Consider the following 143,965-nt stretch of genomic DNA (forward strand, 5'->3'; position numbering starts at 1 on the left):
ATGCATTTCAAAGCCAAATGTCATTGACTTCTGGTTTACCCTTTCATGAGTTTCTGTTTTTTTTTTTTTTTTCATTAAGGGTGGATTAAAACCAGAGATCACTTGACACTTACTACTAAAATACATACCTGACTCAGACACAGATTTCAGATTTGGTCCTGTATAAAAGGGACTGGGGGAATCACTTGATTTCTGGATGGAAATGTCAAAGAGAAAATAGAGGAATTCTGAGACAGTGATACATTTTATCTCAGGATGGGACTAGAGAATTTACATCTCCTTCAAATCCTTGACAGCCTTAGTTAGACTTGGGTTAAAAGGAAGGGGAAGGAGTGGAAATTACTGCTTAGTTCTTCCCCTGTTAATAGTCACGTACACTGAAGGCCTGAGCAAGAAGATGGGAATGCAAGTGAGATGAGTGAGCGACAGGGGGGAAGAGGAAAGGAAAGGGAACAACCAAGTCTCCCACCACTCTACCTCCAGCCTTGACCCCTGCCCTCTTCTGGGGACCCAAATCCCACTGCCCGCTGGCAGCTCCACTTGAGGGTCCTATGGCCACTCCAGTTTCAGCACCTCCAAAGCTGGACACAGCCTTGCCCACCCACCCCCCACCCCCCGCCTCTTTCTCCTTCTCATCTCATTGATGTTAATCACTGTCTATCAGCCACCCACATCAACATCAATGTCAGAGCAATATCTTTGACCCCCTTCTTTTTATCTGTAGCCACATCTACCATTCATCAGGTCCCATTAATTTTAATTTCAAAATATATTTTCCATCACAGTGCTCCTCTTTTGCTCTAAAATGGTTGCCTTGACTCTGGTTTGGCCATCACTACTGTCTTGTCCCTTAAGCCATGAACTTGATCTATTTACAGTGCAAATCTGACCGCACCACGACTCTGTTTAAAATGCTTCAGGATAAAGTCCTAACTGGGTCCCCACGAGTCTCAGGCTCTCTGTGATCTGGCCCCTGCTGCCTCTCCAATCACATCAGTGGAAAAACTATAGATAAAGTGTGTATCATAGTATCTGGTGCAGAGTAAGTGCTCAAAAACTGTTAGCAATAGTGATTACAATTAATTTTGCCTCTATTATTGCACTTAAAAAGTTGCATTAAAATTCTATGTTTACATATCTGTTTCCCCAGCTATATTGTAAGTCTTTGGGAGTAGGAGCTGTGTATTTCATCTCTTATACTCACAGCTGCTGTACAATATATGCCCACTGGGGATGCCTAGCTCATGTTTTTTGAACAGAACTAAAATAAAAATTTATGTCCCAATTTTCATCCTCTCTAGCACTTCTGTAGCCTCATGGTGTGTGCTCCCCCTTCCTTCTCTTGCTCTGAGAATGGAAAACTCTCTCCAGCCCAAGGGAACAATGACCTGGGTATGAGGTACATGGTGGGACCCTGGGTCTGGGAGCTCAGGGGATGTACGGGCAGGTGCTGGCTTTGGATTCTGTAGACAGAGGAAGAGAGACCTTGCCCTTGACTAACCGCCATAGCCTACTGGCAAGCAGAGCTAGCACCTATCTCTGAAACTCCTGGGTTTGGGTGAGTCTGCTGAGGTGCTGGAGCCTCAGGAGTTGTAAGTAGTGAGCGAGTGTCAAGTGCTAAGGAAGGAGGTAAAAGTAAGGAGAAGATGGTAAGGGATAAAAGCCAAAGAAGGAGGTGTCCCAAGGAGGAAGAGAAGTGACTCTGTTTACCTTAATTTTCTTTCTAAGTTGTGTATTGGACACTTAGCTGCAAACAGAAATGCGTAACACATTTAACGGAAGACTCCCAGCTTTTAAAGATCATGATAAACATCAGCTTCCAGGAATATTGCAAGAATAATAGCTTCAGAGAATGAAATAATTTAAATGATTTATGCCTTTGGCATTAAAGTGAAGAGGCTAATGAGACATATAAAGATCAGAACAGCCTAGATTTCATCAAGTCAGGACTTGTGTTGTCCTTTTTTTCCTGACACAAGGTTCTAGACATTCAGTCTATCCACTGGAAGCTCTTACTTATCTTAAATCTTACCTAAAAGAGTGAATGTTCCTCCAAAGCCTACGATTTCATAATGACTTTTGTTCTTATCACCTTCTCCATATTTCTTGGAGATGTCAATATTTACACCCATGTGCTTGCTGGTTTAGTGTGAAAGTATTGATTTATGGGGCAAAATCTCTGCGTGCATTCAAGGGTTGTGAAATATGCTGCAGAGGTTGCAAAAGAGGGTATCTCATCCTCGTGGACTCCAGGCATCATCCAGCTGACTTTATGAATTGGTTTATTTTATGGGGAGGGCCAATTTCTCAGGTATTATTATCTTTTGTTGGTTGATTGGTTGGTTTGCTGGTTTGGGGGAGGATGATCATATTTAATCCATCAGTATTTTTTTTCTCTACTTTGTTTTATTTTTATAATTTCGTTTTTTAAATTTTAATTAAAATTATGCATGCACGTAATTATCGCCCTCTCACATGTCTCACCATCACCCATCTCCAGGGACAACTTTAGCTTTAGCTAATTCGTTTATTTACTTCCAATACCTATAAGGAACATACTTATATTGCTATCCTTAAACAGTTTTAGGCACTGACTACCCCTTTCATGCACATGCATTTTCCTTTCCCACCATATCTCTTATGTGATTATATCGACATTTTGGTTAGGTCAGTATTTGCCGTTCACCTTATTGTGACCATGTGCATGGAACATGGCTGAGCCATATTCTATAATTTTACTGATTGCACATTTTGTTTCCTCTAGCATATTAACTCTTTTTTTTATTTGTTTAGCTGTATTTCAACTTCTCACTAATTCAAGGGCAAAGTCTCTCCTAGACAATTCTTATTTTAATACATCTGAACTGTTAAGGTATTTGAGCAATTTGATTTTGACCAATTTGATTTTCTTAAAATAATCACGCTCCGAGCTTCTGACCTGCTCCAGACTGAAGAGTTATGCCCTAAGCCACTGAAGCGCAGTCCTCTCCTGACGGCCTAGACCTTCCTGATGATGCCGTTTATCTTCTCCAGTTGGGTTCTTTCTCCTAGAACCTTTTTCTTCCTCCTCTTGGTTCTCTGCCTCGTTTTAGTGGAGCACGTGCTCCAGGAGTTACTTGAGAAAACAACAGAGGAAGTAAGTTTTTTGAGATCTTGAGCGTCTGAAAGTATATTTTTCTTCTCATCTACTAAATTGGGTGTTCGGTGGTATACAGAATTCTAGGTTTAAAATTAGTTTCCCTCCAAAATGAAAGGCCCCGACATTATATAGGCTGCAGTTCTCTGCATTCCTGAACTGAATGTCTGGTTTTCCTGTGTGTGTGTGGGGGGGGGGGGAGATGCTTTTCTGTCTAACTCTCTGGGGCTGAGCTTCTCAAATATTAATGTGCAAACACATCCCCTGGGGATCTTGTTAATATGCAGATTCAGATTTACTCACCTAGATGGGGGCCTGAGATTTGCATTTCAGGTGGTGGATCACCATCAGACCAGATGCTGCTGGTCTGAGGACCAACTGTGAGAAGCAAGGCTCTAGGGGATGTTTTTTCCTTCTTTTTATCCTGTCTACCACCTCCGTCGCTGGCAATGTGCAGTGCACACTGCTGGTGCCTTGCCCACCTGCTCACACCCAGCTCCGTCTACTTTGCTGCCCATGACTTCACCTGCGACCTTCAACAAATTGCCATTGGGTGCTAGAACCATCCCTCCAGTAGTTAGGGCTGGAAGTGCCTGGGTGCGTTACATCTTCCATGGTAGACCCAGTGCCAAAGGGAATATAGAAACCCAGCTCCTTTGTTCGGGGGTGATACAAACTCTGAAGTATACTACCCCCCGGGTTTCCCCATGCCATCAGACTGAGTCTGGGACTGCACTTGAAATTGTGCCTTGCTTGGCCTCTTCCCCTTCTCTTCTGCTTCCCCTAATCCCTTCCTGGTTTGCTCTGGGAACACTTTCTTCATAAGTCACTTCTCCATGAATCCTAAGTTCAAGGTCTACTTTTGAGGGAGCCCAGCCTAAAACAGATATCCTCCTCCAAAACGGTTCACAGAGTCTAACAGAATCTAAGAATAGAAGGATTGAAGCAGTAATTTCAAGGAAAAATCTGCCTGAAGACTTTGCATACTGCTGGTTCCCAGCACCTGGCAGAGTGCCGAACACATAGTAAGTTCTTAATCAGTTTTGGTTGAACGACCAGATGATTGAATCCAATGTCTTGATAGAGTTGATTGAAAACCTTACCTGATTTTCTGACCAGGTGGTTATGGCAGAACCTGAGCCCTCATCACATTTGAATACCCACCTAGCCAGGGCTGGCCATTCACCCCCTGCCGTCTGAATCACTCAAGCTCCCATTTGGGGATCCCCAGGCAGTGTAGTAGGTTCAGCAACAAAGGTCCCCAGGCCTGGTCCTTTCACCATAAGATCTGTGCTGAAAACACTGGTTGCTGGCTCCCCTTCCCCTTTGACCCACTTTCCTCTCCTACTCCAGGAAGACCTCCAGAGTGTCCAGTAATTGCCACATCAACCCTGAGCTGCTGATCCAGCACTCCTCCCTAACAATATCTCTTTCTAACCATGAGGAAACACAGGAAGATCAATCGTGCACACGTAAACGCCCATTTCCTGCCTATTTGTAATGGCAGCACATCACGAAGCTGCTGCATCCTGTGGCAACCCAGCAGGGCACGCATTCTTGCAACACTTTAGGAATGCAGGCCCAGCAGATGCGTTTGTGATACGAAGCTTTGTCATTCGAAAGGAAACAGATGAGGAGCATTTTGAAGAAAATGGTCATAAAGTTCTACATTTTATGGATTCCTTCCAAGTATTGCACGTACTAACGAGAAATGGAGCAGTAAGTGTGTTGTATCATGGCCCGTACGGAAACAATCGAAAAATAAAAGAATCATAGATGAAATTGACAGTAGAAATACACAAGTATCAAAAGTTAAAACAAGGTTTTGCTCAAGTAACAACTTCCATCCCTGAGGAGAGGTTTAGGGCCTCTGATACCAACTTTCAGAGGGTAAAGTCCATGACAAAAGATGTTTGCCTAAAATAATTTCCCAAAATCTGGGGTGGCAAATCAGTCTTTTATTTCACCTTTTGCATTGCTGTCTGCCTTCACACAGTTTTATGTTGTTTTGTAGTTTATTAGTCCATTCCTGCTTATGGCTTCATATTTTCATTACAGACTATGAAAACTTGTTAGTGTAGAAATGAAATGATTAAGCACTTCACATACAGGGAGAAAAACAATTTCCTGAGATAATTAACTAATAACATTGTCATCAGGTCTGGTTCTGGTCCCTCAGATATTAAAACCTTGAGTAATCTTGCCTGTCTAACAGAAGCCATTGTATTTCTGATTTTGGCTTTAACGGTGTCTGAAGGTGAGGCATGGCTGGTGAATATTCTACGTGTAGGAGAAAGTTGCTGGTTTTCCACCATGAATGGACTCATGGAATTTTTGGGGGACCTTGGTAATTTTGCCCATTTTTTTTCCCTTCTGAAGTGAACTTTTTCTTTCCTTTTCTGAATGTTTCTGCCTCTGGTCTGTCTCTGATACCTGTTCCCTGAAATTTCACAGAAATGAAGCCCACCTGAGTCTTACTGTTAATGCCAACAAAAACAATCAGCCCACAGCACTCCTTGTCCTGCCTGCCCAGCAGCCAGGAATAACTAGAAAACAATTCCCACCTTTATTTCCATCTTGCGGAGGGACGTTGAAGGCCTTCCAGTTGGTGAACACAGCACCAGCTTGTGAATCCCTTTGCAACTTTTTCCATTTTCTCAGCACAGGCCCTGCCCCCAGCATCTTTGTCCTATGCGTGACCCAACTTCTCCTGCCCGGAAGCTAATGCAAATGGCAGAGAGAATGAGGAAAGCAAGGGTGGGAGAGATTGTGAACATCCATTCGGAAATAATTTTAATTCAGTTTAAAATTCACATTTAATAATTTTAAAATGTCACATTACTGTCATAGAGCCCATCTGTGGCACAAGCAGCCATGCAAAACGTTCGCCTCTCCCTATTTCCTGATCTCCACCTCACCCTTGTATTCCCAACCTGTTTAAACATGTTTGTATCTTCCCGACTCCCAGTTTCTGGTTCCATATCTAAGTTTTAATTATTGCTTTGTGCCTCCTTTGTCTTTGACAACCATTAAAATTCCCATTCCTTTTCTGCTTACCAGTGATAGGATGACACCTCCTATTGGAAGTGCTCAGGAGTTAGAACGCATCCATCTGACATCGTATTCTGCTTAGTGGATTCTTTGAGACTTACATAAAGTAAGTTTCCCTCATGGACATCTGTGTGTGTCTGTGTGCAAGCACACGCTGTAATAACCAGGAATAAGCCATATGTTTGCATTTGTAGTTGTTTGCCAACTAACTACAGCAATCTAGAATTGAGGCATATGTGAGTTCTCCGAAAACCCTAGACGGTTTCAGAAATGCAGAAACAAAACAAGCAGCGATGTCATAGATAACCTCCCTGTAATTAGACAGATTAATCCAACCTTATATATAAATTATATAAATATACACTATAAATGACTTTTAATACATCTTCTTAACTATTCTGACTATTTTCGAGGTAATATTATCTCAAATCACTTTGTCACAGTTTGAAGAGCATTTATCTAAAGCCAGGTGTTGGTGCACATTGTGAAGTTAATTAATGCCCTCACTCTTTAATGTTATTACTGTGGTTGTGCATTTTGGATTCTGCTTCAAACAGTGCTTGAAAGAAGTTTGGGGCACGCACATGATTTTGTCTTTATTGAAAGATACCTGGAAGTGAAATTACTGAGGCAAAGGGTATGAAAGTCTAAAAATCTCTCCAGATGTTGTTAAATTTCCTTTCAGGAATACTGTATGAGAGTACTTGTTAAAGGCCACTATTGTGCATTGTCTTTAAAAAATTATTTAATAGATGAAATATGTGGTCTCATTTTTTTGCACTTCTGTTACAAGAAATGATATTTTCACGTTTATTAACCATTTGCTTGTCTATTGTGAATTAGTCATTTAACATTTTTTAAAATATTGATTTGCAGGCACTCTTTACAGGCAAAGGCCATTTACCTTTTGTCTATTGCTCTTTTATGGTAACTATTATTCTCTCAGGTTTTTATTTTCCTTCAATTTTGCTTTTAAAAATATACTGAAGTTTTCCCTTGTTTTTAGGTGGCTGACTATACTGATTTTCTTTCTTTAGAGAATCCATCCATAGCAGTTTCTCTCTCATTCAGATGTCAACTACATACTGACTAGAATTCTCTTTGATTCTTCTCATTAAGCTCTTTTGCTGACTGGAAACTTATGTTGGTGTTTGGACTGGTTTTGCATAATCCTTGTAGAATTGTGGTGAACAGGAGCAGCCTGGAAGGTGAAAGAGGAACCGGGAGGGTGTGTGCCATCACTGGAGGCCACTATGAATAGAAGGAGGGGAATGCCAGCTTCACCTGGAGCGTGGCCTTTCATTCTTGTTACCACAGGTAGAGGGGCACCTCAGGGTGAGAACACAGGTGATTAACCATGAGGAGACTCCAACCACATCTTATGAGATGATACTTAGTCTGGAGAAGAGAAGACTCAGAGATTCTCTCATGAAATATTTGGTAGATTGACACAGAGGAGCAGGTATAAACTGATGCATAGAATGAGAAAGAAAAGAAGTACAGGCAGGTTAACTTCAGCTAAAATGAAAAAGAACTTCCTAATTGAAAATGGGCTCCCTGGTCAAGCGATGAGTTCCCCTTTACTGGAGATACTTAAAAAGTGCTGCATTACTTGATCTGGCCTCATTCTTCACTTTTAAACCAATCGTCATGTACTGAACCCAATAAATGCCAGTCCTTAGAGGAAATAGACATACACACACACACACACACACACACACACACACACAGATATAGACTGAAGGAAACAAACCAAAGTGTTGAGTGGGTTGTCTAAGCATTGTGGGATTAGGCTAATTTTTATTTTTTTCATTATAAAGTTCAGAAGTTTCCAAATTTTCTGCAATGAGCATTGTGATGGCTGATTTCATGTGTCATCTTGGTTAGGCTATGGTGCCCAGTAGTTTAGTCAAACACTAGTCTCCACGTTGTTGTAAAGGCTTTCTGTATATATATGTGATTAACATCTATTCTCAGCTGACTTTAACTAAAGGAGATTACCCTCCAGAGTGTGGATAAATCTCATCCAATCAGCTGAAGGTCTTAAGGGAAAAGCAGAGGTTTCCCAGAAAAGAAGAAATTGTTCCTTAAGACCACAATATCAGCTCTTGTCTGAGTTTCCAGCCTGCTGGATTTCTAACTTGCTAACCCCTGCAATCTTATGAAGGACTTAAAATAACCCCCTTTATCTCTTTATGTATATATTTTTATGTATGTATTTTTAATAGGGTTCATCTGATATTGGACTAGATGAGGTCTAAAATCCTGCGGTCCCATGTGGCTGCAATCACTTTTCTCTGCTGATCCGAGCGTGCATCCTTATACACCTGTCTGACATTCTGATAGGATCACCCTGCCAGGTGCACACGTGAAGGCCATGCCTCTGTGAAGAGAAAGCAATCCCCAACGCAGGTGTCAGCCATTGGAAGGGAAAGACGTTCCTAGGGCAGGAAATAAAACTCAGCAGGTGGGTCATGGGTAGGCAGGGGAAGGAAATCTATTTCTCTCTGGGCCCAGAGTCAAAGAGGTTTGAATGCCTGAATTTGTACTTTGGGGAAGGAGGTATTAAGAGAAATCCCCTCCATGGAGGTGAGCCCAAGGACAGGCCTGGATGTGCCTTCCAGCCCCAGGGAGCAAGCCTGTTTTCTAAGGCATCATCTCGTTTCGCATCACTCTGTTTGACTTCATCACTTCTAGTGAAGTCTTATTAAACAATTTCAACATTGTCCTCACTGTGCCTCAAAGTCTGCAAAGGCAGATGAAGTGTGGCAAACAAGAATTACCTTCTATCACCAAAACTTGGAAAACCAAGTTTTATTTTTATTAAGGAGGAAAGATATTTCCCTATCTGATCCTCACAAAGAACTTAGTTTTCTCAGCTGGATTTTCCGGTTATATTCTCCTCATTTGAAGCCTTCAAATAGACTCCTTTGACATTTGTTATATTATTCCTAGTGTTAGAGTTAATGCGTTATTTTCTTTATCTCCCTCGTTGGATTGGAAACGATTTGGTAACAGGGACCATGACCTCCTCATCTTTAATTCCCTGCAGCCTCTCACAGTTCTCAACTGATGTCAATAAATCATGGTTCTCCACAGAGCAGAGTTGCTCAGCCTCTACACACTGACATTTGGGGCTGGATGATCCTTTGGTGTGGGGAGCTGTCCCCTGTCTTGTAGGATTATCAGCATCATTCCCAGCCTCCACCCACCAGATGCCAGAAGCAGCCCCTCCCCCCAAAGTCTTGGCAATCAAAATTGTCTCCAGCCTCTGCCAAATGTCCCCGAGAAAACAGAATCCCTCTAGGTTGAGAACCACTGATAAAAACTAGTGCAGCATTTTAAATGCTTACATAGAAAAGATGATTGATAAAAGTTGAATGAAAGGAATAATAAATAAAAGTCAACAAATTAATTGAATCTTGTAATTTTTAAATATTTATTTTCACCATTTTTTTAAAGTCTCAAAGTATGGAGTAAAGGAAACTAGTATTTATATTGTATACATACCAGGTGTCAGCACATAACTTACAGTGACTCCTTTAAAACCCCACAAAATGCAACAAACTAAGAATCAGGACTCGGAGAAGGTTCTGTTTCCCTAGACGCTCTCCACTGCAGGGGCAGTGTAGCAACAAAAGATTAGCGTAATGGTTAAGCCCAGGGGCTGTCTCCTAGTTAATGAGTTCCAAGACTGGTTTCAGCACTTACTAGCCGTGAGTGGTGGAACAAGTTACTTTAACTCTCCGAGCTTTAATTTCCTCATCCGTGAAAATGGGTATAAAAATAGCACTTCCTTCTTAGGGTTTTGTAAGGATTAAATGAAATAATGCATGCAAAGTGCTTATAGCATTGCCAAACCTTAGTAAGTACTCACTAAAAGTAAAAATATTAACTTACATAAAAAAGTAGCACAGCAATTCAAGCACATCAATTATAAGACATAAACAAATCTCAGAAGCATGAAAATGCACATTTAGCATTTCCCTGATGCCTGATGATATTGTGCATCTATTCTTGTTTTTGTCTAGTTTTGTATAGTTTCTTTTGTGAAGTGTTGGCTCAATAATTTGCTTAGTTTAAAAAATTGAGGGGTTTGTCTTTGGGTTCATTGTATATTTTGGAGACAATCCTTTATCTGATATACGTGCACAAATATTTTCTCCCAATCTGTGACTTCCTTTTTTGTTTTCTTAACAGCTTCTTTCAAAGAGTAGCAGTTTTCAATTTTGATAAAATCCAATGATCTTTTCTTCATTTTTCTTCAGTAGACTTGGTGTTCTGAGTAATCTACCCTAAGGTCACAAAACTTTTCTCCTATGTTTTATTCTAGAAGTTTCAGCTTTTACATTTATATCTATGGTCCGTTTCAAGCTAAGCAAGATGTGGTGTATCCATACGATGGAATATTACTCAGCAAAAAAAAGGAACAATTTACTGACACACACAAGAGCTTAGATGAATCTCAAAACCATCAGACTGAGTAAAAGAAGCCGGAAACAAGAGTAGATGCGGTGTGATTCCATTTGTTAGAAATTTCTGGAAAATATAAACTCAATCTACAGTGACAGAAAGTCAATTAGTTGGTTGGCTGAGGGATGAGGAAACTTTAGGGGATGATGGAAATGTTTGGTATCGTGATTGAATTTGGTGAGTATATAGCTGTCAAACTCATCAGATTGTTCATTTGGAATATGTACAGTTTATTATACACAACTTATACTTCAATAAAGTTGTAAAAGCGTACATTTGTGATCAAGGAGATATAAAACTTTTCACAAGCTAGTTGTTGCAGAATTGAGATCCTACACTCACCCCATTTCAGACCTGGCATCCGCCTCACTCTTTATGATCCATGAAGCACTCCATAAAGCTCCGTAACTTAGTGGTAGTTAACAGGGGCTCCTGGTCATTTACAAGTAAGTCCTGCCCTCTAGAGGTCAGGCTTGTTCCAGAAAAATAATTCAGGTATCTGGTAAATGCCCTAGCTCACCCTTACTCTGGAAAGTAACTGGGCAATATTTTGGAAGAAAACAGTTTTGTAGTTTGCTTTAATTTAAATAAAGAACTGCCTCTGGTTTAGTATGAGAGAGATACCCCCCAAACACACTGTTTTAGTTTGCTAAAGTTGCTGAAATGCAATATACCAGAAATGGTCTGGCTTTTGCAATTGGGATTTATTAACTCACAAGCTTACAGTTCTGAGGCCCTGAAAATGTCCAAATCAAGGCATCAGTGAGTGATGGTTTCTCCCTGCAGACCGGCTGCTGGGGATTCTCAGCTCCTCTGTCACATGGCCAGACATGTGACGACACCTACTGGTCTCTCCTTTCTCTCCCAGGTTTCATTGCTTCCAGCCTCTGACTTCAGTGGCTTCCTCTCCGTTTCTGTGGTTTCTCTCTGTTTTCTGTGTGTTCTTGCTCAGCTTCTCTGAGCGTCTCTGAATTTCATCTCTTGTAAAGGACTCCAATAAGAGGATTGAAACCACCTGAAACAATCTAATCAAATGGTCCCACCCACAATAAGTCTACACCACAGGAATGGATTAACTTTAAGAACATGATATTTTCTGGGGTACGTACAGCTTCAAACTATGACACACACCCAAAAGCATTCCCTTAGAGTGAAAATGGTGACAGTTAACATTTGTTGGGAGCGGGGCAGGAGAACCTGTTAGAGAAGTCTAAAGGGGAACTTAAATTAGGAACCTTTCATTCCATGCAGATTTGAAGCCAAAGCACTTAAGAAAAAACAGGCATACCTAGCTATATAGGTTATTTTCAGCCAGAAGTGAGCATTGGAAAACCTTAATAAGGAGTAATTATTTATTGAGTGTCTACTGTGTGCCTGGACTATACTAGGGACCTTATATACATCATCACATTAATCCTTGCAACCACCCTTTAAGTTCCCATTTTTGTGGGGGAGGAAACAGGGGTCCAGAGAGGCTATATAACATTGCCTCCAAATTCCCATTTGTAGTAGCATTTCTGTCTCCTACATGTCTGTGTAGAGCAGTGGTTCGCAACCAGGGGTGATTGTGCCCCAGGGGACATTAGCAATGTTTGGAGACATTTTTGATTGTCACAACTTGGAGGGGAGGTGAGTGGTGCTGTTCACATCTAGTGAGTGGAAGCCAGGGATAATGCCAGAATCTTTCAATGCGCAGCTCAGCTCCCCACAGCAAAGAATTATCCAGAATAAAATGTCAATAATGTCAAGTTTGAGAACACCTGATATAGAGCAGGCAACTCTTTATCAATAACTATTTGAAAACTACAGAAGCAACAAAGAAAATGCTAGGGGTCAGTAAGAAGTCATGAAATGTCACTTTTTAAGTAATCTTCAACCTGTTAAAACTGAAACATTTTGTGCATGTTGACGTTGGTGGGGACTAGGACTTTTCACTGTGGGAGAAGGGAGATACTAACAGGAAATAAGACAAGGCGAGGAAGGATCCTGCAGGGTAGAATTTGATTTGTAGAACTCAGGGTGAACTCCTGAATATATCATATAACATCATATCATAATCATAACATAAATTTTCTATTTCTTTGTCCACTGAAAGGGTTTAGAAATGAAGACACTCAGGAAACAAGGAGCATTTCTGGCACCCAAATCTTGTTTTCTAAAGACCATTCTCTACTAAAAGGAACTAGAGCTTCTCAAAGAACTGACCAGTTCCAGGAATGGGGAAGGGAAATTACAGGATGAGCCTGGTATTTCCTTTTGGGCCAGAGATAAGGAAGTGCTCAAAGCTTGATGGGATATGTCCAAAGGACACAGGTTCTGGCTTCAGGGACTCCCAGTGGCCAAATTTGGGGTGACTTGTGCACAATAAAGAAATAATCCATAGATGTAACACCTTGAGTCAATAAATAAGTAGGTACATATTAATGAAAGAGAAAAAAAAGCTATTATTTATACAAGAATACATAGAAAGAAGGATAGAATTTGAGAATATATTCACTGTCCCAAGGTTTCACCACAGAGGCTTCTTACAATAACAAAGGGGAAGGGTTCCTTTACAATGAGAAGATCTGGCAGTCACCTTCCGCCCTGAGTGGTCAAATCTAGCTTCGTCAAGAGGAAACAAATTGACATTACTTGCCCGCGTCATGATACCCTGAGAAAGACACATTGTGTGTAATGATCTGGCCAAAATGTTTCACCTGAATCTATGCACAAGGAAACAATGATATAAATCTAAGCTGTGGGGCCTTACACAAGACTCTTCAGTCCTGGACTCTGCAAAAAAGTCAAGGTCACAAAAACAAGACAAATATCAGGGACCGATCCAGACACACAACCAAATGCGTCAATGCAACATGAGCTGTTCATTGGATCCTAGATCACCCCTCTCCTAAATAACTATAAAAGACATTTTTAGTGAAATACGGACAATTTAAATACATACTATATATTATGACATACTGAATTAAGGCTGACTTTCTTGTGTGATAATGGCATTGTGGTATGAAGGAAAATGTTATTCTTTGGAGAGGCATATTAAAGTATTAAAGTATGGGAGAAAAAGTGTTACAGTGTCTTCAACTTACATTCAAATTATTCCAGAAACATAAAGGAGTGGGGGGGGGGGGGGCAAGGACAGACAAGTAGAGATAAAGCAATGTTTCAAAATGTTAACAATTGGCAAATCTAGCAGAAGAGGGTGCAGATGGTCACTGTACAATTCTTTCAACTTTTCTACAATTTTGAAACTTTTCAAAAAAAAATTGGGAATTGTTGCCCTAGTCAATGACAATTGAAAAAGAAATGGTCTCCCCTTTCATAACTAATAATGGTATTTTTTTTTCAGCTCCATATGCCTTTGAAGAACTCTAGCATATATAGAAATACATTTTTAAACATAGAGGATAGTGCCTTGTCCCCCTTTCTCCTGAAGAGGAATTATCTTGCTAAATTTTACAATATAAAATGAGATTTTCAAACTCCTGAACTTTAAGCAACTTTCAAACGCTCCATCCGAGATGCAGCCCACCCAGTCCACATTGTCTGGAAGTTCTTTGAGTGGTGATCTGTCTGCAGTGGCTTACCCAAAGGAGAGAGGAGAGAACAATCTCCAAGCAAGCCCCAGAAGAGGCCCAGGTACCTCCAAGGCAGTTGAGTCAGGATTTTGCTCCTGGAAAAGATAGATTTGACTCAAGGAACATCCAATTAAGTTGATCATAACTTGATCAATTATTTGCTATGGACAGCTCTTTCAGTCCTCAGCCGAAGCCATTTATAGTAATATCTGCCCTGCACAAGACAGAATTCTGATGTTCACCCAAATTTGGGGCACACTTTCCCCTTCATTTGTTTTCCTCCCAGAAGCCTTTCCTGAGACTCCATCCAAGAAGAGTCCCTGTTCAGTTTCCCTCATAACATGCTAAATTTTTCCTTCATATGTATAATTCCATCCAAATGTATAATTATATATACACTTCTGCACATGCTTTTTTAAATGATGAGATCAGATTGCTCCTGGGTGTATCCAAAGAAAAAGACACTGTGCTGGCACTGAGTGGATGCAGCATGGCTTAAAATGCCAAGGGGCTCTCTACCCCCAGAGGTGGAAGCCACATTTATGCATCTGTAGCCACCGAAAGGAGGTGAAACTGCTGGAATTCAGGGATCGGTTCCAAAAGATGAAGGATTAATAATGAATTTCCATATGATTTCATTCAATATTCAGAGTTGCAACTCCACTACCCTCAGCCCCCTCTAGGAAGTCACAACAACCTATATTTGTTCATTGTTCCTCATTTACGCTTTCCTAGAACCTCAAACTACAAATTAGATCAGGATGTTGGACAGCTAAAATTGAAAACGGGTAATCTTTTAAAGATCCTCAGAAAGCAAGGAAACATAAGTTAAGTGCATGAATAAAATTCTATCGACGTTAGGCTTTTTCTCCCAGAATATATATTTTCTAAATTTTGGTGTTTACCACCACATAAACAAGTAGCAAAGAGCTTGAGATAGTTAATTGTATTAAATTTCAGTGCTGTTTTCTCCTGGACATATGATATTATTTAGTACATATATATATGTAGTTTTATTTACATACATATGTGTATATGTAATGTATATAATCTATATGTATGCATGTATATCAAGTTCATCTGGATTGTATGATGGAAGAAATATAGCTGATGTACCATAAAAATTATCATAATGTTCATGTGATCTGCACCTGGACAAGTTATAGAACCACTAAGATAAATATGTAGCTATATATCTATCAGGAATTCTTAGCCTGGAATCCAGGGACAATTTAAAGAGGTCTGCAAAATCAAATTGTGTGACAAGCTTTCTGTGAACTAACTTTAACATATGCCATTTTTATGGGAGAAAAGTTCAGTAGCTATCATCAGATTATCAAAGGAGTCCATGCCTTTAAAAAAGCCCATTAATCTAAATGGCATTCCACTAATACAGAGCTACATATATTTATGCTAAGTGTGTGTTTGTCAGTTTAAACATTTTGCACCATAAACATGTGCTGTGCAGTATTTAATTCATTGAAATCCTTGGAGGAAAATGTATTCATGTCCGTTATAATTAAATCATTGTAAAGGATTAATATCCAGAATATATAAAGAAATCCTTTAACTTAACAAAAAGACACACAACCCAATTTAAAAATGGGCAAAAGACTTGAACAGACATCTCTCCAAAGAAGATATACAAATGGCCAGAAGCATGAAAAGATGCTCAGCATCATTAGCCATCAGGGAAATGCAAAACAAAACCACAATGAGATACCATTTCACACCCATTAGAATGGTTGCTGTTAAAAAACAGGAAATAATGAGTGTTGGAGAGGATGTGGTGAAATAGGGACACTCATTCATTGCTAGTGGAAATGTAAAATGGTGCAGCCGCTGTGGAAGACAGTTTGACAGTTCCTCAGAAAGCTAAGTATAGAACTACCATATGACCTGGCAATCCCACTACTGGGTAAGTACACAAAAGAATTAAAAGCAGGGGCTTGAACAGATATTTGCACACCAATTTCATAGCAGCATTATTCAGCATTGCTGAAAGAGCCCCTGCAACCAGGTCTCTGAGTTCCAGCTTTAATGACAGGAACACTGTGTGACTCTTTGTAAAAGCCCCCTGTAATTAATTTTCTTAGTTCCCAGCGGAGGTGATGACACTGTACTGCTCTCTCTAACCTTTTCCAACTGCACTGACCTTTCTGATAAAGGGAAGGCTGAACAGTAAACAGACTTCCAGGCCTTGATCAGACATTCCCTGACCAAATGTTTACTCCTACGCATCTTAGGTACATTTTAGCAAACCCAAATAGAAAACTAGATTGCACCCCCTAAGCTTTTTATTACACTCCCTAACTTTTCTCATTTCCCAAAGAATCCATAAATATCATCTCCCTGATTTTCCTTTGTTCCTCCCTCAATTATCTTTGATCCAAATAATGCATAGAAACCTGGTTCTTGCAGTCCTTTGGGGAGACAGGTCGTGGACCATGAGGTCCCTGTCTCCACCAGCTATTAAGTCACTTTCCTTTGTAAGCAAACTGGTGTGATGAGTCATTTGCACCATGCTGGACAAGGACTCAAAGACCCCTAGGATTTCTTTCATTGTCAAAAGATAGAAGCAACCCAAGTACCCATCAACCGGTAAATGGATAAATAAAATGTGGTATATACATATGATGGAATATTATTCAGCTGTTAAAAAGAATGATGTCATGATACAAGTGACAACATGGATGAACCTTGAAGACATCACGATGAGTGAAATAAGACAGACACCAAAGGACTTACTGATTTGACACAATTAGAATAAACAAACTCATAGAGTCAGAATCTGGAATATAGGTTACCAGGGGCGGGGTGGGGTTAGGGAATGGGAATTTAAGGCTTAAAATATACAGGGTTCCTGTTTGGAATGAAGGAAACATTTTGGTAATGGATGGTGGTGATACTAGCACACCATTATGAATGCAACTAGCAGCACTGAAATATATATTTGAATATGATTAAAAGTGGAAATGTTAGATTATATATTTGGTAATAGAACAAAAATCTTAAAAAATCCATGGAACTACACTACACAGTGAACCCTAAGTTAAATCATGGACTTTAATTAATAGTACAGTTGTAAAAATGTGCTATTATCAGTTGTAACAAACACTCCACATCAATGCAAGGTGATGGCAGTGGGGTGACAGGTGGGAGTCCTGTATTTTATGCATGATTATTCTATAAGCTCACAATTTCTCTAATAAAAAATGTAAAAAATAAATTAAATCATTGTGTCTTTTTAATACTCCTAAAAGAGAAAAAGTTTTGATATTTAGTCTGTGTTCATATTTCAGTCCACCATTCCATGGATGGGGGTTTTCTAAAGATCTGGTAACTTTGAAAAATCCTCAGGCTTGCTGAAGAGTCACCTCTGGGATGCATTTTTTTTTCACCCCTGCCTTTTTTTTTTTATTTTGAAATAAATCTGAACTTACAGGAACAGTTGCAAAAACAATACAAAACCCATACACAGAACTCCAGCATACCCCGACCCCTCTCCCCCAATACCCCAATCCACCAACTTTAACATCCTGTCACACCACCATTTCTTTGTTTCCCTCCCTCCCTATCATCCATCATCTATTGCTCTGTCTTCTGAACATAAGAGCAAGCTGCACACATCCTTGAACAAACAACATAATTCACAAATACAATTCCCATGAAAAAGAACATTCTTTTATGCAATCCCATTAAGTGCTGCTGAGAAGTTCAAGAAATTCAGCATTGATAGAAAGCTTATATTCTATATTCCCTTTTTTTTTTTCTTATGTCCCAACGGTGTCCCTTTGAGCCTCCTCTCCTCCATCCTTAGATCCCATCCAGGATCATCCTTGGCATTTAATTGTCATTATCTATTTAGACTGTCTTTTTCTCTCTCTTTTTTTTTTCAATTGTGGAAACATATATATAGCCTAAATCTTCCCATTCCAACCCCTTCCTAGCATTCCATTAGTGGAATCACATTTAGAATGTTGAAATGCTATCATCTTGCCACCATCCATTACTAGAAATTTCCCTTCACCCCAAACAGAAACCCTACACTCATTTCTTAACTCCCCATTGCCCCTTCCCCCACTTCTCATAACCCATACTCTATTTTTCATATGTATGGTCGTATTCTCTGATACTTTCTTTGTGTTTACTGTGGGGCTTAAATTTAACCTCTGAAATCTGTAACAATCTTGTTTTTCTTTGATACCAGCTTAACTGGTATCCAGAGTCTTTTTAATTTGGCCAACAGTTTCTTTTATTTCCATAAGATCTTCTATTTTTTTATTTACTCTTGCAATTTCTTCTTTATGCTCTTCTAGGGTCTTCTTTATGTCCTTTATATCCTGTGCCATGCTCTGGTTGTTTGTCTGTAGTTCTTTGATTAATTGCACCAAGTACTGTGTCTCTTCTGATCTTTTGATTTGGGTTTTTGGGTTTGGATTCTCCATATCTTCTGGTTTTATCATATGCTTTAAGATTTTCTGTTGTTTTTGGCCTCTTGGCATTTGCTTTACTTGATAGGGTTCTTTCAGGATATAAAGAATACCGATCTCTAGTTTGTCAGCTTGGTGGTATACACTTTAACTAACCAGCAGATGGTGTTCGCGAGTCACCTATTCCCCTCAAGTCAGTTCTCCCCAACTTTGTCTTTGTGGTGTGTGGGGATCTGATTCTTGTGGGGTTCAGTTAGTGCACTAAGTTTGGGTGTGTTGTTGGTGCTGTACGCCCTGAATGTGGGGAGTGTGTCTGGGTGGTTAGGGAGGCAGGGAAGCTTTAATAGTCAAACCTCCCATGTGTTCCTGGAGATTCAAGGCTTTTGCAAGAGTCTAAGCCTTCATTTCAGTCTTGCCACAGATTGTCTCTGCCGCTGACCCCCAAGTCCTTGGTATTGGCGTAGGGTCCCTGGGATTTCCGAGTGGGCCCCCCTTCTCAGCCGTGCTCTTCCAGGACCTCTGCTGAGGGAAGGTTGTGCCACGTCACAAGTGTGCGCCGGCCCTCCAGGGAAGCCCTGGGCCACCGGTCCATGCAGGGGTGTTCCCAGCCTGCTTTAAAGATGGTTGAATGGGGCATGTTAATTTCCCTCTTTTCACACAGCGACACCTTCCCAGCCCTGAGACAATTAGCTGTGGGTGCACTAAAGGCCACTGTCCATGGCCAATATTGTGACATGTGCGTGGTGCTGCGGGAATCACTCCCTGTCACACTGGGACTCTTGGCCCGGCTCTGGGCTATAGCTCCAGCCTGGGCAGGAGCGTCTCCAGCGCACTGGGGAGATGGCTGCAAGGGGCGTGGTTTCTTTCTCCTTTTGGCTCCCCTCTGCCCCCCTGGCCCTAGGTCAATCAGCAGTGGGCTATCCTCCATGCCAGACACCAAGACGTTGGCCCAGTCTGCTCTTGCTGTGCCTCACTGTGCAGTGCTCACCATCGTAACCACAGCCGCTCCTGGTTTTTTTTTTTGTTGTTGTTGTTGTTTTAAAAAAAGAACTAGTCCGTCTCCAAACACCGACCCATGGTTTCCCCACACTGCAGAGTGGCCGTAGGACTTTCAGCCTTGGGACTTTCAGCTGGCTTACTCACTCGTTTCAGAATGCAGACTCCCATTTTCACCAAATGCATGGTCCCTGTGGATTTAGCAGATCTTGTCTGGCTGGTGCATCGCTGGAACTGGTGTTCTGGGTCACTTTCTGGCCTCTATCTAGTATTTTTCACAGAGGCATTTTTTTTGCCCTGTCTCACCTAGCCACCATCTTAGGCTCTGACCTGGGATGCATTTTTGAAGTCCAAGACCTCTGACCCCTCATTCTTGCAGCCTAACACCTTAAAGAAAAACTTGCTGCACTTCTGTATCTTGCATTTTCTAGCTATGAAATAGAGAAAACTCATCCTTTTTTCCAAGAGAACTGCTGTATAAACAGAAGGAAAGCAACTTAACAGCATGGAGTTTTTTTGTTTTGGTTTTAAGGATGAAAATGAAAGTTTGTGCACCTTCTGGCTTAAATCAACTGGATTCCTTTTGATACCCTTTTAATTCAGGGTGGGGTGGGGAGTGGCCCCTGACAAGGCCCTGGACTCAGAAGCAGTTTTCTCTTATTCACACCCAGAGGTTACAACCAGAAATCGTTCGGATAAAAACCGTCTTCAATTTTTCCTAATCCAGCCATGCCCACTTTACACTATGGTATGATACATATTCAAAATGTATGATTAAAAACAGGCCTACAAAGATTAGGGCCTGAATAAATCACATATTGGAAAGTTCTTTGGAAAGAATGCCTCTCTCTCTCATTCTAATTCCTATGTTGTTCAAAAATAGCACATATGCAATAACTGAGATGATTTTTATACTGAAAAGAGCATGCATTGCCCAGCTGAAGTGGAAGTGGTTATCAGGACCAGAGGGAAAAAACTGGCTTACATTGGCCTTGGTGAACAAAGGCTTTGAGAAAAAAATAATTTTACTGCATTTTCCCCACTGCTTTCCTCTTGTTTATATACCAGAGTAGTTTCACCCCATTTCCTTAAACAGCTTTGGAATATATATGACAATAATAATAGATTATAATATATGTTATTATATTTTACATATATCCATATTATATAGCAATATACATGATAACAGTATACAATATAACAAGACCGAGTACATAGATTATTTACAGATTCTACCAGAGCCTGTTGCAAAAAGAGCTACACAAGAAATAAATTATAATTAAGGAATTATCTCTGGATCTTCTGTATGCTCAAGGAAATATCATTACAATTTCAAATATCTTTACTCAATTTAGTAACTAGTACTTTATCCAAATACATAGAGTCATAACGTAATGGAAATATTATAATTGAACTAAAGATCCCTGGTTAATTTGGAAATCAACCCCATCTGCCCTGGGCTTTATCTTAAAATGGTCAGAGAGATAGTGTAACATGCCATGTAGACACAAGGCTGCATTATACATTAGGACAAATGTGTAAATTCAAGGCATTTGCCTGATTTCACCCTTCTTATTTTATTTCATCAGTGTTTCTTTATAGATTAAAAGCCTTACTCAACTTCATAAATGCTAGTACCAGCTCCTGACCCAAGCAAATTATGACCCAGATAAACCTGTTAATTAAAACTGGAAGCAAATGTGTAGCATCCCTCTTGTTTTTGTTTTAATTATCGTTGTCATTACTGCTTACTCTTTCAGTTTTGTTGCCTATATTAAAATTGCTCATCAGTATGATGATAAGAGTACATGGCAAGTGTTGTTAAACTCCTGTCTAATAGACACAAGAGTAGAGGGATGGTTTCTTTTCTGGAAAATTCTATGTTTGATAGGGAAAATGTGAGAATACACAAGTTACGGGCCATATGGTTCTCAATCTAGAAACACATTCATTCCCAAAGAAAATACTTGCCTCCAAACAACTTACAAAAATATTTAAATTTTCTTTCTCAGATAATAGCTGGCTTTATAGTTTGAAACATATTATTTTCCATATAGAAATAAATGATTTTCTGCTCTGAAGTTTTCATTATTCCCACAACATTAATTGCAAGTGTGTGCTCCTGACCCTTGAGCCACTGGGTCTCCTGATCTAAGGTAGTGGGAGGTGAAGCTTGTTTTCAATGGTCCATTTAATGATTTATTCATTATGCTGGCAGATTTCTCCCCCTCATTCCTTCTTCTCAGTTTTCAAATGCCAAGATCAAGGAGATTAATTCATAAGATACCTCATTTCAAATTTTATCTTTTATCTGATGCCAAGGTTTTCTTAAAATAGAGGCGCGGTGACTCAGCACCTGTCTGCAAGGATGGGGTTGCTTCTTGGAGATCAGCCCGCGGGGAGCCTCTGCCTCCCCAGACTGAAGGCTGGGCTGGGCCAGGGAGCCTAGGCTTTCCTGTGCGATGCTGTCTTCTCGTCATCACACTGAAGGCTAAGAATCTCTGGGTGGCGCCATATTCCCTTTGGATGCTCACCAACCAGTGTTGGCTTATTGACTGATTTATAAGTGTCACTAATATTCTTTTAGATTCTGCATAGATCCAAGGGCACAGCTATACAAGGGAAACACTTCAAGATGTAAATGTTGATAAAGTGAAATGAAATATTTTTGTTAAATATGAAATAAGGACTTTCTCTGAACCAAAGGCATGGACTGAAAATATATTATTATTATTCAACTCCATTGTCACTTTGGCTTGTCTGTGTATATTCAACACACATTTCACTCTCTTAAAAATGTATCTTCTTTATTTAAAGTAAAAGCATTTTCTTTAATCCATGCTAGCTACCAGCAAAAAAAGCATATATCTTTAAAAAATATGATGAGTATAATTCTAAATGATATTTGGCTTTCCACATTCTCTTTATTGTTGTTTTTCTTTTTTTAATGGCTGATTTGGAGAGACATTTTTTTTTTTACATGGACTCTCTCTCTCTCCTTCCCACCCACCCCCCATGCTTGTTTTGTGGCTGAATATTTTTATTCAGCTTTATGTTGACTCCTTCTTGTTAGGTGGAATGCTATTTCAGTCTTTGTATGTTAAGAAATTTAGTTTATACATGCCTGGTGGTTAGTTTATATGACTCTTGGTGTATGCAATGCTCTCATCTATACCTGTTTTCAGGGGGGAAAAAGACACCTGCAATCTAATTTTGATTGCATTGTGTGTTTCCTTTTATATAAAGGATCCTATGCTGTTTGAAACAATATATATCAACCCAAGATCAACCTAATTATATACTCAACAATAATTTTATGATTAAAGTTAAGCTCTAACACATTACAGTGGAAGGAAAAATTTCTTAGTCCTACGTAATGTTTGGCATCACTTGGTGTCACTGTATAATATTTCAGTTTTAGGGGTAAGTCTATTCGGGAATCAGTGATATTCTGGTAGACTTAGAACAATTTCCTTTTTCCCAAGGGAGAAGGAAAAACAAATATGGTTGAGAGAATGAAAATAGGGGGATAGAAGATAGCGGAAGAATGGAATGAGCTGAAGAGGTTGGAAATGTGTGTGTCTGTGCGAGCTGAGGTAGTGCCTTGTTTGGAGTGAGAAGATAGAGGAATTTGAGGAACAAAATAATGAGTATAAAGCTGAAATTACAACCCACAGTGTCCAATCAACATAGAAATGCAAATCCAGGGAAAAAGTCAAAATGGTTTGAATTTGAGAAGGAAAAAAAAAAAACAAAAACTAATATACAGGGCACCTGATCAGGTAACTGTTGATACGAACTGTGATGGTTAGGTTCATGTGTCAACTTGGCCAGGCGATGGTACCCAGCTGTCTGGTCAAGCAAGCACTGGCCTAACTGTTGCTGCAAGGAGGATTGTGGCTGGTTAATAAACCGACAGGCTGGTTTATTAAATCATAAGTCAGTTGGCTGGTAGCTGTGACTGATGATGTCAATGAAAGGTGTATCTCCCACAATGAGAGAATGCAGTCAGCTGGAGTTAATCCAATCAGTTGAAGACTTTTAAGCGAGACAGATAGAGGGCCTTCACTTCTTCAGCTGACCAGCGAAGTGTTTCCTGAGGAGTTTGTCAAAGTTGCCAGTTCGTTTCCTGAGTTTGTCGAACATCTTCATTGGGGTTGCCAGTTTGCTGCCTGCCCTATGGAATTTGGACTCATGTATACCCACAGTTGCATGAGACACTTTTATAAATCTTATATTTGTAGATATCTCTCATTGATTCTGTTTCCCTAGAGAACCCTAACTAATATACAACTCAATGTAGAAATCAAGAAGAAAATCAATAGATTCATTTGGGGACAAAACAATGCATTTAGTGGATTGATTTATGAAATAAATACTGCAATTATTGAAATTTATCTGATTTTTTTATTAATAACATATATTTTTTTCATGAGTGAAACCAAAGCATCACATAAAAAGTCATGGCCCTTTAAGCTTCATGAGAACACTGAGATTCTACCTGCTGGAAGGAGCAAGGGCCAACATTCCATGACCATATAGAAATGGCCATTTCTTTCAGGAGAGCTAGCTGACATGCCCTCTAGAAACATATCCCAGGCAATGGAAAACCTTGATATAGGGTAATTTTTCCTCAAGTGTATCATTTTCAATACCATTCAGTTCTTGGGACACTTTATTCTTTTTTGCTTGTTTGCTTACAATAGAGAGAAATGGTTTACGTATTCAGCCTCTGTGTTCTATTTGAAGTAACCACTCAGAATTTTATTTTTGTGGGAAATAGTTCCCATAATCATATGAGTTCCATTTTCCCCAATAACATTTTTCTTTTTGCTTTTTCCTACAGAGCTAACCAGGTGCATGGATGCAAAATTAAAAAAAAAAGAAGTCCCCCAACATTAAATCAAGGACATTAAAAAAGTTGAAATTTTTCGACATATTGTATACCTTCCTCCTGCCCTCCACCATTTTTTTTAACTTCCTTGGGTTGATCAGCATTAATTGTCTTCTTATACCTCTTTGGCTGCTTCATTTAGAACTATACTTCATGTAGAACTGTACCTCATTTAGAACTATGGTGACTGAGATGTCAGCTTGGGCAGTGAAAGGTATTTACAACAAATTCTGGGAGTGTGTTATTATTAGGGTATATCAAGTCACTTGTCTAGCTTAGTGTATGAAAAGTTACTCAATGCTAAATACTGTAGGCAACCTGTAAGTGTTTAATAGTACAATATTGCCAGTATTTCCTACAAAGCTATACATTACAGAATTTTTTTTCATTTCTGTCAAAATATAATTTCCATATCCAACTAAAGCTATTAAAATCTAAATGATCAGGTAGTGGGATTGAGAAACAATCTCATTATACTGAGCAGGCATTTTTGGTATGATTTGTCAAACAAAAGTGATTAATCAATTAGGTCAGGGAAGTGGTTGATGTTAGCTTTATTGTAACAGGAAACTGAAAGTTGAATGGTACCAAAAAAAGTTTCGACATGAGCAAAGGGATTGAATTAACTGTGAGTTGGAGTATCTCCCTTGCTCACTTAAAGCTAGAGATACAATTCAAATTTTAAAACTCTAAGAAAAACACTCCAAACTGTTTCCCTGGATCATTCCCATCAGATAAAACTAGAAGTGCAGAGCAGAATGATTCCAAAATTATGCCAACAGGGTAAGTAAGTAACTGACATTAGAGAAGGAAGCCTACAGTCAGTGTGACACAGGAGTAAAATTCTTTCCAGAAAGAGGGCTGGAAAAGAAAGAGAACAAAGAGGATAATCAAAACAAAAAAAAAAAGAATGACCTGGAGAGAATTCTTGGTGTCTCTGTGGGTTTGCCAGTGGACACACCTTAGAATAATAATTTTAACTATAAAGTTAGAAACTTATCAAACGTTTTCTTTTCCATGAACATTGAATCTCACGGCCGCCCTGTGACAGAGGCAGGATTGGCATATCCATTTTGCAGAGGAGGAAACTGGAGGACTGAGGGATTAAAATGGTTTCCCCAAGGTTGTCAGCTACTAAGTAGGAAGAATCAGGATTTCAACTTAGATCTGCCAGTGCGATAACCCGTGCTTTCTCCATTCTGTTCTACTGTGATGCTGACCAGGATCAGCACTGGCTCAGTGGGATCCCCTGGAGAGACTAAGGATGGGTGCCTGGTAGGAGAAAGCAATGCTTGATGATGAGAAGGGACTACGAAGTGGAGAGGGGAACACAAAAGGGAAACACAGAACATGAAAGTTCATTTTACACTGAAGAATTGAAAACAGAACTCAAATACTTGTACACAAATGTTCATAGCAGCATCATTCACAATAGCCAAAAGGTAGAAATACCCAAGCAACAATCAACAGATGATTGGATAAACAAATTGTGGCATAAAGATACAATAGAATATTATTCAGCCATACAAAAGAATGAAGTTCTGAAACATGCCACAACATGGATGAAACTAGAGAACATTATGCTAAGTGAAATAAACCAGCCCCAAAAGGACAAATATTGTATAATTCCACTTAAATGCAATATCTAGAATTGGCAAACTCATAGAGACAGAAAAAATATTAGAGGTTACCAAGGACTAGTGGAGGGAAGAGAATAGGATGTTGTTTAATGGGTACAGGGTTTCTGTTGGAGGCGATGAAAAAGTTTAGATAATGGCTGATGGTGATGGTAATGCAACATTGTGAATGCAGTTAATGCCACTGAATTGTTCCCTTAAAACTGGTTAAAATGGCAAGTTTTATGTTATGTATGTATCCACAATAAAAAAATTTTAACTCATATTTTGCCTATTAAATGATTTCAAGTATAAAACTGCTTTGTAGACCTTAAAATGTTCTACAACTGTTATTTCTAAACTGTGCCTGGTTGTATGTGAGGGAATAGAGGGGGAAAATCCCTTCTTTTTCTTTCCATTTCATGTTCTACCATAGGGGCCTTGGCTTGAGTCTCAGGGTTGGATCAGGGTGAAGAGTTGGAGGCTTGTATCAAAACTTCCAGGCTTGAAAATCCAGTCTGTCACTTGCCCCTTGCATGCCCTTGGGTAAATGAACCTAAGTTTCAGTTTTGTCATCTTTACCATGGAGGTAGCAACAATTACTACCTCTCAGGGTTTGGGTAGGAATTAAATTGTCATCCAGGTGAGGTGCTTAGCATAGCATATAGCCAGTGAAGATTGGCTTCTCTTACCAGTATCATTAGTTCATGCACAGATAGATAAATAATTTCAGGAGTTATCTTGGTAACCTAATCACACGGAGTAGTATTATTCCTATGGAAATGGGCATTCTGCATTTTAACATCCTATAATGAGATTCTGAGTAACATTTGGACTGCCTAAGAAAACAGATAGTATTGATCTTAGTATTTAAATAAATTCAGCTAAAATTTTTTGACATGCTATAACTTGCTTAACCAATATAACCAAGGAGTGATGGGATAGAAATTTTTCATGGAACAGTTGAAAGAAAAAATATTGCTAGAAATCTTGGTTTATCCCTTTAATCTGTGTGAATTCTAGAAACTCCTAAAATCTAGCTATTGTGAAGAAGCGGGAAGTTATCTGAGCATTAATTCATTCCCTTCCTTAAGGGGTGGTGACTCTGCCATAGAAAAGAATCATCTCGGTTTCCTTGTGTCGGATAAGGAAGAGGAAAGGACGGTCTACCTGGAATAGGACAAGATGTTCTACTTTGCTTGTTTGGTTGTTATGCACTAACTCTGAGCCACCCTCAGTGACCTCCAGCACGGCCTTATGGATTATCTTGGAGACTACGAGGCCTCCTGCTGCGGATATGCCAGATAAGTCAGCCATGGAGTCGTCAAAGACATCAGTCATTCCCAAAGCCGCCAATATCAAAGTCAGATCCTCATGGGACCCTTCAAGCTGGAGCCGGGGCAGGCGCAGATCCACTGCAGTGTCTCTCATGTTGGCTGAGCTGACCCAGTGTTTTAGTTTCTCATAAGTGATTTCTTTGGTAACCTATGGGAAAGAAAGCAGAAAGCCAAATACAAACAAATTTTTTTTTTGGAAAATATAATATGCCAATGTGAAACATTATAAGGGCCAGAGGGGAGGCTGTGAATAGGGAAAGCTATCTCTCATTGTCAGTTTGGAAAGCAGAGTGTAAGCATGTGCCTGACACATCAGAGGAAGTGGGGAATGCAGCCGTGAGCAAGAAGTGCAGTCGGAAGCCTGTAGCCTCGGAATCTACAACACTTTGGCACACCACCTAAGACTCCCTTGGGAAAAACAGGCCACCATGGGAAATTTCTTTCTTCCTTTTCTTGATCTTTCTATAAATTGAACAACTTACATATTATAATTGTGCACCTTATATAGGTGCCTAACCTTTTCTATTGCTAATTAATAATTATTAATATTGTCTTTTAGAGACTTTTAACAAGCCAATCATCATTGTCATAACATCATCATCATCAACAACATCAATATTAATAATAAATAAAGACATCTCTGAAATCTGAGCTTCTCCCACCTGACAATGTACGTTACGATTCTAGTCTGAAGAATATAATTTTCTACTTCACCTCTAACCAACATTCTAATTATATATTCATAGAGATTGAAATTGTATTAAAGTAGCATTTCTAGATCATTAGAATCAAATAATCCTACATTTGAAAGAGACCTTAGAGGAGTCCCTCATACAGCATTTGTGACACCAAAAAGTATCTGCTTGAGAAGATTTTGTACCAGCAACCTCCTCTGTAAAACAGCCTGGCTCTGTGGTTGCACCACTAAGTTTGCAATAAAGGCCATTCCTATTTTGAGCAGAAATGTGCTTCCCTGTAATTCCCACCTATTTGTTTTAGTTCTCACTCTGGGAACAACTCAGAATTAGTCCATTCCTTCTTCAGAGGGCAACCGCATATTTTAATACGATGCCACACTCCCTAAGTCACTGCCCTTCTCTCCTTCCACTCCTGAAACGACGTCACTTCTGGTTTCTCCACATTCTGGTTGTCTTCACTGGGAGGAGGTTCAAGGTGACAGTGACTCATTTAGATTATGTTAGGGATGGACTCTATTGAGAAGTAGTCACTCTTGACAACAACCAGTGCAAGCCTAAGCCAAAAAAAAAAAAAACAAAAAATTAGCATGGAATTAGCATTTGCCGTATACCACTGAGCAAGGACCTTCAACATATAACCACTAAGTGGTAGATTGCCCTCATCCACAGTGAGGATCATTGTTAGGCATTCTAACTAGAGAAAACGAGGTGGCTGTAAGGACCCAGACCCCTCCACCTCTACTCCTCCCTCATGAGATTATATCACATTATAATTGCACTTCAGAATTTGCATACTTTTCAGAGATCTTAACAGAGTTTTATAATATTCCATCTTCACGACCCAAGTCGAGTAAAGTGCAGCCACAAGTGTTGAACGTGTAATCATGTAGGCCATGTTAGAAGGATGGCGTTTCATTGACCTTTCTTTCATAAGATCATAAAATTTAAGAACTAAAAATTACCCTAGAAATCATTTGTTTTAGCCCCTTCATTGTAGGGATAAAATAACTGAGGTCTGGTGAGGTTAAATGACTACACAGTCCCACAAAGAGTTTGTGGCAAACTAATGGTCAGATTCCAATTCTGCCACCTACTAATTTAGTGTGCTTCTACTGTTTAGCCAGGAGAAAGGAAGCCTAAATAATAATAATGATATCTAACATTAATAATTATTATTAGTAAAAATAACTTAAATCTCACTTTATCAGAGAGGTTTTCCTTGATTAACGTTGGTAAAATTCAGGCCCCCCAATCATATCACTTTCCATCCCATCTCCTTTTATTTTTCTTCACAGACTATTGAAATTGTATTGTTTCTACTTTGTTTATTTGCTTATTTATAAATGAACTTATTTATATGTAAGAGCTGTGATTTTAATTTTCAGCCACATGCCTTAAAGAATCTGAGCAAGCATTTTAATACTGGAGTGGCTAAAGAGACCTGAGAAACAGGTTTTAATGATGGCATGTACCTAATTTGCTATGAAATCTTGAGCAAATTGTATAATGGTTTGGTCTACAGGTTCCCTCCCCTGTCAAACGGGCTACCAGAGCCCATTTGCCTCACTGGATTAGTGAGGATTTTGGCCACCAAGGATGAAGAAAGGGTGAAGGGGAGGAGAAGACATCTTCAGCAGGAGACAAGCAGCGGGAGCAGAGCTGGACTCAGACAAGTCTGAAAGACACTGGAGTAAAAGGAGGAGAAATGGGGATCTAAGGAAACTTGCTGGGGATTTGTTAGATCCATACCAATGCCCAGAGTAAGAACACACAATGTGAAACAGGGGAGTCCATGGGACACAGAGGAAAGAGCCAGAAAAATCGCAAAGAGAACAGATTGAGCATCAAGTATACCTATTGGGTGTTGGTGGAAATAGAGTTAGTTGGTTGGCGGCAGATTCAAAAGAGGTATTAATACGTAATATGTAAAAAGTACATGTAAATCAACAACAACAACCAAACCCTGTGAGGACTGGAAGAGAAAAATGCATGGGACTGTGCTTTAAAAACTGAAAACTTTGACAATTACAAGCAATCTATCCTAGTGTTTGGGCATTGACATAACTTTGTCTTGGGGATTCTAGTTGATTTTTTAAATAAGCATACACTAGTTAAGCCGTAACATAAGTGGTTATTTTTTAAGTCCTCAGGCTTTAAACTTCTCAAGCACAGGGTTTTTCTCTCGAGGCTCTGGTTGCAAAGGTGCAGTGGTCTACCTGACCCAGGCCGGTGTCCTCACTGGGCAGGATGATGTTCATACTCAGATGACCGTCTGCGTCGGGCATCTCAAGGATCCGGACCCGGGGTTCCTCGAAGGAGCCCAGTTTAAAGTGACCCTGCAGCTGCATCATCTGCACAGATTTGCTCCGGGACTGCAAAAGTAAAAGAAGTGAGGTGACAAGGCCAACCCCTGTTTTATTTTTTCATTTAAGGCAAGAAAAATTTACATTGTCATCCATTCTCAAAGATTATCCACTTGGGTGACAAAAATTCATGAAACATCTGTGGCTGATCATTATTATGATGATTTAAAGGGAAGAAGAGACTAAACAAAGTAGCTTCTGAAGTACAAAGTGTTTAACTCTCCTGATACATCATTTTTATTCAGAGTACATTTTTGATGCCCAGAAGCACTTAACTCACTTTAAAGGGCTGAGAAATATGCACACCATAAGATCTTATCAAGATAACCATTTTTCAAGTTCAAATAGGTCCTTTCAGGAACATAATTTAGAAATCTCTCCAGCTCAAGTAAAATCTCAGTTTTTAATCTCAGCCTGGAACTGGTTCTGCAGCATGGAGCTGATTCTAATCATCTTTGGAGTTACAGGGCAGCCAAGGAAATTAAAAAATGCAAGCTAGGGCAAAGTGCAGTTCACACCCACATGCTGAAGCTAACAATTGAAGAAAATTTACTCATGACCATAACTATATTTTGTTGTCCTCTTTGAAATGCCAGGTAAGAGTTTACCATGTCTGTAACAGGCAGCTCCATTGTGAGCCAGACAGACCCAATTTTACTGAGAAATAAAGAGTCTATCTGATTAATTGTTTCCTCTAGCAAATCTGTCTGCTTTGGGATGTGCTTACCCCTTCAGGTATCTCTCCATGAATCCTACTAAAATATTCACCCTGTTTTCCATATACTGTGGTCCCCTGACTGGGCTTACCCCTGGGATGACATGGAGAGGCTATGTAAACATACAAATACTCAAGCCCTACTTGTGAACCAGAATCTCTAGGGAAGTGGCCCTGGAATCTGAATTTTTAAAAACACAGGTGTGAAAAATACATGATTTCATTATTTATTTTGTGACCTCAAAATCTGATGGCAATTTTCTTTGCAAGGATATCAGTAGATACTGAGCAGTGTATTTGGCTGGAAGATTATGTTTCTCCTTAAAGCCATTTACCATTTATTTTACGTGAAAAGTATTTATTCAGCAATATAAAAACTCTTTATTTTTATAATTGACCATAACAAATTTTAAATTTATCTATCATTTCAATCATTTCTTGATGGGCTAGAGTAAATACCTTCGATAGCAGAGGAACTTTACTATCATACCCAGAACCATACTTTTTTATTAAATAGCATGTCTTATTTTGGTTGCAGCCTTTTATTTAGGACACTTTGGGACACTAAGAAAAGAAGTTGGGAAGACTGAGGTTGTGGAAGGGCGGAAGGCCTCGAACCTTTTATTTTGACTTTGATTCTGGTTCACAAGTTTCGCCTTGTGTACTTGGTTGACTAGCCTTCTCCCCAGAATTGACATCCACCTGGGACCTCAGAATGTGACTTCATTTGGAAGGAGGGTCTTTGAGATGTGATTGGTTAAGATGTGGGCATACTGGGCTACAGTGGGTCCAGAATCCAATGACTGGTGTCCTCTTAAGAAGAGACAGGGAAGAGGCTGCCACGTGGAGATGGAGACGGGGATTGGAGGAGCGTGTCTACAAGCCAAGGAATGCCAGGAATTTCTGGCAGTTACCAGAAGCAGAGAGAGAGAGACATAGAGCAGGTTCTCCCTCAGAGCCTCCAGAAGGAACCAACTCCATCAATACCTCGATTTCAGACTTCTACCCTTCTGAACTGTGAAATAATATATTGCTGTAGTTTTAAGCCACCCATTTGTGGCAATTTGTTCTGGGACCCCTAGGAAACCAATACCTTTTGCTACTTAAGGAGATCACACACATTTTACAAATGGCCTGCCTGTTAGTCCCACCAGTGTCTATTTTGGTTATTCCCCATCATCTGACTTCATTTCCTGTTTGCAATAAGTAATAGCTTCATAATGATTTAAGCCTAGCCCAACCCTGAATCTACTTTAAACCCTTTCAAAGTCTGTATTTTGTAAAAATGTTTAATTAAAGACAATATGGCAAAAAGATAGCATTTCTGTTTTCACACATGGTGAAAATACTATGGAGAATTTAAAAGAAAGGCCCCACAACAAAACAAACGTCTTGTCAATCTAATTCTGCTCTTTGTTGAGTATGTAGCTAGGCAGGTCACTTGGAAATTAATTTGTCTACCTGGGGCCAGAAATAATTTAACATATTTTAAGGACATCAATTTTGAGGATTATCTTCAAGAGAAAAAGAAGTTAAGACATGAACCTACCTCATCCAACCGAAAAGTCATTGGTTTGGTTTGGTCTTTCTGAAATGCATGTTTCCAGATCCCTTTGAAGGAGACAGCATTGACCAGCACCAGCTGATCAGAAGATGCGAGACTGCTGGGTGATAAGAGGTCCTTGATTTCACCTTTGGGAAGGGAAACATAGAGAGAGCATATCTGAGAATCATGTGATCACCCATAGAATATGAACTATTTTCACTGGATTGGTTTTGTTTTACATCTACTTTTGAACTGGCATAATCCAAAAGTAGTAACTGACATTCAGTATCCTCAGATGAGCCAAAAAGACCTTCAAGCAAATATGTAAAGTATTTACAATTCTTTGATAGATGAAGAATGCAGGGTGCAGAAAAAAAACAAACTGGGTGCAGAGCATATCTGCCTACTTTATGGCAATGTATAAAATTGTTGATGAAATTTTCTTGTTTTATACCGTTAATAAATGTTATACTGTTAATATTCTTTGTTATTCTACTTTGGCAAAATTCTTGCACTAACAATAATTTGGATTCCAGATGGGGCAAAAAATCAAATGTAAAAGAAAGGACAATGGAGATCTTCTGAGAAAATCTAGTGTATTTTCTTACATGTACATTTTATATATGTGCTCTTAGCATGAGAAAGACCTTCTTCAACAATTCTGGACACCTACAAGCTATAGAAGCAGAGATGGTCACGTTTGACTATAAAATTTTAAAATGTATGTGACAAAAAGAACTTAAAATTAATAGAAAATAACATATTTATAAACATATTTGCAAGGCATAGGACAAAAGTCAATATAATATGCAATGAGTTCTGACAAATTTTTAAGGATGGGATTAAACACAATAGAAAAATGGAAAGAGGAAATGAACAGACAATGCACAGAAAAGCAAATTTGAAAGACTAATTATCATATGGAAATACACTCATATTCTCCAGTAGTCTGTGAAATGCGAATGAAAATAATAATGGGATATTACTTTACATTTTCAGAAGAGTGAAAAAGTTAAATATAAGGTAACGTTTTATAATCAGGATGCAAGACAAACCATAGTTTTTATATATACATTTCCACTGAAAAATTACTGAAGCCCTTTTCAAAATGAATACTACAATTGTTATTTAAATTATATAAATACGCTTTGACTAGCAATCTCACTCCTGAGAATCTAGCCAACAGATTACACCAATGCGAAAGGATTGTATATATATGAATGTCTATGAAAAAGATATATATATATAAAGTTAGTATATATAAGGAAGTTGATAAAAAAATCTATATATCTATAAAGTATGTTATTCCAGCATGGCTGATACTAATGAAAACATTTTAGTATAGCTCGATAAGTTATCATCTATCTACACCATAAATTTTATGCAGTTATTTAAAAAAAAATGAATTAGCTCTCAGCCAGTTGATATGGTGGGACTTTCCGTGAGTGAGAAAGTACGTGATTTCATCTGCATCAAACCCTTGAATCAGATGGCCTAGTATTAAAAGCATGAAATCTGGAGCTAATATTTATGCTCTACAATTGATGAGTGTGTGAACTTGATTGAGCTATTAAAACTTTCTAGGCTCAGTTGTTTCATCTGTAAAATGAGGATAATAAGTTATCATCTTTTTGGGTACATTAAATGAGATGATAGATGTAAAACACTTGGAATAGCATATGATGTCCGGTAAATGGCATATAAGTAATTGCTATTACTACTCTACAGATAGGGAAAGGAGTCTTAAAAGTTAAGTATCCTGTTGAAGTTAAGAAACTGGATTGATTTAAATAACTTGAATAAGGAACCCAGTTAGGAAGTGGTTTATAGTTACTAGCATATTAACCATTAATGTTCAACTTTCCTTTGACTCTTCTCTCGGTACCGCTCAGTGCTGAAAACAATGACTATTTGCATGGGTGGTTTTGCAGATTGCCACTCTCAGCTGAAAATGATTTTCTAGCAACACCAGGCAAAAGGGATAACAGAAAGTTGCAGAAGAAAGATTGTCTTTTCTTCATGCCTCCACACTTCTCAAGAGTAAACATAAATTTTCTCATGAATAAAATTAATGAGATGTTTTGAATTTTCTCTTTATGAATATGAAAAAGCCATTGGATCTCCACAAATGGTGCTGATACAACTGATTATCTATATGCCGGGGGAGAAAGAAACTCCAATCTCTCACACTCCACATGGAAGTTAATCCTAGACAGATAATAGATCTAAATGAAAAGCCGAAACATTGAATAGAAGAAAAAAAAGGAGAATATTTTTGTGACCTTGGGGTAAGCAAAATTTCTTAGAGACTATATAGAAATCATGAACATTAAAAAAAATGGATAAATTGGACTTCATTAAAATTAAAAACTGTTCATTAAAAATACCATCAAGAAAATAAATAAGCAAGACACAGACTGGGATAAAATATTTACAACATACGTAGCTGACAAAATATTTGTGTCCAGAATATGTAAAGAATTCCTGCAACTCCATAATACAAAGAAAAGAACCCAATTTAAAAATGGGCAAATGATTTGAACAGACACTTCACAAATAAAAATGTATGAATGACAATAAGATGCTCAATGTCATCAGTCATCAGGGAAATACAAATTAAAACCACAGGAGATACCACTGCACACTTACTAAAATGACTAAATGAAAAAGGTTTACAGCCTCTTTTATGGATTGGATCATGTCTGTCATCACGACATGTTCAAGTCCTAACCTCTGGATGTGAGCTCATTTTTAAGTAGGATCATCAAAGTTTCTATTATTTAAGGTAAGGCCAAGCAGAAGAAATTTGGAAACAGAGTGAAAAAAGCAGGGCACACAAAAAATGCATACTATCATATTCCATGTATTTGAAATTTTAAAACAGGCAAAATGAACCTATGATAATAGAAATCTGAGTTGTGGCTGCTTGGAGGTGGTTGATCAGGAGAGAGCATGGAGCTACTTTCTGGGGTGATGGAAATGTTCTGCATCATGAAATGGATTTGTCCAAACTGATCGGATTTACTGAAGAGCTGAGCACATCACTCAATCTAAATGATGCCTCAAAAAAAGAAGAGGAAGAAAGAGGAGGGGGAGGGGGTGGGGGAGGGGGAGGAGAAGCAGCCCTGGGTGTCTTCTTACCTTTTGTCTTGTTTTCAACCCATGAGTTAATCTGCATTCTGGCTTCTTCTATATTGTTTTTAAAGTCTATATTTTCCGATTTCAGTGCGTATAATTGCTCAATACAGTCTAAATATTTCTATAATGTCAGCAGAAGACAAAGAAGAGACATAAGTAAATTTTGAGTTGAATGCATTTAGACCATACATGTAAATGGAGGAAGACATCTATAAAACACCATTAATCAGGACTAAGCCCAATTAATAAAAATAAATATCTTTGTCATGTCTGAGGCAAACATTTAAGTAAAACAAACTAGAGGATGTCATTTCAATGACAAGGACACTTTTTTATTGCCAGCCTCAGATAGTGTACGTTACACCCATAACTGCATAATTAAAATAATCAGACTTAAGATAATTAGAATCCTCAGTCTGGAGTTTCAAGATATCAATTTCCCTTTTACTACTGATGTCAAAATCTTATCAGTGTTGTCACTGGTTTTAATCATAAAGTATGTAAAATACTTTGTGCTTGTTATGCTTCAACCAGGCCCTTCTGAATCATGATTGAATTTATTACAAAATAGCATCTGCAACTTAGAATCCTAAACTCTTTTGTATTTTTCTACACCCAATATACCCTATATTTTATATTCTATATATAACACATCTATATATATATATATTTAATATATCTTTTATATTTCTCTACAGTTTCGATAGCACACACAATGCTAAAATAGAATAAAGATAGAAAGGAAAGTCTTGTGCTTTACTTAGGGAAATACATTTTATTTCAACTCACCGGGAGAAAGACATGGGCTGCCTCTGCAAACATTCCACTTGCCATGTGGACTTGGCTGCCGCTAGACTTGCTGATTTCAGAGAGAACTGCTCGAATGTGTGAATGGACTCCTGTATCTTGTTCACACTAAGATGCAGTTAGAAAATACTTGAAAATAGGGGTTATGACACCTACTACCTATCAACACAAATCAACTGAAGTTAGACAACAGGTTCCTCAGTTTTCATTAAGACATGCTATTTCAGAAAAATAAAAAATAAAAAACCACTCATTCCACCATTTGTACATGCTGAAACACTTACCCTTCACCAAAATGGGTAGTCTGACAATCTGATCGCTGTTGGAGAATAGCCACGAGGGCAAGTTATCATGCACGGATTCACAGGTGTCAGGAGTAACTCAGCTCTAGTCAGAACTTGCCCTGTCTCCTTCAACAGCCATTGTGGGAACAACGGGCCCAGAGCACACAAGGCTGACATATTATTTTTAATACAGTTGGTATCAGGAAAAAAATACACTTGCTACATTTTGTCATAAATAAGAATTCTGGGTGATAAATTCTGGTCTTGGTAGTCCCATCAGAGGTAACAGTGGGTAAGGCCACATCTAGGAAGCTACGGACCGCCTGAGACAAGTGAAGGCAGACGTTACTTACTTTCCCTAAAAATTACCAACTCGGAAAAACACAACAATAAAACTTGTAAAGAGAATCCACCCTTATAGAGATACATTTTAAAAAAATAGTATATTTGTGAGTCTACGATGAACATTCCCATTTATTTTTTCTTCAATAAAAGACAAAGCACAGCTCATATCTTTGAACACTCCATATGCTCTAGGCACTGTTTGAAGTGCTGTGTGTGGTTCATCTCTCTGGAGAGCTTTGGGGGTTCCATGATAAGATCTCCTTGAGAATAACTTCTCTTCTGTACTTCTGCTCAAGGAAGGAAGACTACTTCCTAAAGACTAATTAATTATCTTTAGCTCAATGTTTTGACATTCATCATTTTGGCTCCCCTTGTTTCCAAATGTCAAAGCATGAATGCCTTTTAAGCAGGAGTGTGACTATGTATCTCTTTTATAGAGTCAAAGAAGCTCTGTAATAAATACTCCATTTTCTTTAACCTGTACCCCTTATGATGGACTGCCATAAGAGAAGGGAAAAAGGAAAGCAGGAGCTCTTTAGCTACCTTTGTGTTTGAAGAATCTGCAGTCCTTTTTAATGTGTTCAAGTGGAGAACCTACAATGAGAAACACAAAAGTATTTTCAAAGGGTATGCAAAGGCTACTCCAAAAGACCAGAAGGTGACATAGCAAACTGTTTACTTGCTATGAATGTTATGCTCTTTACATTTTTATGAACTTCTTATTATTCATCCCCCCTTTCTCTTACCTGTTTCTGAGTTTTGCTCCTCATTAAAAAAAAAAAAAAAAAAAAGATACTGTTATTTCAAAGAGGAAAGGTGAGTTTGAAGCACAAAATCTTTTCAGTGCTCCTGGGTAGGAATCTGAGAGTTAGGGTTATAGATGGGGTGTAGATATTAACTTACATATATGTAGATTTACCTTTCTCATCCTTGTGGTAGAATGTAAGCTGAACATTTTAAAATGTATTTTAAAATCAATTCATTTTGTCTTTTGTATTGTCATTTAATTTTGCTCATCTCTGCATTACCAGTTGTGAAACATAGCAGAAACCCCATAAATACTGTGGAATAAAGAATGAATGGGTATGTGGATAAATGAATGACTCTCCATAACATCTGCAGGCAGTTAGTATCATTGGTAACTCATTGAGCATACAAAGATAATTTTCTGAATTCATATAATGGATTGTTTTTTTTCAAATTACTTTCACAAATATCTGATTTACAGTATCCCTTAGAGATTCCAGTAGCTTCTATTATTTCTTCCAGGACACAATGCAACTTATTGACTTAGTTAAGATATAACCTTAATTTCCTGAGGCCCCCATCAGAGAACAGCTAAAATAAAACTCTTCTCAAATATTTAAAGGGTGAGTGGTTTTAACATATTATTTTATGGTCTCTGAGAGCAGAAATAGGATGAAGAGGCAGTGGATAGAGAACAGACATTATAATACTCTTAAAATACATACTGAAGAGGGTTTATTTATTTTTCTGTTGTTTTTAAGGTTTGGAAAATGACAAAGGAGCAACAGTGATGGACAGGTAGTCTTAAAGCTCCTGGCAAAGAAGAACTGTCTATAATTTAAAGCTATCTGAAAATTTGTTGCTAAGTTACCTCACATCAACTTCTGCCTTATTTAAGACTTTCAACAGACTGAACATCTGTATTATGGATGAGATTCAAGCACAGAGTGGAGAGCTGGAATTTCATGACTTTTTCCAGCTCTGAGATTGCCTCATAGTCTCTTATATGAGAGGACATACACTGCTCCATAATTCAAGGGCACTGAGTGAACAGTGCCCCACTGGCTTTGCTTCCCTCATCCTCCTCATCAAAAGAAAGCACATTATTGAAGAGCGTCATAGGAGAGCAGCATTAAGAGGCTGAAAAGATGAAGGACTTTCCTCCATTCTGTACTGGAAGCAGTAAGGAGAAAATCAGTTCTTTGGTTCTCTTCTAACTCACACTGCTTGGTTGTCAGAAAAGACCAAGAATTGCCACTCCTGGGTCTCTCTGCTCACTCTGCCCTCAGCACAGGGGCCATGCTGTCTACTGTTGTATTACCTGAAGCGTGAGCTCGTGAAGATGGAGCCACCAGCCAGCCCGCTCCTCTCACTTAGAAGGAAGAGAGAGGGAAGGGGCACTCTACATGTCCTCATTCCAGGATGACCTGTAAAGTTTCCCCCAGCTTCCTCATTCTCAACTATGTCTCCACCTCCACAAGCATGTATTTATTGAGCACTTTTTATGGGGAAGACACTAAGGACTTTATTTCCCCAATGCATGAGATTGAACACAAGAGCTTTTATGTTTAGTTTTTCTTGTGTTTAAAAATATTATAAAGTTATTTCATGAACTAGTTCAAATGTATGAAACTTGTACAAAGAGTTAATAATAGAGTGGTATAAGGGGGAAAATTACCTATTGCAAACTATGGACTACAGTTGGCAGTAATATCTTAATATTCTTTCATCAACAATAACAAATGTACCACACCAATACTAGGGGTCAATAATTGAGCGGGGGGAGGTTAAGGGGTATGAGGTTTTCTTCTTTTATGTTTATTTGTTACTTTTCTTTTTGGAGTAATGAAAATGATCTAAAATTGAGTGTGATAACGATTGCACAATTAGGCGATGACACTAAGACATTGATTGTATACCTTGGATGGATTATGTGGTATGTGAATATATCTCAATAAAATTTACAGTTTAACAATATATATTATTAAATTCGGAATTGGATTCCACATTTTCAAATTCATTTCCAATTTAAATCCTGAATCAAGAGAAACCTTATTCCACTAGTTAATCACCTCCCACCCCACTCCCACCACTACCAAAAATAAACTGAGAGACAATTTGGGCATGTTGAATTATCCCTACCCAGAAATAATTCTTCCACTCACCCAAAATTCTTGGCTAAGTTAAAGCAGTGATGATCCCCTTGGAAACATAATCACGCAGGTCAAAAACTCTTTCCTTAGATTATAAGCCCCTCGAGAGTAGAAGCCTTGTGAAATGTCCCTTATGTGATCTATATCATTCATTTATTCAATCCACTGCTATTTAGTCACCAGTCAACATAGTTTTTGAAAACCTCTAAGTGCTGGGTGCTGGAGGCACTGGGCTTTTACTATTCATGGCACACAATGTAGCACAATCCCGAACTCTAGACTTCATCCTCATTATCTGATCTGAGTTATCCATGTGTATCTTAAAGCACATTATGTTCACTTCACTGAGCAACGGATTGTGTTTCCAGAAAACAGAACACATAAGGAGTGAGTGTCATCCAGGAGGATGTTAGAAGGTCCTGAGCTGGGGAACCACTATGGGACTGCTCACCACTGCAAAAAGGTCCCGGGAAGCTAAGACTGAAGACAGGCAGGGTGTAGATGGGGGCTCCCAGTTTTGCTGTGGGCCAGGTAGGCCTCACGAATGTTTCTCCCTGCTCAGGCCTCTGCTGTGCCCCTTCTCCCCTGCCTCTCAAGGAGAGCAATGTGAACTCTTATCTTTTGCACCCTTTTTGAAAGAGGCAAATTCGTAAGTAACCTTAAGGAAAGGTGTGCATTCTCTCATGATTACAGAGTAGGTGTGTATAAAATCTCCATAACAAGATGGTGTTTGAAATTGTCAGTTGATTGTCTTCTAGACATGGCTGTAAGTGCACCTGTGACATACCTTCTCCATCTGAGATGCACTGTCACCTCTGGCTCCCAGGAACACCACAGCCAGGATGGACAGGAGACCCAAGGGAGAATAGAAGATATTCTCAGTCATGTGATCACAGCTCATTTCCTTAAAGATGTCAAAGCAAAACTGGGCATTTGCTGCACTGAGTGAGCCCATTTCTCTATCCAATGTCTGGAAAACAAAGGCAAACATCAACAACAAAAAAAACGTAAGTCAAAACATCACTAGCTAGCAGTTTATTTCAAACTAAGGCAAGGTTTACTCCTATTTTGTGAAACCTAAATGCTCAAGGAGGTGCTTTATTGAAAGAAAGAAAAAAGAGCACAAATTTTGGAATCAAATGCATTTCCAACTCTGCTACATTCTAATTTTATGATTCCTGGCCTCTGTTTCCTCTCCTGCAAAAGTGTTTAAACAAGAGCTTCCTGATAGGATTATTGTGAGGATTAAATTGAACAATGTTTGTATGTGCCCAGGACAATGTCTGCCTATAGTAGGCAAGTACAGCAGGGGTTATCATTATTATTATTTTTGGTGTTGTTAGTTAGGTTAATTCACTTGATTAAAGAAATGAAAAAAAGGACAAAGTATGTTTTGAATCCAATAGGCAAATGCACAAAACAGTCTGGCAAGAGAGGAAAGACACACCAGCAAAATCCACTCCTACAACTGGAAAAACATCTCAAAGTGCAACTTTCTTTACAGTGGGTTGGCAGTATCATCAGTGTCTATAATGGAGAGTATTGCTTATTATATATTTTTAAGAGGGTAAAAGAAATACAATGAAGCAAGCTAGAGTCCTACAAATTCTTATTACACTTTTTTCTTTGAAAATTTGCACTCAAATATTTACTGAGAAGCAGAATTCCCTGTTCTAGGGTTGCCATGAATTGTCTCCCTCAGGTGGCTGCTCACAAACACACAAGATTGTAGAAGAGTTGAGCTTCTTGAGGAGTGAGCCAAAGTCATGTAAGAAGGAAATTCCAGCACGAAAAGACCTTTCTGTTAGGCTTTTCGATTGGAAAGAGAAGAGACGAAAACGCCATCAAAAGGAGCTTTAATGTCCAGCCACGCGCAGGTGGGCTGAAGCCTGAGATGGCAACAGCCCCAAACTAGGGGAACAGTAGGGCTTATAAAGGATGCTTAGCAGGGAGCTCTTTGTCCAGGGGTGGAGAGGCTGGCAGGTCTAGGTTGGCAGTCTCTCAGTGCCTACTTTGGGAAGGGGGGTAGCTGGCAGGTTTCCATTGGCTGGTGTGAAAGCGGGAGCTTGGGGAGAGGGGACTGGGGAGTGGGAAAGCTTAAAATTTTAAATATTATCACAAGCTTGCAGAATTCCTGAGGGCAGGAGTGGTGGCTTATTGCAGATGTGCAGGGTTCCTAGGGCGGATGTGTGTGTGTGTGTGTGTGTGTGTGTGCGCGCGCGCGCTGGTTTGAATGTATTATGTCCCCAAAATATGCCATTATCTTTGATGGACTCTTGTGTGGGCAGATGCATTAGTGTTGATTAGATTGTAATTCTATGATTGAGTGCTTCCGCGGAGATGCGCCCCACCCAACTGTAGGTGATAACTCTGATTGGATAGTTTCCATGGATGTGTGGCCCCAGTCATTCAGCGTGGGCCTTGATTAGTTTACTAGAGCACAATATAAGCTCAGTCAGAAGGAGCAAGATTGCTACAGCCAAGAAGGACACTTTGAATTATGCACAGGAGCTGAGAGTGGAACTGCAGTTTACAGAGACATTTTGGAGATGGCCTTTGAAAGCAGACTTTTGCTCCTGAGAAGCTAAGATAGGACAAATGCCCCAAGAGCAACTGAGAGTGACATTTTGAAGAGGAGCTGCAGCCTAGAGAGGAACGTCATGGGAGAAAGCCATTTTGAAACCAGAACTCTGGAACAGACACCAGCCACGTGCCTTCCCAGCTAACAGAGGATTTCCGGACGCCATTGGCCATCCTCCAGTGAAGGTGCCCGATTGTTGATACATTCATTACCTTGGACACTTTATGGTGTTCAGACTGTAACTGTGTAACCAAATAAACCCCCTTTATAAAAGCCAAACCACTTCATGTATTTTGCTTAAGGGCAGCACTGGCAAACTGGAGCAGGGGAGTTTATTGCAAACTTGCAGATTTCCTAAGGGCAGGGGTGCGGTGAGGGCCCAGGGCCTAAACCTAACACTTCCTTCTTTCCTTCCTCCCTCCCTCCCTCCCTTCTTCCTATCATCTTCCTTTCTTCCTTCCCTCCCTCCCTCCCTTCTTTCCTTCCCTAAATCCTCCTTTGCGAAAAGCTCTGTGCTTAGATCTGGGGATAACTCAGAATCATCTGCATCTCTGCTTCTACCTGGTGCCTGGCATTGAATTCAGAGCCAGGTGAATGATGGAGGCCATGGTCTGTGGTGCCATGTTCTGCATCTCCTCTCCCTGTGGCTGGCTGCTTTGAAGAACCAGCCTCTTAGGATAGTGCTGGGCCTAGGAAGAAGCAAGACCCTAGGGTATAAACGTTGAGGAGATCCTCACTCGAGCGTGTTGACTGTGCATTTGAGCAACCCTGAGAGAGCACCTCCTTAAACATTGCACCCCAGAGCCCTGTTTGTCTCACCCTAGTCCTGGCCCTGCTTAGGAGACCAGGTCAGCATTTTGGGTACAGGAGCCTGCGAGTCTGTGTTTCTGGTGGTTGTGCTGCTATCTTATAGAGCACTACAGATACCTCCGGGCGCTTCCACTGAGATGTTAGAATTACTATGATTTCTCCCAGTGTCTGCTGTTTATGCGAATGGAGTACCTCAGAGGAACCCAGAAAAATCCAGTTTCCTAACTGGTTTGCCTTGAAGGCTCAAGTCAGCTTGTCCTGCCTCCAGGAGAAAAAAAAAAATGTACAGAACACCTGCTCTGAGGCAGGAGCTTCCTCACGCATTCCTCATTTACTTCCCATCACAGACCCAAGAGGTGGATATCGGTGGGAATGCTGTGCTGTGCCACTGGGATCCTCCTTCAGGATGAAGGCTCTCAGAGAGACTCACCGGCTCTTAGACCCTCACTGGGAATTGTACTGGCCAAGAACTGCTGTGCCAGGGGCAGCCACGCTCATAGCCAGTCAGGGTAGAAAATAAAGGCAGCTTTGCCTCAGGGGTGGATAATTCTGGAGGATTATTCCAGCTCCAGAGCACTTTGTCTCAGCGTGTGTGTCCCGGGGATCCAGCTCAGGCATCAACATCATCATCATCAGCTACAACATCATCATTATTTTATATAGAGAAACTAAAATTTGATAAATTAAGACGTGTTCTTGAGTTCTAGGGCCAGTCCACTTTTCTTCAAAATAGATGACTTGGAATACAGTGCCACTCATTCAGGAATACCCAGGTGAGTTTTCTGGGTATGGTTACATACATATATATTTTTTTCTCTAAGAAGATTCACATTTCCTTTTCCTCCTGATAGGACATTCCTTGTCTCTTTCTCTTATGGTGTTTACTTATAACACTTGAGATTTTAGAAGATCATCTTGTAAAATCCAATCTATTAGAGGTCATTGAAATACTAATCTATGATCAGGGATTTGGGGGATTTAGACAGTAAAGCTAGCTAACTCAGGTTGAGTTTAAATTCTTTCAACTTTCACAAAAACACATAAAACTCCATACTTCATAGAAATCTATGAAGTTGTAAAAATATCTATATGTCATTACTGAAAATGGCCAAAATAAATGGTGTGTGCATAGTCACCAGCCAGAGCAAGTGTGTGTGTGTGTGTGTGTGTGTGTGTGTGTGTGCTTTACTCTTTACTGGAGTTATTACAACTCAATGCATTGATTCTTTATCTAATGCTGATTGGAAAATCAGAAAATCTGTCATAATACTTTCTTCTGAAGGATTTAATCAACATCGTGCCTTGCCAACATCCGGAGGCCTGGCAGCAACGTTTCCCAGACTAGAGGTGTGGTTCCAATAAAGCAGCCTATGGAATTCCTCCACAGAGCATAGCAAGCTGAAATCCTGTGGCTGGCTGCCTGGCTGACTTGTCACAGGGATCAGAAGCTTTATTACCTGCTTTCCCCATCAACATGGAAATAAAAGCTGCTAAGACACCAGTGTGTCTCTGTTGCCTGGTTGTCATGTAACAACTAGGTGGGAATGGATTTGGGAGTCGGGGGAAGATGGAGTCAGAGGAGGTTCACATTCACAAGACAATGGAAACAGATGGAGGGCAAGGCCCTGTGTCTGAGAGTTTACGAGATGCTGACCAGTTGGTTTTCCCCTGCTTATTCAGGTCTTTGGGAAGCCCTGCCTCCTGGTAGCTCACATGGTCACCTAACAATTAAAAACCATTCTCTGGTTATACCAGAAAGTTCTCACCACACCCACACAACCCATGGAGGATGCTTGCGCTAATGAGGGCTCAGGTAGTTGAAATGGCCAGTCATGACTCTTTGTAACAGAGAGTTTTAAAATCAGACAAACCTGGGTTCTAAATTGAACTGTGTCCTTTAGTATTCGTTTGAGTAACTATTTTGAATTCTCTGAACCTATGTTTATAAAACAGGGATAACAGCGATACCTTACAAGGTTGTATGTTAAATTCGATAATTAATATAAATTAATATAATAGAAAAGTGATTCAACAAATGTTAGCTTCCACTGATCTTATAGGGAATATGGATATAACTCAAAGAGCAGTCACAGATTTGGGAAGGAAATTATCAGGTCCCAAAACTTACTATGCAAATGGGAAAACTGAGGTAAGACCCAGAGGGGTCATGTGACTTGCTAAAGTTCACATAGCTTGAAAACATCAAATTCAGAACAGAAACAATTTTTCTAATTCCTTACCCAGCACCTCTCTGTCTAATTTATCACAGTGAGACAAAACTTATTAAAAGAGGGTCTGAATTTTGGTACCATTTCCCATAGGCGTTTACAGATTACTCATTCAGCCTCAATTCCGTCTTCTTTCAAATCCCCACTTAAGCCAGAAGTAAAGATTGGTGACAGGAAGGGATCTCTGCAGTACTAGAAACATCAAAACCTCACTCAGTAAGTAAGAGTGACTGGAGCAAGGGCCACACAGCTTTCCTTCTACCACCCCCTCCTGCCCTTTCACACATGGCACCTCTTACCTCCCGTTTCCTTTGGTTCCAACTCAATACTTTTCCCTAGACTTTCTGAGACCGGTTGCAAAAGGTCGCTTCAAAGAAGATTGACATTCAGTGCTTGGATCTCTACTTTGTCATCAGGTTGCTCAAAGTGCTGCTTGGCGAGCCCAGAGCTGTGCCGGCAACGCATGGATGGACGGATGGACACCGCACTCCGTGCAGGGTGCTTGCTCCTCCCCTGCCTTCCCAGGACTTGGCAGCACAGCTCATTTTCTCCTTCCATTGTGAAGGGACAATGTATTTATACCAAAGGCCAGAGACTGTGCCAGCTGACGTGTGCACTGCAAGGCAGGCTGCTTCCCTGGCTCAGCACAGTGACCCAAGAGGTGTAGAAAACTTCAATTAAGCATTTAGAGCCATGAGTTTTATTTAATGACTGATGTCATTTTATGATTACAAAATTAAATTAAATGTAATGTGTACATATATATTACATACACCCTCTGGCTATGACAACAAATTATTGGTGCCTAAAAGCCAGAAAGGAGGGCCTTTGTCCTGAAAACTGGTAGCCGGCTTCTTTCCCTGACCTGGGGATGAGCCATCGTGGATGAAATGCTGTCCTCCTGGGCCTGGAGACACCTGGCCGGGAGGAACCCCTGCTGAGTCAGGGTTTCAGGCACATCTCCAAGAAAATGTAGGCAGCGTTCCACATGGAGCAAGCTACAGAGCCGGGGAGCCCCAAATCAGAGAGAGACTAATACAGCATCTAGCTGAAGGGATCTCAGAGACGATGTCTGCAGGGATTGTCAACCCCAACCAAGACATGCTTTTGATATAAGATGCAGAACATATGTTCCAAACAGAAACAAGAGTTTCATGCAAATCTTCTCACTACAAAAGAACAGTGCATTCCGATATTTCCTTTTCTATTCCATTCTGTTTCATTTTTTAAACATGGGTCACAATTCACTAACTTGACTTTTACAACCCTTGATGGGCCTGTCCTGCCTTTGGAAAACACTGATCTACCCCAAATGCCTCATTTTACAAAGGAGGAAACTGAGCACTAGGTAAGCCACTTGTCACAGTGCAGAGACTAGAAAGGATTACTCTGCTCAAATGATTTAGGACCGAGAGGTTTTCTCTGTGTCCCATTCACCCTTGGAGGAGTTTAGCTAGTTTTTTATATTCAACTTCCTAGTTGACTTAACTTCCTCATCTACGTTCCCTAAGAAGTTTTGGCTTTCATTTCACCCCTCCAGATTAAATTGTTATGACTTAAAAGTATTTTCTCTAAAAATAAAAACACATGGTTTTGCCTTTTTCATAAAGAACCCCACCCCCCCCCCACACACACAAATTATTAGCTAACCCTAATTGGGTACATTTAAAGTCAAATCCAGGCACTCATATTAGCTCCTTTTTCTCAAATTGTACATACATACACAGAGAGAGAGACACAGAAAACCTGTTTTTGAAAAAATAAATAATAAAAATAAAAAATAATAAAAAGCAGTGCCCAAATTACAAATATATTCAGAAGAAGAAGAGGTTAATTAATGTAATAAAAAGACTAAAGGCAGTAAAAGAGGGTTGGGGGCAGAATTAAGTTCCTTTGTATTTCTACAAAAATGAATCCCAATTTATGTAATATAAAAACTGCCACCAAATACGGCTACATCAGGAAATGGATTAAAGAGCCAACATGTATAGTGAATTTATAGTGATTACTATAAAATTATTGTGCACACATGAGTAGAAGCTTGGATTATGGGCTTCGCAAAACAAAATTGGCAAATGCCCGCCACATCAGACAATTGGGCAGTGTTCGGCTTTACCCTAAGGAGTGGGGAAAGGAAACAGCACACAAGGAAAAATGCCTGAGGTTCTGCTTGGTTCTCAAATTCTTAGAAGGGGAAGGAAGAAATTAAATAAGCTAAGTATGTATAATGTTACTAAGAGGCATCAGGATACACAGCTTATATTCTCAAGGAAATCTTGCCCATTTGGAGAACCAACTCAGCTCACAGAAACACTCCAAGAAGCAATGCCACCTTCTCACAGACCAGCACTAAAGATGGAGACATGTTTTCACTCACTGGATCGGTAAGGACCTGTACGGGAACGCCTGAGCAAGGGAGAGCTGGCAGTATGTGTCCTGCTCTAGAGAGAAATGAGCTTACCAGGATGTCTAAAGTTTGCTCTAGATTCTCAAAGAAACATTCCTTGAATCAGATTGTGTGCTCTTTAGAGAACTTCTGTTCTCCCATATAAAGTCCTGGGAAGTTTAGGATTCACAGAGGAAGAGGGAGAGGAGAGGAGTTTACAATAGCAAAAAGAATTCACAGGGACTTCACAGGGGCTTTGAGTTCTCTGTAGATGCTGTACCCCAACAGACCCCAGAAATGGACATTTTAAACAAAAAAAAACAGTTAATAATTCAGTAGATAGCTATCCACAGAACAAGTTGGCTATTTGCAAAGAGATGGCTGGGCATGTTCAATGTGGTCTTATTACCAATAAACACTGTACTAACAAAACAACCTGTGCCGGTTTTTCTTGCCTATGAAGTCTCTTGCGGTCAAGATGCTGATTAATAGGTAGGAGGGAGGGGGTATGTCCCTGCTGATTGTCCTGGACAGCCATGAAGATCCCTTAAAGGAGCCCTCGCCACACAGCCATGGCACACACCCAGTGTTCCACGGCTCTTGCACTTGGTTTTCTGTGTGCTGCATTGCATGGCTTCCATTCAGAATTTCTTATTTAGATATAGATAGAAGTTTTAAACATAGGGGATCTATGGATGGGATTCAGGAGCTATCTGAAGTTCTTAAGATTACATATATAAATTTGTGTATATAGGGTACTTTTTCAACACTTTTAAATCTGATTCTCAAAGGGAGATTTCACTTCCAAAATTAAGCTTGCAGCAGCCTTAGATGGATGCTTCCACACTTCAGCCCCTACATTCTCCTGGCACCCACCCTCTTCGCTCCGCTGTTCGTGTCACTGCCGTTTAAAGTTTGCTAAATTGAATCTTGGGAGTCCTCCTCTTGACCCCACATTCAGTCAATCTCAAAGGCCCGGCCAGTCAGTGCACCTCATAAAATCTCACTTCAGCCCCTCTGTGCATCCCCCAGGGCCTTCTCGGGGGGCCACCGCCCTGTTCTCCCTGTGCATAGTCTTGTAACGCTCTGGCCCACCCACCACACATCAGTGGACACAAGCCTCCAATCAAACCTGAGAAGGCAATATGCTCCTTAAAGCTGTTGGTGCCCCTGTGCTAATCTTAGACTGAAGGCAAACTTCTCGTCCTGGAGTACAGGGCCCCTGTGGCCTGCTCCCCCACCCCCAACCACTCACCCCTTCACTGCCCTCCCACCTTCTACCTCCTGTGGTTGCATGGTCAGCCTGTCTGAGGAGCTGCGTGGCTCTCCCCTCTGGGCCTCAGAGCACCTGTTGCCTCCACGGGAGCCCTCTGCCCCTCTCCTCCCAGGTCCCCCTACTCATTCCTCCAGGTCTAAGCTAAAACATCCCCTCCTCCAGGAAGTCTTCCTGACTCTCCAGGACTGGATTAGAAACCCCTGCTCTGTGCTCCAGAGCCCCTCTGTCCTCCTTCATAGCACATAACATGCTGCTATGACATGTGGAATTGGTGATATTTCTTGCCAGCATGAGAATTAAACTCTTAGCAGCAAGTGAATTTGGAAAGAAATTTCATATTTAAAAATGGATTGTTTAAAAGCTCTCCAGAAAGAATTTCTGTCCATTTTCTCTTCCCTTTCCATTCTGCTCCCTTTTTCTTCCTTCCAGTAGACCAATTATAGCACGGTCTATTATTTCATTTTATTTAAATTGCAAACCAGTAATAAAACTCAAATGATTCATAAAACATTAGTCACTTCAGTTTTTCTAAAGTGTTCTCACATGTCAAGTACAATGAGGTTCCTGTTTTGGTTCACTGATGCTTTAGGCCAGGAACAGGGAGGAGGAAGAAGGTGTAGCAAGGGAAGTCTGAGGACACGATGACGTTCTGTTAGCCAGCCTGTCACCTCTTCTTTAGGTAGGTCCCACGGCTTTCTCCTCCTGAAGGCACTACTGGCCTCTAAAGGGAGGCTTGTGAATGCTATTCTAGTTATGGATCTTCACAGATTCTAGGCTCTTCTGGGGGGACAGAAATGAAACATTAGAGTTGAGAGGTGCCGCTTGGCTAGAGACACACGCTGCGTCTCTATGTGAACAGGTAGAAGCCGTCGGTCAGTGAAGGGAGGTGGGCCATGCTGGGGAGAAATTATGAAGGGAGTCAAATGGAAGGGGAGTTTATACTTGGGAGAGTTTATTATTAGGAGAGTTTATACCATTATTGTTATTGTTATTCTTATTATTATTATATGAACTCTTGGGGAGTGCATTATTAGGAGAAAGAATATCTAGCAAATGAAATACCTCAATGTGTCAACGATCCCAACATAAGAACACCCAGTCATCTAATTATGGATCTGCCTGAATTTGTGGGATACGTGGTGTTCCTGGAAAGCCTGAGGTCATCAGAAACACTCGGGGTCAGCCTGGAGGCCCACCAAGGAAGGGGGAGCCCTGTGAGGTGTTGGGGTCTCTGAGTCATGGGCTCTCTGAGCACGGCCAAGGCACAGGGGAGATACAGGATGATGTCCAAGGCAGCACACAAGACCTTGGTCAGTCGCCTAACCTCTCTGAACCTTATTTTCCTCATGAAATGAGAATAACAATCACATTAACAAATAATTTCCACCTTACAGGGATGTGGAGAGAATTGGGATGAGGTCCGTAACAGCGTTTTGTAAATGAGAAAGTAGTGACAATGATGAAGGAGATGATGAAGACAATGGGGATAATGTCCCTCCTCTTCATCGAAAGATCAGTGTAAAAAGCCTCTTCCTGCTCTCGTAGAAATAGAAGATCCAACAGTGCTCTTTCCCTGACTATAGAGATCTTGCCTTAATTAGGCTTTTCCGGGTGAGTCACAGAACACAGATGTCCTCAAGGAGCCCACTGTTGCAGGTGAGAAAGAGCACGGGTAAGGGTCCCTGTTATTTGGCCTCATTTGCACTTGCTGTTTGACTTTGTTCCTTTCTTAGGACCTTATGGGAATTATTCCTTTAAAACAAGGAAGGGATGCCTCCGTATGCAAGACATCGCCCATAAAGAGTTTATAACTAGCAAGACACACACACACTCACATGCACACACACACGTGCCAAACACATAAACAAAACATAGCAAGAAATTTGAGCGCAGCTTTCTTAAAGGATGCAGAATGTGTTGTGCCATTCCAACCACATGGCAAGCTCCACAGAGAACATAAATGTCATCAGGTTCTTGAACAGCTGAGGGGGTGTCATCAAGCCAAGACAAAAGAGAGCAGGCCAGTCAGAGGGGACAGACCGAACAACATGGAAACAGTGGATTTGAGTTTCAAATAGCACTGGGTGCCTAGAGGTTAGAGTCCTTGGTGGGTGGTGGCAAAACAGACCAGAAGGGAGGTTGGAGTAAAGTTATGGAAGGCTGTGTACGCCCTGCTGGAGAATTTGGGCTCTCTCCTGAGGTGGTGAAAAAGGAGATTATGCAATCTGTGTTTTAGGAGGATAACTGATGTTCATAGAGCAAAACACAGGAGGGCATCTTCACGGCCTTGAGTTTAAAAGTGAGGGGGGAAAGAAGAGTCACAGGGGCAGGCAGACCAGATAGGAGACCCATCTAGAGAAGTAAGTGTTAGTGGGAAGGGAGAAAAGGGGAGATATCCACAAACACTTTAGTGGTAAGGCCAGTTAGCAGTTCCAATGTGAAAAAGTGGGAGGATACAAAGATAATCTTGAACTTTAGAACCTGAGATTTTAGACAATGTTAGGTCCTTAGCCAAAAGTGGATGGCCAAGAGAGTACAGCAGACTCAAGGAGGACAGTGATGTGTTTGATCTTAGACAGTTTCAGTTTTACTGTAAGGCATTTAGGTGGACTTATTCAGGAACCGATTGTGAATTCCGATGTGGTTAAACAATAGATGGGCATCGTAATTATTACTGAAGCTATGCAACTGGATTGGCTCATATAGAGAGAGGACTTTGAGTAAGAGAAGAGCTTTGGAGGGACCTATGATTAATAAGCAGATTGACGAAACGTGACCCTATGCACAAAACGAAATCCCTTCAAGACCAGTGGCTTGGCCTTATACAATAGTGGACCCTGGGGACTTACCGCCACCTTGAATCACACCCTTAGGTCTAAAGGCTTTATTCATTCTAGAGACATACTGAGTGCCTTTATAGGGAAGAGGTCGTTCTAGGGACTGTAGGAATACAGAAATGAATCAGACATCACTGCTGCCACAAGCAGCAAGAAGCCCGGTGGCAGGAAAGGAGTTGAACAGCTGTTACCTTGGCTACAACTGGGCCTCATGTTATTTGCCCATGTTCAACAGACAACGTCAATGCTGCCACAACTGCCACGGGTTCAGGTGATGCTTCAAGCTTGTGGAAGTCACACCAAAATAAGCCTGGATCGTGGCTAGATAAGTATAGTCCTTCTCTGCCTGCGTGGGAAGGGTGGGCTTATGGGCAGGACCAACCAACATTGTATTCAGCTGTCTTTTACTTTTTCTTCATAGATCTGGCTTTCGCTCTGTCTAATATTGATTTCAAACCTCAGTGGCTCTGAGTCCCACCACGGCTGCCCAGAGTGCTCAGTAGAGAATGATGCCCATGCTCCGACAGCAAGACCACCATCAGAATGTGCCCTCCGTATCCCACTCCCTGGGGGATAGATTATTTTGTAATGCCCATAGATGGGAACGAGGGTAACCAGAAGAGAAAAAAAAAATCAGTCCCTCCCAAACAACATAAGACCACAGACCAATTAAATAAGCTTCCTAGAAAGGTCCCTGAAAGACAGGATAGTTATTTCAGGCGTGGCATGTCATTGGTTTAATATTTTGGTCAGGGCTTTTCTACGTCTTTCAGATCATGTCACATTTATCCATTCATGCCATATTCGTGGATTCCACAATACTTGTTGAAAACTACGTGTCTGCCAGGTCAGTAGTAAGCACCCCAGGGCCTGCTTTGGGCTATTCCACCCATGGGGAAGGCTGATTTAGCTAGTTCATGTAACAGTCTTTTGTGATATAGATCAATATGCTGCCATTACTCATAAAATCCTAAACTCAATAAATAGATTCTCAATTTATTTTATAATCGTTATTGTAAAGTTACTCATGCTTATCAGAAATAGTCATACAGGCAAAGCTAAAAGTCTTTTCCCTTATGGATTCAAGTCCTAGTATTTAAAATTAGCTCTTCAGCCTACGTAAGTATCTTTAAAAGTAACTTTCAGATTTAATAAATCAGCATCATTGAAATAAATCAGACATATTTAAAATGCATTTTTTTCTTTTCATTGTTTCCTTGCATTGCCTAGAAAATAAAGAAAGGACTGGTAGTCTCACAATCAGTCAGAGGAGAGCAATCACACTGTAAAGGTGTGTTGTATTTCTTTATTCTGATAGAGAAAAATCTTATAAAGTATGCAGCATATGAAATAATATACTGTAAATGATAACTGCCAACAGTTAAAAGATATTTGATATTTGAAAAACCATATATGTAGTAAGTCTCTATCAAGGAAAGGACAAAAGATGGCAACTTGATATTATGGAAGAAATATTTGGTTGGTCCCCAATCTTGATCCCCTGTTTTTTTTTTTTTTTTTAGCATTTTATGTTATACACTGATTTCAAATTGGATGTGTTAAAGTCAAATCTAATGTTTTCATAGGTCACAGCAAAGAAAAGTTATCCTTCAGATTTATTTCCAGCAGAGTTGGGCTCACTTCCTGGATCATTTACAATGATCCTAGATTTTCTGTGATAAATGTAAAACTTCAAAAGGAGGTTCAAGGGCTGCTTCTACCTTGTCGTTTCCAGAGGAGCACTCTCCACAGTCCCCAGATGTTATGCACACACCTGTGTACGTGTGGCTATGGGGGAAACTGGTAGATGTGAGTGCAGGAAGATATACAATAAAGGTAAGAATGGGAGGGCATGTGCTGGGAGAAATGCTTAGTGCAGGTATCAGGACAATCAACCGAATGTCTGAGAAGGGTCAAGTCACCAATATCATCTGTTCACCAACGACAGGAGGAAATAAACTCAAAGGAAGCACCACGCATTTCCGGTCAAGCCCAAATCTATTCACTTGTGGTGGTTCTTTAATGTGGCAGGGACTATTGTAATAGGAACCGAATGGATTTTCAAGGGCAAGAGACTTTGCCACTAAACAAGATGATGTCACTCTTCCTGATGACGAATAGGAAAGGGCGATCAGCTCTAAACACCACTGACTCAGGCAGTTGCTTCTCTACAACGTTACTTCCCGTGGCAGCAGCGGCCTCAGTGCCCTCCTCTGTAACCTCAATGTATGACTTGTGCATCAGTTTCGACAAATATAGACGGCCTCCGGAAGCTATGCCAGAAAGATCTGCTCTGGATTCATCAAAGATATCTGTCAGACCCAGAGTTTCTAAATAGTGTTTGGTTTCATAATTTTTCTCTATCTTGAATCGAGGAAGAAACACCTCAACATACTTAGAGCTCATTTTTCTTGGATTGGTCCATTCCCTTAGTTTCTCAAAGGTCAGTTCGATTTCCACCTGTAGGAATAAAATTAAAAGGCAATTTAGAATCATATGATTAAGAAATAGATGAAACTATAGCTACAAAGATAAATGGTTTTCCATAATTTTCTCCCCAACCCCTCCGGGTATTTGTATTTAAGCAGGTGAATGGATCCTGAGGAAGTGTGGAAAGAGGACATGATAACTCAAATAGCTCAAATACTTTTTTAGCAAATAAAATGTTTAATTCAATCTGCTCTGGCAAGGTGTGGCTTACTTGCATTTCAGGTTGTTTTCTGTTCTCCAGCTACAAATGAAAACAGATATAGCCAAAGTGGAACAATGGACAGGTAAAGGATTAGGGAAACATTGTCAGAGAGAGGAGCTCAGCAGTCAGGTTAATCAGTGTTTTCTAACCATCTTCCCATCTTGAAAGACAAATAAAAGTTCAGCCCCAAGGGTTTGGGTGATCAGTATCTCCCAGCACAGTCATTTATTGGGAGGCTCAATAAATGATGTCTGTTAATCATTTTTGTTGGAAGTTCAGAGAAAGGAGATGAGATCTAGGCTTCTGGGAGTGCAGGTCACAGACTCAGACTTTCCCATGTTCAGGAGAAGAGGAAGGGCTGAAAGAAGTTTGAGATCTGAGATACAGAGATGACATCTGGCTTTCACAGCCACGCAGTCTGCCTTTGCACCGTGCTGGTGTGCTGCTCCTTCTATAGCAGGACAATCCCTACGTTCTGCTTTACATTAATTCTCGAAGGCCCAGGACTCCAAAAACTCTATCATGTTGAGCCTGCCTGAAGACGCTTAGACTATCAAAATGTCAATAATACACAAAAGACCGTTTCCACAGCCCAGTACCGAGAAGTCCTACACTCACTCCTTCTTTTGACCTCCATAGCAAGATTTTAAGAGCGTCCAAATTTTACAGACATTTAATTAAAATTATGCTAAACTGAGGTTAAGTCAGTCTCAACATCTAGAACAGCGTCTGTCACATAGTAGAGTAACTACTAGAGTAGAGTCAAATAAATGAATGAGTAAGTCTTTAATTTTCCAACATCCTGAAATCTTAAAGGTGAGGGATGAAAGCACAAATTATCAATATCCAAAAAGTCATCTTATTCCCCAATAGGGAAAGTAGCAATCGTAGTTCACCTGCAATGCACCTGTGTTGGGCAGCATAATGTACATGCCCAGGCCACCTTGGTATTTGAGTTCAAGAACCTGCATAGGTGGTTCCTCAATGACAGACAAGTTGAACTTCCTTTCCTGATGCATCATGCGGACTGCTTTCCCAGGACACTGGAAGTCAAGTCACAAAGAAATATTTATAATCCCATCTCATTTCAGTTAATGACAAGATATAATTAGAACAGTGTCTGACTTTCTTGCTTGCTTCTTTTTTTTTTGTTTTTCTTTTCAAAAAGCAGTTTTATTGAGTTGAATTCACATACCGTACAATCCATCCAAAGTGAACAATCAATGGCTTTTAATATAATCACAGAGTTGTGTGTTCTTCACCACCATCAATTTTAGAACATTTTTATTACTTCAAAAAGAAAAAGATCATCCCTCTCAGCAGTCACTACTCAGTCCCTCTATCCTTCCCCAGCCCTACGTAACCACTAATCTATTCTGTCTCTATAGATAAATTTATATTTATATTTTATATAAATGGAATCATACAATACATAGTACTTTGTATCTGGTTTCTTTCACTCTGCACAAAGCTTTTGTTTTGTTTAGTTTTTAAATTTTTTTAATTACAGAAGTTGTAAGGTTACAGAAAAGTCATGTAAAAAATACAGCATTCCCAAATACTGCCAATCGTTGACATTTTGCTTTAGGGTGGTACATTTGTTACAACTGATGAAAGAATATTAAAATAGTACTTAACTATAGTCCATAGTTTACATTAGGTGTATTTTTCCCATTTAATATCCTATTATATATACATCTTGTATTAGTGTTGTATGTTTTCTATAATTCATGAAAGAACATTTTTATATTTGTACTATTAACCCCAGTCCATCATCCACAACAGGGTTCACTGTGCCCTACAATCCCATCTTTTATCTTCTGACTTTCATTGTGGTAACATACATGACCCAAAACTTCCCCCTTCAACTCTACTCAAATACATAATTCAGTGCTGTTAATTGCACTCACAATAATGTGCAACCACCACCCCATCCTTTTGCAAACCTTTATAATCAACCTAAATGGAAATTCTGTACAAATGAAGCATCAGCTCCCCATTCTCTACCCCCAATCTATGCCCTGGAAACCTATATTCTAGATTCTAATGCTATATAAATTTGCTTATTATAATTAGTTCATATCAATGAAATCATACAATATTTGTCCCTTTGTGTCTGACTTATTCCCCTAAACATAATGTCCTCAAGGTTCATCCATGCTGTCACAGGCATCAGGACTTCATTCCTTTTTACAGCTGAATAATATTCCATCGTATGTATATACTATATTTTGTTTATCCATTCATCAGTTGATGGACACTTGGGTTGCTTCCATCTTTTGGAAATTGTGAATAAGGCCACTATGAACACTATGAACACTGGACTATTCTAGTCCCTGCTTTCAATTCTTCTGGGTATATACTTAGTAGTGGAATTGCTTAACTCTATTTTAGCTCCCTAAGGAGCCATCAAACTGTCTTCCACAGCAGCTGCACCATTTTACATTCCTGCCAACAATGAATGAGTGTTCCTATTTCTCCACATCCTCTCCAGCACTTGTAATTTTCTGGGCTTTTTTTTTAATAGTAGCCATTCTAGTGGCTATGAAATGACATCTCATTATGGTTTTGATTGTGCATTTCCCTAATAGCTAGTGACGTTGAGCTCCTTCTCATGTGTTTTTTAGCCATTCATATATCTGTTTTGGAGAAATGCCTATTCAAGTCTTTTGCCCATTTTTTAATTGCGGCGTTGTAGGATTTCTTCATACATATACTGGCTATTAAACCTGTAATGGATGTGTGGTTTCCAAATATTTTCTCCCAAGTGCCTGACTTTTTGTTCAGTAGGTACTGTAGGTTTCTCCTGACATGTTACCAATAATGGTTGCATTGGTGCACATTTTAGTGGTGAAAGCACAGACTCTAAACTTGACTGTGTGAGTTTAAAACTTTCTAGCTGTGTGACCCTGGGCAAGTTACTTCACCTCTCTGTGCCTCCATTTCCTCATCTATATAACAGATAAGCAATAGTTCCTATTGCATAAGATTTTGTGAGGATTTTGTGAGTCAATATATCCATCTCTTAGAACACTGACCTACACTTAGTGTTGTATAAGAAAATGTCTAAGTTATGAATAATTTTTAATAGCATTACAATTAAAAATGAAAACTATATGTTTTTTCTCTTATCAGAGACAAAATACAGAACACTATTCTCAAAATTACACAATTTAAAAATGAGGTCTTGTGACAACAATCCTGCATAATACTGGACAATATCCCCTAAATTAACTTGGGAGAAATATGGCATTACAAAACACAGGTTACAAAACAAGATTCAAATCTTGTGGACTTAAAAACACCATGAGGTTTAATAAACCATCCTTTCCCTAACAGATATTTTGTAAAGTTGTCCTTGACATAGTGTCTGGACATCAGAACATGAACAGAGCAATGAAGGAAAAATTGTCCCCTGCCTATCCAGACAGATAAGCCAAATTGCACCTGGTACCTAATGGGGCTCCAAATGTGATGGCCACAACATCTCATTTCCAATGGGCAGGGAAGGAATCACACAGCTGGAGAAAGACCAAATTTAGATTACTTAGGATAGGTAATTTTACCAATTTTTAATGTGAAGGAACCAAAACTGACATCACAATTATACTGTGTTATATTATATTACATATTATATTTATTATAAGCTATTTATTATAGCTATGTTATAAGGGGTGCATGGACTGGCAGGAAGAATATTTAAGTGTATGGTATATGTAGTTATCCTTTTTCAAATAAAACTTTTTTCGGAGCAAAAACTGCAGGAGACAGGCGTGTTTTGTCTTCATTGATGGAAATGAGTCAACAAATACCATCTACTGTAAAACACAATCTACTGAGGGGAGGAGTTGAAGGGAAGAGTGAAGAATAAAAACTTGCATCCCAACCCTGTCTTCATTACCAGCTCCAGTCACTAAAACCCTAGTACCACCTAATACTCTTCATATTGTAATTATACAGATAATATCTCCATTGGACAGAGTTGTGTTTTATTAGGAGTTATTATGTTTTATTACATTTTCATATACAATTTTCAAAACATTTCTGCATCCATCTCTTTGTTCTCATAGACACCTACATTATAAACTCACTTGTCAGGTTTCAGCTGAGGAGGGCTGATCTGCCCTCCATGCCAGCTGCCAGACACAAGCCCAGTGTAGACAAGCTTAATGTGTCTCCTCATCACAGGTCCACTCTGAGCTCAGTCTCTTGTTTTCCTGCCAAAGACTTTTCATATGTGAGGATGCAATCTGCTTGGGTAGACTTTTATTTCCCATCTCACTTGGTGATCTTTTAATTCTCTCAGTTTCCTGCACTCCAGTGTCTAAAACCTCTGATGTGGAAAAACGTTGAAAAAAAAGTTCAACGGAATTTTCCAATTAAAAAATAAAATAAAATTTTAAAGTTAAATCAGAATTTCTCTGCCTCAACATAGACACTGAGTGATTGAAAGGAATTGTAGAGTTCAATTAATTGGATCACTTTATTTTATATGTGAAAATGGGGAGGTCCATAATGGTTAATTGCCTTGAATAAGACAGTGCAGCTTCTACAAAGCAAGGCAAGGACCCGATGTCGAATTTCTGCCTTTGATGTTTCTATTTTGCTGAGACTATTATGTGCAAATTGGTCAATAACTAAGAATATGTTTTTGAAGTTTGGTAATAAGATGTTTTAGATCTAATGCAGAAGTAAAAGAAGAAACATAGATAAGCTCTCCTTGGAAATGCATAACTTTAATAACATAACTTTTTCCTTTATTAAAGGAAATAAATTTTTACTTTGACTCAGGAAAAATAATTGATGTTAAATGATCTAACTGTAGATGCCACAGTTAGAACCATGAAAAGTAAGAGGAAGGATTTCTGTCATATTTGCTTCTTTTAGCCTCTAAACTAGAGTATCTTAAAATAAATGCATACTTTAGTACTTCTCTCAATTTTGAATCTATTTTAAGAAATACCAATTTATGGGACTCCTCTGGTTGTGTTTCACAACTGGCATTAGAGGAAAATAGAAAGTTGATTTAAAAAGCAACTTCCCATAAAGTACTGGCAAAGCAGAAGAAGAAACGGATCAAGACATGGTGAACCCAGTGCTCATCTATATAACTCACTGCAAAGGGATACTATCAGAAACCAAACTTCCCTAATGAAAGAGGAGCTTTACATACCGTGGGAGATTTGAACCGGTGAGTTACAGTTTCACTCTTGGTAAACGCTGATTCCCATTTGCCTTTGAAGTGTATAGCATTCACCAGCACCATTACAGCTGTCGAGCTGATGCTGCCCTCAGGAATAACATTCTTGATTTTGCCTTTTGAAAAACAAATTGAGGAAAAATGCTAATTTTTAATGCAAATTTTTAAAAATGCTTTTAAAAAACCAACTGGATAGACATGAGGTCCAAAAACCCAACTGAATGGACCCAAACTGCCTTTACTGCCTTGACCAGGCACCTCTGGTTGCTGCAGCACTCAAATAGAATTTAGCTCCATTAAGTCGAAAACACATTCCCTCCTTCCTTCACCCACATAAATGAGGTTTGTACTAGATGCCATGCACTATTCTGGACACTTGAATTACAAGGATGAAAGATGCTGTCCCTGCCATCCTTGGACTCACGGCCTAGTGTAGAGGAGGCAAACAACCAGAAAGGCAGTGGTGTCACACTAGTACAGTAAAGGTGTGCTCAGCGTGCTTTGGGAGCACACATTAGCAACACCCAACTCTGTCTGGAGCCATCAGCCCTGAGCTGAGGGTTTGTTGGGGGAGGAAGGGCAGGGAGAACTTCCATAAATCAATGGCTGTTTATTCAAAAACATGGAAGCCTAGAAGAGCCTAGTACATTTGGGGAAACCCCAACTCTTTCCAGTTCAGTAGGGAGACAGTAAGGTTGGAAAGGCTGGGGCCAGAGCTGGGATGACGAAGATCCTTGATTGTCTGGTAAGAGCTTTGGATTATCCCCAAGGTAATGGAGAACAATTGTTCAGGAATCTTTGAAAGGGCTCTGGTACTGTATGGAGGAAGGGGGACAGGAAGATGTGTGTGGGTTTGTTGGGATATTGGCAGAGAAATACTAAAGCAATGGTTTGAAAATAACATTTTTTAGACAGTTAAATGTCATAACTTTAATAAGATTCAGTCCAAGAAGGAATAGTAAAAAATTAAAATCAACCCAATCCTAAAAAATTGAATTGATCATTAGAATAAAATACTCTGATATGGTCACTGAAAATAATGTCATATATACCACTCTTAGTCTTTGTTCACGAGTGTGAGATATTGAGATTGGGTAAATTATCAATAATTTATGAAATGGTCATACAAATATCTGTTTGTCTCACTAGGTTATTTCCCAATCAAATGAGGTAATATAAAAGCCACGATTTCTGAAAAGTATAAGCCATTAAAATTATTAAATTACTTAAAACCACATTGCAGACAAATACTAAAGTGATTTTAAATTAACAGCAATCATTACTTCAGATCAGGAGGGTCTGTTCTTTATATGTAGAAAAGACTCCCAGCTTTAAAGTTGACAGTTGACAGTTGTCAGTATTTACATATAACTGACAAGCCTTGTGGAAAAATAGGGCACTGCACTCACCATGTGTCTTGTGTTCAATCCATTTATTAATTTTATATCTGGTATCTTCTACATCATTTGTAAAGTCGACCCGTTCCACAAGGGCACCATATAATTTTTCAGCACACTCAAGGTAGTCCTATAAATAAGAATACACTTCTTATATTTACAAATCACCACCAACTCAGCATGTAAGAAGCATATCTTTGAACTTGTTTCATCACTTCCACTGTCACTGCCTTACTCAAGGACTCAATTCTGTCTCAAAGTTGAAGGTCCACCATTACTCTGTAAGGATAGGAAATATGGTTCAAACTATGGAAATGTGGCTGGAAGGGGAGCTGGGAAACTTGAAGTTGAAATTGCATAGCAAGCACAGTCAAAACTTAGATTTTATGTTTACCTGAAATGGGCTGGGGGAGGTTAGTACAGATCAGGGCTAATGACCACCCCCGTGACTCTGCCACTGCTTTCTCACCATACACACTGCAACAGCCTCCTAACTTGTGTCACCTCTTGCTGCTGAAAACCCATCAAGACCACTTATTGGCCCTAGGATAAAACCCAAAACCCTGAACCTGGCTTACACGACACTGCTGATCTGCTGATCTGCACCCTACTTACCTCATTTCTAGCTGTTTTCCCCTCACACTCTCATCTCCAGCCATATGCAACTCCTCACAATTCCTCAATGTATTACCCTCCCACCTGATGCCTTTTAATAGCATTTCTTCTACTTGATATGTTCCATACATCTCATGGTTACATCCTACACATTTTACCATTCCAAGTGTAGATGTCTTAATAGAAGACTTCCCAGTCCCTCCTAAGTCCCCTGAGAGCCTCTTCATTTTCATTGTCTTAACAACTGTTATCACTCTGCATGAGTATTCTGTAGTACTTAATATTCACTTCATACAACTCTTTTATCTCCTGGCTTTTGCAATGCCTTCCTCTCTAATTATCATCCCACCCCTCTGCTGTTGCTGTTTTTCTCAGTTACATTCACTGGCTGTTTATTCTCTGTTCACATCTATCACTTTCTTGGTCTCCATATCATTCTGCATTTGGACTCTGGAGGTTCTCACCCATAATTGGGACCTCAGCCATCATCTCCACTCTGATGACCCCCAGATCCACCTTGCTGACCTTGATTTCCATCCTAAGCCCCAGGCTTGGATTTCCACCTCTCTGCCCCTCATCTTCACTTGGATGTATAGCTGATGCCTCACATTGTTTTCATTGCTTTTTAATTTCCCAAGCAATGCATGAGTACATTCTTTTAAAAATTAGAAATTTACTTATAAAGCTAAACTCCTTCAGATCTCTATGCTGCACCCCCACACATACATACATATTCTAACAGATACCCACACACACACATACAAACCACCTTTATAACTTTGGTGTGTATACTTCTAGGCATTTATATGAGACACTCCAGTTTGTAGACATTAATTTTATTTCTCATTTTTTACTGTTACAAATAATGCTTCAACAAACATCTTTAAAGTTTCCATGATAGCATTTCTCCAGGTTAGTTTCTTAGAAGGTGAATTCTCCCCAGCCCCAAAGTCACAGGGACAACCTGTATCCTCCAATGGTGGTCTGTAAGAAGGTACATTTTTTCATACTTTCAGCAGTACTTGATATTAAGTTTTTTACTCTTGCCTGCCTACAGGGTGAAAACTGATGATTCATTATAATTTTAATTTGCATTTCCAGGTTTACGAGTGAGGTTGAGCATCCTTATCCTCATTCTTGACTATATTTTTTATAAGGGAACTTTGTCCATTTTCTCTTGGGTAGTTTGACCCTTTCTTAAAGACCCGTAACAATTTCTCATATAGTCTGTTTACAAATCCTTTGTCCCACAGATGTGTCAAATATTTTCTCCAAATCTGTGGAGACTTTTAAAATAATTGTTTAAATTTCAATATAGCATATATGGCAAAAGCAGATCCGTTTCTAACACCTTCACATCATTTGGCCTCCCGTCTTGTTCCAGCCACAAATGCAGTGACCAGTCCTGTGCAGGTTCTGACCTGACAGAGTCTTGCCTCAGGTCCTTTCTGCAACTGCTGCTGCCCATCCTGCCGTTATGCTGTTGATGGGGTAACGTGGGTGGGATCCTGTGGGATTCTGCTGAGCATGTATGAATGCACCATCACAGGAGTGACGGGGAGGGTGTGCAAAATATAAATGCTTCCCCTTTCTTTCCAAGAGGAAGGTCCTGAGACACATTTCATAAGATTTCTCAGAAAGTTCCATGAGTTTGAACAACAAATTGGCCGTAGCAAGAGGCCAGTGTCAACAACCTACCTATGAATTGACTCTTCTTTCCCATTCCACTCCTGTCCATTCCCTTGTTCCTGGGGGCATGCTCCCAGAAAGATTGCTCAATTATAAATATTTATTCCAGGCTTTACTATTAGGGACCCAGGCCAGGGTAATCAAAGTGGAGCTTTTCCCAGCATGAACATACCAGGGTATCTGCCACTGCTATCATGATACAGAACATGGCGGACGTTGTAGAAATCTCTCTATGCCCCCATCAGACCACCAGGCTTTACCACCCCCATCTCTGAGGTAACCATATCCTGACATCTAACACCATAAAGGAATTTTTTCTTCAAACATAATGTAAATAGAACCATATGCTTTTGTGTCTGGCTTCTTTCTCTTGTTTGTTTGCTTGGTTCATGTATGAACTTGGGGATAGCAGTAGTTCATTCATTTCAATGCTGTGCGAACATGCCATAATTTATTTATACATTTTACAGTGACTTGGTATTTTAATTGTTTACTGTTTTGCGTTATTACTAATAATGCTAATGTAAGCTTTTTTCATGTCCTTTGGTGCCCATTTATCTGCATTTCTGTTGAGTATATTCCTAGGAGTAGAGTTGCTGGTCATAGGGTAGTTTTATGTTCAATTCTAGTAAATCCTGGAGAACAGTATTTCCAAGTAGTTGTATCAATTTACACTTTCACCAGCAGGAGATGAAAGTTCCAGTTGCTCGATATATTCCAAAACTCGGTTTTATCTTCCTTTTTCAATTTAGCCTCTAGTGAGTATGAAATGGAATCACCTTGTGGTTTAAACTTGCATTTATCTAATCACTAATGAGGCTGAGGGTCTTTCCATACAGTTATTGGCCATTTAAATATGCTGTTTTATGAAGTTCAAGCCCGAGTTTTTGTTCTTTTTCTACTGGGCTGTTTGTCTTTTTCTTAGTGGTGTGTAGGAATCTTTTACTCTAACATTCCGTGTTTATATATATTGAAAATACATTCTCCCACTGAGGCTTGCTTTTTTACTTCCTCATAGTGTCCTTTAATAAAAAGAAATTCATAATTTTAATGATATCCATGCTATCAGTTTTGTTCTTTTTGATTAATGCTTTATGTGTCCTAAAACAAAGAGTAAGAAATCTTCGCCTATCCAAGGTCAAGGGAATAACAATCTATTTTATCTTCTAAAAACTTTATTTCACCATTCACATATACATTTTTGACCCATTGGGATTTTTGTGTGTGTGTGTGTGTGTAGTGTGAGATAGGTGCCAAAATATATTTTTCTACTTGGAGAGCCAATTGAACCAATGCCATTTATTAAAAACCTCATCTCTTCCTTACTGCTCTTCAGAGCCACCATAATAATAATCAAATGTCCCTATGTGTGGGTCTATTTCAGGACATTCTATTTGGTTCCATTGGTCTATTGGCTATACTTGCACAAACTCTACCAGGTCTTAATTATTGTAGTTTTTAAGTCTTGAGTCTCCATTTTTTTCCTTTTTCTTTAAGATTGTCTTGACTTCTCTTGATTCTTTGCATTCTCATATAAATTTTTAAATCAGCTTGTCAACTGTTTAACACTATAGATATATGTGGGGAGAACTGACATCATAATATTGAGTTCTATCCAAGAACATGGTGTATCCTTTGTTTATAAACCTTCTTTAATTTCTCTTAGCAATGTAAGATCATGAACATCTTTCATTAGATTTATCACTAGGTATTTGACGTTTCGGGATGCCACTGTTACTGGTATTATTTTCAATTTCATTTTTTAGTTATGGTTAATGAATAGAAATAAAATTTACTTTTATATGTTGGCTTTGCTAAATTCACTAACAAATCTTAACAATTTATTTATAAATTATTTTGTATTTTCTATACATACAATCATTATCCATGAGCAATAATAGTTTTTTTTCTTCCATCCCAATCCAAATAACTTTTACTTATTTTCTTCCAGACTTTGACCTCCAATTCAACGTTTACTAGAAGTGTTACAGAAAACATCTTTGTCTTTTTCCTTATATCAGGGAGAAAATATTTGATATTTTAACAAAAATGTTTTATATAGAAAATTCCCTTTCATTATAATTTGTAAGAGTTTTATTTTCTGCATTAATTGAGTTGATAGTGTTTCCTCTGCTTTAATCTCTCAAAGTAGTGAATTACATTTATTGATTTTTAAGTGTTAAGTCAATACTGAATTCCTGGAATAAATTCTATTCGGTCATGATATATTATCTGTCTTATATATCACTGTATTCAATTTGTTAACATTCTTTTAAATGCAATTTTATGAGATGTATTCACACACCATACAAACCATCTGAAGCATACAATCAATGGCTCACAGTATCAACTCAGGGTTGTGTGTGCATCCCCAAGATCAATTTTAGAACATTTTCATTACTCCAGAAAAGAAATAAAAATAAAAAAGAAACCTAAATCCTCCCGTACCCCTTATCCCTCCTCTCCATTATTGACCCATAGTATTTGTGTGGTACATTTGTTACCTTTGATGAAAGAATATTTAAATATTACTGTTAACTATAGTCCATAGTTCGCAATAGGTACATTTTCCCCATACACTCCTCTATTATTAACTCCTTGTAATAGTGTTTTACATTTGTTCTAGTTCATGAAAGAATTTTTTATATTTGTATAATCACAGTCATTATCCTCCACAAGAATCTGTTATACAGTCTTGTGTTTTAACCTCCAACTTTCCTTCTAGTGACATACATGACTCTAAATTTCCCCTTTCCAACACATTTACACACCATTCAGTACTGTTAATTATTCTCACAATAACATGCTATTCTCCTCTATCCATTTCCAAACATTTAAGTTCAACCTAATTAAACATTCTGCAGTATTAAGAAACCACTCCACATTCTTTAGCTTCATTCTATATCTTGGTAACCTATATTCTATATTTTATGGCTATGAGTTTACATATTATAATTAGTTCATATCAGTAAGATCATACAATATTTGTCCTTTTGTGTCTGGCTTATTTCACTTAACATGATGTCCTCAAGGTTCATCCACGTTGTCACATGCTTCAGGACTTCATTCCTTCTTACTGCTGAATATTCCACTGTATGTATATACCACATTCTGTTTTTCCATTCATCTATTGGTTGACACTTGGGTTGTTTCCATTTTTTGGCAATTGTGAATAATGTTGCTATGAACATTGGTGTGCAAATGTCTGATTGCATCCCTGCTTTCAGATCTTCTGGGTATATCCTGAGTAGCAGGATTGCTGGGTCGTAAGGCAACTCTGTATTTAACTTCCAGAGGGACTACCAAACTATCTTCAACAGCGGTGGTACCATTTAACATTCCTACCAGCAGTGAATAAGTGTTCCTATTTCACCATATCCTCTCCAACACTTGCAGTTTCCTGTTTGGTTAATAGTGGCCATCCTAATAGGTATGAGATATCTCATTGTAGCTTTGATTTGCATTTCCCTAATAGCTAGTGAAGATGAGCATCTTTTCATTTGCTTCTTGATGATCTGTATTTCCTCTTTCAAAAAATGTCTACTCATGTCTTTTGCCCATTTTTTAATTGGGTTGTTTGTCTTTTTACTGTTGGGTTGTAGGATCTCTATATAATCTGGATATCAAATATCATGTATATTATCAGATACATGGTTTCCAAATATTTTCTCCCATTGAGTTGGTTACTTGTCAATCCTTTGGACAAAGTCCTTTGAAGCACTGAAGTATTAAATTTTGAGTAGTTCCCATTTACCTATTTTTTCTTTCACTGCTTCTGCTTTGAGTGTAAAGTCTAAGAAACTACTGCCTATCTCTAGATCTTGAAGATGTTTCCCTGTATTTTCTTCTAGGAGTTTTATGGTACTGGTTCCTATATTTAGGTCTTTGATCCATTTTGAGCTAAGTTTTGTATAGGGAGTGAAACAGGGGTCCTCTTTCATTCTTTTGGTTATGGATATCCTGTTATCCCTACACCATTTATTGAAGAGACTATTCTGTCCCAGCTGAGTGGACTTGGGAGTGGACTAGTTAAAAATTAATTGACCATAGATTTGAGGGTCTGATTCTGAACTCCCAGTTCAATTCCACTGATCAATATGTCTATCTTTATGCCAGTACTGTGCTGTTTTAACCACTGGTGCTTTATAATATGCTTTAAAGTCAGGAAGCATGAAACCTCCCACTTTGTTCTTCTTTTTCAAGATGGTTTTGGCTATTCAAGGCCCCTTACCCTTCCAAATAAAATTGATAATTAGCTTTTCCATTTCTGCAAAGTAGACTGTTGAAATTATGATTGGTATTGCATTGTATTTGTAGATCAATTTGGGTGGAATTAACCTCGTAATGACATTTAGCCTTCCAATCCATGAAGACAGAATGTCTTTCTATTTATTTAGGTCTTTTTTGATTTCTTTTTGCAATGTTTTGTTGTTTTCTGTGTACAAGTCCTTTACATCCTTGGTTAAGTTTACTCCTAGATATTTGATTATTTGATTTGCTATTATAAATGGAATTTTTTCTTTATCTCCTCAGATAATCACTACTAGTGCACAGAAATACCATTGGTTTTTGCATATTGATCTTATATCCTGACGCTCTACTGAACTTATTTATTAGCTCAAGTAGCTTTGTTGTAATTTTCTTCAGATTTTCTAAATACGGGGTCATGTCATCTGCAAATAGTTACAGTTTTACTTCTTCCTTTCTAATTTGGATGCCTTTTATTTCTTTTTCTTGCCTAATTGCTCTAGCTAGAACTTCGAGCATAATGTTGAGCAGCAGTGGTGACAGTGGGCATCCTTGTCTCATTCCCAATCTTAGCGGGAAAGCTTTCAGTCTCTCACCATTCAGTATGATGTTTAGTGGAGGGTTTTTCATATATGCCCTTTATCATGTTGAGAAAGTTTCCTTCAGTTCCTATCTTTGAAATGTTTTTTATCATGAACAGATGCTGAATTTTGTCAAATATCTTTTCTGCATCTATCAAGATCATGTGGTTTTTCTCTTTTTATTTGTTAATGTGGTATATTACATTAATTGATTATTTTGTGTTGAACCACACTTGCATATATGGAATAAAACCTACTTGGTCGTGGTGTGTGATTCTTTTAATATGCTGTTAAATTTTGATTTGCAAGTATTTTGTGGAGGATTTTTGCATCTATATTCATTAGAATTTTCTTTTCTTGTGGTATCTTCATCCAGCTTTGATATTAGGGTGATGTTGGCTTCATAGAATGAGTTAGATAGTGTTTCCTCTTCCTCAATTTTTTGGAAGAGTTTGAGTAAGAATGGTATTAATTCTTCTTGGAATGCTTAGCAAAATTCACCTGTGAAACCCTCCAGTCCTCAGTTTTTCTTTCTTGATAGGTATTTTATGACTGATTCTCTCTTTATTTGTGATTGGTTTGTTGAGGTCTTCTACTTCTTCCTGAGTTCAATGTAGGTTGTTCATGTGTTTCTAGGAGATTGTCCATTTCATTTAACTTGTCTAGTTTGTTGGCATAGAGTTGTTCATAGTAACCTCTATGATTTTTTTTATTTCTTTGAGGTCTGTGGCAATGTTTCCCCTCTCATTTCTGATTTTATTTATTTGCAGCTTCTCTCTTTTTATCTTTGTCAGTCTAGCTAAGTGTTTGTCAATTTCATTGATCTTCTCAAAGGAACAACTTTTGGTTTTATTGATTCTCTCTATTGTTTTTTTTTATGTTCTCCATTTCATTAATTTCTGCTCTAATCTTTGTTATTTATTTCCTTCTGCTTGCTTTGGGGTTAGTTTGCTGTTCTTTCTCCAGTTTTTCCAGTTGTACAGTGTGTCAGTTTGAATGTATTTCGTCCCCCAAAACACCATTATCTTTGATGCAATCTTGTGTGGGCAGAGGTAATAGTGTTGATTAGATTGTAATTATTTGATTGAGTGTTTCCATGGAGATGCAACCCACCCAACTGTAGGTGATAACTCTGATTAGATAATTTCCATGGAAGTGTGGAAATTATCATTCAGCATGGGCCATTCAGCATAGGCCTTGATTAGTTTACTGGAGCACTATATAAGCTCAGACAGCAGGAGTGAGCTTGCTACAGCCAAGAGGGACAGTTTGAAGAATGAACAGGAGCTGAGAGAGGAGCTGCAGTTTACAGAGCAACATTTTGGAGATGGTCTTTGAAAACAGACTTTTGCTCCAGAGAAGCTAAGAGAAGACAACTGCCCAAAAGCAACTAAGAGTTTCATTTTTGAGGAGCTGCAGCCTAGAGAGGAACATCCTGGGAGAAAGCCATTTTGAAACCAGAACTCTGGAGCAGACGCTATTCACATGCCTTCCCAGCTAATAGAGGTTTCCTAGATGCCATTGGCCATCCTCCAGTGAAGGTACCCAATTGTTGATGCCCTATCTTAGACACTTTATGGCCTTAAGACCGTAACTTTGTGAACAAATAAACCCCCTTTATAAAAGCTGATTCATTTCTGTTGTTCTGCAAAAAGGCGGTATTAACAACCGGACCATACAGTTAGGTCATTTATTTTAGCTCTTTCTTCCTTTTTAATGTAGATGTTTAGGGCTATAAATTTCCCTCTCAGCACAGCCTTCGCTGCATCCAATAAGTTTTGATATGTTGTGTTCTTGTTTTCATTTGTTTCAAGATATACACCGATTTCTCTTGCAGTTTCTTCTTTGACCCACTAATTGTTTAAGAGCAAGTTGCTTAACCTCCATGTATTTGTGTATTTTCTGGTTCTCCATTTGTTATTGATTTGTAGCTTCATTCCATTATGATCAGAGAAAAAGTGCTTTGTGTAATTTCAGTCTTTTGAAATTTATTAAGACCTATTTTGTGCCCCAGCATATAGGGTCTATCTTGAAGAATGTTCCATGAACATTTGAGAAGAATGTACATCCTGCTGTTTTTCTGTGCAGTATTCTATATGTGTCTGTTAGGTGTAGTTCAGTTATCACATTATTAAGGTTCTCTGTTTCTTTACTGATCTTCTCTTTAGATGTTCTATCTATTGAAGAGAGTGGTATGTTGAAGCATCCCACTATTATGGTAGAGTGCTCTATTACTCCCTTCAGTTTTACCAGTGTTTGTCTCATGTACTTTTGGACACCTTGATTAGGTGCATAAATATTTATTATTGTTATTTCTTCTTGGTGAATTGCTCCTTTTATTAATATATAGTGACCTTCTTTATCTCTTTTAACATTTTTGCATTTAAAGTCTATTTTGTCTGACACTAGTATAGCTACCCAGCTTTTTTTTAATGAGACCCTTGTAAACAGCTTATAGATAGATCATATTTTTAGTCCATTCTGCCAATCTGTGTCTTTTGATTGGTGAGTTTAATCCATTAACATTCAAAGTTATTACTGTAAAGTAATAACTGTAAAGGCAATACTTACTTCAACCATCCTATCCTTTTGCTTTTATTTGTCTGATCTATTATTTTTCTCTCTTTTTATTCTTTTAGTTACCCTTATTAATATTCTTCAATTTTGTACCCTCCTCCAGGCCCCTCTCTCCTGTCTTTTCTTTTCAGCTGGCAGAACTCCCTTTAGTAGTTGTCATTGGGCCTGTCTCTTATTAACAAACTCTCTCAGCTTCTGTTTGTCTGTGATTATTTTAAACTCTCCTTCATTTTTGAAGGACAACTTTGCTGGATAGAGAATACTTGGCTGGCAATTTTTCTCTTTCAGTATCTTAAATATATTGTACCACTGCCTCCTTGCATCCATGATGTCTGAAGAGAAATCAGCCCTTAGTCTTATTTGGCTTCCCTTGTATGTGGTAAATCACTTTTCTCTTGCTGCTTTCAGAATTTCTCCTTCTCTTTGAAATTTGACAGTCTGATTAGTATGTGTCTTAGAGTGGGTATATTTGGATGTATTCTGTTCAAGTAAATTGGGCTTCTCGGATTTGCATATTTATGTCTTCTATAATGGTTGGGGAATTTTCAGCCATTATTTCTTTGAATATTCTTCCTGGCCCTTTTTTTCTTCTCTTCTCCTTCCGAGATGCCCATGATGTGTATGTTTGTGCACTTTGTGTTGTCCATCATTTCCCTGAGACCCTGCTCAAATTTTTCCTTTTTTTTCTCTATCTGTCCTCTTGTTTGTTCGAATTCATTTGGTTTGTCTTCTAGTTTGCTTATCTTCTATCTTTTCAAATCTGCTGATGTGTGTCTCAAATATATTTTTAATTTCACCTACGGTGTCTTTTATACCCATAATGTCTGTTATTTTTCCATGTATTTTTTCAAATTCTTCTTTATGCTCTTCTGTGTCTTCTTAGTATCCTTTATCTCTTTATACATTTTTTCCTTCATTTCTTTGATTAGATTCAGGAGGTTTGTTTGAACATCTTTGATTAGTTGCTACAGATTCTGTGTCTCCTTTGACTTTTTGATTTGTTCTTTTGACTGGACCATTTCTTCTTATATTTTAGTGTGCCTTGTGATTTTTGGCTGACATCTGATCATCTGATTATCTTGGTGGGTCTATTCTGAAGGTCAGTCTCTCTCTTGTCTAGGATTTAGTTGTCTCCTGGTTTGTATTAGGCATTGCGTTGACAGTTGGGTTGTCTGTATTTCTCAGCCAACACATGGCCGGGTACCCATGCATGGGGTGTAGACCTGACATGCCTGGGATAGGGTCTGGAGAGGCTCTGAAAAGGCCTGCTGTCTTCCCCTGCACTTTCCTGCCTGCCCAGCAGATGGCATTCTTCAAATACTTATTCATCCTCAGAAGATTTTTATTTCTTTGAGCTCTGCAGAGTCTGACTGGGCAGGGCTGAAACTGCAGGGTTCCTGTACTCTCACTTCATAAGCCAAAATCTGGCTCAGTGTGGGGCTGTGTCCCCTTCTGTATTTGGGGCAGAGGACTCCCACAACCACTCCAGTCTGCAGCCATTCTCCAGGCAAGGATCAGGCTGCCTGCTGCTGTTTCCCTCAAGGGTGGGGAATGGGCACCAGGGGTTACAATCTCTGTCAGTGTTTTCTCAGACTTCTCATCCCTCTCTGACATGGACCTTGAAATGTCCTCCCCTGTTCCCTGGGTCCCCAGACAGTTGATTTGGACAGTTTCTGCCTGGCTATTTGCTTCTTTATGGGGAAGATTCTTCAGTTCCCTCCCTAATCCTCTATTTGGAAGCTCATCCTTGCTGTCCTTTTGTATTCCACCCTCCCCAGTGGCTTGAGTGCTGCCCAGGTCCCTGTGTCTGGAAATAGTGGGGGCCCTGTCTCACTGCTTAGAGAGATTTTATAGTCTGTGCCCCTGGTGGGAGGTGGCAGGGATCCCAGCTGCTGCCTCTGGGCACTTCCCAAGCTGCATGGGACCGAGTTAGGGAGAGAGGAGAGGACTGGCAGGTCTGGGATGAAAGTTTCCTACCTGATATTTTTCTCTTTCTTCAATTCAGTATTTGTGGGATATATCTCCAGTCTTTACCTTCCTCCAGAGTTCTGAACAAGTGAGTTCCTTTTTTTTTTGCTGAATCACTGAGGAGAGTTTTCAGTAGCTACCTTATCTCACCATGTTGATTGCTAATATACTTTTAATTTTTTTCCAGCAAAGTTTATGAAAGAGCTCTGTAATTTACTTTCTTATTGTGCCTGATCAAATTTTGGTCTTGAAGTTATGCTGGTCTCATGAAATTAGTTGGGCAGTATTTGTGTAAGACTGGTGTTACTTTTCCCTTAAATATGAGGAACAATTCAATGATGAAGTGCTCTGGGCTTAGAGTTTTCTTTGTGGGCAGGTTTCTAATCATGAATCTGGTTTCTTTAATAGATATAAGAATATTCAGGTTGTCTATTTCTTCTCAGGTCAGTTTTGGTAAATTTTTTTCTTAGCAATGTGTCAATTCTATTTTTATTTCAAATTAATTGCCATAAATTGTTTACTATACTATCAATTAATTATCTGTCTAATACCTGTATAAACTGTAGTAAAATGTCCCCTATTTAATTCCTGATGTTAACAAGCCATGAGTGCATATTGATATAAACACACACGTAAACAAATGTTTGATGCAGAATGGGATATTTGCATAGTCTCTAAGCACTTACCCATAAAATTCTTAACAACAAAGGGGAAAAGAGAACTTTATAGCAGAGAATCCTGGCAGATATCACTTTCACTTTAACCAAATTGATCAAAGTTAACATTACCAGCAATGGGATAAATCAATCTTTCTAGGATGCAATGACAATTAAATTAACACATGATATTTTCTGTTAAAAGTGCATAACCTGAATCTAATCATGAAGAAACATTTTTTTAAAAATCCACGGTGAAGGATAGTCTAAAAAATAACTGGCTTGAAACTGGACATTGAAAATAATCATCAAAAGTGTTGAGATCATGAAAGTCATGGAAAGGCTACAGAATTGTTCTAAATCGAAGACTGAAGTGACATAATTAAATTCAATGCACAATTTTGAACCAAATCCTTTTGCTTTAAGGGACGATTATGGGGAAGCTGGTGAAACTCAAATGGAGTTTAAAGACTAACTGGTAGCAATATTGCTGTGTTAATTTCCTGATTTGCATGGATGTATTGTGGTTATGAAAGAGAATGCCATTTGTTTTGGTAGGAATTATGCATTAAAATATTCCAGGGTAATAAGGCATCTCAAATGGTTCAGGAAAAAAATCTTTTTACAATATTGGCAACTTTCTTATGAGTGTCAAATTATTTCAAAGTAATTTTTATTTTAAAATGAAGAAGGCCTACTCAATAGGTCTTCTTCACTGCTGGAATGTGAAAGGAAAAGGAAACGGAGAGTTTAAAAATGACTCAGATGTCTGGTGACCCATTCACTGAAAGAGAAGTAGGGGAAAGAGACAAGCAAGGGGCGGGAGAGATGGTGAATTGAGGGACCAGTGGATGCTTGTGAGGAATTGCAGTAGGCAGGTGCAGAGATGAATATGGCACTGAGGGCTGAGGAAGGACCCATCATGCAGCTGTGGAGAACTGCAGAGGTGTGGAGGACAACATCAAGGACTACAAACTATCAGAGTAGATAACCTCTCCCTGGGTGAGAAGGTAGAATGAAAATGGATGATGCCTGACAGCAGAACCCTAAAAAACACTAGAATTTTAAAGATGAGCTGAAGAATCAAGATGAACAAAGAAGACAGATGAAGCAGCCAGAGGAGAAGGTGGAAAAGCAAGAGAAATCAATGCCATATAAATCATGAGGTAGGAGAGTTTCGGGGAGTGCCAGTAGTGATGACTACTATAAAGAGGCAGATAAGAGAAAAGAAAAAGTGTTCATAGCTTGGGTGTCCATAAGAAGGCATTAGTCACCCTGGTTAGAGCAGTTTCAGGGAAGCATTTGAGGTAGAAAACAAATTGTAATGGGTTAAGGAGTGAAAGGGGGTGAAAAAATGGGCTCAGCATGTACATACCACTCTTTGAAGAGGCTTGACTGTCACAGCAAGAAATATGGAAATGAGAGAATCAAGGGGAAGGTTTTTAGAAACTTTAGGAAATGTGCATCTTGAGCAGTATTATATGCTGTGAGGAGGAAACCAGTAGAGGAGTTGAAGTCAAGGAGAAATAGTGACAAAACCAGATCATAGAGGAACTGGGAAGTGATAGGATTCAGAAAGGAACAGATGAATTCACCATCAGAAAAACTCTTTCCCTATGAAATGATGGAGGGAAAGAAAGGTATCAGGGCACATGTGAGTTGGGATGTTGAGGGGTTTCTTTCCCTGATGGCCACTATTTTCTGTCAAGTAGAAGACAAATTTTTTAATTGAAATTAATGAAGGGTGTAAGGGATTATTGGGGAATAGAGAGAAGTAGGAAAGCTTTCAATAACTGTTGTGGGGAATGGAAGAAAGACATTATCAGGGACACAAAAGATGACTGTCGGGCATCATAGAGCGTCCAACTGGGGTTGAAGACCGGGATTTTGTGGGGATAACTGCACACTTTTAGGTTTCTGCAAGTATCACTCAGTATCAAGAGCAGGGCAAAACTGTAAGACTGACCCAGATTAGGGGGTTTTCTGAGGAAAGAGGGTGCTATTAGTAAGAGAGGTTAAAAGTGGTTAAGGGTAGTTTGGTGTGGAAACAAAGCTAGAAGAGACCTAATAGGTTGAAAGAAAGGGGAGAGGTCAAGAGATTGAAAAACTCAATCCAGTTGAACAGGTCAAGTGGGAGTGAAAGACTAAAAGAATTAAAAGTATGGGATGTTGTGGTCACAAAGTGGAAAACTGGAGTGATAAACTTCAGAAGTGCAACAGTTCTGGGTAGTGATAATTCCAGGATGTTGCCTTGGGCATCAGTTACTAAAATGATGTGGAGAGAGGATCAGAAAACTGAAAGGAAGGAAATTGGAGGGTCACCCACAGGGACACTGAAGTTACCCAAAATGGTGGCAGAATTTGGGGGAGTATGGAATAACATTTACAGAGATTTGACCCAATTAGCGTGGATTGGGGAAGGAGGAAGAACAAGACTTCAGAGATGGTGGTTGGTCCTGAAGGACACCATGCATTTGAAAAGAGAATTTTTACATGGTCATAATCTGTTCTACTAGAGGTATCCATACTCAAATGTGAGTAAAATATAGCATTATAAAAGCAAATATAACACGCTTGGAGATTATCTAGCTTTGCACTGACCTGAATGTTTCAAAGTTGACAATTGTTAGACTTTTAATCAAAAGTACTTTTAGAATAAGTAGTACTACTTACATATGTTGGGAGGAAAAAAATGCCAGTGTCTATATTTTCTATTTTATTTATCAGCTCTCACCCATGCTGTGCTTCTGAGTACATTTCTTTTTACATACACTGAGTGCTGGAAAAAGGAATGTGGAAATCTGCTATAAATAGAATCCTGCTAGACAGATCAACTTCCTTACATAAAAAGCAGACAATCCCTCAGGGGCATAGCAGTATGCATGGGAATAGAGAGGCACAAAATGCAGGGCTAAACCTAAAGGGTAGCCCTTAGAAAGCTGAGCTAGGATTCTTTGGGGAAGATTTTTAAAATGTGACCTAAGCTTCATAATCAGTAGGCTGCCATCAGAATTGGGAGTGGTGCTGGGAAGGAAAAAGAATTTGAGTGGGTGACAGACAGACAGAGGAGCAACTATGGTTGGGTGGAGCACAGTGAGCTGGCAAAAACGCAAGTGGAGATAAGCCCAGAGACTTTACTAAGGTGCAGTTTGTTGTTTGAGAAGTGTAGAATTCAAAGGAAGATCCAACATGCCCAGAGAATCAGGGCTTCTGTGTTTACTTGACTAATACTAAGCAGTTAACAAGCTTCTGGTTGTCTCAGCAGTGATGGTTCCAAAGTATGGGTTGAGCATAGTGGGGTGTAGAGTGTATTCTGGACCACAGAGGTCTTTTTGTGGCAAGTACGCAATTATGAACACAATGGTAATGCAAATGCCAAACAGTAATAGTAAAACTTAGTCAGTTGAAGGGAGCTAAGATGGTGTCATAGAGAGGAGTGGAAGACTGTTAGTCCCCCCTGGAACAATTCATAAATGACCAAAAAACTAGTAAACAACCTGGAATAACTGTGGGGAGACAAACGTGACTGTCCATTCATCATCCACCAACTTGAATTGGGAGGAATGCCCAAGATCGCAGCATAAAATCTGTAAGTAAAAACTGCGCACCCACGCCGAGAGCTGAGAGCCCCTCCCTCATGGAAGCCTTGTGGTGCTAGAGAGCAGCACTCTCTCAGCCCAGCTCCAACTGGGTTTTTAATGTTAACTGTTCAATATAGACAGTGAATCCTCAACAAGCAGACAGAGGCTTTTGGTGACAACTGACCTTGGGAGAGTCGGGGGACATATCTGTCTCAGGATGGGGAGCGCAGAGGATTGGGTGCTATCTCTGGCTGACATGTGAAACTGGGAGTTTTCTGTCCCTTTCTCTCTCTGTGGAGAAAGTTTCAGCCATTTTCAGCCTGCAGCGCTTTGCATTAAAGACAGCCTCAGCCATTTTAAAATCAAAACACTTTGATCAGCAGAGTCAGAGAAACAAAGAACTTATTGATATGCAGATGACCTCTCTGGAGGGAGCATAGCTTCCCAAGAGGAAAGGGAGGGGCCCAGTTCTACTGCCTGTCTAACTCCCGGAACCAGACCCCAAAGCCTGAGGGAGGAGAGCCATGGGCCACACCCCCTTACACCAGCCAGTGACAGGCTGATAGGTGCACCTGCCGGGCAGAAAAGCACAGGTGTATCAACCCTCTAAGAAAAATCATCAGGGAAAATAGATACTGAATATTTCCTCCTTCTGTGACCTGAGCCTGTTCTCACCTGGGAAAACCTGATTGGGGTGGCCTAGGAGGTCAGATGCTTCAACAACAGAAAACTACAACCTACACTAAGAAAAATGAAGCTATGGCCCAGTCAAAGGAACAAACTTACACTTCAACTGAGATGCAGGAATTTAAACAACTAATGCTAAATCAATTCAAAAAGTTTAGAGAAGATTTCACAAAGGAGATAGAGGCTGTAAAGAAAACACTGGGCATACATAAGGCAGAAATCGAAAGTTCAAAAAAACAACTAGTAGAATCTATGGAAATGAAAGGCACAACACAAGAGATGAAAGACACAATGAAAACATGCAACAGCAGATCTCAAGAGGCATAAGAAAACATTCAAGAACTGGAGAACAAAACACCTGAAAGCCTACACGCTAAGCAGTAAATGGAGAAAAGAATGAAAAAATATGAGCAACATCTCCGGGAAATTAAGGATGAAACAAAATACAAGAATGTACATATCATTGGTGTCCCAGAAGGAGAAGAGAAGGGAAAAGGGGCAGAGGCAATAATAGAGGAAATAATCAATGAAAATTTCCCATCTCTTATGAAAGACATAAAAGTACAGTTCCAAGAAGCGCAGCGTACTCCAAACAGAATAGATCTGAATAGGCCTATGCCAAGATACTTAATAATCAGATTATCAAATGTCAAAGACAAGGAGAGAATCCTGAAAGCAGCAAGAAAAAAGCAATCCATCACATACAAAGGAAGCTTAATAAGACTATGTGCAGATCTCTCAGCAGAAACCATAGAGGCAAGAAGGAAGTGGTGTGATATATTTAAGATACTGAAAGGGAAAAACTGCCAACCAAGAATCCTATATCCAGCAAAGCTATTCTTCAAATACAAAGGAGAGCTCAAAATATTTTCCAGCAAACAGACAATGAGAGACTTTGTGAACAAGACACCCGCCCTACAGGAAATACTAAAGGGAGCACTACAAAGTGATAAGAGAAGACAGGAGTGCATGGTTTAGAACACAATTTTGGGAGATGGTAGCACAACAATGTAAGTACACTGAACAAAGATAACTATGAATACGGTTGAGAGAGGAAGGTTGGGAGCATGTGAGACACCACAAGAAAGGAGGAAAGATAAAAACTGGGACTGTGTAACTTGGTGAAATCTAGAGTGTTCAACAATTGTGATAAAATGTACAAATATGTTCTTTTACGAGGGAGAACAAGCAAATGTCAACCTTGCAAAGTGTTAAAAATGGGGAGGCATTGGGGGAAGAATGCAACCAATGTAAACTAGAGACTGTAACTAACAGAATCATTGTATTATGCTTCCTTTGATGTAACAAAGGTGATATACCAAGGTAAATGCAGATAAGAGGGGGGGATAGGGGAGGCATGTTAGACACTTGACATTGGTGGTATTGTCTGACTCTTTAGTCTACTTTGATTTGAGGTTATTTTTCCTTTTGCTACTTCCTAGCTGTCATTTTTCTCCTCTTTCCTTTGCCTCTCTACCTTCTTTGACTCTCCCTCCTCCCTTGTGGAAAAAATGTAGATGCCCTTATATAGATAGTGGTGAAGGTGGTGAACACATAAATATGTGACCATACAGAGAACCATCGATTGTTTACTTAGGATGGAATGTATGGTGTGTGAACAAAACCATATTAAAAAAAAAATGGGTTGATGACAAAACCTCGAGGGCAATATACTGAGTGAAATAAGCCAGACACATAAGGACAAGTATTGCAGGGTCTCACTTATAAGAACTAATTATAATATGTAAACTCATAGACATGAAACATAAGGTATCAAGACATAGAACGAGGCTTAAGAATGGGGAGCGGTTGCTTAGTACGAGCAGAATGTTCAACTAGGATGAACTTAAATATTTGGAAATGAACAGAGGTGTCGGTAGCAAGATGTGAGAATAACTAACAGTGCCAAATGGTGTGTGAATGAGGTGGAAAGGCGAAGCTCAGAGTCATATATGTCCATAACTTTCCAGAAGGAAAGTTGGAGGTCAAAAGATGGGAATGTATAAAACTGAATACTATGGTGGGCAATGTCCATGATTAACTGTAAAAATATTAGAAATCTCTACCATGAACCAGAACAAATGTATGACAACACAACTAGAAGTTAATAATAGAGGGGCATATAGGGAAGAAATATATACCTATTGCAAACTATATACTACAGTTAGTAGTATTTCAACATTCTTTCATAAACAGTAACAAACGTACTATACCAACACTACAAGTCAACAATTGAGGGGGGGGTCATTAGGGATATGGGAGGATTCGAGTTTCCTTTTCTTTTCTTTTTTCATCTTTCACTTTATTTCTTGCCTGGAGTAATGAAAAGGTTCTAAAAATTGAACAAAAATTAAGTGTGGTGATGGATGCACAGCTGTATGAGGGTACCAGGGGCAACTGATTGTACACTTTGGATCTCTGGATAATTGTATGGTATCTGAACAATCCCAATAAAAATTAAAAAGGAAAAATAAATAAACTTAGTCTGTTGACCCCCAGTGAGCCCTTTCCCTACCTCTTTGTTGGTTCTGGATAGCTCCTTTATCTAGCCATGTCTCCCACGAAGAACTCTTTTATAAGTGATCTAACCAAAAAGATAGTAAGTGCTGGAAGAAGAGAAGAAAGGGCAGGACTGAGAAAAAAGAAGAGTAGAGAGGGAGAACTCTGAACTGGGGGTGCAAAGCATAGACTTTTTCCTCTGCTGCCCATGGATGTCCCTAAATGGATTGTCTGCTACTCCCATCCCAACTGCAGCTTACCATCACCACTGGTGGGAAAGTTCTCTACCTGTTTTGGAGCTCATCATCTGGGACCCTAAATATGTGGATTAATTGGGTGAAGTAAAGCTGTATGTTGAAAATGGGGTGACGATATTTTGAAGACATCTGGGAACATAATTAGTAGCAAGAAGGAAAAAATCACCTTTGTATGGCTTAAAAGAAAGACACAAGCCTTTATTCAGAACAAGGTCAAGAGTGAAAAAAGCTTCTAACAGAGAAGAATCACTTACCTTATGAAAGTCAAACACTTTTTCTGCAAAAACACCATTGGCAATGCTGAGCTGGTAACCGTCGTGGAATGTATTTATGTCTGAGAGAACTCTTTTCAGTTGAGATTGGAGGGCTGGCTGTTATTCAAGAAATTTACAAAAATTTATTCTTGTACAACATGTGTATCTAATACCATAAAAGTATGAAAAGCAAGGATGCTGTAAAAGCAGCAAACAATGTTGCATACGTCTACAATCTCTAAGATGTTACTATTTAACTTAAAGGGGATAGAGCTGGCATCATTAGTTTTTTATCACTGGTTTAGGTGAAATTATGACCTGGGATACTCTGCTAGTTTTCAAAGTCTCCAAGGTAATCAAATTGTTCTGTGAGCTTAAATTTTTCTAAGTATCAAATCCATCTCATACTCAAGTTTTGAAATCCTGGTTTTTTAAAGGAAAGACCTTGACGATACTGACTGATTTGAGTTGTTAAGTTTTAAAGGAATTGGTTATTTAAGTGGCTTTCACTCCTGAGATGGAGCCTAATGGCCCAGTTTGTGACCGGCCCGGCTCTAAGCCTCTCCTTCTTCCCCACCTTAAAGGCAGTGAGTAGACACATGTGACTATACTATATGCCGTGAGCGAATGTAGTAGGGGAAATTCAATGTGCATTACTCATGTATGATAGAGGTACAGAAACCATGAGACAAAAACGAAAATTAAAGCAGCATTGAAAGGACATGTACAGATGTATATGGATCCACCTAGAATAGCATTTTAATATTTGCTCTTTTTCAAATCAATCTTTTTATTAAATGGACTTTCTTTCTGACTTCATTTATTTAACAAATATCTGTTGAACGTGGTGCTAGGAATAGATTCAGAGATTTTCGGATGTGGTTCCTCACCTTCAGTGGCCAGCCCACATTCAGTGGAAACCGCCCCCATAGTGTAGTTATGAACATAATGTCCACTGAACTCTTTCCAAAATGCCCAGAATAACATGGTCTTTAAGTCTTCTTCTCTAACTAAGCAAGTAGAAGAAAGGTATTTAAAGTATTGCAACTGTTCTCAGAGCTGTATTTTTTTTTAATAAAAAGAAGCAAATAAATCTTTATCCATCCAAATATTTTAAATTCATGAGGGCACTTAATTTATGTTCTTTTGTGAGTCATGTTTCACTGATGTCTACAGAACCTCTCCAATTGGACACTATAGAATCACTCTGATTCTATTCATTAAATACCAGTTTCTCTGCCAAAGGAACAAAAAAAAATGTTCAATAATTGGGCTTATATGGTTGCTCAAATACCTAATCAAAAAAACTTCAGTGGAACTGTCAAATTATATCTAACTTTATATCTTTTTTTCTCATCTCTACCAACAACTTCTTCCAAGTACAAAAATCACTTTTTCTTTATTTTTCTTAACAAGAGATGCAAACTATTGTCATATGCCTTCTTGAAATTAATTCTTTGATCCTGTCATATTTTTCTGGATTTTTAATATGTACATGGTAGTTTTGGTCTAATTGCTTACTAATGAATATAGCAGAAAGAAAAAATTAGTCCATTTATTAATTATGGATATTAATTTTTATATTATAATTTCTGTTTCATATTTCCATTTTCAAAGCTAAAGAATCATCTTTAGAATGCTATGCCTTCATTAGGGCCACTGTTAACTGAGTAGATCAAAAAATATTTTCTGTGCATGTTTTAATCTACTAATTCTTCCTCTTATAATGGAAAACTAAGTTCTGTTAACTTTCTTTTCATAATAGCAGGTGTGATCAAAGTTAACTAGAGGGTTTACTAAAATAAATAGTTAACCTTTAAATAAAATTATTAACAGAAGATAAGGAATTACTTAATATGTGTGCTAAATCATTTTACCAATGTTAACTTGACTGTGACTATCAAAGGAGAAAGGCAAAACATTTAGTTCCACATTATCTTGCCAGAACCTGGCCAATAAATAAGTGATAAAAAGGGCAAATTAATAAAAAAAGATTTTATTTGAAATACCCACAATCTGGAAATCTGAATGGCTCATGTTTCTTTGCTTTAAAGAATAATAACATTTTAAATCTATTCACACGATGGTAATTTTTTCTCAAGTTAGCCTGACATTCTTTTCTTCTGAAGGAATAGGTTGTATTTACCTGATTATCAGAAGAGTTTCTCTGTCCTGAGACGGCATTAAAATGAAGCAACTGCAAACAAAGCACAAAGACCCAAGTTATCAGGGTCAGAGGGAGTGAAATAGTTGGTATGAGGTTTTAAAAATAAAAACACTTGTTCCCAATACATTTATCTAACCGCCATTCCCTGTTCACTGTATCCTAGAGCTGATTTGTCCCATGACACTGAATGACTGTCAGCAGGCTAAAAAGGAGAGAAACAGTTTCCGTTTTTAAGTTTTTATGACATTTTCTTCCTTTTCCACATCCTGATTCCTCTCAGATACACAGGATTTTGAAATTCGTGTTACTTTACACACATGCTTTAGTGACATTGCACATCCCTTCTAATTTAACACTGGACAAAAAGCTTATCCAGGGAAGTGGAACCTATGGTTTTCAATATACCCAGTGACATGCTACCCCCATCCTCACTGCATAACAACATATTCAATATACCTGTTGATTGCCTTGTGATCTGTGGAATGAAGGGGCCTCTTTCCATTTAGGTCAGAATGAATTAGTTCACCAATGTGTGTGTTCATTTAACATTTATTCGAGTTTTACTTACCAGATTCTCCTTCTTTGCTTTTCTTTTGTTTTAATAAATATGGGACCATGAACCCCACCAGTATTTCTTACACATTCTTATCACTCTATTTCTTCAAAGTTCAATTTACATAGAATAGCATTAAATTGTACTTAAGTTGGAATGGTCCTAAAACACCATATTATCACCATCAGGACATTTAGAAGTCATTGCTCTCCTTCCCTCTCCCTGTATCTTAGGGTTTCTCAGCAGGTGGAGCTTCCCCTAACTTTCAAGGTATTATTAATATAAAACTCATAATTACTCAAATGCATGCCTTATTTTGCCACTAGATTTTCTGGACACAGAAATTCAGGTTTTCACTAATGTTTTTGTCTTGTCTTTTGTAACTGTCTATACATTGCCAGACGTGAAAGAGGCACTAAACGAATTTGGTTCATTTAGTCGTTTATATTGACCAAAATAAAAATGACACTTGCGATTCAGGCATGATTTTGATTGAGAAAAGACCATGTTAGTCTGATGGGGGAGTTTCTCATGATATTGTGCCTGTGACACTGGTTATGAATGAATCTGTATGTGGGAATGAAATACTTCCGTCCCACCCCCACCGCACTGGGTGTTTGTAAGGAGTTCCACTCTCCCTGCTGCCACCGTCCTCACCTCCACCTGCCCACTGGATCATTGTGGAATCTTGTGCTCCTGACAAAGAAGAAGCCTTGACAACTGCCCTCAGCAATTTTAATTCAAAATTATGTTCAAATAGGTTTATATTTGGAGACTTTCATACTAAGTGGATGTGGTTTAAAGAAAAATCTATTATATTCAAAATACAATAAAACTGAAAGCTTAATATAAATCATAACTGGATTAAGATTGACATTTGATAAGCTTTCATTTTGTTTCAACTCTGAGGGGTTATGCATGGCATGTTTTCACTGATGAAAGGATTCAAAATTTTGACCTAGAACCTGCAGCAACTCTATGCTGGAGATCCTCAGGCAATTCCAGTTTGGCAGCCTGAGAGTGATATGCTATAATAAAGAAAATATGAAAATGTAAGATGTCCTTTAATTTTAAATCATTCACTATGTAATATTTCCATTAGAGAATAGAATAAGTCACCTTTCACTGCCTAGCTCTGAAAGGAGGGTATAATTGGCTGTCTTTGTTGTCAGTCAACAAGGTTGTAGGATGAAAACCAGTCACTTCTAAGGAGAAAAGCAGTGACCACACCCTGTCCACTGAGCTTTTCCATGAACAAAATGTTTTCTCTGTCCCTTTTAAGTTGGAGAAGCAGGGAGGTCTCCAGTTACACCCTATTAAAACATTTCCAGGAGTAAGAGATTATCAGCAGAGGGCTAAGCCACTAATGTAGGCAGTGTCTGATATTATTTTAAATGTAAATAAAATGAATTAGTTAAATCCTTTTTTCACTGATGCCTCATACTTGAATTTTTTGAGTTCTTGGGGTTCTGAACTGTTCATTAACTGCTTTATAAAAAGAAAACTATATTTTAATTTGGAGCTTGGCAAGGATATGTGAGACTTCCCTGCTTTTTTGCAAACAACCCCTCCCTACCCCCCCACTCCCCACCCCACCCCCCACCGCCCCAACCAACAACAACAATAAAAATCCTCTCTCGCAGTCTGGCATGGTTGCCTAAAGTTTGAGGCAATGAATGAAATTAAAAATGTTAACAGACTGATAAGTAAATGTTGGGGTTGTCCTTTTTAATAAATAGCTTTTGGGTTTCAAATGTTTCAATGTTTTGGTAGTCCCTTCCTTTCTCCATTTTTCTCCCCTCTGGTTAATTTGATGATTTGAATGAAATTTTAAAATATTTAGAATTAGTGTCCAAAAGTCCCAAGGAACAATCATTTTGCTCTGTAAATGACAAGGTCTGAGTGGTCCCAAAGGGGGGGGATCTGAACATAAAGTCATTATGCTTCGTCATGGAGACCATTGCATCAGCTCTTGGAATAAGAAATTGGCAAAGTTTCTAGCATTACTAAGAGAAAAAGAAAAACATCATTTTAAGTATATAGAAAGTCAATGGATATTTTTAAATGTTGGTGCAGTCTTTTTATAAAAGAGATCTTAAAGAAGTAACTAATACACCAGCCTCTTAAATAAATATATATAAAGGATTAATATCCAGAATGATAAATAAAACAAGGGATTCTTCAAGTATTTTGAAAAGAGAAGGCTCCGGAATGATAACAAAACCCTCACCTCTCAAACATAAAGGCTATTTTAGAAAGGATTGTCTTAGACACCTGGGAAGGACTGACTGGGAACACCGTCAACAAGGCAATTTTTTCCAGCTGCCAGAGAAAGATATGGCAGAGAGGCTGGGAGAGCAGATGAACCAGCCTCGTTTCCAACCCAGAAAATTCCCTTTCTTTCTTCCTTGTCTTCATTTTAAAGAACAAATGGTGTGAGCCTTCTGACTAAGCAACCAGACCAGCCAACAATCCCTAGAGAGGGGAAGGCGGCGCGGCAGGCGGCAGAGCGGCCCCGGCGCTGGGATGGACCTTCCACGTGTCTGCCTCCCCTCGCAGACGGTGCGGCAGGACCATGGAGAGGGCTCCTTCCAACCCGCACAGCCCGGGCTCTAACACCGAACTTCCCGCTGGATGGTCTACAGCACCCTTCCTACAACGCAGTGGAGGACAGGATTGACAGGTGGGTGCACACGAAGTGAGCCAGACCTCCAGCATATTTTTGTTTGTTATTAACACATAGGGCAGGAAGTAAAAGTGCAGCTGCCTTTATTGACTTGGTTAAAACAATGATCGTTCATTGGGGAAAGTACTGTAAGCTGGAAAAGTTAAAAATTCAATGATTATAAAATGATACATTTTATAATAATTTTGATTTACACATTCTGGGGGAACAATTTGATAATTATTCAATGATTAAACCTGGTCAAGGATAAAAACGAGTAAAATTAAAAATGACAACCTTGTTTGAACAAATGGAAGGCAAGGTAGGGGTTAACCCCTAAGCATCACATCACAAAAGGGAGAAGTAATTGTTGGATATCTAGGAAAGACTGATTATATGAAACTAAATCAGAGTTTGGGAGATGTAACTTGGGATTGTGCAATTATTTGAAATTAAGCAGACTTTAGATTTTTCCTTTTCTGGTATGGCTTTCATGACCCCATTACTTCTAATAATTGCTACTATGCCCAAGTCTTGATTTCCCAATGCACTTCATCTAAACTTCTCCAGGCTCCTGTGTCTGTGGTACCTGAAATGCAAAAGTGCCCTCTACAAGGAAGCGATAAAATGTATTACCTATATGGTAACCACTTCTGCAAACTGTATGGGGCAAAGGGAATGTGCTCTGTCTCCCATACATGGATGGACAATACACAGAGGCAGCCATGGTGTCATTTCACTTTTTCCCCAACAAGTTCTTTGAAATGTGTAAATAATTGCTAGGCAATGGTGGATTTGTCTTACTGTCTCAGTTTGTGAGTCCTGTTTTCTGTAAAACAATCCTGCTTTGCTTTAAGGATCCATGGTTGTTCCATTTGACCACATCCCTTGCAATGGGGGCAAAAAAAGGACCATTCTGATACCGAGTAAGAAAAACCATGTGTAAAAATTTCAGTAAACCAGCCAATGTTACTAGCAGTGCCTCTGTGAGAGTTTCTGACTTTAAGGTTTAGATTCCTTATTAATGGCACATCTCATTGGCTAGGAGAAAATGGAACAGCTCAGAAAGAGGTGTCAAAATATACAAGGCTATGAGTGTCATCCTTAGTCTCAATGGGTCACAGAGATAGGAAACTTGCCCCAATTTCCATATCATCTTAATCTGGAAAAACAATTAATACAAGAAAAAAGTCAGACAAGAAGCAAGAATGCCATTTGAAGAGGGAGGCAGAGAACAAAGTGCTGTGTCTACAAGCCAAAGGATGCCAAGGATTGTTGGCTGCCAGAAGCTATGAAAAGGTGAGGAAGGACTCTCCCCTACAGGTTTCAGAGGGAGCCTGGCCCTGCTGACACCTTGGTTTCAGACTTCCAGCCTCCAGAACTGTGAGACAATAAATTTCTGTTTTGTTTTGTTTTTTTTGAAAAGTCACTATCAAGAAAAAGGAGAGACCATTATACATTAAAAGACTTAAGAGATAAAAATAATAATAATAATTAATATGAGATGGAGATAGAGATAAGACAAAGGCAATTAAGAAAATTTGATATACAGATTAGTAGCCAATTTAAAATTCAAAAATAGAGTCTCTGCAACTGTCAAAGCCCCCCGCTTGGCAGCGTGGGCTCCTTCTCATATCATATTGGGTGCTGTTTTTTTCCTCTCAAAGATCAGCCCCCTGTTTTCATTTTATGTTGGCCAAACAGGAGGATATTCAGGGTCTTAAAGAATATGGCAATTGCTCTTCCTAAATGATAGAAAGAATTGGGGGTAGAATACATGCAAGTACTCTGTGTCCTTCTACAATCCTGCCACACAGTTTTGTAGTTGATTTCATTGTGACCATGTCTCCTCCAACTGTGAACAATGGAATTGGCAAATTGTCACTGGGAAAGGAAGTTCAACAAGGGCATTCCATTTCTATTAAATAAAAGCATGAGACTTTATAAATTGGACGATGTCATTACAATTGTTTTCATTCTCTTGCTGCTTTGTAACTTCCATTTTAGAAAATAAATGAAGTTTACTTCTCAGTGTCTCATAAGAGAAAGGAAAAGTTGTGATTGGAAGCCAACACTGTCAATCACCTTAGGTATTAGATGGAAAGGGCGAGAAGCATGGACCAGCTTTTGTACGAGGATCTTGAACTTGGGTGGTTCCTGTGTATCTTTCCTTCCAAAAGGGATGACTAGGGGTTGGGAGGGTCCAATTCTCTGATCTTTGAAACAGCTCAGAGAGAAATTTTTAACCAGCAGAAGGCTGGGAAAACACTGGGAGTCATATTTGATTATTATGTAGTGTTCTCTTGGCTAAACTATAAATGGTCTTGAGGAAAAACCTTTGACTCATGTCAGTTTCTCAGAGTTTGAAACCTTTAACTCACTACCATGTAAAAAGAACCTAGTAATTAATGTGGAGCCTAGCAAGGAGAAAGAAATCTCCCCTTCTGTTTGGCTAAAATTTCTGCTAAGGCATTTTGTCATTTTTTAAATTTCCTGTAGTTTTCTTTTAAAACAAAGCCCTAAAGTTGTCACTGGATAGCATGGCATTTGGGAATATCATGATAAAGTGTCAAGACTCAAACATGCTGGTATCTTTTTTGAGCTAATTCTTTGGAAGCTAGGTAATATTATAAAAATTACATGGATCTACAGAAGTCATTCCCTCTTAACTTTTTGAAAAAAGCTTTAAGACGTGTAAATATTTCACACAATGCTTTGACAATTATTGATTTTATTCCATTTTGATATTAATTTGGTTGTATTTTCTGACATTCTTAATTGCCTTATAGTAAGCTCAGTTGGTAAATATTGAGGTGATACATATCTCTTTTTATCTAAACTTCTAAAATATTGATTCAACACTTAAGTTTCCCTTATTAAAGATAAATAATGATACTAGCAAATATTCAGATGTGATAAATATTAACAACATTTTAAAGGGCTTATTTATCACAATTCTTTCATAAATTTTTCTACCTAATTCCTTGGTGTCTCTATCTGAGATATGAGGAGTTCATGCTTTTATAATCCCTGGTGTCCCTATGTAGGGAAATCAGGATTTCTTTTGCTTTTTTATACTGGTAGCAGGTTTAGATGAATTTTATGCAGTGAAGGAACCAGAGAGTTGTATAGAGTAGCTGAACCCCCCTCTGATCCAGAAAAGCTCATGAAAGCCTAGGAACATCATGCTGAGGTCAGAAAGCAAAGTTATTTTAAAGTCATCTGGAAGGGTTGTTTTAAAAAGGACAAGCTTAAAGGGATTTCCACAAGCCCAATTGTGACCACTTGAGCACCAAAAAGAAAAAATCAAATGACCATGGTAATGCTTAAGAGAAACCTAGATAGCGGTCATAAAATACAACAATACTGGTTGGGACCTGATTGTCTAAAAATATAAAAGTGCGACCCACGATAGGGTGCTGTAATGAGAAACCTGCAGGGGCGGGAGGCTGAGAATTCATTTCCAAGAAGGCACTTTCCAAAACTTTGTGCAAATAAATTATATGAATATTTTGTGTCTCTAGTTGCCATTATTTCCTCTTACGTGTTTTTTATAGGACCACTCCAGCTTTGGGAAAACAGTCTTAGACCCTGAAGTTACTCCCTAGCAGATTTAGCCAGAGAGAAAGGAATATTCTAGTTTAAAGTATCTGCACAAATAATATTCAAGCATTTAGGTGTGAAAGTTTGCAAAAGGAACCACTTTTCCTCTAGCACCCACTTGTGAACTAAAAAGTTGGGAGGAATAGGTGAGCAAAAAAGGATGACATCAAGCTCTTCACATGTAGCCTGGTTCTAGCACTTCACCTGGATTTACTGGCAAGTGCCTAAGAGAAGGGAGAGAAACCTTGACTATTTCACTTAACTGCACAGCTGGGCTCAGAGCTGTGTGCAAGGGTGAGCTGATAGGCACTTTCTGAAAGTGATTGTTTGGGGCTGACAGTGGGGTGACCACTCAGGTAGGCTGCTGTTAATCTGGAATGTTCTAGTTGCTATTGGTGATGGAGTGCTTAGTCTTTATACTAGGACTTCATTGGTATCTTCTTCTAGCCGTCCTTTCTCATCCGCATCTACTGGGGTGGTGGTTCTCAAACTTTCGTGAGCACCTGGAAAGCTTATGAAAACACAGATTGCCGGGCCACACCCCCATTAGTTTCTGACTCAGTAAGTGTGGGGTGGGGCCCAAACCCTTGCATTTCTTGCAAGATCTCCAGGTGATGCTGCCAGTCTGGGGAACACACATTGAGAACCACTGTACTAAGGTTAAGAATAAATCTGAGGTTCTGGGAGAATCCCTGCTGCCTCCCTACTCAAAATCAAGTGCTGCAAGCAGGGTACTTCCTTGGCACCTGGAGACGGGTACATGGAGATGCGTGATGTGTACATGGAGACAACTGCAGTGAAATGTGCTCTTGGGGAAAATAAACAGCCCAGATGATGAAGTGTAGAAGCCATGGGCAGCAGCACAACTGAGACCAACCTTATCAATCTGAGAAGCACAGTCTCCTCGAGCCCCCAGACGGATCAGGGCCAGGGCGGTGAACAGGCTCAGAGAGGAAAAGATCACATTTCCACTGCCTTGGTTGTTGTCGATCTCTCGGAAGAGGTTGAAGCAAAATTCTGCATTTGCTGCAGCAAGGGAAGCCATTGCAAAATGAAGTGCAGCCTAGAGAACAACAAGAAAATAACACTAGTCCTGAGAACATGTCCTTTGATGATTATGGTTTTGGCACTCATTTCTTCTTCAGTTCAAAGCTTCATTTCTTCAACCATAAATAAAATCATAAAATATCTTAGAACAAAAAGATATTATGAGGAAAGTTTCTTTGGCCCTCCATCCTTCCATTACCAACACTTTAAAACTACCCTTTCTGGCAACGATATTATATGTATCATTTTTTTTTCACATTGATAATCTTACTGCAACCTTTCAACCTATGTTCTCATATTCATAGCCAAGGATAAAACTCTTCTCCTTGACACAGCACGTCCATCCTTAGCGACCCTTGATATTTCTGTGTTCAAGCCTCAAACAGACACATTCTGGGACCTACTCTTTCTCCAAACACCCCGGATTTCTGAGCTGAGATAGAGCAAAGAGGCTGTTTAAACTGAAATTACCATTATAATATTAAGTAGAGCTATACTCCTTGCTTTCTAACCCAATTGTAATTTAATAAACTGTTAACATTTGGAAGTCTAACGCATCACTTTCCTAGCCCATCCCTCCATTACAGCCTCCTTCACATAGTCAGAGCACCTTTACATCCTAATTTTTTTCAGGACCGTCCTGATTTCAAATATTATGCTTTCTTGGTCCTATAAGTGTATTTATTCTTTTCAGACCATTTTAGATTATTTTGGGGATGAAAATGTACTTCCCATATTAAATCATCTGCAAGTATACAAGACTTTCCAACACTCCTTGCTAGAGAGCTTAAGGTATGATAATAAATTGAGAATCCAAGATGGAAATAAGATCATCTTTGAATTCTTGATAGCAAATAATGTTGTTTCTGATGTGCAGAGAGCTGCAGCCATGATGAAATTCTTCAGGTCTCTGCTTTCGGACTTCTTTTCAGACTTTCTCCACAACCCCCAAACTGATTCCAATACTATTGTTTGGGTTGGCTCCAACTAAAGGAATTTACATGTAATCTCCAAATAATTCTTCTTGAAGCATTGCCATGTGACATCTGATGGTAAGGCAAGTTCCAAGAGCTGTGGACTTGGAGTTAGGAGACCCCATTCCAGTCCCAAGTCCGTTACTAATAGCTGTGGGACTTGGGTCATCTTTGACTTCTCTGGGTTTTGGTTCTTATCTTACTCACTGAGATGATCTATTTACAGGATCTAGTGCAGTGATCCTCAACATAAAATCATGCATCCTTCCACCTTGCACCACTGTGAGAGGAGCCCATCATAATATCAAGGTATTTTAGGGATAAGGTGCGAGAAGGGAAGAGGATCACAAGCAGGAAGATATATGTTGTTTGAAGAAGAATATTTTAAAATTGCCATTGTGTTGAATTTGTTGCACTAACAAATGTATAATGCATTTTGAAATTACAAATGACATTAAAGTCAGGTTTTCAAATTTTATTTTATCAAAAGAGAGTCTGTGAAAAACAGAAAACAAGTGTCTCATATTGTAGAATACAGGGGACCTAGAGATGGACAGCAACTAGTGAAGGGGGAACGATAATCTAATAAGAACAGACAAGATATTGAAGGTAATCTTGATACGAGAATGCTCAGGAATGACTACGGTTCGTTAATTTTCTCAGGATGTGGCAGGAGCATATTGGAAGCAATGTAGTTACTTTAGGATATTTGTTTGTCTTATTCCTTTGTTTTGTTTTGTTTGAAATGTTTTTTTTTCAATTTTTTGATAAAGTTTTTAAAAAATAAATAACTAAATAAAAGGGAGTCTGAGTTTAGAAGAGAAATAAGAAACACCTTTCTATTTCAATGTCTGATCCATAGTAGGCACTCAGTGAATCAAAGCTGCTACATTTATTATCTGTAAAGTCATCATAATCTAGTGTGTCCTCAAAGACAAGTTGAACATTTCCAGAAAGAGTGTTCCTGAGGGACCCATACTTTGCACTTTGGAATTCCAAACCCGGAGAACATCCTGGGGCCCAAGACCATAAGTGATGCTGTTTTTCAGGGTTGAATTCAGTGAGATTCAATTCATTGTAACCTAGCTCCTCAGAGATATTCCTGAAACATGGGGTGAGAATCTTCTGGTTCACACCCCCACACACTCCACTCCAAGAAAGAACAGCCTTTATCTATGCCCCCCTTTTGAAAGCTGTCCAGAGAATTAAAATAGATTTAGTATCTAATCCGAGGAAGCCAGGGGGAAGAGCGGTGGTAGCTGTGGTTAGAACAACAGGGAAAAAAACCCTCCTAATAAAAGAGAGAAGGAACGAAAGAAAGGAGGGAGGGCATGGGGTGGGAGCTCATGAGTGGAGGGCAGCTTTATCCAGTCAGCACCCTCGGCAGTGCCTAAGGCCCACAAACTTTTCAAGGGCTCAAAATCATATTTTACAATGGAAAAATAAGTGTTGCCTCCAAAAGATGATAAAATAAATAAGACCAAAATTAGCAGATATACAATTAAATGTAATAAAATGTAACATAAGTTGATATTTTAATTAAATTTAGTTTCATAAGAATGTTATCACTTTTGGGGAAAATTGTGTGTTAGGGTCTCTCCAAAAGAATTTTTAAGAGTTCATATTGATTGCTAAAAATCAGAGCCAACAGTAAATGAAATGAATCACTCTTAGGAAATTAACTTCAACAGCAATATCATAATAATCTCTTCCAAATATTTAAGTGAAAATTATATATAATAAAGAACTATGGGTATATATATTTGGAAGAATGTGTGCTAGAGCTTTTTAAAGTAAGACCCAAAAGATTTTTAAATGACCCTGTTTGGGGGACTGCCTGACCTTTCCCATGAGAGTCTGGAAACAACTCAGTAGCATCATATCCCAAAGTGCAAAAACACACTTAGAACATATATTTTAATTTGGTCACATCTCAGTTCTTCTTTTTGCTTTATAAGTTTGTCTCACTATTTTATCCTCTGAAAATAAAAACTTTTTTTTTTTGAAAATCATTCTTAAATCTCTTTCTAAGCAACTATCACAAATTTTCATTTTGTACCCTTTTAGTTATCATGGTGGCTTTCCATTATCATTGTATTCGTGAGAAGAGAAGCTACAAAAGAATTTGTTCATTTAGGCTATTGTGTTCAAAAGTTTTATGACTTAAGTAAGTTTTATGGCAGCAAAATCATACAGATAAATAAACTTTATAGGGAAACACAAAACAAGACATTCCCAGACAATTATAAATTCTCAAGCAATAATTTTTAAAATAATTTTTTAAATGTAAATGACACTAACTAGTGTATATTTAAGCATTCTTTTATAGACATGTTCATGCACTTTGAAAAACAATACTAAAAATATGTCTGTTTCACACAATTGTTTTTATCTTTATGCAGGTGCAACTGTAGTTCAAAAAAAAAAGGACAGCAAGACTCTTTGCTCCTCATCTGATATAAAGTCTGAATCTCAACTATTTTTAAGGCTGAATCAGATTACAGATGAATAAAAATTCACATTGTGCCCAAACTGTGATTTTCCTTTCTCCAATAATTACTTTTCACAGCAACTTCAAAACAACAACAAAATTAAACTAAATCAAAACAGGCCACCAGCTATTATCTGATGATTTCTGTCCAGTTAAATAACTAAAGAAAATTGAGAAGAAAAACAAATTATGTGACAGCTCAGAAGATATCAGTATGTTAGCCAGGAGGCCATTGTCCGGGCATGGCAAAGAAAGAAAATTCTTTTAAACCATTAAAGGACTTGGCTTTAGAAATTGATGTTTCATTTTTTTAAAACTACAGCATATTCTTATGTTTTGCACATCAGTATTTTTGTTTAGTATGCAAATATATAATTAATTTATAATTTTCAAGTTGACATGAATTAACAAGAACTCATAAACTTCAGATTTGAGGGTCTAAAAATCTGCATCAACCTGAAACCTTTTTGATTGCTTATAGTATATTTCAGTCCAAGTACTTTTTTTACTCCTTCCTTTCCATAGTCAACCTACTATATGTGTCAAAACAAAAGAATAGAAAATTTCCCTGTAAGGCTTTTTAAAAACTCTAATAAAGGCAAGAAAAATAATTTTTATATAAAGCATAAAAAGTGGCACAAAACATATTCCATAAAACATGAAATTATATTCATAATTTTTCATGGACCTAAGCTTCTTTATACCTGATTGGTAAATTATGTGCCTTAAATATCTGATAAAAATATTATCTAACTTTAGGCTGATTTTGAATATGAAAGGAAAAGTAATCATAGTTCATGGTAACTTATTGAAAAAAACCCCACACGTATTTTCTGAATTAACATACACATATTGGGGAAGAAAACATAAATAGCTACTACTGAACATGCTTTATTTTTATTCTTACATCAGTTAGATGCAATGCTATAAATATAGTTTCTCCTCTACAGAAGTATTTTCTAATCTTTCCATTTCTTTTAAGAACAGGGCTTCAAATCTGGATAAATCGCTTATCAGATAAAGACCCAGCTATGTCATAGAGACCCAGCTATGTCATTGAAATTGAAACAACGTTCAATTCTATTCTCAAAAACTAGTATATCCCAACCCATAATGCCTTAAAGAAGAGCTCTGTAAATACAGAATCTAGAGTTGTAATAATTCCCCAAATGCTATTGATGGAACCTAGGATGAAACATAAAGTGTCCCAGCGGTGTCTGACCCCTGCACCGTGGTTTGAGCATGTCCCCATCCCCTGCCACACTTAGAGGCAGCCTCAGACAAGCCTTACGATGGAGAGGCTGCAACTAGAGGCTCCGTACAGAGCAGAGCCACGATCAGTTCATTAATTCCCTCCCCCTCTCTCTGTTGTTTGAAGTGGCCGGCCAGACTTTAAGTGGACTTCAGAAATATTTACCTTACTCTCTTCATAGAGGAAGTTAGCAGCTGGTTGGGTGAGTCTGAAAGAGTTCCTTGCATTACTCTGAAATATAAAGACTCTGACTCAGACACTCCCTACTTCCATTCCCAGCTTGTGATGACCGTGGTAATTTTAAATAGTCATTAAAATGGAATCATGTTCAGGCCCTTTATAGAGAAAATTAAGTGAAGTTTGTGGAGTATTCCTTACAGATCCAATTCTAAGTAGTTAACAAAATAGCTGTTTTGTAAATTAACACAAACAATAGGGTTTTTAATCTACAGATCTTATTCAAATTTTGCCAATTGTTCCACTAAAGTTCTCTCAAAAAAAATGTTGAGAGAACTTGCAGGTTTACAGAAAAACCATACAGAAAATACAGTTTCTATACACTCCTATGATTAACACCTTGCATTAGTGTAGGACATTTGTTACAATGGATGAAAGAGTGTTATTATAATTGTACTCTTAACTATTATCCATGGTTTATATTAGGATTCATTGTGTTGTACAGTCATGCTAAAAATTTTTTATTCTAAAAACATATATACAACCTAATGAAGCAAATTTTAGCAAGACATTTTATTTCATTTGATACTTAACATCACATAGTATTTTTTGCATCATATGTGTAGATATTAATAAGTAGTCATACGACTGGTATTTTTAAATAGAGAAAAGCACACTTTTCAAATTCAATCACTGATTCTCATTATTGTTGTCTGTTTGATTCCCAACCTCCTCCCCCAAATTTTGGTCTGTAAAGAGTAATACGGCAGGTCCTCGCCTTCACAGCACAAACGACTGTCCTTGAAGAACAGCAGTGCAGTCCTGGGGACATGAAGAAAGCAACGAGCTGGAGAAGAAAGTGAAGCCACAGGAGCTTCCCTGGCTCAGAGTCTGGGGATCCTGCCTGGGGGCTCACCTTCCTGGAGGAGAAGGGTTTTACTCCATGCAGGGTTTCTGATTTTACCACCACATCATTTCTACAAGTGTCTGCCCGTCCTGTCTTGCTTTAATTGCATATTTTAAAGCCTAAGTTGAGTCTCCTGATGGTTGGCAGTGAGTATCCCATAGGAGGGACTGGCGTGTTGGGGCAGAGACAACACATCCCCACCAGCAGAGGAATGTGTTCCTGACACAGTCAATAAAATGAAAAGCGATCATTCTTAACTCCAGAGAAAAAAAAAATTTGCAATGTGAGGTTTATCATAGTACACCTTAGAGCTCAGCTTTGGATAACAGACTCTCTCAGTTATAATGATTTAAATATTGAATATTGAGCTAAATGAAAATGATGATGTATCTCTGTATGGTCAGGAAGAGATTGTGTAGGAGGATGGGGTCAGGAATAGGGTATAAGAGAGAGACATAATCCTTCCAGGGAAGAAAGTCAATAAATAGTCTCTAATAGTAAAAAGCAAGAAAGAGCAACATTAGCAAGTTATTTGGACGTTTGGAGAAAGACGCAAGACGAAGCATCAAAAGTGGTTGTTCCTGTTAAGTGAGAAGCCGCATGGGAGGGGAAGGGGACGCGGAGGCGGCGGCTGCGCGTTATGAGCATGTGGTCTCTTTTCGACTTCTCACTCCTTAGATCAGATATTTGTTTAGAGTAAATAAAAACTAAATTACCAGACCTGGATTTATATCCCAGCTTGGCAGCGCCATTGGCTGTGTGAACTTGAGCAAGTAAGTTAACCTCTGAGTCTCTGTTTTAAAGTAAGAACTCAGAATCAATTGTATATAATCCCTAGGATGGTTTGGCGTCGGACAGGCTCTTAATAATTTTAACTCCCCTCTCTAGCTCCACTCCGGGCCCGCTTTGCTGTTGTTATAATGTAACATATATAATTGCCATACAACATAAACTGGGCACTTTGGCCATTTTTACGTAGCACCTTTCTATTAGGGATCTGGGGGGGCACCGCTACTACCCCTCTGTTGTGCTAGCTCTGTCCTTCTGAAGCAAATATAAGATGGAGTCCTCGTGGGAACCTCAATCACAGGAGGAACGGGAGGGATTTTAGGAATAACGGACAGTAGGAGTGGAAGCTCAGAGTCTCCAGAGGGAAGGAGATGACTAGAGCAGGATGGGGATGTGGGACAGAAGGAAGAGGGTGGCCCACTTGTCCCTGTTTGCCCGGGACCTTCCTGCATCCTGGGAACACCCCCTTCAGTCCTGGTGAGACTGACTTGAGCCCATTTCTGCCCTTCATACACAGTTTTAGAGCTTTCCACGAGAACACTGTTTATCTGGTACACCCCAAACCGTGCCACGCCAGGACACGGTCATTCAATTCTGTCTGAAGACACGTGAGAAAAATTCCTGGCCCCTCAAATGTGTCCTCATCTGTTCACTGACCAGGAGACATAGAACCTTACAAGTAAGGGTGAAAAATCAAGTAAACCAGGCACAGAGAGTGTACACAGTATGACTTCCTCTATATAGAGAAGCAACCAAGGGAGCCTCTATTTTTAGGGATGTGACTCAGGTGGATATCCTATTCAGGAAGACAAGGAAATGACCATGATCTCCCCTAGTGACCTCCAGTGGGGAGGGAGGGGTTTGTGGGTGACTGGACAGGGCAGGGAAGTTTCAGAGGTGCTAGCGGTGTTCTATTTGTTAAACTATAATCTGATACCAAATACACTTTCATGTATCCCTGTTTAATTTCGTCATTTTAAATGGTCAACAAAGAATAAAGGAATCAAATTCCTTGGGGATTTGGGTCACGACACATTGTGTATAACTGATAATTGACCTATTCCTGAAAGCAGGTTTTAATGGATGAAGGGCTGAGACTTTGAACTGAGGACAAGTAGGATGGCCATGGGGTGAAGAGCAGGATGCAAAATAAAATGGGGAGAACTGACAGAGCTGGCCCATGGCAAGCACCTGGGGTCACCATGTGCCCCTCTAACAGCCCCAGCCCAAAACCTCCCATCCCACCCATCCCCCCACCCCAAAGAGCAATCTCTCCAAGGAAACAACGTGGAGTGACTTCTGGCCTCTGCATATGACCACTGGCATTTTTCCACATGTTTCAGGAGATGGAATAGTGACAGCACCTTCAGCCTCAATAGCACTGGCAGGAGCAGCATATTTGAATATGCGAATCAATAATGTGCTCACAGGGTGCCTGGTACAAAAAGCCGTTATGAGGTCTTATCTCCTTTCTCTAAGCCATCTGTTCACTCTCACACACATGCAAAAATAAAATACTCAGCCCTGATTATTTTCCAAGGCACTTAGGATAGGGGCCTAATGAGCCAAAATAAGAATTTCTAAACAACTTCTTTTTCTAAAAACATTAGAATTAGGTTTCAAATTCCATCCTTAGGCAGAGTCTACACCCTGCCCAGGCACCTGCTTATTGGCGTGTAGACCTAGCTGCTGGGATGACTCAGAAGGCAGCACTGTCCCTAAAGAACTTTAAGAGCATCCGCCTTTGAACCAGTTTCCAAATAGTACCTGACTAAGGCAGTTGTCGTGGGTTTCGTTCAGTTTGCATGTGAATCAGAACTGAAAAAGTAATTGGAGTGCCTTTGTTCTTTACAACAACAGTGGTTTAAATATAATCATACAAACAAATATCAGGATTGACAGTATTTATTAGCCTGCCTCAAAACACAGCCCTCTGTGAGTAGGAGCATCCAAGAACTAAAGCAAGATGGCGGTGACTGTGAGTTTAGTATCTACCCAATTTCATTACAATTTTTCATTGATCTCTTGTAGTGTAATTTCTTTCAACCTTACCTGTGTAAATTCGCTTGGTGAGATGACCTAAACTAGACTCTGGTACAATATTTTGATCATTCCTCAAGCTCAGGTGATCATCTCAACCCCAAATTATTTTGACCAGCCTTCCCCAATCCATCTTCATCCCAATTTTCTCAGGCTTGGAATTTTCCAGAGAAATATATTTTGGTTAGTAATCTCACCTGGCTTCTCTGGCTGCTTCCCTGAACTAGGAGCTTCAGACAGGAACTGAAACTTGGGGCGTTAGTTCATTCTTGTCACCCTGCCAGCCTCCTCTGCCACCTTTCTGACCTGACAATGGAAAGCCATATCAGCAACACCCAGGTAAATGGTCTCCTCCCTGTTATAATACATGCTACAGTCTGTTGAAGGGGGCTTACTCTGAGACGTGGACAGCTATAGGGAAAGGCAGCTTGGAACCAACTGGTTGCCCATACCTTTACCATCAGCATGTGCCACACGGGGCCACACAGAACAATCCAGATTTGGTTCTGGCCTCACATGATTGAGCTGCCTGCTGCACCCAGCTTCAAATGCCCTGTGCAGAAGGAACTGCAAGCCTGGTTCTTCTGGCTGAATGTTTTCCAAAGCTTCACCAATGCTCACCTAAATTGCCATCCTCTCTTATAAAAGACTACTGGTATTGGATGGTACCTTTGCCGTAAAGTCCCTTGGCTAACAATTTTATCTAATTTTGCCTCTTTTAGGAAGAAAGGGACCTTGCTAGCTTATCAAAAATCAAATAGTGTTTTACTGCTTGCTTCCATAATAGAAGTAATGTAGCAGCACAGAAAAATAAAGCCACAGATAATCTCTGAAACAATTAGATTTGTCAGTTGAAGTAAATTTTCTGATGAAGAAAGAAGGTTGTTATTAATAAGGAAATAAGCTTGCAGATGGATATCATGTTCTGTTTCCTGATTGCAGTGGTAATTGACTAGAGCGAGCTAAATAATTTTAAATTCCACGTCCTGTCTCTTCTCTAACTGCTGTAGGGATAAATTACTTTCAAGTGGTGAAATGGGTGAGATGCAGTCAGCAGGAAAAGGGCAAGGGACTTGAGTGACACACAAACTGGATAGTCCTGAAATTACCAAGACTCAACCATAGTTAAAGCTCTCCTCACCATTGTCTTCTTCCACCACTTTAACTGGACGTCCCTCCCATGATGGCATTTGCAATAGTTTATTTACAATGACCCAATCCCAAGGTGAAATACATCTGAGAAGGAGGTTCAGCCATGGGAACTTGCCTGAAGGGTAATTGACAGACAGCCATACCCAAGCTTCCAGAGGCCTCACCAGCCCATGGTCACAACCTAAATTGTGCTGTCTCTTGTCCTCACTTACTCAAGCAGGACTGCAGTCTGCCGTGATGCCTGAGGGTTCCCAACGAAAAGAATAACCTGGAGTTTGGCAGATGGTGATGACTAGGCTTGGAAAAGAGATTTAAAGTTTCAAAGGAGGAAGGGCAGTAAAATGAGAGAAAAATTCTCTGAAAATGATGGTGGGAAGCCAGAAGAAAGCTTTTACTTTCTCCCTCTAGCCTAGTTAAGGGACACAGAGGAAATGAACAGCTTCTACTTGAGAGGAGTTTAAGGAAAGTATTAAGGCCAAATCCAAAATCACATCAGGTGTCAGTGGAGGAGGCTGTGAAGCCTGGTTAGAGCTCCATATTGGGTTGAGGTTATAAAACTTCTTCAATCACAGAAGAGCAATGAAAAGAGTATAGCAAAGGGTGCTAGATTTAGGGTACTCTGAAAAGGGGATGGCCTGGGGGTTAGTACAGACTCTTTCAAAGAATAGAACTTCAAAAAGTATGTATAAAAAGCCTTCCATTGGTAGGATACTAAGTTAGGCATTGTAAAAACACACGGGGAGAATAAGAAAAATCTCTGTCCTCAAGGAGTTTGCAGCAGTCTAGTGAGGGTTAAAATACACATTCATAAAAATAACTGGTACTATAAAGTAGCATAATATAAATACCACAAAGTCTAAGTGTGCAGAATGTAAGGAGGCTAAGATGCCTGCCAGCTTGTTAGTCAAGATGGCAGTACGAATGATGTAAGAGGGGAATTGGGATTTAGAGACTAGGTAAATTTAGAATACACAAAAGTGGGAAGGATATTCCAGGAGAGGATGCTGTCATTAGAAAATACAAAAAAGCATTAAAAATTGTATTATATTAAAGATTTGTTTGAAAATAATCCATTAGTGGAAAGAATGAGAAATGGGTAGGAGTTATGGAAGATTGGCCATATGTTGGTTATTGTTGAATCTAGCTGACGGCATAGGGCTTAGTTTATAGACTATTTTCTCTCCTGTATATGCATGGAAAGCCCCATAATAAAAAATAAAGTCTAATTAAAAATTTTAAGTTGGGCTGATGACCCATGAAGGAAAAAGTTACTATGAAATTAAACCAAATTAAAAGAAGAAAAAGTATTGAAAATCAGATTTACACATACAATGTTCTGACTGCCTGGAGGGGAAAGAAATGACCAACTTGGGTGCCAAGGCGTGTCTGTGGGCAGATGAGCTTCAAGAGTTGGTCCAGGGACATGTGGGAGAGCCTTGAGGACCAGGCTTATGTATTTTGACTTGCCACCACCACTACCACCATCATTCTTATCTTTCTCCTCCTCCTTATCGTCATCATCATCATCACCATCATCATCACCATTAAGTATTCTTCAGTGAGCTCCTGGTATTTTTAAGGAACACTCTGGGGCATACAAATAGTCTAATCAAGAACGATCTTTCATTTCATGTTTACATTTTGCAATGCATGTGAACTCTCAATTCTCTCCATAGTGGGGTAGCTAGGATTCAATTCCATTCAATAAATACCACAAGATATACTGTCTGGGCTATGTGCTGGGGTACAGAGGGGGAAGCAGGAGGTAGGAAAATGGGTAGGAAAGCTGGAATGAAGATCTGCTGGACTTCAAAATTCTTATTCTTTTCACTACGCTACGCTTCCTTTCATTCATTGACATTAGGTTTTTTCAATTCCCACCCCCCAAGGTTTCTCTTGATACAATTTAGATGAGGAAAATTAATTTTAATAGATTTACGGCTACTTGCTTGTCCTTCCCCAACGAATCCATACTACATAATTTCTGCCTTTTTTCAGCAACACCATTTTTGGAACTAAATGTGAACCATCCATCAATAAGAAAAGTGAAAACAATATTAAGGGAAATTCCCTGCAGATCCTAAAACATATTGTAGCAGTCCCTGGAAGCTGATGTCATCTATGTTTTATTTGTCTGCTTGGTGTTTGCTTTAATTGTTTGCTCCAGATTCCAGGCACTGAAATTTTTATACAAACTGTACTTACCATATCTAATCATTCTGATCTATCTCATTTATTTGAATAAAATCTTGTAGCAGCAAGTTCCATGGCTTAATTGCATGTTGCACCTAAGTTAATTCCTTCTAAGTGCTGTACATGGTAGGCCTGTTTTTATTTCTTGATGTACTTCTTATTGTTTTACTACAGGCAGGGCACAAAGGAATACAATTAGTCTTCATCTCTTATTTACATGTAAATATGTACCCTGACTTTTCTTCTTGCTCCACCTCCTCCACCTTCGTCTTCTCTTTCTCTTTTACTTTTTAAATGAATACCACAAGATAGCATTCTCCTCAGACATTTAAATGAATACATTCATTAGGACTTTTTCTACTGGAAGCCTTACCAGTTTCCATGTATTTGTGCCAGGTCATTTATCACATTTTCATGGTCATAACCAGCAGGGTAAGGAATGGTAAATTCCCAAAGAATTGAGTCATTGCTATTGCCCATTTGGGATCTTTACTATTTGAACTCTTCTTGTTTTGTGATATTTACAAAGAGACTAACATACGGAGGTCTCCCAAATAAAATCCAGTTCTAATTCCTTAAGAAGCAAACTAAAGCACAATTTTCATCACAGCATTTCAAAAAATGTAATAATTGGTCCCATTTGATTTCCTGAATTATGTTATCATACCAGCTTCCATGAAAAATAAATATTCTAAATCTCCAGAGTTATTAAATTTTACTCTTCATCAGTTCCAATGGCAAAGTTAGGTATAAATGACACATTTAATTTTTCTACAAGCTTGTATTTGTTCATCCTTTAAAATTATTATTCTGTTCTCAATGGGAGTTTAAAAACCTTAACTTTTTTCATCTACTTGCAGTGTAATTTTTAAATCTCCACTTTAGTTTTAGTTCGATCTGTGAATTCAGTGGCCCGGGAAGTAAACATAAATCCAATCATTCCTTTATTAACAAATAAATATATAGTTTTTTGAGCTAAAGGAAACTTTAGAGATCATTAAAGTCTAAATTTCTCATTTTATATTGTGAGAAAGTTAAGGCTTATTCAAACCAAAAGCAGTTGAATGTAGAACTCAGTGTGAATTGTGGGTTATTTTCTCTCATCAAAATGGGCTTTCTTCTACAGTGTTTCCAGGTTCTTTTCCAAGATATCTTCCAATGTTTCCAAGTTTTGAACCCACTGCCCCTCAGTGACTGACCCTTGGTCAAAAGTCAGTTTGGCCACCATTTTATCTTATTCATGAATATCTTCCTACAAAATCTGCCTCAAATAAAATAGTCAGCCTCTTTTCACAGAGATCTCTGGGAAACAGATCATTCCATCTAACCTCAAAAGAAACAAAAGTAAACCAATTCAGCTCAGGGCTGTTTCCTTACTATTTCTAGAGGAATGCATTTCCAATCCACGCAATCCCTTAGAGGGTTGCTCTAATTTTGGGGATGGAGGTGGCAATAGCGTATAGAGATTCTGTTTTAAAGAAAATGAATATGTACTGTGTATATAAAACACCTAAGAACATAAAATAAGTATAAACTAACGGCAAAAATTCTACCAAGATTAGGGAACATTACGTTTCTTTTATTGCGGTCACTTCATTTCTAATTCTATCAATTTCATTATTGATAAAATATAAAAAATAAAACTAGGAATAAAAACTGGGACCAACAAGGTCCAGTCTATGCAAGAAATCCCTTTCAAAGTAAACGTAAATCCAATTCCATTTATTTAGGCTTTCTTAAGGAGACCATCCTTTTTTCCGTGTCTTTTCACATCCCCAACTTTCACTCACAGCAGCCACGAAATATCCCTCCCTTTCTCTCAAGTGCACTGTTTCCTCACCTCAATCACTCCCCACTTTCCATTCATCTCTTCTTTTCTGGCACAAGTTCACACTAACCCATTCATGAACACCTAGTGATGTGTGACCCACCTTCCCCATCCCACTGTGCAAAGTGTATGCACACCTTTTGGAAGTTCAGTTGTTCTTCTACTCTGACTACATTTGCTGAGAATACCAGCCTTTAGTATTCTGATGAAGGTAAATAAAATTATATGGGACTCCCTCTTTTGTGTGTGTGGGGGGGATGAAATAGACGATGAGTTGGGTGGTAAAAGATCTAAGCAACATAATCATTAGAGTAGATTTTATAGGTATATATTAAATGTTACACCCTGATTATAGAGAATGCATTCATCTCAAATGCCCATTCATAAAAATTGATTATATATGAGGTCACAGAAAAAGCATCGATAACTTCCATAAAGGGGAAATATTACAAATAATCCTCTCTTATCACAATGCAATACAAGTAGAACACACTAACAAAAACAAAATTTAAAAACCCTCCTATACAGACAGTAAAAAGAAAACACAGTTGTAAACAACTCCAAGGAGAAAGTGAAAATAGAAACTGAAATTACAGATTTTTTTAAAATGACAATGGTTTCTAGTTCTTGTCAAGATAAACACACTCTCTCTTCTCTCCTGCAAATTATGACTTACCTCCCTGGTCAAAGCACATAAAGTAACCATCAGAAGACTCTGAAAGTGGAGAAAAGAAGCAAGACTTGGCTAGGGACCTCAGGACTGGAGGGGTAACCTGGAGTTACATTTGCTGGGGTTTCTTCCTTCCTATACATCCTAGCCTGGGTGGTAGAGCATCCCATGACCTGAAAAAGTCTACAAGAAAAGCCTGTTCTCACTAGCCAGATGTCCAGGAAGAGGGTAGCATAGTAGGATGTAGTCTCTTTGACTAAACCCACAGAGTGGAATTCAGTCAGCTATTACCACACTGCAGGAAGTAGACATCAGCAAAGAGGCACTAGCATTCCTCCTCTCTCAACTAGGCAATTTGAGTAGGATCAATGAAGGGGAGGGAGATAGAGAAAACAATCCTTTACATTTGTGTATGAAGTCCTGGGATCACCCCCATTTGTATCATCTGTGGAACCAAACAGAATCAGCAGAGCAAAATCCTGAGACCTGAACTGTGATGTAGTTTCAGATCAGTCACTGGTTCACACACTAGACAGCAGATGAGAATGCACTGCAAAGACTTGGAAAACTAAATTGATATTAAAACCACAGCCCATCAAATTGGGCCAGGATGTGCTTTCTGATCATAAATGGGTTAACAACGTACAAAAAAAGATTTAAATAGGAACCAGAGTCCATAACAAAAATACTCAAAAACATTAAGGATACAGTATAAAATTACTTGTTATGCCAAAAACCAGGAAAATACCAAATTACATGACAAAAGAAAATCAACAGACATCAACACCAAGACGATACAGATGTTGGAATGACCTAATAAAGATTTTAAAGCAGCTATATAAAAATGTTCCAATAAGCAGTTTCAAACACTTTTGAAATAATGGAAAAATGGAACCTAAATAAAACAACTAACTGAAAGATAGAAGAATGGAGATGACAGAGGTAAGAGTAATTTTAAACTTGAAGAGAGACCAATAAAATTCTCCAATCTGAAAAAAAAGAGAAAACATAGATTGAAAAAATAAATTAGCAAAGTGTCAAGAATTTGAGAGACAATACAAAAATTCTAATATCCATATCATTTAGAGTCCCAGAGGGAGAGGAAAAAGAGTGAGGCACTGGAAAAAATTTTGAAGAAATGATGACTGAAAGTGTCCAACATTTCACTGTATGTAGAGATTATATGTAGGACAAATCTATCATAAAGAGGTAAAGGTAGGAGAACCTAAATAATACCAAGTTTTCTCTTCCATTTGAAGTGGTAAAATATCAATACTAACAATTTTACAATAGTTCAGTATGTACATCATAATCCCTAGAACAACCACTAAAAAAAAACTACTAAAAAACATACAAAGAGCTATACTCAAAAAACAGTAGACAGATGAAAATGTAGCATTAAAAATTGTTCAAGTAAGCTAAAAGAAAGCAAGAAAGGAAAAACACTGAAACAAGCAAACAAACAGGAGGAAAAAACAAAACAAATAAAATGTCAGCAATAAATCCTAACATATCAATAGCTACATTATAGGTAGATGGTCTAAACAAACAAATGACAGGACAGAAATTGTAGGAACAAATGAAAAATGATGCAGGTACATGCTGGCTACAAGAAACTCACTTCAAATATAATGCTATAGGTAGATTAAAAGCAAAAGAAAGAAAAAAGATACACCATACAAACACTTATCAAAAGAAAGTTGAAATGACTGTATTAATGTCAGGCAAAGTAAACTTCAGGGAAAGAATATTACCAGGGATGAACAGTGATGTTAGATTATTATATGTGTCAATTTACCAAACAACATAACAATCTTAAATGGTATGCATTAAACAACAGAGATTCAAAATACATGAAGCAAGAACTGACAAATTAAAAGGAGAAATAGACAAATTTACAACTATAGTTAAGGACTTCAATGCTCTTCTCTCAATAATCAATAAAAAATAAACAGAAGACCACCAAGATATAGAAAAGCTGTACAAAACCAATCTATGGGATTTAACTGATGTTCTATGGTACTAAAAGCTTATATTACAAATAAAAAATAATAAATCCCAAACTGATATGTGCTCTCACCACAAGAAATCAGAACAAGAGAGAAAAATAACCTTAAGCAAGCAGATGCAAGGAAATGGTAAAATCAGTAAAATTATTCAGAAAATCAATTAATAGAAAAGATAATTCTCTGAAAAGATCAATAAATGTGATAAAGCCCTACCAAGACTTTTCAAGAAAAAAAGGAACATACAGACTACATACCAGTAGTGAAATACATACCAGTAATGAAAGAGACCCTACAGACCCCACAGACATTAAAAGAAGAATAAATTAATGCTAAGAATGACTCTATTGCCCCCTTGAGGAGCTGGTGAAGAATGCAGGGGTATTGGCCTGCCCCACATCGATGGTTGCTAATGTGCTCACGGACATGGGGTACTGGTGGTTGGATGGGTGGAGCCCTCTACCACAGGACTTGCCTTTGGGAAGACAGTTTCTGCAAAGGAGAGGCTAGGCCTCCCTATAATTGTGCCTAAGAGTCTCCTCCCAAATGCCTCTTTGTTGCTCAGATGTGGCCCTCTCTCTCTAGCTAAACCAACTTCAAAGGTGAAATCACTGCCCTCCCCCCTACGTGGGATCAGACACCCAGGGGAGTGAATCTCCCTGGCAACGTGGAATATGACTCCCGGGGAGGAATGTAGACTGGCATCGTGGGATGGAGAACATCTTCTTGACCAAAAGGGGGATGTGAAAGGAAATGAAATAAGCTTCAGTGGCAGAGAGATTCCAAAAGGAGCCGAGAGGTCACTCTGGTGGGCACTCTTATGCACAATATAGACAACCCTTTTTAGGTTCTAATGAATTGGGGTAGCTGGTGGTAGATACCTGAAACTATCAAACTACAACCCAGAACCCATGAACTTGAAGACGATTGTATAAAAATGTAGCTTATGAGGGGTGACAATGGGATTGGGAAAGACATGAGGACCACACTCCCCTTTGTCTAGTTTATGGATGGATGAGTAGAAAAATGGGGGAAGGAAACAAACAAACAAACAGACAGACAAAGGCACCCAGTGTTCTATTTTACTTTAATTGCTTTTTTTCACTTTAATTATTATTCTTGTTATTTTTGTGTGTGTGGTAATGAAGGCATCAAGGATTGATTTTGGTGATGAATGTACAACTATGTAATGGTACTGTGAACGATTGAATGTACGATTTGTTTTGTATGACTGCATTGTATGTGAATATATCTCAATAAAATGAATATAAAAATAAAAAAATTTAAAAAAAAGAACGACTCTATGAACATACACTAGACAACTTAAAAGAGATAGAAGAATTCTTCAAAACCACAAACTACCAAAACTCACCTAAGGTTAAATAGATAATCTGAATAGTTCTATAACATATAAGGAAATTGAATTTGCAGTTTAAAGCCTTCCAAAAAATTCTCCAGGCCCAGATGGTTTCACTGATGAATTCTACCTGACATTGAAAGAAGAAAACAAATACTACACAATCTCTTCCAGGAAATAGAAGAGGTAACGCTTCCTGATCCACTTACATTACCTACATTACCCTAAAACCAAATCAGACAAATACAGTACAAGAATGATGCTAGAGAGAAATGTCCCTTATTAGCATAGATGAAAAATTCTCAACAAAATATTAGCAAATTAACCCAGCAATATATAAAAGAATAATACAATAAAACAGAGGAGGATTCATATCAGTAATGCAAGGTTGTTTCGATGTTAGAAAGTCAATCAGTGTCATGCATTATATTAACAGTCTGAAGAAGAGGAGATGCAGTAAACACAACCCTCTTTCTATCTGCCGCTAACTCAACTATAAAACCTGGACAGAATGCATAGACATCTCTTGCTTGAATAGAAGAAAATCGGTCTCCTAAAGTTCAGGGAATGTGGAGAAAATCCCTCCACATTTTTCTCTCCTTTCTTCTGTTCTTTTATACCCCAGTGTCCAAATGACCCTGTGGCAGGGTTGGTGAAGGCTCTTTTAGGAATAGTGAGCAGGAAAGGGACTTCCACTCTTGCTACATATAGTACCTGAAGTCCTAGCCAGTGCACCAAGGAAAATTAAAGAAATCACAGATGGATGAGTAGGAAGCATTAAAATTTATAGATGACAGGATTGTCTATATAGAAAATCCCCAGGAATCTGTCAAAATCTCCTATAACTAATAAGTGAGTTCAACAAGGTTGCAGGGTACCAAGTCCACACAAAAATCCATTGTATTTCCAGAAAGTAAGAAATGAACAAAGAGAAACTGAAATAAAAAACACAATACCATATACAATCATTCAAAAAAAATAAGACCACTTAGGTATAAGCTTAGCAAAACTTGTATAGGATCAGTACGCTAAAAACTACAAAACAATGGTGAAAGAAATCGACAAAGACCTAAATAATTAGAGAAACAGAGTATTCTTAGATTGAAAGACTTCGACATAGTAAAGATAATCGATTCTCCCCAAATTTCTCTAAGGTTTAATGTCATTACTATTAAAATCCCAGCAGCATTTTTGCATCTATAGAGAAGTTCATTCTAAAATTTCCATGAGATGGAAAATGAACTAGAATAACTAAATTCATTTAAAAAAGAAAAACAGAGTTGGAGGAATACCAGTATCCAATTTTAAAACTTACACTCTAGTTACAATGGTCAACATAGATGACTAAAATGGAAGAGTCCACAAATGGACAATCACAAATAAGGCCAAGATGTTTTTGAGAAACATATAAGAACAATTTGAAGTAGAAAAGGTAGGCTTTTCAACAGTCTTGGGATGATTGGACACCCATAAGAAAACAAAATGATCTTCAACATGTTCATCCTAACACAATATACAAAAACTAACTCACAATGGATCGTAGATCTAAACCTCAAATGTAAGACCTCTATGCAAATAAATTTGAGAACCTAGATAAAACGGATAATTTCCTAAGGAACTAAAATTGTTCCTATTAGAGTTGGAAAGTTTAAGCAGATAAATTTCCATAGAAAAATAGAGAACATTATTATGGAAGATGCAACTTCACAAAAAAGCACCAGGCACAGGTGGTCTCACAGTGGAATTTCACCAAACTTTCAAAAGTCAAAAAGTCCCAGTGATTTATAAATTATTCTGGAACACTGAAAAGGAAGGAAAATTTCTCAATTCCTTTTATAAAGCAAATGTGACAATGATACTTAAACCAGAAAAGTAAGTACAAAGAAAACTGTATACAAATAATACTCATGCATAGCGATGTAAAAATTCCAAAGAAAACATTAGCAAATGGAATGCAACACCAGAGTAAGAAAACCAAACACCAGTGACAAGTGGGCTTCATCACAGAAATTCAAGGTTTATTCAATGTTAAGAAATGTATGAATATGGTATATTAATATCACAAACCATATTAATAAGTCTAAGATAAAACATCATACAACTACCTCCACAAATGGTGAAAAAGTCTGACAAAATTCGGTAGCCATTCGTGATATAAACATCTAAGAAAATAAGAATTGAGGGACACTTCAATGTTTTGAGGTATACTTAGCAGGCTTTGCTGATCTATTAGATGTGGAAGTTAATGAAAAGCACAGAAAAAAAGAATTACTCCAAGGTTTTTGGTTTGAGTATATGGGTAGATACGTTGGTTTTTACTGAAAGAGGGAAGGCTACAGGGAATCAAAAGTTCTAATTTTGAATATGTTGAATTTGAGCAGACTTTTACTTACCTAGATGCTTATGTCTGATAGGTAGGTAGTTATACCAGTCTGGAGTTCAAGCAAGAGGTCAGAGCTGGACCTGGGAATGTACTATCTATCCACACTGTGCAATTGTACATCCACGGCACTGAGTGAGATCCCCTAGGATAGAGAGCTAAGGACCATGGAGAGAGCGCGGAGGTAGGCCAAGTTAGAGGAAAAACAGAAGAAGTATAGCCAGTGGGAAATCCTGAAAAGCATGACCAACCAGAGGAGGAAATCAGGAGATCCAGAAGCCAAGAAGAAAACATTTGAAGAAGAGAGTGGTCAGGTGGATCAAGTGATGCTGAGAGGACAGTTCACATGAGAATAGAGGAGCGAGCAGTGGATGGAGGAAGGATCCAAAGAATCACAGAGACACCTGTCCTGATAGCCTTGAGCCACTGAACTAAATGCCAGAAAATTTAACTAAATCTGAACTTCTAATTACATGATACTTGTCAAATTAATTCCTAATATATTAACACACACACACACATAAATACAAATAATAGCAAATAACACACACTGCATATAATAGTAAGTGCTATCCAGAAAGAGTATGTTTCTAGAAAGAGGGATACTGGGATGGAGCTCAATAATTTAGATTGCATTGTTAAGTGAGGTTTTTCTAAGGAAATAATAACATCCAAGTTAGGACCTAAAAATAAGTGAGTAGCCATCTGGAATGTGTTTTGGGGGTAGGGAATGGTGGTGAAAACAGGAGGAAGGGAGAGAGTCTTCCAAAGAGAAGGAATACAAAGAAGAAAAGTGACATCAGATGAAGAGGGATCGAGAAGTAAGGATCCAACTACATAGAGGATTTCAGGCCACCAAAAGAAATTTGGATTTATCCTAAATGGGAAGGAAAGCCAGTGAACAATTTTAAGCAAGAGAATGGCTTACTCTTTTTTTACTTTTTAAAAGAGAACACTCCAGTTCCTCTGCAGAGAATGGATTAAAGTTGAATGAGAGCGGAAGTGAAAAAAAAGGTGGGGGGGCAGGTTGATGTAACAGTCCAGCAAGAGATAAAGATATGTGGCAGCAAATAGGAGAAAAGTAAAGGGACTTAAGATTAATTTTGGAGGGAGAATCTTCTGGATACACAGATGGATTTGATGTGAGAGGGGAAAACAATGGAGGAAACAAAGCTAAAATGTGAATCTATGGCTTTAACAACTGGACAAGTGGTGGTACTCCTTCCTGGGTTTTGCAATACTATAAAAGAAGATGGGGTGAAATTTGGGGACCTAAGTTTCAGGTGCTTGTCAGCTATTCCCATAGAGTTGGATATATAGTAGTGGAACTCAGCAGAGAGTGCTGGGCTTGACACATGAATTTGGATCCTAAACGCCCTAAGAGAGCTGAGATCACCTAGAATCAATGGATCGTTGTTCAGCACTGGGACCTGGGGAACCAGACATTGACAGTTGGACAGGGGAGTACGGAACTGTCAGAGGAGACACAAAAGAACCAGAGAATGAGAAAAACTGGAGACTGTGGTTTCACTGAGTTCAAGAGAAGAAAGGCTTTGGGGAAAGACGCAGTGGTTGGCCGTGTTGTATGAAAGCTGCTGAGAAGACTCAGGTAACACAAAATCTGAAAAACGTCCATGGGAGTTGGCAAGATGCTGGTAATTAATGATCCTAAAAGGAAGAGTTTTTGGTGCAATGGTAAGAGTTGAAGCAAGTTTAGGGAAGGCTAAACACGGAATGAAAGTTGAAGATATGGAGAAAGTATGTGCTCGATGACTCTTTCAAAGCTTTGCTGCAGAAGTGGGCAGAGACACACTCACTGGAAGGGAATATGGAGTCAATCGACTGATGTGTTTTTAAGAAGGGTAATACTCGCACATGAATAAATGCTGATAGGTGACAAATGACTCAGAAGAAAAAGGTTGAAGGTGAATGAGAAAGGGGCGACCAAAGTTAAATATTTTTATCAGTCGTTTATATTTCCTCTTTTCCCAGTTTTTTCATAGGGAATTTAGTGTTTATTTTATTAATTTATGCTAGTTCCTTACAAACTTAAGAATATGAAACTTCATTGTCATTAATTATTCTTCAATTTGTTGTTTTCCTTTTAATTTTCTGGTGACAATTTTACATGACTATATTTTATTGTTTTTATGTAGTTAAAAATACATTTCTTCTATTGTGCTCATGTTTAGAAATTCCTTTCCCATTCTAAAATCTGATACCTAACTACCCATCTCTTCTGCTAGCTTGCTTCATTTCTTTTATTTCCTTCTGTAAAAATTTTGGTATAATGTAAAGATCTAAATATTTAATAATAATAATGTTAAATCAGTTATCCCACTATGATTTCTTTAAACTCTCTTTCCCCATAGATGTATGATGCCCATTCATCACCAGCTAAATTTTAAATATATCATAGTCTATTTCTGAGCTCTAATCTGCTCCAGTCATCTAGTTTTTGTCAATTAAAACTGTTTATGAGTGCATTTCAGTGTTTGATAAAGCAAGTCCCTTATAATTACTCCCCTTTTTCAAAATATTTTTGACATTCACTCATTTAATTTTTCCACAGGAATGTTAGATTTATTTTACAAGAAAAACTTCCTGCTATGGAGTCTACAGGAATTATTACTCTCCATGATTTGAAAACATATGGAGTCACTTGTTACTTAAGGAGAACAGCCTCAAAACTCAGATACAGCCCCTCCTGGAGGACTAGAGTGAGGAGTCCTGAGGACACAGCTCAGCAGCATGAAAGGAGCATGAAGCTGCATATTTGGGATGTAGAAATAAATGGGAGAGTACAACCGGAGCACCAGCAAGCAAAGATGCAACTTTCTTCAAGAAAGGGCCAAGGCACTTAGTCACAGAACGTAAACCTGAATGTGAAGCAAACAAAAAACAGTTTACCTTTGAAACCCCCAAACACAGAGTACAGCTATAGAAGAATAGAGAGGCAGCCTCTTCTAAGATTAGCTAGGCAAATCCCATTTTAGATTAGCCAAATTCCATCTGCCCTCACATTTTTCCACTCTAGGTGCTGGAAACCAAGGCTGTAAGTGATTAAGAAAATGCCATCCAAGCATATCAGATCCACCATCGCTCTTACGAGTCCAACTCTTGGGAGAATTCCTTTCTTTCCTCCTGAAAGTTGAGTAAGTTTCATTCTTGAGCCTGCCTTCAAAATAGCTCGTACAACATAAATGGCATGCTGAGTTTCTGCTTTCATAACTTGGGAAATACTACACAATCGTAATTGTGTGGTAATGCAATTCTTCATAATGACCCATTTAGAAACACAAGTCTGACTTGTTCTTTTCTAGGTTCCTTGGCCTGAACTCTGCTCCCAAGATATGGAATTCTCAAAGCGTGGCATGGTGAGACTTTAGGATTTAAGATACCAAAAATTAGCCCTTAATTTCCTTAGGATGTAATATACTACAAATGAGCGCTTAATGTAGTAAAATAGCTTAGTGAATGTGTGTTCAAGGTACGTGATCTTTAGCAAAGGAAAGAAGCTATGGTATCCTTTGTCCACTGGCCAGTAATTTCTGCCCCATTCAAACTATATCAAAATTATCACTGAAAAGTGCTACTCACCTAAGCTATGCTTCTTTTGCCCCTAACCTCCTCTCCAACTTTCTATTATTTAAATTTCTCTTCTTAAATGCTTTCTCTTCCCATAAACACCTTAAAATCAACTCCTTAAACTAGCTTCATAATTGTCCTTTAGGCAAGCATCTGACGAATTTGAACACTACCACATTTAGCCTCTGACAGTGACCTCACTGGGATTATTTTTACACAAATCAAACCTATTTTTCCAACCCTCTCATAAATTTGAAATGGATTCCCTACCAATTTTCAAATTATTAAAAAGCAGGCTATCTCAAATTTAAAGTCATTTTAAGTTGATTTTTTTTAATATTTAAGTAATAACACCAATCCTATTGAACAGTTTATTCTAGTGGCAAAATTACTTTCCAGAAGATGTATTCATTGTTTCCATTAGTTAGTGTACTATTTACACTTGTTCAAAAGAATTAGTAGCCGGGAAGTTTGAAGCACTATGCTGCAAGGTCATGATAAGGAATTTTCCAAACCTCCCGGCAGGAATTTGGTGGGCTGAGCCTTCGATATGGGGACCTTCCCTTGTGAGGCTTGTTACTGCACAGGAGAGGCTGAGCCTACTTATAATTGTGCCTAAGAGTCTCCCCCAGAGAGCCTCTTTGTTGCTCAGATGTGGCCCCCTCTCTCTCTAAGCCCACTCGGCAGGTGAACTCACTGTCCTACCCCCCTATGTGGGACACGACACCCAGAGGTGTAAATCCCCCTGGCAACATGGGAAATGACTCCTGGAGATGAGCCTGGACCCAGCACTGTGGGATTGAGAAAATCTTCTTGACCAAAAGGGGGAAGAGAGATGAAACAAAATAAGGTTTCAGTGGCTGAGAGACCAAATGAAGTAAAGACGTCATTCTGGAGGGTATTCTTTGTGCTGTATAGATACCACTTTTTAGTCTTTAGTGTGTTGGAATGGCTAAAGGGAAATACCTGGAGCTGTCAAACTGCAGCCTAGTGACCTTGATTCTTGAAGATGATTGTATAACTATGCAGCTTGCCGTGTGACTGTGTGATTGTGAAAACCTTGTAGCTCGCACTCCCTTTATCCAGTGTATGGACAGATGAGTGGAGAAATGGGGACAAAAATTAGATGAAGAATAGGGTGGAATGGAGGGAATGGAAAGTTTTGGGTGTTCTTTTTTGCTTTTATTTTTATTTTGGTGTAAGGAAAAGTTTCAAAAATTGATTCTGGTGATGAACGCACAACTGTATGGTGGTGCTGTGAATAATTGATTGTACTCTGTGGATGACTGTAGGGTGTGTGAATATATCTCAATAAAACTGTATTAAAAAAAGTAAATGAACAATGGGGGGAGGAGGGGAATGGGATGTTCTGGATGTTCTTCTTAATTTTTATTTTTATTTTTATTTTTTGGAGTAATGAAAATGTTCAAAGATGGATTGTGGTGATAAATGCACAATTCTATGATGATACGGTGAACAACTGATTGTGCATGTTGGGTGATTTTATGTTACATGAATATATCTCAATGAAATTGCATTAAAAGAAAAAAAAAAAAAACCTCCTGGCAGGAAGAGAGGCTAAACCGAGCTACTAAGATGCCAGCATTCGGATCATGGAAAGCAGAGGATCCTGTGATACTAGTGATGGTGCCTGTCTCTGTCAAGAGCAAGACTTTGATCCATCTTCCTTCTTTCCACAAACAACTGTAGGGTGAGTCTGTGGCTCACCACCATCCTCACCAGTCCCACAGTGTGGAATATGGTTAACACGAGGCTACAGCAGCTGGAAGCCCTCTTGTTTTTCTGATGCAATCTAAAAATTAGAGCTATGACCTAACCTCAAACAGATCTCATCTATCTCTTAAACCATGGGTAATTAAATTTAATGTTAATTTAAAATATTCCACTGTTATATTGATACAACTCTTGTTTTATGATCAAATCAGCAATGACTGAGAAATGAAGATGAATCCACAAGGTATTGCTGAATGTAATGAAATATATCATCAAATTAAATGACTTTTCTCTTCTTAAATATTTGTACATGAAAAGGCAAAGATTAAAACCCTTATTTTACATACCTAATTAAAGTAAGAATATTCATAGCTCCTGGTTGTGGAGGGAGCAAATGCTGAAGACAGAAAATCAAGTGAGTGACAAATCTATCAACAGAACTCAGTCCTTCCAACTCTTAGGCTCTTCCCATATGCATCCTCTTCTAAAGTAGATGGCACCATCTCTCCTCCGTCTCCTTTGCTAGCTCCACCTGTTCTCTCTTTTCTCTAAATGTTGGTCCCTCCTCTCTTCCCCCTCCTCACTGCAGAAGATACTCTCCATTCTCACGGCGCACAAGTCCTACCCGGCATGGACTCCCAGATTCACATCTCCAGACCTAACCTCTCCTTGGACCCATATATCCCAATGCCTGCTTCACATTTCACAGTCACCTTGAACTTTTGGAGTGAAAACATGAACTCCTGATCCCCCCATACCAACTCTCTCTCTCTCTCAAGCCCTCACATCGGAGTAAATGGCATTTCCATCAGCCCAGTTGTTCAAGTAGGAAATTTGCGAGTTATCTTTGACTTCTTCATTTCCCTCATCTTCACACAATTCATTCCCAAGTGGTACTGATTCCTCCTCCAAAATACATCTCAAGTCTGTCCACATCTCACCCTTTCTCCACAGACAACATTAGTCTAAATCACCATCGTCTTTACCTGAACTCTTGCAGTGGTTCCCCTCTTGGTCTCAGCTCTCCTACCCTTGCCCCCCTAACAGATTGTGACCGTCTTTAGGCCTAAGGCAGATCACACCACTCCCCTGCTATGAGCTCTTCAAAAGCTTTCCTTTTTATGGCTGAGTAATATTCCACTGTGTGCTTGTGTACATATACCACAATCTATTTATTCCTTCATCTGTTTGTGGACATTTGGGATGTTTCTTACTTTTGACTGTTGTGAATAGGGATGCTTGGACATTCGTGTACAAGTTTTTGTCTATTTGCTTTTGGTTCTTTTAGGTATATATCTAGGAATGGGATTTAGTCATAAAAAGGAATGAAGGACTGATACATTTACAATGTGAATGAAAACATTATGGTAAGTAAAAGAAGCCAGACACAAAAGGCACATATTGCATGATTTCATTTATATGAAATATCCAGAATATGTAAATTCATAGAAATAGAAAGTAGGTTGGGGGGTGGGGAGATGGGGAGTAACTGCTTAATGGATATGAGGTTTTATTTTGGAGTGATGAACGTTTTGGAACTAGATAGAGCTGGTGGTTGTACAACGTTGTGAATGAACTAAACTGTTCACTTTAAAATGGTTAATTTTATTTTATGTGCATTTCATCTCAATTTTTTAGAAAAGCATTTCTGTATCCTTGGCATGGCTTACAAGTCCCGCCCCACTGGCCAGCCTCTTCTTGCCCTCTGCTCCCCACTCCCTAAGCTCCAACTATATTGGTCTTTCAGTTTCTCAAAAAGGCCCAGCTCTTTTCCATCTCAAAGACTGACACGGCGCCACCAGGAATGAAAAATGGAAACTTGGCCTAAATGTCACTTTTTCAGCAAGGCTTCCTCAAAAGCTAATCTCCACGAGGCCATCCCTCCAATACTCACAGACTGTCCCCTAGCATTTATGAGAATTTGTAACCATGTGTCTATCAGTGTGAGTGCTCATTTGATGCTTGTCCTTCCTTTAGACTCCAAGCTCCATGAAGGAAACGTCTTGTGTCTCTTTTGTTACTACAATAACCCCTATCCTAACACAGAGTAGCACTAAAAGTAGTTTTTCACTAAATGAAATGATGAGATAAATGGGGGCTTAACCATCTCCTTTGGTTGGTGCATGTTCTGAGATCCACAACAGTGGAGAGACTTGTCCCAGGTTGAGTTAACTGAAGCCAATCTACCATATTAACATAAAATTTTACCTTCATATTAATAAAAGTAATTGTATTGCATTAACATGGCATTAATCCAGTTAAATCAATACAAAATTTAAAATGGAAGTGCCATTACTGGAAAACATACTTCCTTCCTCTTGGATGTTTAGTCTGCTGGAGAACAAGGCTAATTGCTGACTTGCATGCACTGGCTGAGAAAGCCATGACACACAATTCAAAGTAATGCCAGGGAAAACCATGCAAATAGGAGCCTTGGCACATCCAGCTTTTTATGAATGTGCCTGAAGCTAGGACCCTTCATGTATATATAATCCCTACATTTCCTTTCAGTCATAAGCCAATCAAGAAGGCCACAGTGTCTCCTACCACCTGGTCACATACAACGCACATGGTAATCTGTAAATCAGACTCAGTAAGGGTGGAATTTCTTGGGCAGGTGTGATCGAATCAAGATGAGCAGACTGAATTGCCAGCGATAAGGGAAAACATTGCACCTTAGTTCAGAGGGAAATTCCATGGACATTTTGGCATGGTGCACAAAGTCCCAGGAAAGTATTAAATACAATTGGGCTTATTTTAATAAACATGCACATTCACATTCTCCATCTAGTGACTTTTTGCCCCCTCTGATCTGTAGGTCATTAATCCATTCATTGGTTCAAGAAATTTTCATCTAGAGCCTCCTAGGTGCTGGGCCTTGTGCCAGACTGTGGGGACACAAGACACAGCTCTGCCTCAATGGGTCCAAAGTGTAGTAAGGGACCCAAATTGTACAAGCCATTACAAGGCAGCTTGGAAAGGACCACAAGGGCTGCTGTTTGAACAAACAGGAAGAGAGAGCTGATTGGGTGCAAGAGGGATCAGGAAGTTTCTCAGAGGAACTGAGACCTGAAAGGTAAGTTGGAACCAGCCAGGCTGAGGGGGACTGAGGGGTGGCAAGAGCAGCACACGTAAAGCTTCAGGGGTGGGAGAAAACATGGTGTTTCTTCAAGTTACTGAAGGAGCTAGTGGCCAAAGGCAGAGGGAAAAAAAAGACAGAATGGGGAAAAAGGAAGGAAGAGAAAAGCATTAACAAATAAAAAGGAAATAAAGATTAAAAAAAAAAAAAGTTGGGGAAGAGAGAAAAATGCATATATACCCAGAACAGAGCTGCCTGAGCGTCCCTACCCCAGATCAATGTCAGTGCCATGTTTCTGGGTGAAGGAAAATACAGTGTTTCCCAGACCCCAATTTTAGTAGGCAAGTGCCAGTAATGTTCATATTACCTAGAACATTCAAACTGCAGGTTGTAATCTGTTAGAGTAAATGAAATAAATTTAGTGGCTGGAGACCTACATTAACAAAAACTGAAATACAGTAACATAGGCTAGGCTACGGTAGGATAAGATAGGATTCATCAAAACAGAAGAAGAACAGAACAGAGTAAATAGAACAGAATAGAACAAAATAGAATAGAACAGAAGTAGAGTAGAGTAGAATAGAATAGAAGAATTGCTCATGCTAAGGCAAGTACTATTTCCTGAGCGGGAGGGGTTGTACAATATCATTGAGGGTCCTGATCAAAATCATTCTGATAGTCACTGACCTAGAAGTGGGTCCACATTCAGTGATGATTCCACTCAAGTCTTGGCATCCCTCTGAACATTTTCTTAAACAATTAGTGCTCTCTGCTAAACCTCTTGGACCCTGATGCTCCATAAAATGCATGCTCTTTCCTCTTAACTGCACTTGCACTCTGTGAGGATACCTCTGAAAACGGGCTTCCTTCCAAAGCAGGGAGTGGAAGCCTCGTAGTGGTCATTCTTCCTGGTGGGCAGGTGAGGTGCTGGCAGGCAGTGGGGCTGTCACACACTGATACCAGGACCACTCTGAGTTTCCTTTTAAGCTCTATGTCATGTACACTAAGGAAGCCAGATCATTTGAGAATCTGGTCATTGGAGGCCTATAGCTGTCCCTGAAGCATTTGTCCACAATCAAATCTGGATTTGGCCCCAGAGGCCAGATCCAGAAGATTCGAGACTTGCTGACAGTGGACAAGTCATTTTTATTCAGAACCAGTTGCTGGACAGTGGTTAGATTTCTGGATGGTTCAGTGAAGCAGGGAGCATCTTAAGAAAGGCTTTCATGAATTCTTACTTCAGTGATCTGTTCTAAACAGAAAAACTTGTACCCTATAAAATTTAACTGCCATGGACCATTTTTCACCTGCCCGGAAGTACACAATATTGGAGAAAACAAACTACTAGCTGTGGGTGGTGCCTGGCTCTGGGCATGGCCAGACAGTGGGATTGGTTGTTGGAACTTTCCATCTGTGAATGTTTTAAGGTCACACTACTCATAACTTTGTTGTCTTCTACATAGGCCAGAGATGGCAATGGCAGCGGTACGTCTGTGTGCATGTGTGTGGAGAGAGGGAGAGAGAGAGAGAGAGAGAGAAAGAGAGAGAGAGAGAGCACCTAGATGGTGTGAAAACATGGCAACGTAACACCAGGTGTGAAGAAATCTTATTGGAATACGAGGGCAGCACACCCTCCCAGGGAAGGCTTTGTAGCTGAAGGAGCAGGGTAGGGATGAACAAACCAACATGAAAAATCTCTCAAGAATCAAAACATCTCAGGAAGGCAAACCAGACTTTCAAATCTGCTCCTACTTTGCTCAGTGGAGTGCCCAGTGCTTACAATTAAATGAAAGGTTAAGCAATGCATTGTAGTTGATTGAAGGACTACATGATTCAGAAGCTTGGAGAATGTTGCATCAGAAATTCCCTAAAGCAGAGGTTGGCAAACTATTTTTATAAGGAGCCAGACAGAGAGTCAATATTTTTCACTTTGTGGGCTATATGGTCATCTGTCACAATGCAAGTCTGCCATTGTGGCATGACAGTCGATATAAACAATAAGTAAACAAGGAGGGACATGGCCGTGTTCCAATAAAACCTTATTTACAAAATCAGGGGTGAGCCAGGTTTGGCCCAAGAGCCAAAGTTTGCCAATTTCTACCTTAAAGCCTTAAATGACTCTCTGGAGAACTAATAGGGATGGAGACTTAGGCAAACTACATAGTTAATTGTTTACAGACTTATATCCAATTAGAAACTATCAAACCTATTAAATCTAGCAAAAATTAATCGCAAATTAGCATCCCGCTTGACCCTTTCAAGTACTGATATTGTATTGCATTGTATCCTATTTATTTATTATTTTTGCAGCTGAGAATTGAAATTTTAGGTTATTCATATGTTTTTTCAAGGGTACATGTCGTAAGTGATGAAACGTTAAGTAACACTCAATTCTTTGACTTTATAAAAATAATGAAATCCAAATCTAAATTTTCTTTTCATGCCTGACTAATTAAATATCCTAGACAAGAAAGATGAACATTCCTTGCTACAAACTCTTAAAATGGAGCCCAAACTTTCAAAATTGTGATGATTAATGTGAGAGGAGGTAGAGAATTCGAAGAAAGGAAGGCTTTAATTCACTGTAATGCCAACTACAAAGAAATTACACTCCTTATAAGCATTGGCATTCACATACACGTGCCCACCCCCCCCCCATACACACACACCCCACACACTGGCTACATCCCAGGACCCCAGAAACATCTGGCAAAATCTACAATGTAGGACAAGCCTGGGAGGAAGCCAAAGGGTCGATCTGCCTCCCCTAGATAACTGAAGTGTTCTAATCTCACAGGCTCTCCTTCACTGTCTCCTCCAAGAAAGGCCCAGCACCAGATCCCCTGCTTATCCCCTATCCTGATTTCTCCTGGGATGGAGGGGAGACCTGAGTTCCACCATGGCCTCCACTGCATCATAGAAGACTGACTGGCTTTAAAGACCTTTCAAAGGAGACTGGGCGGGGCTTATTGTTACCTCACTGGGGTGTCACTGGATCCCTGTGCCAGATCCTGGAGGTGAGTCTGGGAACAAACCACTCTCAGGGTCACTGCTCTGTGACCCATGGGCAGAGGGGAAAATTCACTGCAGAACATCAGGAAAATGCCTCCCAGCCAGCTTGCCAAAACATTTCACGCACTCAGTGCAATGATTTTATGGGACCTGGTACATGGTGGAATCCGTAATTTCTATTGAAATAGGAATAATGTGTGGGAGAAAATATTCCTGGTCTTTATTTTGTATCCCCTAAGGCATGTTCTCATTACATAACATCTGTGCATTGAGAAAAATCATCCTTCTACTTTTAAATTTCAAAGATTCATGTATAAATCCTAAACATACATCAATGACTATTGCTATAATGTGTTCCCACCTTTGGTAATAACAATAACATATGCGAAAGCTGTTTAATGACTTCATATAGAGAACTTTGTATAGTACTTTTTATTCATGATCTGATGCAATTCCTGTTGATGGTTGAATAGGGATTTAAAAAGTTCTTCAATTTGCAGATCTGTTCAGCATGGTTTGCCTCATTAACTCACCTTCTAAAATGATGTTATTCTCAGTGAATTTGCTCAGTTAACCACCAAACTCCAGCTTCTGCCATTAAACAGACTAATTACATACCCAAGGGGACCAATGGAAAGAAACTAGAATCACTCTCATTTTTTTCTCTAATTTTCATCCCTAGTCATACCTTCTCCTACCTAAAAATTTCTCTTGACTTCTCACAGGAAAGAAAACTTGAAAAGTAGGGAGGGAATGAGAATAAAAGAAGCCACAAAGAGCAAAGTGTTTTTCATCATTTCAGAAGAAGTAGAAAATAATTCAAAGCCTCTAACTTCCTGGAATGCCATCCCAATTCACCGCTTCAGTTTAACCACTGCCTGGCACACTGGGCACCAGGAAATGATCAAGACACTTTCCCTGCCACCCCACCCCCTCCCAGATTCCATGACCTAGAAGTAAAGTTTAATATCAGATGACAATGTGCTAACTGGGAAGGTGGAGATGTTTACAAAGTGCTTTGGGGAGGGGGCAGGGTTACAAAAGGCTCTCAGGTGATAGGATGTTCAAACTCTATGGGGAGGAAGGAGAGAAGCAAGTGAGGCCGCCTGGGGAGGGGGTGAGGGTGCCAGGCGGAGGGCACTGCTTCCTTCCGCAGCACTCCCCACTCCTTTGTTCCCCTGGGGAAAACGCTGAGACCATGGGGCTTGTGCCCACAAAATGTCACTGTGCTGAGGCTTTTAACTCTTGGCTGGTCCTCCAGTCAGCAGCTCCCACAGCAAAACAACCAAGTAGACAGGAAAACAGAATCTGATTAATTCTTAAAGCTGAAAAGCAGAAATCTGTGTTTGCTTTGTGGCAAACCCCAAACCAGCCTTCGTTCTTTAAATGTGAGTGAAACAGCACATTTCCCTGCTATATCATTTACTTTTTCATTTCACCCTAAATAGATCTCTAAAACATCCTTCCCTACAAATGGGTGACTCTCCACATCTTCTTAAGAAAAACTTCCAGAATCAGTTTCCCTCCTGAGGAATCAATGTGGTTTTATTTATCAATATAAATATGAACCTCTCGACTCATCCATTAACATTGAAAAGGCTGCCACAGACTTTGGACCATGATGACAGAATCTTCCAGAGACAGCCAAGACTTAATGCAAGATTTACTGTGGTGCCCAGTTCTGTTCTAACCACCCATAGATGTTAGGACCTTGCAAGTGTAAACAGTCCTACCCTTCCCCAACTCTGCACTATGTCTTAGAAGAGGGCTCAAGGTGCAGCCCCCTGCCCAGTTAGTCTTTGTTGAGTGCATAAATGCCAGCAGAGGTGTTTAGCTCTATTAAGGTTATAAATTATTATACAAGACAATTACAGTATACAGCCATTAAAAACGTCAGCCGTACCCAACTTTGATTTGTCAGAGAATCTCTAGTTCTGGATAAGCCTATCAAGTACTCAAAAGTTCCTAATATTACCAATAAAAATTCAAGAAACATAGTCTCTTGCTAATGCTGCTAAAGTTGCCAAATATCACTGATAACTTAATAATGAAAATATAATTTTATAATGTGGGGTGTCTAGCACACCTTTTTGGAATTATCATCATTACTATATTGTGGTCTCTGGCTTTAGTTTTGGCCCTGCAGGTTGACATGTACCTTATCACTTGGGTTTGGATCATCTGCTTTAAAAAATATATGTTAAGAAGTAAAGAAGGCTAGCTTGTAAATATGCATTCATTCATTATTCATTCACAAATATTTATTCTGCATTACCCTGACACCTAGTGCTAGAAGGCCCAGCCACAGGTAGTAAATGTATTCAGTGTATGAGCTTTTTGATAAACGTCAGGATCTTCTCAGCAGCTGGCAGGTATTTTTCTCATCAGATAAAGAATAAGGCTGATTTTCCTATACCAAATAAGTTGGTGAATATGAGAGATACTGCCATCCACTATCATTCTGATCCCAAAGATCGTTCTATACCAACCTCTAGAGAATACAAATTGGATAGAGTAGCTTAAAATGCCCTGACTTCCAGGAGCCAGATGCCCCAGGTGAGGGTGTTATTTTGCAGGTTCATGACAGGCAGAGCCCTTGGGCAACCAGGGACTGGACCTCCATGTCAGGAAGCCTGAGCACTCTTAGGGGCCTAGAACAACCCCACAGGCCTACGAGTGTCACTTACCTCCTCCCACACAAGTTCTGCAGCCTTCCCTGCCGGGCTCCAAGCCCTCCTGCGTCGTCCCCTAAGATTCTCCACTCCTCCCACCTCTGCCAAGGTTCAGGGAAAATTCCCCAGACTTCCCATTGGCTCAACTGCCAAGGCAGAGGTTGACAACAGCAGCCACGGCAGTGACAGCAAAGAATGAGAAGTCTCTCCTCGCCCAGACTGCGCTAAGAGGAAAATTATAGAAGGGAGAGCAAGGAGGGGCACCCGTTGGGCCTTCCCCTCCCACTCAGGGAGGGTCATTGTATCTCCCTGCTCAGCAGGAAGGACTGAGGAGTGTCATGGTGTCATGTCACTTATCCTTCTACTGCTTGGGAGGAAGTAACCCCAACAAACCAGAAGTGCAAAAGAGTCTCACTCCGCTCTTTTCACAGGTCCATCTAAACTGTGTGTACCTGGACCATGGGCAGGTCATAGGTGAAGGGTCAGGGGTCAGACCCAGCAGAACAGAACACTGGCAGGGGATCAACCCGAGAGTTGGCGGAGCCAAGAAGGCTCACACACCGGGTGAGAATTCAGACCATCCGGTCCTCCTTCCCCAGGCACTCATTACCTAGGGTTCGAGTGATGTCTGAAAGACGAAGTGACTCACCTCTCAGATTGCATGATGAGCTTGCAACACTTGGATGTTGTTTTGCCAACACCAAGTGACAATGTGCAGCTCTGGGAGAGAAGCCGATCCAGGCAACCCACATACAGCAGAGGGCACATATTCCAAGCCAAGCATCAGGGTATCTCTTCTGGGAAGTGTATCTGGGTGGTAGAAAATGTGAGGTGTGCTGTAGTGGGAGAAGCTTTGAGTTACACAAATCCAGGTTCAAATTCCAGCAATTCGCCTTGTAGCCACGTGACCTTCTCTATGTCTTGTTTTACTCATTTAGAAAATGGGGAGAATTTTAGTAACTTCATGGTTGAGAGAATTATCAGGAACATATGTAAAGCAGTTAGTACATAGTAGATGCTAAATAAATGGTAATTATTTTTATTGTAATGGATTGGGACAGCCCTGGGAAATCCAGATGTATGAGTGTTCTGCCTATAATATTCTTCTATTTATATACAGATATAGCTGTCTCTTATTTCCATCATATTCCATATTATCATGAGCCCATATTGGTTCCTTTCTTTCTTAATAATTTGTTTTATTGAATATTTTAATGAATTTTCCCCTTATTATATAAAATTGTATATTGTTCTCTAAGTCACACTGATAAAATATTTTCTTGAGCACAGAAAGCAAGCCACGCATGGTTTTATTTATCCGTTTGTTATTTGTTCTTTTTTAATATATATATTTTTTAATTAGAGAAGTTGTAGGTTTGCAGAAAATGCAGAGTTCCCATGTACTCCCCTGTTATTAACACCTTGCATTAGTGTGGTACCTTTGTTACAATTGATGAAGGAATATTATTATTATTATACTATTAATTATAGTTCATGATTTACATTAGGGTTCACTGTTTGTGTTTTACAGTCCTATGTGTTCAGATTGTTTTTTCTAGTAACATATATACAACCTAAAACTCCCCCTTTAACAACATTCAAATATATAATTCAGTGCTGTTAATTACATTCACAATGTTGTACAATTTGTCGTGAGTCTTAAAATCTCCATTGTATTTAAAGTAAAATAAGAAACCCGGTAAGCACTTAATAATTGTGAACTTAACTTGATGTTGTTTTAAAACAAAGGTACCATTCAGTGGGAAACAGGGAGAGTGTTTTCAGTAAATGCAGTAAATGGTTCTGGGTCAACCAGATATCCATAGTTTTAAAAAATAAAGTTTATCTTGTGCTTCATAGCATTCCCCAAAATAAATTCCAGAAGGATTATGGGTCTAAAGGTCAAAGGTTAAACAATAAAGATTCTAGGACATAACAGGCAAATATCTTCATGAATTTTGTATAGACAAAAATTTCTTAAATAGGTCACAAAAAGCACTTGCAGTAAAGAAAAAGATCGACAAACTGACATTAAAATGAAGAACTTCTGATCATCAAAAATTCACCATTATAAGAGTGAAAACACAAGATATTTGCAATGAACATCTCTGACAAAGATCTCTTATCCAGAATATATAAAGTACTTCTACAAATCAACAAAAAAAAGACAAACAATCTAATGGAAATATGTACAAATGATTTGAACAGGCACTTCACAAAAGAGGAAATCCAAATGTCCAATGAGCATATGAAAAGATTCTCAGCATCATTAGCAATCAGAGACATGCAAATTAAAACCATATTAAGGCACCACCACACACCTGCTAGAATGACTCCTTCTTAAGACTGATGATCCAAAATGTTGCTGAGGATACAGAGCAGCTACCATGCTCAGACATTATTGATGGAAGTATAAATTAGGAAAAACTACTTAGGAAAACTGTTTGGCCGTACCTACTAAAGCTGATCATAAACCTATGTTATAATCCACCAATTTCATTCTTATGTATGAACTCAACAGAAAAGTGTACATATGGGTACCAAATAAACTGTATGCACTGCTTCTTCATGTTTGCAGCTGAGTATTTAATGCCAAGTTTTGGAAATTCACAGCGATTATTCTCTTTCGAATTAGGGTATTTGCAAGCAAGAGCTCGACTTTCAAGGCTCTTATCACCACTGTGAATCTAGAAAATCCCTTGAGAAGCTTCTGCAATGTCTTTGTTCCAGATGGTAAACTCTTTTCTCATGAAGGCAGTGTACATAGTCAGCCTTTAGGGTAGATATGAAGAATCGCAGGAGAAAGCAACCCTCATACTACCACAAAATATCATCTGCTACATTTACAATACAAAATGTAAACCAAATGAAAAATATACAATAATAAGGAATTAATTATATAAATCCTGCTGTATCCTTCAAATGTATACTATACAGCGCTTAAGAATTATTTTGTAGAGAATGCCTACTGACAAGAAAATATGTTCAAAATATATTAAGTACAAAGAGCAAGTTCAACATGATACATGCAATAGATTCTTTTTAAAAAACAAATGTAAATATATGTATATAGGAAAATTCTGGAAGGATATAATTTTAACAGGAGGTCAAGTTGAGGGAAGAATTATTAGTGAGTTTTTTTCTGTGATTACCTGTATTTTCTGATGTTTTTACCACTATGTAAATGTTTGTAAATACAAAGTCTCTTTATAAGTCTCTTTATACTAACCCATTCATTATTGTGTTTCTAATATTTCTTTCAGAGTATAGCTTCTCATTTAGAAATGCCAGAACTGAAGTCCAGAGAGGCCCAGTCAGAAAATATAATTACACTTCAGCAAAGAAAATCTTTTTCCAAAACCAGTGAACGAGAATAGGCGGACAGTAGACACACACTGCACTTTCTCTTGTATCCTGCATAGTAGAATTACTTCTGGTCATGGATCAGAATGAAAAAAAGAGACCGACACAGAAGTCTGGCCAAAAGGATAACAGAGAGTAATGATAGGACAAAAACAATGCAAAAGTTAGCAGGCAAAAGTTTGAGGAGAAACAGGATTTGCATAAACTCAATATCTCCTCTAAGGTACTTTTTAATTACAAAGCGGGGGGGGGGGGGGGGGGGAGTAACTTGATAGTGAGAAACCCAGTAGTCAACAAATTAATGCAAGTGATCAAGATAAACCTCACCAGCAATTAGACACATCAGCATCATGAACCCTTTGATGGGGCCCATTGTCTTATTTACCAGGCCGCTATGGCAAATACCACCCATGGCGTGGCTTAAACAACGGGAATTTATTGGCTCACGGCTTCAGAGGCCAGAAGTCCAAATCCAGGCATTCCAGTTGGCTGGCAAACCTTGGGGTCCTTGGCTTTCCTGCCACACGGTGACAGTGACGTTCTCTCTCTCCCGAGTTCCCGCTGACTTCCGGCTCCTCCCCCACAGCTTTCGCTCCCTATAAGGTCTCCAGTAAGGATGGACACCCATCCTGGCTCAATGGCCACACCTGTGATAGAAAAGCTGCAGCAGCAGACGTTAAACTGATTTGGACTGACTTTATTCTGGCTACTGCAATAGGGGAGAGAGAACCAGAATGGGTCTGATCTCTCTCCTCTGAAGAAAGCAGGATTATAATGGTTAGGCAGGAGCAGTGGAAAGGCATTAGCGGGCAGCTGCTGGATGCACGGAATCGCCCGTGTGGGAAGTTAGTGGCTTTTTCCTGCAGTTCTGGTTGTTTCTTTCTGCATCTCCACAGCTGCAAAATAAGTGTCAAGGCAATTAGGGTAGGGGAAGGGAGCAGGTAGGGTCCCGAGAGAGAAACAGAGAGAAGGCCTGTTCAAAAGGTCCTATGTACAATGGGTTTGCACCCCCAGGAACGGGATTAAGATCAGGAATATGCTTTTTTCAGGATACATAACTCAATCCACCATATGCACGGAAAAGGACACAAAGCCCTTTTTCTCTCTTTTCTCCAAATTAAGAGAAAACTCCAATTAAGAGAAAACAACAGACAAACCCAAATTAATAGATCTTCTACAAAATAACTGATTAACTCTCTTCAAAACTGCCAAGGTCATGAAACATCAAGACCAAGAAACTGTTACAGATTGGAAGAGAATAATAGTCATAACTAAATGAAATGTGACATCTTCGCTAAGATCCTAGAACAGAAAGAGGACATTATTGGGAAAATGGGTAAAATTCAAATAAGGTTTGTAGTTTAAATAATAAGATTGTACCTATGTTAATTTTTTATTCTTGATATTTGTACCATGGTTATGCAAGTTGTTACCATTATGGGAAATGGTCTGAAAGATACAAGGGAACTCTGTACTATTTTTGTAACTTTTCTTTAAGCCTAAAATTCATTCAAAATAAAAAGATTTTAAAAACACAGCCCGTAGGACATGGGGGAATAAAAGAAGAAGAAGAAGAAAGAAAACTAAAATATTTTCTAGTCTCTACCATGGGCCTTGACACAGTTCTAGACACAGGGGATGCAGTCATGAACTGGGCAAATTCCCTGCTGTCTGAATTCTATTCCTGTGGAATATTTCATATACATTGAAGCAAAAGCAAAATCAAGTTAAAATAAAGAGGAAAATGGAATATTAAACCCAAACGGAAAGAAATTTCAGTAAGAAGAAGTTTAGTAAGCATTTATAACGCCTGATCAAAATAGTTCATAGACGGTTTAGCAGCACCATTCAAGATAAGATTTACGAATTAAACACCATTCGCCCACCACGCCCTTCCCTCCCTTCCGCAACGAAGACTGCCCTCTAGTGGTCTGACGGTAAACTGAAGGTCCGAAGAAGTGAGTTTCAGACCCACTGAGAGCACAGACTTCTGGTGAGATCTTGTATCAATATCTCAGCTTTGGAGAGTTTTAGGTGCCTTGTGTCTAACAAAGATATTTGAGATAAATGATCTCGAAAGCTCTTCATAGCTCAAGATAAGGTTTGGATAAACCTCCATTTTGCCAGCCCTTTTCCTTTCCTTCCCTACAGAAATCCTCCACTGGGCTCAAGCCCCAGCCCTGCCACAAAGCATTCCCGAACCAAAATTTCATCTGAATTCCTATTCCATCTACCTTGACCATGTCTCCCAAACCAAAAAGCAGGAAACATGAATTAGCAAAGGACTTTTTTCTGATTTGTGAATATTACATAAATATTTTAAAGGGCTAAGACCTAATAACGTTTGGTTATGTGTTTAGCCAATCACTTTCATTTCATTTCCTAGGCTTGTCCTAGAAAATCTAACGTACAGCTGAATTCTTAATTGCGCTTCGGGGAAGCAATGTCCCCACGGTACCTGTGGCAGATTTTATTTTCCAACGATGGCCACACAGCATCTCCCATCCTATATGCTCTTTCTGAAGGAATTCTGCCACTTACCCTTTTGGAGGAGGAGGCTAATTCTCCTCCCCCTTGAGTCTATTCATGCAAGTGATTTATTTGCAGCCAAAGAATGCAGCGTGATTGGTGCTGCATTATTTCTAAGGCTCGGTCGTAAAAGAGATCAAAGCTTCCACCTCGTCAGCTGAGCCCCGAGTTACCAGGTAAGAAATCCAATTGCCCTTCTGAAGCTGCGGCCGTACTGTGAGGAAGTCCAAAAGAGTCCACAAGGACAAACCAGATGAAGAAGTCCTGAGACTACGTAAAGAGAGAGATACCTGGCCAGCCCCCAACTGCTCTGGTCCCTCTGCCCACGCCCTTCCAGCTCCAGAACCATCTGACTGTGCTCATGTAGGCTCTTCGGAGACAGGACCACCCAGCTGAGTCCTCCCCAAATTCCTGGCCCACAGAAAACATGAGCAATAATAAGATGATTGTTGCAGTTTTAAGCCACTCAACTGGGGGGTAATTTGTTACACTGCAATAGTAACTGAAACAAGGTCTGAGTTTAAGTTCTGGTTCTTTCACTTAACAGATCTTCATTGCTTAAACTCTCTCAGTCTGTATTTTCAAAATTTGAAAATGGGGTTGATCATATCACCTACCTCATTGAGTTGTTTTGACAAACAAATGAATATAAAACACCTAGCACAAGCCAGGCACCCAGGAAGTGCTCAATAAATATTAACTGTTATCATTATTATTAATCCATCTGATTCTCTTAATGTGCTGCTATTTGTGAAAATTTAGAAACCTTTGCTTCCCCGGCTTTCATCAGCCCTGGGAATAATCAGCAGCTTGAGTGACATCTGCAAGTTACTTGGCTGTGATGTCCGACTGAATGAGACACGACTCTTTGGCAATGGCTGTATCTTTCTCCCTTGTACCTATCTCTCTAACCTGCTGCTAGAGGCCTCATTTCCAAAGCATCTGCCTCCATCTGCATTTCCAAGGCCAGTGCCCTTGACGGACCACAGGCCTGGAACTGAGGCTGTGGCTGCTGTTCTCATCAGCCCAAGCCAGGCCCCACATGGTGCTCTCACCTGCTGCTTACCTGGGCAGTTCTTGGCATAAGGAAGAGGTAAAGATGCATCCCATTTGGCAGTATAGCTAAGGAAACAGGTTTGGGGCTACATCACAGGTCCATCATCTGAGAAAGAGACCTTTCAAATCCCAAACATTTTCTGTCTTGCTGGCAGACCAAGTCTTCCCCATATCTACCCCAGATAATTCCTATTCCATCTTGTAATAAAATATGTAAGTAATGATGTTAAATGGGATATTTGCTCACCTCTGAGTTTGTCTGGATGCCCAATGCAGATACTGGCAGACAGCAAGGATCTACTGTGTTGTCAAGAGAGCAGCTGGGCACCCACTGGGGCTCAGCCCAGAGACTGGGGGGCTGGGCTGTGACCCAGAGGTCAGACTCACACCCATGGTGTTGGGGGGAAAGCTGAGGATTTGACTGAATAGCTTGGAAATTGGGGGTTCTTTGGAGGAGAAGGGGAAAGAAGAAGGAGATGCTTGTTGTCTCCACACAGGGAAGGAGAGGGGGTGATTTCTTCAACCTCAAACCACTGGAATGTTTGCCCACCGGATGTTTGCCAGGATGCAGAAATCTGGGTCTTGTGAAATAACAAGATCAAGAGTTGAGTGAAACATCCCAGAGTAATTTGGGCAGATAATAAAAAATATATTTACAGCCTCCCCCTCCCCAGCCCCGAGGATCTGGGGGAAGGTGCGGATGTGTTGGACATCCTCGCCTGGACTGGTGTTGATGTTCTCACAAACATTGGGACTGGCAGTTTGATGTGCTGAGCCCTTGAGCATGGGACTTGCCCTTATGAAGCTCATTACCACAAAGGAGAGTCTAAACTTGTATGTAATGGTGCCTAAGAGTCTCCCCCTGAGTACCTCTTTGTTGCTCAGATGTGGCCCTCTCTCTCTCTAACTGAGCCATCTCAACAGGTGAACTCGCTGCCCTCCCCGCTACGTGGGACCCGACTCCCAGGGGTGTAAATCTCCCTGGCAACGCAGAGTATGACTCTCGGGGATGAATGTGGACCCAGCATCGTGGGACTGAGAGTATCTTCTTGACCAAAAGGGGGATGCAAAATGAGACGAAATAGTTTCAGTGGCTGAGAGATTTCAAATGGAGTCGAGAGGTCACTCTGGTGGACATTCTTATGCACCATATAGATAACACCTCTTAGGCTTTAATGTATTGGAATAGCTAGAAGTAAATACCTGAAACTACCAAACTCCAACCCAGCAGTCTGGACTCCTGAAGACAATTATATAATAATGTGGATTACAAGGGGTGACACTGTGATTGTGAAGACGTTGTGGATCACACCCCCTTTATCTAGTGAATGGATGAGTAGAAAAATGGGGATAAAAACTAAAGGACAAATGGGGTGGGATGGAGGGGATGATTTGGGTGTTCTTTTTTCACTTTTAGTTTTTATTCTTGTTCTGGTTCTTTCTGATGTAAGGAAAATGTTCAGAGATAGATTGTGGTGATGAATGCATAACTATGTTATCATACTGTGGACAGTGGATTGTATACCATGGATGATTGTATGGTGTGTGACTGTATTTCAATAAAACTGAATTTAATTAAAAGAAAAAAAAAGAGTTGAGTGAAAGAGGACCTCCCTGTATGAAGGCTAGAGGGGCAGGGTCAGACACTGCAGCCAAGCCAGAGAGAGGGCATGCGGGTCCATCTCGTGGGCAAGAGAGATCGGAAGTGTGTGAAAGTCAGAGCTCACACGACTTAAGGCAGGCAAAGTTTATCCACAAGAAGTTTATCCACAAGGGAATATGCTTACTGCTGCACTGAGCCATGTGGTGGTAATCGCTAAACTATTGTTGTTTAGCTCCAAAGGTTTAGGGATTCAGAGAGCTCCTATGCCAGCTAATTCCCAAAACCCAGAGGCAACAGCCTCTTCAAGAACATCAACCAGATGTGTCGCCTTGTCCCATAAAGTTGACACCCCTTTTCAACATGGACAGGTTAGGGTGGTCACTGCCTAGACATCCCTGAAGATTGGGAAAGTGATTAAACTAGAGGAAGGGGTAGTAACAGGCAAGATGAAATTTAACAAAGGATTATGAATACTTAATCTCTATATACTTTTCTTTTTCTTAGTTGCTAGGGTATTAGAATAGCTAGAAGGAAAGAATTGAAATGGTGGAACTGTAACACAGCATTCTTTGAATTGTGCTCTATAGCTACTTGTTAAATTGTAATTTGAAAGCTATCACCTTTTTGTATACATGTTATATTTCATAATAAGGAAATAACAACATATGGTGCTATAACTCATAACATTTTTGGAAATTTCCTATATAATTACTTCTTAAATCATACTTTGAAAGTTATTAAAGTTATTACCTTTTTTGCCTATTGTTATATTTCACAATAAGGAAATAACTGACTGTGGAACTGTAACCCATAACATTCTTTGAAATTTGCTCTCTAACTACTTGTTAAATTGCACTTGGAAGTTAAAAAAAAAAAAAAAAAAGGTAGGGGTTAGAGGACTGTAGGAGGAGCTGCAGCAGAAGCAGCACTTGAACCCGGGTCTCTTAATTGCCAACTCCACACCCGCCCACCGCCCCTCGCCTACCTCTCGGCAATAGCAGAGAGCAGGGAGAGTGGGTTCTAGAGTCTGGGCAGCTGCAGCACACATCCAAGCCAGCAGTGTCACCTGGGGCAAGTTTCTGCCACTCTCAGTCTCAGTCTCCTCATCTTCAAGGGAGATAATATTATCTGCCAGGTCTAATGGATAAAATAGTAAAATAGTAAAACAGAGCCTGGTATGCAATTATACGTCAATGAATGTGAGCCCTCCTTGCTGCTGTTGTCATCATGACAAACTTAGACTGTCTTAAACGCGTCTCCTGTTATGGTCTCATCCACTAGGAGGAGCCCAGTGTACACAGGGGGCAAAGAGGTTGCAACTTGAGAACAAAAGCTGAATAAAATTTAACTGGAAAACTGGTAAAACTGGTTGGGTTATTTAATGTTTTGACACTTCGTTTTGGAGATGCCAGAATACGTTTGGCTATTCCTAATGGTTTTACTTGGTTTGAGGGGTGTCCCAGCCAACTGGCTGCCACTCACCAGCTCAGCTCCCTGTTGTAAACAGCTTGAACTGGTTAGACTGGCCACAATTCCCCTCCTCGCCCCCCATAGGCACCGTGGCCACTGTTGCCCCACACTGTTACTCGCATATTCTGGGGGATCCAGCTCAACCCAGGGCATGCATTAAACCATCTGTTACAGGTGGAAGTACACAGGCTCTTCCATCTCCTTTATCAGAAGAGACCATGCATGTAAAAATGAAGCATTTTTCTGCACTGCAGCCTGGGGTCAGCTTGACTTACTTATGGGACAATCCTCTTGGTTGCCAACCGGGTTCTGCCACCGATCAAGTTCCTTGAATTATCCCCACGGAGGCCCGTACTCTTCACTTTCCAACTGTGGAATGTAGTAGGCACTCAAAACATGAAAACATTTAATGGATGAAATCTTTCATTCATTCAACTGATACTTATTAAACATCTACTAAGCTCCAGGCTTTTTTTGTGGTGGTGGGATGACAAAAAGGATTTTTAAAAGACCCTGCCCCCATGAAGCTTACATTCTAGCAGGGGAAGCAGTGTTCACAAATGAGATAAATAAGTAAACTACATAATCAGTTAGAAAGTGATAAGTGCTAATGAGAAAGTGAAAGAGAAGAAGATTGCGATTGTGTTTTGAGCTTGCAATTTAAATAGAAGCCTTGGGGTCTGATATCTGTAAGTGAAGATCATGAGCATGGCCAGGGTCCCAGATGGACCCTCATGATCACCCAGGAATTCAGAGCATGTGAGCATGTGTGAAGAAATGGTAAGGAGCCCCCAGGAGCCTGCTGCATGGGGAACCATGGAGCATCCTGGGCAGGAGAAGAGTGAGGATCTTCACAATCAAGGACAGTGGCTGAGGCTCAGAGGTGAAGGGTGACTGTGAGAGTGAGTCCCAGCAAGAAGAGCCTTCATGGAATAGTTCAGATAGCCTCTGCACATTCGGTGCAAGCCTAGAATACCAAGGCAGCCCTACCTGACAACCAGAGTGGGGCAGCCCCAACAGGTGGTGAGAGCTGCCCACCCCCAGCTTCCACTAAGAGCACAGAAATGCCCCCCACCCCACCCCACCTCACACACACACCAAATCCTCAGGTCCTCTGGACAGGAGCAGCAGCTCCAGGAACTCAGGGAGACTTGGCCCAATGCAATTCGGGAAGAAGAACCAACAGAAGGTGGAATCTTCATAGACCTGTTGGCAAAGTCACAAGCCTTCACACCGCACTGTGGGCAGGGGCACTTAGGGGAGTGAGGAGTGGGATTCTGAAGCACCCACAGTAACCAGTGAGATCAAATCCAGAAAGACGCTTAGTTTCGTGAAGTCTGGGAGACACAGTCCACACAGGATTGTACAAAGAGATTTAACTAACAGAAAGCAATACTTTAAATAAGAAATCTATAAATTGCATATGGAACCTAAAAACTCTACCAAATCTCAGCCTGGAAAATGCCAGCCCAACAGCCTTACTGCCCCTTGACAAAGGGACTTTTCAACATTGATGATCAAAGATGCTTGGGGACCATATGATGGAATTCTTAGCATTTCATATCATGGCTGTCGTGGCAGCTCTGACTCGGGTCCTCATTACTGGGTGACTTCCTCACCCAGTTATACATCCAAATGGCACATTTCTCAATGACAGCTACATTGTCAGAGATACTATCTACATGTAACCAAAATAAACCATGAACAGGCATCTTATCACCACCTCTACACTGTTGTAGTCCCGCCAAGATGATTGGTAAACATGGAAAATGATCCTTTGTGGTTTATTTCATGCAGCTTATAATTCAACTTTCTCACCACAAAGATGTCCATGTGGAAACTCAAAGAACCTTTCTAGAATGCACAGCTGAATCACTTTCATCTCTCCCTGAATTGGCTTCCAGGGCTCTCCACAAGGAGAACCCTGCCCATCTCTCCAGCCTCATTGCTTGTCATTGTACCCTCTCACAGCACCCGGCACCCAACAGACATTGCTATGTCAAAATCTGTCTTCTCTGCTAAAATATAAGCGCTAGGAAGACAAGGACTGTGGCTCTGTGTTATCCACTGGATAGCCCCATGGCTCGATGTGTGCCTGGAATCAATGACTAAGAAAATGGCAAGAGTCTTTGAGAATCATCCATTCTGGAAAGGAAGTCTGCTGTTGGTTGGAGATGTGTGTGCCTTTTGGGGTCTGACTGAGGCGGGACTGGGTGCCCCGTTGATCTCTACTCTCCCTTTCAACACAAGAAGAAAAGAATACCACCAGTGGAAAGGTGTGCCAGTTTGAATGTATTATGTCCCCCCAAACGCCATTATCTTTGATGTAATCTTATGTGGGCAGACCTATCGGTGTTGATTAGATTGTAATTCTTTGAATGTTTCCATGGAATGTGCCCCACCCAACTGTGAGTGATGACTCTGGATAATTTCCATGGAGGTGTTACCCCATCCATTCAGGGTAGGTCTAAATTAAATCACTGGAGCCATATAAATGAGCTGACAAACAGCAGGAACTCAGTGCGGCTGTGAGTGGTGTTTTGAAGGGAGCTACAGCCAAGAGGGACACTTTGAGGAAAGCACAGGAGCTGCAGATGAGAGACAGTTTGAAGATGGCCACTGAAAGCAGACTCTTGCTCCAGAGAAGCTGAGAGAGGACAAATATCCCAAGTGCAACTAAGAGTGACATTTTTGAGGAACCACAGCCTAGAGAGGAACATTCTGAGAGAAAGCCATTTTGAACCCAGAACTTTGGAGCAGACGCCAGCTACGTGTCTTCCCAGCTAACAGAGGTTTTCCGGACACCGTTGGCCATCCTCCAGTGAAGGTACCCAATTGCTGATGTGTTACCTTGGACACTTTATGGCCTTAAGACTGTAACTTTGTAACCAAATAAACCCCCTTTATAAAAGCCAATCCATTTCTGGTGTTTCGCATTCTGGCAGCATTAGCAAACTAGAACAAAAGGGATAAAGAAGGAGCGTCTCCCAGGAAACTACGGTCCCAGAGAAAAGACTGATGGCAATCTCAGGAAGAGAGTCAACAAAATATGGGAACACTGGAGCAAAGTTGGGGAGCTGGTAGAGCATCCAGGGTTTATTATTGCCAGAAGTCCTGGGGTCTCCTACCATCAGCCCTTTTTCTGCTGCATTTGGTAACTATTGGCCTATAGAGAAGAGGACCTCCGACGACAGCATAATGTCCAGTGGAGGTAAGGTAGGATGACCACATAATTTATCACGCACACCAGGACACTTTGGGAGTGAAATGGAAAGCTATTGATCACATCAGGGCAATGAGGGTAAAGCAAGTCCAAGCCCAGCACACTGTAAGAATAGTCACCTGTTAATCCAACACTTCAAGAGAGAGCCTGTGGCCAACAGGCTTGATTTCTCAAATAAAGGGGTTTGTTTTCCCCCAAGGAGTGGTCTCCAAGAAGTCTTCACTTCTGCCATTCCATTCTGCTCCTGAAAATTTCTGAGAAATAAAAAGACAGCTCTGAAAGAAGAAGGAAAGGAAAGCACTAAACTTACCAGTGACTACACAGGCAAACCTCTCGCTGTTCCCGTTGCCCATATGGTGATACTTTTCCCACTTTGTTTTTTAAATTTGCAGCAATTTAATCTGGAGGAACCTCCCTGAGCAGAGAGACCCCATAAAAGTTGCCCTTCTCTGCCTCAATGATGCACGGTGACTCATAATCTAGCTCAATGCTATTTTCTGCCGATAGGGGAATTCCGTGCTTCTCCATCCACTGAAGGTGTATGGGAAGCTGTGAGGAAGGTAACAACTTTGTCTGAGTCACTGTGACATTGTTTGTACCAAATAGAGATGTTGGGGCTCGGTGTTTATGAAATAAGAAAAAGGGGCAAAACACCATGATAAACTCAGAAGAACTTGGAAGTACAAGAAGAAATAAAAACAATGGAAATGAAAGCAAAATATTATCAGAGAAGATCTGGGAAAAGGAGAGACTTTGGAGGGGGTGGTTTGTCCAGGTGAACAAGATCATCCTCCCATGTGTCTCCCCAGCTTACTTCTAACTAGGCAGTGCAAGTGGGGACTTTTAGGAGCCTTCCTTTCCTCAGTCCTTTTCTTCATTTGGATACAACCTCAGGCCAGTGGCAACTATAAACATGAATGATTTCCTAATTTTTCTCCACTTTTATCATTCTTTCCCTTGTTTTGAGAGATTTTATCCACCAAACGGCATTCATGTAAGTTTTGCTTCACCAAAGACATCCATAACTTCAATTAGAAATTCTAGGCAGCCTGAGATATCATGGTTTTGATATGACTGCAGAGAAAGTTTTTTTTATGACAGCAGGCATAGCAGGATGCTAAAATTAAAGAGGTGCTAGGCCCTACGTAGGGAATCCAGGAAACGGCCGAGGGTCTCTTGAATGCCATTAATCGTGTAGAGGAAGCAAAAAGGCCAAGAGAATGGAGGTGAGGAGAGGAACCTGTGCAGACCTTTTCCTTGGAGAAAGGTGTGTAGAGAGACACACCCAACCCCGGGGCTAGCAGGCCCCTCTGATGCCAAGTTTTGAGGGCCCCTTCCTTCCACACGACCACCTGGAGGACACAGGATGTGTTCCCAGCTACAGGGGACTCGCCTAAGAAAACCGAAGGGGAACAGGGGCCACCGGCTCTGGTAAGTAACCACACTCTCCCAGAGGCCCTCAAAGGTGTAAGGTGCTGGGGACAGACGTAGATCCTGGCAGGAAACCTGGCCTGGGGTCACTGTAAAGCGACCCTGGGTTCCTGGTTCTGGGCGGGGTGGTATAACAGGTGTCACACCTACCCTCCTGTGGTATAGACTATAAAACTGACACAGGGTATGAGGCCATAGCTCCAGTCATTGGAAATGTAGCACCAGGCCGTGATCCTTGGGAGCAGAAATGCCAGCCAGTGACCTCCACTGGCTCCCTGTCTAGGGCACACGGAAGTAGCCAGACAGAGAGCAGAAGTTTTCCTGGGCAGAAGAACAATGAGCAGAGATCAGGGCTGCTGAACTGGAATTTGGGGATGGGGTACTGGAGAGAAGGAAGCTGCACAGAGAAGGGGCCAGGAGCCACTGAGGAGTTTCTTTGAGTCTTTGGCCAAATTTTAAGCTGTACATGCAGGCAAAGCTCTGCTAGACCTGGCAGAGAATGGTCGCTGGGGACTAGGAGCCAAGTGGAGACTCTAGAAGTTGGGGAGGGCTGGGAAACATGGGGATTCTGACCAGCGAGGATGGGGAGAACTCGATGAGCAGGCCTTCAGTCGAGCCTTCAGACAGGCCAAGCCTGAGGAGTCGGGCTGCTTTAGCCCTAAAACTGGGCTCTGCAAACATTTTCAGTGAAGGGCCAAAGAGCAAATATTTTAGGTTTTGTGGACCATGAGGCAAAAGATACTTACCTAAACCCCTTCCGTGTCCCACCCTGTCTGCCTGGGCCATGGCTGGAGGGTGGACGCACTTTGTACCCAGCTCCTCAGCTGGAGACATTCTCAGGGTGTAGGATGACCCACCACAGGAGAAGGGGCCTGGTGGGTCAGTGGGCAGGTGGGAGCAGTCCGGGGCAGCTTCACTGACAGCCTGGGAAGCCCAGATTCCCATGAGCCCATCTCTCCTCCTGGAGGGCCAGGCTCTCTCAAGTGGGCAGCTGGCCCGAAGCGAGCCACCAACTCACAGCCCAAGAGTCCACTACTCGGCACAGTGCCGGCAACTGCCAACAGCAGATTCACCAACAGGTAGGTGGCCCTGGACAGTGGCAGGCAAGACCGCCAGCTGCTGAAGCAGGAGCAAAGGGGAGAGCTGGGTGGAGGGAAACACAGCCCTGCCCTTCTAAGTGGTTCCCACAGGCTGCAGGAAACAGGTGGTGGCTGGATTGGGCCCAAAGGCTGCAATTTGCTGGCGACAGTGTGAGCTAATCTAGATATACCCAAACCAGGCCCTGAAACCAAACCTCAATAGAATCAGGCTCTGCCACCAGCAAATTATTTAAGGGAAAAATTTTTTTGAAAAAATAGTGCCTGCATCCCTTTCTGTGTTTTAAGCACCTTTATAATGTTTTATGTCCGTTGGCTTATTTAAAACTTATAACCAATTATATCAATAAGAAAACTGAGGCAAAAAGTACTGACTTAACTGCCCACATGGACTAAGTGGATGATTTATTTACTATAATAGTTTCAATTTAAGTCTTTGTGAGTTTAACACCAGCATTGATTTTTTTCCCACTACCATGAAGTATTTTCAGAATCACTGACATTAAATAAAAAATAGAAAATTAGAGGTTATGAAAATGTTGACTTACATAAAAAGAAAGTACCTCAAATAAGATCTGGCAACTGGACCTTCTTCCACAGAAAAGTTCAAACCTTTAAGAAAGGCTGCAATGTCTCAAATGACATTCCCCAGGAAGGACACTAATAATGGATATATGTGCAACCAGATATGGTACATTGCTATAGGCAGAATAATGGTCCCTAAAAGAGGTCCACATCCTAATCTTACACAGCAAAAGAGTCTTTGCAGATTAAGTTAAGGGCTTTGAGATAGGAAGATTTTCCTGGATTTTATGGGTGGGCCCAGTGTCATCACAGGGTCCTTGTAAGTGAAAGAAGGAGACAGAAGAGTCAAAGTCAGAAAGTCGGAGAAGGACGGGATGGCAGGAGCGACAGTCGGAGTGATGAGACTGTGAAGATGCAAGAGGACCATGAACCGAGGAACCAGTGCTGCTTCTCAGAGCTGGAACAGGCCAGGAACAGGTTCCCTGCGGCCTCCAGAAGGAATAGAATCCTGCTGAGACCTTTATTTTAGCCTTGTAAGACTCCTTTTGGATTTCTGACATACTGAACCATAAGATAATAAATAGGTGTTCACTTTAAAAAAAAAGTGTCTGAAAATTCTACAAATCTGATGGGAAAAATTAATCTATAACCCCAAGAAATTCAATGAACCTCAAACAACAGAAAGGGATCCAGCCACAAAGGGACCCGGAACTTAGTAGTAAGGGTTGGGGATCAAGGGAGAGGCAGAGGGGTGCCCTGTGGAGTCTCCAGAGAACCCACCGCAGCTCCCACAAGCAGAGGTCAGGTCCAGAGCATGAGATCAGCTCAGACTGGGTGTGGTTAAGCAGAACTACACTCTTCCTATTAGTTTTTTAGCTGCTAAAATAAATACCATATAATGGGTTGGCTTAAACAATGGGATTTATTGGCTCACGGATTTGGGGCTGGGGAAGTCCAAAGTCGAGGAGTCAACAAGGCCATGCTTTCTCCCTGGAGATAAGTCCTTTGGGATAAGGACTTCCACCATATGGGATTAAGGCCCACCCTCCTTCAGTATGAGCACAGCTTAGCAATGACACCTTCAAATTTCCTACTTACAAATGGGTTCACACCCACAGGACCAGAGCATGCCTTCTGTGGGGGACATGATCCAATCCCCAGCACCCTTTCAGCTCCTCCCCTACTTCTACACCTGAGAAGTCAAGAAACAGGGGTAGTAAGAAGAGGGCAGGTGCAGGACCATACCCCTTAGCCCAGATCTCTGGCTTCCCCCAGCACCTACCCCAGTTGCAAGGAGGGAAGAAAATTTAATACTGAATCAACCCGTAGTCAAAATCAGTGCTTGTCACCCTTGAATGTGCACACAGACATCCTGGAGCTTTTAACTTTCAGATTCTGATTCTGCAAGTGTAAGTGGGATGGGGCCTGAGACTTTGCATTTCTCAAAGCTCCCAGGTAACACTGTCAGTCCCCAGACCACTCGTGGAATAAGGGTTTAGATTAATAGCTGAGCCTAGACATTTTTAACCACTGAATTGAGACTGTGTTTGTGACATGAAGCCATTATGGACTCGGTTATTTGAGAGTGACCAGAAGGCCATGAGGACAGCTGGAGTTTGCATGCTGGGGCTAGGGGACAATTCTCCCACCAAACAGCTGTAAAGCATTAGTGGGAAATACAAATAAAGCTGCTGTGGGGACTAGATTCCATGAGTCCTGTTGGCTTGGTGTATTGTCTACACTGGTGAAGGCACCATTTAGTTCGGCTCTTGGAAACAGTGGAAATAGCTTGTGCCCCACCCTTCCCCACAATACTTGGCACCCTTAGCAGCTCCTGCCTCCTGCTACAAAGAAGGCTCTGGAGCAAGAGTCCAGGTCTCCAGACCTCCTCCAACCCCCTCTCACCTGCCTTCTCATGGGCTTGTCTACTCAGGAGCTCTCCAGGTCCCGTCTCATGGCCAAACCAACGCCGGTGCCTTTGACACCCCCTCCATGGGGATGAATCC

General features: G+C 39.6%; 2 protein-coding genes across 3 annotated transcripts; both read right to left on the reverse strand.

The window, feature by feature from the left end:
- Positions 1–27,263: 27,263 nt before the first annotated feature.
- LOC119511236 (ovalbumin-like) lies at positions 27,264–46,484 on the reverse strand. The gene is made up of 8 exons (XM_037805763.1): positions 46,332–46,484; positions 41,095–41,277; positions 37,951–38,001; positions 36,761–36,886; positions 35,975–36,092; positions 32,837–32,979; positions 30,426–30,581; positions 27,264–27,659 (listed from the first exon to the last, which is right to left on the reverse strand). Exons 1-8 carry the CDS (start codon positions 46,482–46,484, stop codon positions 27,264–27,266), a joined length of 1,326 nt encoding a protein of 441 aa, XP_037661691.1.
- An 8,002-nt stretch (positions 46,485–54,486) lies between these two features.
- SERPINB7 (serpin family B member 7) lies at positions 54,487–91,359 on the reverse strand. Of its 2 annotated transcripts, XM_037806208.1 has the most exons (7): positions 91,192–91,359; positions 83,473–83,523; positions 81,327–81,443; positions 61,727–61,844; positions 60,291–60,433; positions 56,014–56,160; positions 54,487–54,885 (listed from the first exon to the last, which is right to left on the reverse strand). In XM_037806208.1, the coding sequence occupies exons 1-7, from the start codon at positions 91,357–91,359 to the stop codon at positions 54,487–54,489; spliced, it is 1,143 nt and encodes a 380-aa protein (XP_037662136.1). The 2 variants fall into 2 exon arrangements, with proteins under 2 accessions (XP_037662136.1, XP_037662137.1); XM_037806209.1 differs by lacking the exon at positions 83,473–83,523.
- Positions 91,360–143,965: the final 52,606 nt, after the last annotated feature.

Source organism: Choloepus didactylus, chromosome 16 (genome assembly GCF_015220235.1).
Source record: "Choloepus didactylus isolate mChoDid1 chromosome 16, mChoDid1.pri, whole genome shotgun sequence".
Taxonomy (NCBI): domain Eukaryota; kingdom Metazoa; phylum Chordata; class Mammalia; order Pilosa; family Megalonychidae; genus Choloepus; species Choloepus didactylus.

Excerpts from the sequence above, each read along its gene's own strand:
- LOC119511236 (XM_037805763.1), bottom strand. The coding sequence starts at position 46,484 with ATGGAAGGAGAAAATGAGCTGTGCTGCCAAGTCCTGGGAAGGCAGGGG. Across the intron at positions 36,887-37,950 it reads CAGATTCTTCAAACACAAAG|TGTGAACAAGATACAGGAGT; the intron begins GTAGCTAAAGAG and ends ACTGCATCTTAG. Across the intron at positions 36,093-36,760 it reads CAGCCCATGTCTTTCTCCCG|AAATATTTAGACTGTATTGA; the intron begins GTGAGTTGAAAT and ends CTGACATTATAG.
- SERPINB7 (XM_037806208.1), bottom strand. The coding sequence starts at position 91,359 with ATGGCTTCCCTTGCTGCAGCAAATGCAGAATTTTGCTTCAACCTCTTC. Across the intron at positions 81,444-83,472 it reads GAAACTCTTCTGATAATCAG|CCAGCCCTCCAATCTCAACT; the intron begins GTAAATACAACC and ends CTTGAATAACAG. Across the intron at positions 56,161-60,290 it reads ACCGGTTCAAATCTCCCACG|TGTCCTGGGAAAGCAGTCCG; the intron begins GTATGTAAAGCT and ends CTTGACTTCCAG.